This window comes from Aotus nancymaae, unplaced genomic scaffold, assembly GCF_030222135.1.
Source record: "Aotus nancymaae isolate 86718 unplaced genomic scaffold, 86718_ANA_hifiasm-v0.15.2.pri h1tg000017l, whole genome shotgun sequence".
Classification (NCBI taxonomy): domain Eukaryota; kingdom Metazoa; phylum Chordata; class Mammalia; order Primates; family Aotidae; genus Aotus; species Aotus nancymaae.
The window spans coordinates 11,589,949-11,730,829 of NW_026988429.1; the positions used below are offsets into that span (position 1 = coordinate 11,589,949).

The window sequence follows — 140,881 nt, forward strand, 5'->3', positions numbered from 1 at the left end:
TTTCTGCTTTCATTTCATTATTTATCCAGTAGTCATTCAGGAGTATGTTGTTTAGTTTCCATGTAGTTGGGAGATTTTGAGTTTGTTTCTTAATCCTGTATTCTAATTTGATTACACTGTATTCTGAGAGACTGATTGTTATGATATCCATTCTTTTGCATTTGCTGAGGAGTGGTTTACTTCCAACTATGTGGTCAATTTTAGAGTAAGTTCAATGTGGAGCTGAGAAGAAAGTATATTCCATGGATTTGGGGTGGAGAGTTCTGTAGATGTCTATTGGGTCTGCTTGGTCCAGATCTGAGGTCCTGGATATCCTTGTCAATTTTCTGTCTTGTTGATCTGTCTAATATTGACAGTGGAGTGTTAAAATCTCCCACTATTATTGTGTGGGAGTCTAAGTCTCTTTTCAGGTCTCTAAGAACTTGCTTTACGAATCTGACTGCTCCCATATTGGGTGCATATATATTTAGGATAGTTAGCTCTTCTTGTTGCATTGATCCTTTTACCATTATGTAATGCCCTTCTTTGTCCTTTTGATCTTTGTTGGTTTAAAGTCCATTTTATCAGAGACTAGGATTGCAAATCCTGCTTTGTCTCCATTTGCTTGGTAAATCTTCCTGCATCCCTTTATTTTGAGCTTATATGTGTCTTTGCACGTGAGATGGGCTCCTGAATATAGCACATCAATGGGTCTTGACTCTTTATCCAATTTGCCAGTCTGTGTCTTTTGATTGGGGCATTCAGCCTGTTTATATTTAAAGTTACTATTGTTATGTTTGCATTTGATCCTGCCTTTCTGATACTAGTTGGTTATTTTGCCCATTAGTTGATGCAGTTTCTTCGTTGTATCAATGGTCTTTAGCGTTTGGTACATGTTTGCAGTGGCTGGTACTGGTTGTTCCTTTCTATGTTTAGTGTTTCTTTCAGGAGCTCTTGTAAGGCAGACCTGGTGGTGATGAAATCTCTCAGCAATTGCTTCTCCATAAAGGAGTTTATTTCTCCTTCTCTTATGAAGCTTAGTTTGACTGGATATGAAATTCTAGTTTGAAAGTTCTTTTCTTTAATGATGTTGAATAATGGTCTTACAGTTTCTGCTGAGAGATCTGCTATGAGTCTGATGGCCTTTCTTTTGTGGGTAACCTGACCTTTCTCTCTGGCTTCCCTGAACATTATTTCCTTCATTTCAACCCTGGTGAAGCTGACGATTATGTGCCTTGGGGTTGCTCTTCTTGAGGAATGTCTTTGTTGTGGTCTCTATATTTCCTCTATTCGAATGTTGGCCTGCCTTGCTAGGTTGGGGAAGTTCTCCTGGATAATATCCTGTAGAGTGTTTTCCAGCTTTGATTCATTCTCCCCATCACATTCAGGTACATTGATCAAATGTAGATTAGATCTTTTCACATAATCCCGTATTTTTTGGAGGCTTTGTTCATTTCTTTTTACCCTTTTTTCTCTGATCTTGCCTTCTCATTTTTATTTCATTGAGTTGCTCTTCAATATCTGATATCCTTTCTTCTGCTTGATAGATTTGGCTATTGAAACTTGTGTATGCTTTGCAAAGTTCTTGTGCTGTGTTTTTCAGCTCCATCAAATCACTTATGTGCTTCTCTAAGCTTGTTATTCTAGTTAGCATTTCCTCTAACCTTGTTTCAAGGTTCTTAGTTTCTTTACATTGGGATAGAACATGTTCCTTTAGCTCAGAGAAGTTTGTTATTACCCACCTTCTGAAGCCTGCTTCTGTTAATTCATCAAACTAATTCTCCATCCCATTTTTATCAGAACTCAAGTGCTGTGCTGGGAGCTCTGTTGCTCCCTTCAGAGCAGTTGGGCAGGGATGTTTAAGTCTGCTGCAGAGGAACTCACAACTAGCCCTTTTCCTAAGCGCTCTGTTCCAGGAAGGTGGGGCTTTATTTATAAGTGCCTGACGGCTTGCTGCCTTTCTTCACAGATGCCCTGCCCTGCAAGGAGGCAGTCTAGTCACAGTCCACCTACAAAGGTGTTGCTGAGCTGCCACAGGCTTCACCCAGCTACTGTGTAAACTTTCTATGATTTTGTTTATGAAGGCCAGTTTAGAGCTGCCTCGGTAATGGTGGACTGCCTTGGTAATGGTGGATGCCTCTCCCCTCACTGAGCTCATTGGTCCCAGGTTGAGCTCAAACTGCTGTGCTTGCTGCAAAAGTCTCAAGCCAGTGCTTTTCAATTTGCTGGTCTTTGTCGGTGTGGGACCTGCTGAGCCAGATCACTTGGTTTCTTGCCTTCAGCTCCCTTTTTGTTCAGGTGAATGGGCAGCTTTGTCCTGCAGGCATTCCAGGCACCAGCTAAAAGGGCCACCCATGTTTGTGCTGGAAACTTGGGGTGCTTGTCAGCCCTGGTGGGAATCTCCTGGTCTGTAGGCTGTAAAGACCATGGAAGAAGAACAGTATCAGTGCCTAGTGTCCAGAAAAAGTCCCTGATGACCTCCATTTGTTGAGGGGGATCCTCCAGCCTGTTGCACCTCCTAGGTGAAGCAGCACCCCACCCTGCCTCTGTTTGCCCTCCTTGGGCTACACCCACTCTTCAACCAGTCCCATTGAGTTGAACCTGGTATGTTGGTTGGAAATGCTGAGATCGCTCACCTTCTGCATCACTCTCACTGGGAACTGTGCTCCAGAGCTGTTCCTATTCAGCCATCTTGGCAGAAGTCCTAATTTTTGTATTTTTAATAGAAATGGGGTTTCACCATGTTGGCCAGGTTGGTCTTGAACTCCTGACCTCAGGTGATCTGCCTGCCTCAATCTCCCAAAGTGCTGGGATTACAGATGTGGGCCACTGCTCCCGGCCTAGAGATGGAGATTTTTAAATAAAATTAAAATTTCTAACTGTTTTAAACTTTTTAAAGAGGAAAAGGGGAAATTTTGGAATAAATGTATGTTACCCTGTTAATCAGCTTCCAATCTGTTAACATTGTTCTCAGTTGATCTTTAGATAACAATCAGTATGTATTCAGAAAATTATGAGCTGTCTAATTCAGAGTAAAAATGATTGACTCATATGTACCCTTTGGATCTTTTGAAAGAAATAAGTGGAAGAAGGAAAGTGTGATATTATTTCAAAGAATCCTATTAAAAGATCCCCTATTTATTCATCTAGTGTAAACTAAGTCAAGCTTGTAAAGCCAATGAATTTGATAAAGTGAAGGGATAATGGTCTGGTGTTAAATTGCTGGGAACAAATTTTGTTTTACATTAATTTAACTTATTAATGCTACTTTTTTTTTTTTTAACTGTCCTCTCTTGAAAAGTATTTTAGGGATCCGAAGCTGTAGAAATAGGCTAACACAGTCAATGGACTAGTCAACCTCACATAGTAACATACCACACACAAAGGGACGACCTGAATTTTGAAATGAATATTAAGTCACTTTAAGTTCTGTAATTTAATAACACAGTATGCAATTGTCAAATAAACTGTACTTTTCATTAATGAAGTGAACGTTCAGTAGTTCTCAGTTTTGTCTTTTCTGCTCCTGCTGTGCTGGTCCTGGGGTTAACTAGGACTTGCTTCTCTGTACTGTCTTACTGCTTTCCTTGTCAAAAAGAGAACAGAGCAAAAACAAGACAAACATCAAAGCAAAAAACAATAGACTACTTCCCTTCCACATTTAAGGTGAATGCTCAGTTAGTTACAGCAAGCAGTAGCACCTTATATCCAGCCTCCTACTGACAGATCCTCTTGGGATTCTCACAGATATCTCCAATTTAGCAGGACAATTCCTCAATAGCCATTCTTACCCCTTATCCTTATTTCATCTCTAATTTACTCTCATCTTAGAATTGTCCCACCATTCTTGTTAAATGAAGGAACTTCAAAATCAGTTTGCCTATCCTTAACTCATTCTCACCTGAGATTTAAAAGTAAACCTTGACAAGTTAGTGTTAAAAGGATACTCCAAGCTTTCTTTTCTCATTCATCTTGCCCCGACTTGTTTATTTTCTGGACCTCTGTGATAGCCCCCCAAAATCATGCATCGGGCTCTGGAAACAGGTAACCTTGCTTAGCTGTAGTTCTACATCTGTAGATGGGAATACTAAAATTACAATTGACTAGCATTACAGAAAATATAAGAAAGTAAAGAGCCAACCAAAAAATGGTTCAGACTTTGCAGATCAAGAGGCAAAAAGAAGAATATTGCAGAGCTACTTTGATGATGGGAGGACACAAATGCCTTCCCACTTTTCAGACCTGTGGTGGTTGATCCAGTTCAGTGTCATGGGGTGTGCCCAGTTGCCCTCACCTGGAGACCTTCTGAGTTGGTAGATCCTTCAGGAGGATCTCATTATCCTCTTCAATCTCTGCCCAGTGACACGCTCATCTTGGTGGCCTCCAGGAGAGCCCAGCCTTCCTGACTTGCCTACTGGCCCTAGGTGCTAGGGACAGAGAGAGAACAGGGGCAGAAGGGCATGCCAGGCTGGGTCTACATGGCCACTAGTGCCATCTTCCAGGGTTGTAACCAAGGACTATACAGATGCACATGGTGGGCAGAATTTGACTCGTGGGCTGTTTTCAAACCCCTGAGATATTATAGTATATAACAGATTTAGGATAGTATATGGCACACACTGAGTGCTCAATAAACAACTATTACTGTTATTAATAATAATAACACCACCTTAAAACCACTAAGCCTTTACCACTGGATTTGGAATAATTGCAATATGCCTAACCTGACCTATAAGGATCTTCATGATTTAGTTTTTGTTCTGTCCTTAACCACATATTCTGCCACTCCTCCTTGCCCGTGACAGGTAATGGAATGATGTTACACTCAGATCAGGTCCCATGTTGGACTTTTCTCCTCTCTATAGCTGGGTAAATATTATTCCTCATGAATCCACTGAAAGCTCAGCTCATTAGTGAGATCTTCCACCTGCCCTTACCAAGAAATACGTCTTACCTGTTATTATGTACTTTAGACCTTGTTTATTTCCTTCTTGGTTTTTAAAACAATTCCAATTACTTCATCGAAGTGGTTTTCGTTTTGCTTGCTTGTCTCTTCTGCTGAATTTTAAGCTCCATGAGAAAAGGAATCATGTGTGTCATATTTATCTTTATATTCCCATAGCCTATAACAATGGCAAGCATAGAGTGGTGATAAGTAAATATTTCTGGGTTGTAAATAAAGAAAATAGTGAACTATATTTGACTAAGTAAACCATATTCCCCAATTCTTTGCCTAAAATTAAAAAAAAAAAAACTTGGATCATTTTCCCAAATTCAACCCTTATTTGTGTCATTTGTTAAACAGTGTTGAATAAACACATAAGCATATATTTTAAATTCTTATAAGTGAATGCATATCTGGGAATTAATTATCATACAACCTCTTCATTTCCCGTGGTTTCTAAATAATGTATTATTTGTAAAATATATTATTAGATTTTCAGTTCTTAAAAATGCATTGATAGGTTCTTGAATATTAGAATAAACTTTGTAAATGAAGAGGGATAAACAGATCTAATTTTTAAAAATTGTTACTCTTTGTAACATTATTAAATTATTGTAAACATTTTCACGAGGCTTCTAATTAAAAATAATTTACATGAACAATAAAGCAAAACTTAAATATACAAAAATCAGTACCAGTTGCTGTGGCTGATGCTTATAATCTTAGCACTTTGGGAGGCTGAAGCAGGAATCGAACTTGAGGATAGAAGTTCGAGATCAACCTGGGCAACATAGGGAGGCCTCATCTCTATAAAAAAATATTTTTTTAATTAGCTGAGTTTTGTGGTGCATACCTGTAGTCCTATACTTACAAGGCTGAAGCAGGAGAATTACTTGAGCTCAGGAATTCAAGTGAGCTATGATCATGCTACTGTACTCCAGCCTGGGTGACAGAGTGTGTCCTTGTCTCTAAAAAAAAAAAAAATTAAAAAATTAATTTTCCATTAAATATTTAAATAGTGATTAAAGTTATTTAAATTGGTTTAATAAGCAATTAGCTTATTAAAATTAAATCATCAAAATTAAATCATAAATATAATTAATCAAATTACATTGAATGTTTTGGCCATTTTAAACTCTGACAAAAAAAAATCTTCAATTTCTTATGACAATTGATTACAAAGTGAATTATTATACTATTATAAAATTTAGGTGTCAGAATTTTGCTGCCCCAATTTTAAAGTAGTAGTTTTCATTCCCTGTTTTTTTGTTGCCTTACTTGCCCTGAATTAACACCATAAAATTTTTGTAAATTACTCTAATACACTTTGAACCATTTCCTCTGTTTGCAAGAACTTACCAAATGCAAATAGGGAAAAAAATCCATCTAAGGCGAGAGAAAACTTGGAGAGCTGTGTGGGCGATTTATTGATTCTTGAGTTGAACACGATAGCTGTATAGACTAGGGAAATCCAAATCCAAGCAAGTGTCTGATGACTCATCTGTGCTTTCTTCTTTCTATCTTAATAGTTAACGTTCTCTTAATATAATGTGGGGCTTTAATACTTTCTCTTTCATAGGGCTTTAATTTGATTTATCCACATTGTATATCTCAGAAATGGTGTGTATTTCAAACTTCATATGGTTAGCAGTATTTAACAAAATGTACTGAAATATGATATATGATGACTTGGTATATTAAGGTTATTGAAAGCCCACAAAAATAAAAAATACGCTAATAAGTTGCATCATATAGACTTTTCATCTACCAAGAGATGAAACACTGACTCTGCTCACTTAGCCCTTAGGGATAAACAGTTAACTTACTGCCTTAAAACACACTTTAGGCTTGGTTTTGTGGGCTTTGCCTGTGAAAGATAAGTTAGCTCATATAAAATGCTGTGATTTTACTTTCTTTAACTTTTGGGAAGCAGTGTTCACCAGCGTACAGCATTGAATATTGCCTTTAAAAAGGCTGAGATCTGCCTAATTTTGTTCTTATTGTTTTACTTGACTTGCTGCTCTTTGTTGGAACCCAGTAGAATTAGTTCTCAATCTTTGAAATTCAGTAGCTCACTGGAAAAACTGTTGGTGTTGATCATTTTGTATAAGCTTGTCAGAAATACAGTATCTTCTCTCTGTCGTTTCCTTTGTTCCTTCATTCCTATATCTTATGCCTATAAACACGAACAGTGTTTTATGATTGTAGTTTTTATAGGAGTGTTATTTGTGCTTTCTAAGGCCGTTTTCATATTTCAGTACTCTCATTCCTAACATATTTAAGCACTCTTCATATAATCCTGCATTCTGTTACTCTCGTAAACAACTTCACCATGTTCGTATATTTGTCCCAAGGTTGTCAACCTTTTTCTCTTGATATTGCTCTTTTTGTAAATTCTGTAATAATACTATTTTAGTTCTTAACATATTTCCTTAACTCTGAATTTTACTCTTTCAACTCATTGTAGCTTTTTATCATCGGATATTTGACTTTTTATTTATTTTCTATTCAACATAATTCCTTTCTAAGGCATATATTTGTAAGGATAATTTTTTTCTGTGTTTTTTAGTATATTTCCACAGGGAATATGTACTCACTCTCTCTCTTTTATTTGTGTGTGTGTGTGTGTATATATATATATATAGAGAGAGAGAGAGAGAGAGAGAGAGAGAGTACTAAATAGAGTACATGTGTGCGTGCACACACAGACACATGCACTTATTGTATTCTTTTTTTTTCACTTTTTCATAGAAAAAGTCTACCTAAACTTCTTTGTGTTCAGATGCTACATGAATAAATTTTCTGTAACTTTCTGTCCATTTCAGTTAAAATCTGTCTTAGCTCCGAAGTTTTATTTCAAAGATGATATTAAACTGAATCTATAGGCGGTAGTATTTGATAGTTAAAGGCTAAACTTCTTTTCTGTGTGCACAGGAATGTTTTTCACATTTACTTACCTTTTCCCCAGGAAGCATAAGTTCCTCACTACTCGATTCCTAGAAGTTTCTTTTTTATTTCCCTGCACACCTCTTCTCAAAAATTGCGATACTTTCTTTTTGTTTCTTCTTTTTATTACGCCTTAATGTTACATTTATTTTCATTTTAACTAAATAATATTTAATTACTGTAACTTCAGCTAAAGAATTTGTGGTCTGTTTTCATTCATGTTTTTTTCCAACAACACATGTCTTCTTATTTAGGTCATTCTCAAATTATGTAGTTCAATTTAATTAAAATTAACACAAAGGAAAACATATATAATAATAAGATTATGTAGAAGGATTTGAAAAGAAATAACCATCAAAATTGAATTTTACAGAGAAAAGCACCTTTTCCACATCTTTCTTCTTCAACTGATTCCTACAACATCTTTAAAAACATTTTTACAAGTAGCTACTAAGACCATTTGGAGATTTCTGATGATAGATAAGCCCAATGACATTGTTTTACAACAGGGTTGTCCAAATTTTGGCTTCCCTGGGACACATTGGAAGAAAAAGACTAGTCTCGGCCCACACATAAAATATACTAATGCTAAGGATAACCAATGAGCTAAAAAATGTTGGAAAAAAATCTCATAATGTTTAAAGAAAGTTTACTTGTTTGTGTTGGTCTGCATTCAAAGCTGTCCTCAGCTGCATGTCACCCATGGGCCACAGACTGGACAAGTTTGTTTTACAACAAACTTGTAATACTCTTAGAAACTGTTAGAATTGCTTTTGGATATTAAATTAATGATAGTCATCCTCTCATAACCACATCTTAGAACTTTCTGTGAACACGTAGATTGATTCCGAGCATACAGAAAATGAAATCTCAAAATATTAAAAATTTGCTTAGCATTATTATGAGAATTATGTTTAAACATTGTAAAATCTTCTTGTCATTTATATGGATTAGTTTTGCTTGATAAGTATCTTGAAATAAAGCAAAGGCAACTGATCACATACTGAATTATTGGGCTGGCCAATATAGAATGGGAAAATCTTCCTTTATACATTATCACAAAATTAGAAAAAAAAAATCATCCTTATTGAATAGAAAGAGAGATTAAGCCAAGAAATCTTAAACTATAATGAAAATTTCTAACAGTGACTCCTCCCCCATTTATAATACATATCAATTTCTCATTTACAACAAAGGAAGATAATTTTATGCCAACTAGATAATAGCATAATATCAATTTTCACATATTTTTCAATGTCAGAGATGTTAAAATATTAAAAAATGTGTACGAGTTGACAAAATGTGGTATTTTAAAATGTAATGTGTCCCTATAATTTACTTCTTTTTCCTTTGCTGTGCTTGCTTAACTAGTGTGCTACCCAGGTGCTGAATCTATCTGTAAGAGGTATTCACTGAGTATGCATGTAGAAAAAGGAAGAAATTATTAATTTTAACTGAGGTGGTCAGGTAGGGTCAAAAAAAGGTTTTAAATATAGAAAATATTTAACTTGAAAGATAGTAATAAAATGTCGTTCTAAGGCTGAAAGTACTTGGGCAAAGTCAGAGAGATATGAACAAATTGATGCACTCAGAAGAACACAGAGTATTTAATATTCCTGAAGCATAAACTCCAAGTGGAATGGTGAGAAAAAGAGATCGTTGAATAACAGACATATAAATTCACCCAACAAATGACAAAGCTTAAGGGTTCAGAAATGTCATATAATTCATCTTAAAAATGTTGTGTGTAAAAGAACGTGTCTAATAATCAATACTTTTATTTATACTACTCTTCAAAAACATGTACCAATAATAGTATAGAATTTGGTTTTCCCAATGAAAATGAGAATAAAGATATCTAATGGATTAACTATTAAGGAAAACATTAATAACTAACCAATTGAATTAAAATAATCTGTTTCAAGTGAAACTGATTTCTTCTCTTTGCTTCTATAAGAAGTCTAATTCATATGTTTGCATTAGAGTGGAAAATTTGTAATAAACTGGTAATTGAAGTAGGAAAGTACAAGTATCTTCATAGAAGGTATGAGATTTGAAGGTTAGTATCAATACAACACTTTACTAATAGGATGTGTGTTTCATTTATGTTGCTAGTGAAAAGTATTTATTCTATTTATTTAGAAAAGTTATTTTTAATTTATTTAGTTCAGTCCAAAATACTATAGTTATAGCCTAATAATAAAATATCTATCTAACACAATGAAAACTTGATTGATTTAAAAAGGGCATATTTGAGTTTAAGATTCCACATTTCCACTGTTATATTTTAGAAAGGTATTATTGTATGGATAAACATTGTAAGTGGAAAGAATAAAAAATTAAAAGGTAAACCCGAGTCATAGAATCAAACAGTTAAGTAATTATGATATTTTAAGCAAGTTGTGTGAGCTACAGCTAATGGAAACAGAGTGTGTTAGTAATGGTTCCTCCAAGAAACTGAAACTTCAAGCTGGGTAATTAGAAGATAAGTTTATAAAGTAGCTTTTTATAGAGGTTTGTGTTGTATTTAAGAGTACCCAAGGAATAATGTAATGCCAGAACTAGAAGCCAGAAGAAACTATTCACTCTCCTAACCCTGGAGGATAAAAGGAAGAGCTCAATAGTATAATCTGCAGAAAATAAACAGAGAGGATGGAGAAGAGTCTAAGACAGTCAGTGATAACACCATGCCTTCAAGGAAACCAGCAAAGCAGTCATGCAGTGCGTGAGGATGCCTCAGTCGATGAAGTACCTCGTATACAATGGTGTTCACACAAGATTATAATAAAGTGAGAGAATTTCTACCACCTACTCACAACTTGATGATCTTGACCCTGTGTAGGAATAGGCTAGTGTGTGTGTGTGTGTGTCCTAGTTGTTAACAACAACAACAAAAGTTTAAAGAGTAAAAACGATTAAAAAAAAATTGAAAATTTAAAAATAGAAAAGAGTGTCAGATAAGGATAGAAAGAAAACATTTTTGGACAGCTTTACAATGTGTTTGTTTTAAACTAAATGTTATTACAAAAAAGTCAAAAAGTTTTAAAATGTATAGAGTAAGTAAGTTACCATAAGCTAAGGTTAGCTTATTATTGAAGAAAAAATTTCATGAATTTAGTGTATGGTAAGTACAGTATAAGTCAACAGCAGTGCACAGTATGTCCCAGGCCTTCACATGTGCTCACTACTCACTCACTACTGACTCACAGAGAGCAGCTTCTAGTCCTGCAAGCTCTATGTACGGTAAGTGCCCTATACAAGTGCACCATTTTTTATTTTTACACTATATTTTTACTGCACCTTTTCTATGCTTAGACATGTTTGGATATCAAACGCTTATCATTGTGTTGTAGTTGACTACAGTATTTAGTTTAGTAATCTGTTGTGCAAGTTTATAGCCTAAGAGCAATAACCTATACCTTATTGCCTAGGTGTGTAGTAGGCAATATCATTTCGATTTGTGTGAATGCACTCTGTGATGTTCACACTATCACAAAATTGCCTAATACATTTCTCAGAATGTATACTGGCTGTTAAGTGATACGTGATTGAACATATCTGAAGTGCATACTTTTCCAGTCCTCAGATTTCTTGCTGATGGCTTCCTTTTATTCATGCACAACCAGATGTCAAAGTGATAAGAAGTCATTGAGGCAGTGTGTATACATCAGCTTGCTAGAACACAATGCAGTGTAGAGAAGGTCTGAGAATGTATTTAGTTAGGCAAAAGGATAACTAAGAGACAGTATCACATTTTACTCATACTCCCGAGTGTCTGTTCTTGTCTTTTACCCAAGTGAAAGACTTATGCCCTTAACACAAGCATCTTGTTATATCCTTGTCTCTATATCAAAGTGATATAATGTCTAAAATACAAAGACCAGAAAGATGTAAGGAGGTCTATTAAGACAACCCTGGACTAATTATAACAGGGAACGAGGAAGTTGCCATAACCCCAGGCAAACCAGTAAAAAAGAAGACAAACATTATTTTGTTATATTGTGTAGTTAAATATAGGAATTTTCATTAGATTTCCACACAGAAGACACTGGAAGCTTTGTCAGTTATTAAGTGTGTTTACTCCTATCATGCATTCTGGGAATGAAAAAATATATACATGGAAGGAATTCATATTCTCATTGGAACCACCGTAAGAAAGAATGAAACCAAGACTCCTTCAATTATCAAAGACCAACACTCTGTGCAGACCATGGTAAAATACAGAAGTTCAGAAATCATTGTCAGTTCAGAGGCAGTACCATCAATCCCAAAATGCTTGAATACTTTCCTTATTTTTTGTTCTTTTCTTGAAGGTTTGTCATCTGTTAAATATCTGAAATTCCCTCTGCAAAACCATTGAAAAAGATTCATGGTAGAAATGTGTTGTGTTGCTGAGTCCTTCAAAAGATCCAGATTTCTCTTCAATGGAGGACCACTGACTCAATAGATTGGCACCCGAGTTACCTCTCTGTCCTGAAACTATAGAATTTTTCTGCTTATATATGTCCTGCAACCCCTTATAGACTATCAATTTATGTTATCTCCTGAAATCCTATGTTTTGTTAGCCATCGCCGCAGATCCCTGCATATGACAACATTTTATTACTATTCCTGCCTTGACATGTATTGAGATATTTGCATACACCTTTTCTCTGGAGGGCAAACAGTAACCTTGCCTCTAGCAACCTTGAATCCCAATACTTCCATTGAGATTTAGGAAACCCAAGGCAATTACAGCATCCTTTACCATAGTCCTACCCAATAGATTGATGATGGCCACACATAGGCTTATAAAAATGCTAGTGCCCTTATAATCAAGGTTTTTTTCTCAATGCTTAACAAAGGAGTGACCTTTAGACCCTTGCACAGGGTATGGCCAATGGCTAATTGCTAATTGCTGGAGCTTTCTCTTGGGTACAGGCTTCAACCAACCAGAGTAGCTGTTGACTACTAACATCGATCCCAGGTGCTAGATCCAAACATTATACATTATACCTTTCCCATGTTCCAGGTAAAGACAATCTGTAAAATAGATTGGGTGGCATTTATCTTTCTAAAATGTCATCCTCCTTTGTCTAGTACCCCCCAAATGTTCAACAGTCTCATACATGCTTCTCAGACTCTTGTTAATTGAAGCTGACAAACTTTTGTTACTTCACTGTGCATAGAGTCCTGGTGTCGACTTTGTTTCTCATTTTGGTATATGTTGGACAACTCTTAGGGCTCTGAAGGAAATGATGGGCATTTAGTGTGGCTTTTGCAGGGAAAGTAGTCTTCAAGTACATTTAAGAAGTTTTATTTTGGTTTATTTTTTGAAGAGAAATTCTAGTTCTCTCAGAAAGGGTTTGACTGTATGCTTCTGCCAGCAAGAGAGATTCAGGAGTACTAGAGGACAGGGGAGAAGAGAGTCCAAAATGTTCAGTTGCATTTGTATTTTCCCAACTTTTCCCATCTATATCTCAAGGCCTTATTCTTTCTCAACCAGTGAATTGAGCATTTTATTGACACTATGTGTCTGCCACTTCTACAGCAAGCTCTGGTTATTGTTCCTCAGCCATATCTGCTCTGTAACTAGTAGAGGTAATGAAAATTTCAAAAATGTCATTGAGAATTTCCAATTTTCCATTTATTGTCTGAGTTGAGTTTTCACAACCTTTATTTTGTTCTTTTACTTGAGTATGCTTTCTAGAGCTCTTAGGAGTAGCCAACCACAATAAAAATCTTTATCATCATTATTGTCATCAAAAGGATAAAATTCCAAAGAAACTTTATCTCCTAAAGCCTAGTTTTTAATTGCATGTCTTCTCATGCTAATACCAGTGATAATTTGAAAATTTTGATACAACTATTTCCTATAACTTTCCAGTGTCCAATTTTTCCTGAAAACCAATATATCCATGGATTCCTCAGTATGTCTACAATTTAACCTCCAAATCCTATTTCTAAGGTTTGTTTCTGGGAACTATTTCTGATAGCAATTATAATGTTATTTAAGGCTAATCAGAAAAACAAATAGATGGCACATTTAAATCAGCATTTAGGGGGATGTTTAATAAAGCAAATCCTTTTATAAATTGTGTGTATGTGTTAGGGAATTAAAAAGGGAGGAGGGAAGTGTTAATACAGAGAAATTGAGCTAGCAGTGGGTTAGACATTTTTAATAACTGGCTTTCTAGAAAAAAATCAAATATGTAAAAACCCCAAAAAACCTAATTTGTGGCTATGCTATTTTCCGCGACGTGAATGCTCTCACCATGGCTGATTTCAAGGTGACATCATGGCCTTAATGAAGAAAGAGTTGGGAAGCAATGGCCACAACCAGATCTCAGAAGACAGTAAGAGCCCTCAACAGCTCCAGTATATTCACACCACTGCCTGGGGTTAGCAACAGCAGGAAGGCTTAAAGACACATAGACCAGAAAAGGCCAGGGGAAAAATTATCTAGAATCAGAGATGGTAATTGCATGGAGAAGGATGTCCAATTCATCATTGAATCATGAATGATGCAATCAAATCACTGAATTTTGTAGAGTGGAGTAAGTAACCAAGGGAGTGAGTAACCTGAAAACCCTCCACCAAGCTTTCAATCGCTTGTCAGTGCAAAATGTTGCTCTAACTGAAAACATAGATCAAGGCAACCCATGATTCAGTGTATAAGGGCCTGCCGCCCAGAACAGTCAGAAAGAAATGAGGAGTAGATGGCGGGCATCAAACAAAAGATATCCAATATATATGCTTTTGCTTGTCTTATCTACTTCGCAGTTGGTTATACATGTTACATATATTTTTTATTGATGTCTTCTGAATGTACTATTCAATACAATTATCTGGAATACAAGTGGCAGAAATAAAAACTCATAGTCCTTGTTACTCAAAACCAATAAAAGTATTATGTAATTGTAATTTGTAATTAAAATTTCGGGCACATAACTGGCATAGGATTCTGAATGGTTGTGGATTCTGAGTGGTCACTTTCCCCAAATTAGGAAAAATGTTACCAAAAAATTGGCTGTCAATAAGAATCATTGCACACATCTGTCTTGTTACATCATTCTCCCCATTGTGGGCTTTTATTGTCATTAGAACTACATGTAAGTTTCCGAACTAGATCTGTTCATTTGTCTGCATGAACCATAATTTTCAGCCAGAAGGATCTCATGGCTTCTCAAATGCATTAGGTAAATATATGTATTTTTTCTCCAGTTCTTCTCATTGATCTTTTCATTACCTTTGTAAGCCCAGCTGAAGTTCAAACTGCTCTACGTATCTTTTTCCAAACACACCAAGTGCTTTTTCTCCCTCTTCTGAATTCCTATTTAAATGTAAAAAAACAGGATGCCATCTATGCCACCATTCATTACATATATTCTCATGCCTGGAAATTTACTTAGAAGGCAGGAGACTTTCTTCCATTTAGACTTTCCAGGCATGAAGTCTATAATATAGGATTTTTACTAATTTAAAAATTGTCTTATTTGTCACTTGTCCTTAAATTATGTACAATCAGGACAGTATTGTCAGAATTGTGTTTATAATATACAGATTTATTTATATATACATTTGAACCACATATCAAACTACATTTTTATTAAGTTTATAGAACTGAATGTCATAATCTTTATAAGATGTATTAAATTATATTTTTTAAAATTACTATTCTCTTTTGTTATCCTCTATTTAGCTATTTCCTACTTTAAGACTAAACTGTAGCCTCACGTTCCGCATTAATTCTTTTGTTAAACCTAACTAATCATTATCTACTCACTCTCTGCCCCTCTGCAGAATATCGTCTTTGTTTACCTTCTTTCAAAGTAAACTCATGTTTTATATTATTTTATGCGTATTAATGAAAGTGTCAACACGAGACATGTTGTTAGGCAACAACTTTGAAGAATTTTGATTACTGATCAAGTATGGAAAGCATGAATTTCAGGTGAAACAGAATGCCTGGGAGGATTTTTACCACTGTAACTGAGAACAGGAATTAGGAATCCTCAGAGGAACTCTGTTCCCTTAAGGGTTCATGGAGATCATCATCTGGGTTTTAAACAAATTGAACTCATCTTTTGAAACTGACACTTCATGCTTTAAGTTATTCCTAATGAAAAAAAAATGTTTTCTAGTAAGAAAAGTCTGACGTTGTTGATGAAAGCATGTCTCTAACTAGATAGAAGTGATTGACTTTTTTAAAAGGAGGTATGCCTCAGCATATAGGAAGGTATAATGATGCTTTCTACAGAAAAGAAGAGTTTCAAGTGGGATCACTCAATTTTATAAGGTCTTATAATGTTAAGGCAGGATATAGAAATGAATCATATATTCACAAATACTTGAGAATGGAAATTTCTCAGCCTAAGTCCTCCAGAGATGCAAATTGTCATGTACTAGCACTCTAGCAGGTAGTAGAATGCCAAGGACAATGAGCAAGGGAACAAGGGTCCAGACATGCAGGAATGTGTTACTGAGCTAGTCACCTCTTGGTGTCAGATGCAACTGATTAATTTCCTGGAACTGCTTTTGAATGTCCACATGAACCAATTTAGGACATTAATCACTAGGCATCAGGAGATTTAGGTAGAGAACTCTTAGCTTTAACTAACTCTTCTTTAAACTTCCACTTTGCATTCACAAGTATGAGTTCCTGAGCAAGTGCCATAGCTTATTATTCTTTAGCTTCAACAAAGAATCTCCATTATAGGAGAGGAGAAGCATCCAGCAGAGACTAGATGATGTGCTTGCACAGATTGCTGGCTTGGCCAGTTAACCTAAGTGGTTGCAGCAAAATTAGTGAAAAAAAAAAAAACCTCCATAAGGGAGTATAAAATGTGTCACTCAAGTGACATATTAGGTAACAAATAGTTGGCCTTCCACTTTTAGAAAATAAGAAAATGCAGCTCACACGCTTATAAAATATGAATAAATCATACATCAAGAATCTGTATTACAAGCTGAGGGTAATCCCTAATTGCTTCACACCTAAAGCCACAATCCTCAGCTTGTAATACAGATTCTTGATGTGTGATTTATTCATATCTTATATGCTCACACCTGTAAGCCTAGCAGTTTGGAAGGCCAGGGTGGGCAGATCACCTGAGGTCAGGAGGTCAAGACAAGCCTGGCCAACAGGGTGAAACCTCATCTCTACTAAAAATACAAAAATTAGCTGCGCGTGGTGGCACATGCCTGTAATCCCAGCTACCAGGGGTACTAAGGTACAAGCCTTACCTGTGTCAAATTCAAGGCCATTCTTTCCAAAGGTATGACAGCAGCCCCCTGCCTTGGTATGTTGTTCCAGCACCAGGACTCGCTTGCCAGCTTTAGCCAGAATTGCAGCTGCAGCCAAGCCCCCAAAGCCACTGCCAATTACCACCACATCCAGCTTCTCCGGCACTTGGCTGGCTGAAAAGGCTACAGCAGAAGGGCCAAAGGGTGGGTTTCTTAGGCAGGGGCAGGGAAATAGCAAAGATAGGGAAACCAAAGAAGACTTCTCTAGCTTGTACAGTGCAAGAAACCTCTAGAGAAGTTGGCATGGAACTCTTGACTAACATGTTTCAAACATTTTACCTGGGAATACTCAGAACCAGCCAGGCAGATTTTGGGATTTTTTATTTGTTTGTTTTGTTTTTTGAGACAGGGTGTCGCTCTGGCTCAGGCTGAAGTGCAGTGGTATGATCACAGCTCACTGCAGCCTTGAACTCCTGGCCTCAAGCAATCCTCCTGCCTTTAGCTTCTGAATAGCTGGGACTACAGGTGCATTCCACAATGCCTAATTTATTTTATTTTTTGTAGAGATGAAGTCTTGCTATGTTTGCCCAGACTGGTCTTGAACTACTGGCCTCAAGTGATCCGCCCACCTTGGGCTCCCAAAGTGCTGGAATTACAAGTGTGAGCTACCATGCTTAGCCCACAAACCAGGTTTCTTTGGAAGATGCAGGGTCTGCAAGCAACAGTGGAGCAGCTGGATCTTATAGTGGCTCTTCCAGGTCCTGATGGAAAGTCTTGGGTAGGACAGAATTGTTCAGAGGCTGCAGCTCTGAGAAATCACAGCACCAGCCCCTCCCATAGGGAAGGTCTAGGGCAGTGCCGAGGGAGGCAGCACCTTCGCAGAAGACAAAACTGCACAGCAAGGCCAGGGGCAGTGGCTCATGCCTATAATCCCAGCACTTTGTGAAGCCAAGGTGTGGGGATCACGAGGTCAGGAGTTTGAGACCAGCCTGGCCAGCCTGGTGAAATCCTGTCTCTACTAAAAATACAAAAAAATTAGCCGGGCATGGTGGTGTGCGCATGTAGTCCCAGCTACTCGGGAGGCTAAGGCAGGAGAATTGCTTAAACCCAGCAGGCAGAGGTTGCAGTGAACAGAGATCGCACTATTGCATTCTAGCCTGGGCAACAGAGCAAGACTCAGTCTAAAAAAAAAAGACAAAAACCAAAAAACTACACAACAAAACTGCATAGCCACTGGTGCTATATGGGTACTTCCAACACAAAATCTATTATTTAACAGTCACTGGCAAAGAACTGAGATCTCTAGAATGTTTCAAGATACAAGAGAACTTGACAAACGGCTTTTTTTTTTTAAGTTTTTAGAGAGATCAATAGTAAAAAATACATTTCAGGCTGAGCGCAGTGGCTCACGCCTGTAATCCCAGCACTTTAGGAGGCGGAGGCAGGCTGATTGCCTGAGGTCAGGAGTTGGAGACCAATATGGCAACACCCCGTCTCTACTAAAAATACAAAAAATTAGCCAGGCGTGGTGGCAGGTACCTGTAATCCCAGTTACTAGTGAGGCTGAGGCAGGAGAATTGAACTGGGGAGGAGGAGGTTGCAGTTAGATTGCACCACTGCACTCCAGCCTGGGAGACAAGAATGAAACTCTGTCTCAAAAAAAAGTACATTTCATATGTAAGTATATGAGATAAATACATGAAACAAGTTTCACAATGCAATATGTACTAGAACTATGTATAATGCACTCTGATATTTTCTTTTCTTTTTTTTTTTGTTGTGGTAAGTTGCATAATTATTTCATTATTCTTTTCTTTTCTTTTGAGATGGAGTCTCGCTCTGTTGCTTAGGCTAGAGTGCAGTGGTGCGATCTCAGCTCACTGCAACATCCGCCTCCCAGGTTCAAGCGATTCTCTTGGCTCAGTCTCCTGAGTAGCTGGGATTACAGGCGCGTGTCAGCACACCCGGCTAATTTTTGCATTTTTAGTAGAGACGGGGTTTCTCCATATTGGCCAGGCTGGTCTCGAACTCCTGATCTCATGATCCACCCACCTCGGCCTCCCAAAGTGCTGGGATTACAGGCATTAGCCACCGTGCCCGGCCGATATTTTCTATTCTACTGCATTCTAAAATGCTAGTTGTGGCTGAGTGCGATGGCTCACGCCTGTAATCCAACACTTTGGGAGGACGCGGTGGGCAGATCGCTTGAGGCCAGGAGTTTGAGGCCAGCCTAGTCAACATGGTGAAACCCCATCTCTACTAAAAATACAAAAATCAGGCACACACACCACTCGGGAGGCTGAGGCACAATCATCACTTGAACCCAGGAGGTGGAAGTTGCAGTGAGTGGAGATCATGCCACTGCACTCCAGCATGGGCAACAGAGCGAGACTCTGTTTCAATAAATAAATAAATAAATAATGCTAGTTGCAACTCACTAAACTGATTTCATAACCCACTAATAGATCACAACCTGGTGTGAAAAGCAGTTAAGCTAGTCATCTCATTTTTAGACCAGCCCAGGTAGGTGCTAATGGTTATGCAGTGAATTAGTGACAGAGTCCAAGCTAAAACTCAGTTCTCAGAAGTCCAGATGATTAGTCCTTCCACTTAGTACTGTCTCCGACTGTGGAGCAAGACATGACACGCAGAATTCTAAAATTTACAAGCGAGAGGGACTCTGTAGATCAAACAAGCGATCCATTGTTTTTTTAAAGCAGCAGGACTCTTTAAGCTCTGGAAGCAACCACAAAATACGTTTTAAAGAGGAGAGTGGAGAGCAGGCTCTGAGCCTGAGACACTCTGTTGAACCTCTGCCAAAGTTTCAGAACTAGCGTTCAATCCTATGATTTGGGACCATACAAAGCCTGTTAAATCACCTGACAGGCAAAACGCAATTTCCTATGCAGCTTGGGACACATTTCTGTGCTGCTCCCCCACACCCCTGAGCTCGCATGGGAGGGTAGGTGAAAAAGTTAAGGTCCTGGAACCAAGTGGAGGAAAGGTCTCTTATCTGTTCCGTGAGCCTCGAAGATTACAAATGGCGGGGGTGAGACGGGGGAGGTGCCAAGACTCTGGATACCGAAGACAGTGCCCGCGCCCTTGGGACTACTATTACTATTCCTAGCCTGTCTGCTAGGGCAAAGGCTACTGACAGTGTCGGACACTAAAGCGGGGCTCCTCCACCGCAAGGAAGCCCTCTCAGTACTTTACATATGGGGAAACTGAGGCCCAGGTCTTGCAGCGGCTGCCTTGTCAAAATGAGAACGCAAATCTATGAGAATACCTGAAGCACACCCCCGGACCCCAGGGTACCTCGCGCTACCTTGTCTGAGAACCTTCTTCCTGGCCTCCTTGTCAGTCACCAGGGGTGCTGGTGGCCGTTTGACATCCTCGAAGAAGGGATTCGGGGAGCTGCCAGGGAACAGTCCCAAGTAAACTTTGCAGAGGCCGGCCAGCAGCAGCACGGCCAGGAGCAGCACCAGGAGAAGCCACATATCGTAGGCGTCGAGTCGCAGAAATGGGCCAGCCGCGTCTGCGCTCAGCCTCTATCTAGGATTGTGGCTCCGCCCTGGCTAGTTCGCTTTCCAGTCAGGAGGCGGAGGCAGCTTTGAGCACTGATTAGCCAGCCATCGAGGAGCCAACTCTCCGGCGCCGATTGACCCTTTCGGCTCTCCGTACTTATTTTGCAGCAGGGCGTTTCCATTGCCTACTGAGAAATGTAGTTCTCGGGGCCAGCGGAGAAGGCACGGGAGAGGCTGTGCGCATGAGCGGATGAGGCCCAGCAGAGGCTGCGGGATTCCAGTTTGGAAAGCTCCGTTAACGGTAGGAACGCGTCGGGCTAGCAGCCGACCTGAGGAGGTAGGGAGAATATCGGGTGGAAATGATCCCTATGGGGCGAGACAAGGCCGAAAGTTGTAGGACTGAGAGAGAATCCCGACTGGGAGACAGGAGACCTGGGTTCTGGTCCTGGCTCTTCCCGGGACTCGCTGCCCTGAGAGGTTAAATTGCTTTCCTTCTCTTACGCCTCCAAGCAATGCGAAAGTTTCTGTCCGAAGTCCGCACAGCCCGTCTGACTGGCTGTCTTCATGAGTTGAGATCTCTGTTATCTGCGCATCACAGCCGGTGATCGTCTGGCTCTGTGCCCCTCAAAGTGGCCCATAGTTTTGTCCTGGGCGCCCGCCTGGGACGGGGTCGTCTGTGGCGGGTCCCCAATCACACCTCATCTGTGGGGAGCCTGGGGGACAGGGAGTCGCCCAGGGACAAGCCTGGTGAAGTGATCAGCGAAGGGCCGATCTAATTTAAATTCCTATGCAGAGAGTCTAAGCTCCAGCAAGCAGTTGAAGAATCCTACACCCTCCTTGCCTAAAGTAAAGTAGGTGCATAATCAATACTTAATTTGAGAAGTATCCATTTTAAAGGAAGGCCATTTCCTTAGGTCCAACTATCAGGAGCTTGCCTTTAAGTACTTGCTTGTTTTACAGAGTTGTTGCTCCTTTCTTCTCTGATACAGATAGTAACTGTCTCTACTGAAGGCCCAGCAGTGCTCCAGCCAGGTGTGGAAAGCTGGTCGTGCTTCTATGCTACTTGGTTCATTTCCTACACAGCAACAGAAGAGCCATCCTGAAATTGCTATTACCATACCTGCCTGTCACCTTGCCAAGGTTGGCTAATATGTGTTTTGTCAGAGACTGCCATGGAGGCCATGGTGGAGGAAAAGGAAAGGGGTGGGGGGGCAGATGCTGAGGCCCCAGAGGCCACAGTGAGAGCAGTTTAGTTCCTGAGGTGCCAAGACTAAGGGGGCACTGACTACCCTGCCCTCAGGATTACAGTGAGCCACATGTCCAGACCAAGAGCCAGGAGGTATTCTTCCTCTCAGTGTTAACAATCAAAGCATCCTTACAGAGATTCCAGCTTGTTACCAGCAGCCAGTTCTTGTGGAATCAAGATCATTACCACAGTGGAAGGCTGACCTCAGAGAGGCCACCCTCCTTCTTTAGTCACCCAAGCCTGTGAACTATGATTGTCAGTTGTATGTGGGCCATCTGCCCACTTAGGTGCAATTTTTGATGTGACAGACATGCAGGATGTCAGTTCCCCCATGATGAGGTATCAGCCTTGTCCAGCCCTTTTCCTGAGGCAAGCAATGTCAGATGAAAGACTTAGAGTTGGCCATGGCTCACGCCCATAATCCTAGCACTTTGGGAGGCCAAGGTCAGAAGATTGAGACCATTCTGGCCAACATGGTGAAACCCCATCTCTACTAAAAATACAATTAAAAAAATTAACTGGGCATGGTGGTACGCACCTGTAATCCCAGCTACTCAGGAGACTGAGGCAAGAGAATTACTTGAACACAGGAGGCGGAGATTGCAGTGAGCCAAAATCATGCCACTGCACTCCAGCCTGGGGCAACAGAGCAAGATTCCATCTCCAAAAAAAAAAAAAAAACAGACTTAGAGTTGCCCAAACTGGTTAGGCAGCTGCCACATGTACAATATTGGTGATAACTGAGAAAGGTTAGAACATTGTGTTGCATTTTGAATTTCTACCATCATTGGAACCAGGTCTGGTATTATAAGCCCCAGACCAACCTGTGTCTGAGGCCTAAACAAAGCCTGAGCACTTCAGCTAAAACCACCCACCAAAGTGCCACCTTTAGCCTTACCCCTTTGATAAGCTGGCCCAGATCCCAGTAACTCCATTGTCAGAAACAGACTCCATCCCTTCTAGTGGTGCTGCTGCCTTTTGGACACAGAATCCAGCCCACAGTCCCCTGTGTGATCCCCTTTTTTCCATCCTGTGGCATGGGTAGCAAGAGCATTGGGCTGAGACAACTTGTTCATTCAGAATAAATTCACAGCTGCTTAAATTTTTTCAACAGGCATAACTGAATGATGAAACCAGTTTTCTTTTTCAATTTTTCTTTTGGGCAGAGCTGAGGCTTCAAAGACCTCAGGGGACTACTACTCTCAATACTCACAGAAACCTCCTACACGCTCAGGATGGCACAAAGGGACTATTCTTACTCTTGGTCTGAGTGACTGCCAAGGAGGAAGGCAAAGGTAGAGCAGCTGGATCTCTGGCTCTACATAGCTTCTGATCGCAGTCTTATTAAAATCCTTTCTGGGACAAAGCTCACACAAACAAATGATTTTGAGTCATGAATGAAAAATCTTGCTCTTTCCATAATGAGGAAGAATTAAGAGATGGACAGGTAAGCATGTATTCTTACTTGGGAAAGATGGTGTTGGTTTGAGATACATCATTAAGTATAGTAAGAATACATTAAGAGAATCTGAGGCTTTGGAAAAATTGAGAAACCCTCATTATAGTTCTCTTTGTTCTATAAGGACTTTCAATTCACCTCAGGGTCAGTTGCTTTTCCTGATAGCTTGTTTTCTAAGTGAGTTATGAGATTTTTTTTCTTTTTGCTTGGGTAGTGGAGAGAATTTCAATGAGGAATCACCCAAAAAATCTGTATTTCATTAATTTGGATCATTTACCTTGCTAGCTTCTTCCCTGTAAAATGCCTGCTTTGGCCTGATCATTCTCAGGACTCAGTTCAATGTGATAGGTCTTTGTATGAGCCAGGCAGCTAACCCTACATGCCTTACCTTTCACACACTACCTTGCCCACCGGAGGCTGTGGGATTCAGTGGCCTGACTGGGACAAAGCCTTTTCTTTGGGTCTCCAGAAGGATTTTCTTCACTGTAGTAAGATGTGAACTGTTCCAAAGAAGTAAGTCTTTGGACACTGGAGGGAACTGAAATGGAGAAGGAAAGGAAGGATGAAATGAATCTCAGGTACACAGACCCCAGCAAGAAGTTGTTCAGCACAATGAATCGCCAAGTATTTTAGAGAGAAAATTTCAACAAAAATTTGAGACAAATATTTTATGCTTAGTACTGTGCCAGTGGATGTGAAACATATAAAAGATATATAAGAGGCCAGGCGTGGTGACTCATGCCTGTTATCCCAGCACTTTGAGAGGCCGAGGTGGGCAGATCACCTGAGGTTGGGAGTTCAAGACCAGCCTAGCTAACATGATGAAACCCTGTCTTTACTAAAAATACAAAATTAGTTTGGCGTGGTGGCGGACGCCTGTAATCTCAGCTACTCCAGAAGCTAAGGCAGATGAATTGCTTGAACCCAGGAGGTGGAGGTTGCAGTGAGCTGAGATTACACCACTGTACCCCAGCCTGGGTGACAGAGTGAGACTTCATCTCAAAAGAAAAAAGAAATTTGAGAGAAGGTCCTTATACAGGCCTTTTGCAGAGGAACTTGTTCTGCATACAAGGGCTATTGGACTTAGAGGCATGAGACAGCATTGTAGCCCCAGCTAATAACGTAGGTTGTCTTGAGTAGGTGGAACTGATCTTGATCAGAGACAAATGTGGAGGTGTATTCTGGAGGAAAACTACATGAATCGGGATGGAAGTAAGGAGAGGAACTGCAGCAGGTGTGCTCACTGGATTACAGTGGGAAATAATAATGCTTGGCATCTTGAGATCCATTACCAGGAAGTTTGGGCCGCTGTGGGGTGTTTTGGCCTCCATTCTTGCATCTGGAACGTGAAGAAATGAAAGTTGTGTTTAACGAGCATTAGTTAGAGGGGGAAAAAAAAGCAGAAGGATTAGAGTAACAGGATGATCTGGAATTCCAGGGCCTTGGCATAATATATTCACATGGTTCAAAATCCAAAAAGTGTAGAAGGATATATGTATTGTGAAGAAACTGCCTTCTACCATTGTCCCCCAGTTTTTCTGCTGGAGACAAAGCTACTGCTTCCTTGGGTATAACTCTGAAAATGGTCTCTGCAGAGACAAGCAAATGTGCTTATGTACTTTTAAAACATAAAATGGTAAAATAGTATATAGACTCTGTCCTTTGCTTTTTCACTTAATACATCATGAAGATTGTCCCATATTGCCTGTAAAGCACTTTCTCATTTGTCTTTATGACTATATAGTATCTCACTGAGTGAACGTGCTTTTATTTATGTAATCAGCCTATTAGTGAACATTTAGGTTTTTCTAGCCTTTTGCTATTATAAACAGTGTGACAATGAATCACACTGTGAATGTAAACACGTCATTTTGCACATGGATGAATATATCTGTTAGATAAATTACTAGAATGCAATATCAGGCCCCACATATACAAAACATACGATTAGGTACTGTCAAGCTGTAGAGGTGGTAACAGTTTACTCAGCAGTGTGTTAGCCAACGTACATGTTATCAGCCTTTTTTTTTTTAATTTTTTGATACAGAGTCTTGCTCTGTTGCCCAGGCTGGAGTGCAGTGGTCTCAGTTTAAACCACTGCCTCCCAGGCTCAAGCAGTTCTCCTGCCTCAGCCTCCCGAGTAGCTGGGATTACAGGCATGCACCACCACACACAGCTAATTTTTTGTATTTTTTAGTAGAGATGGGATTTCACCATGTTGGCCAGGTGCTCTTGAACTCCTGACCTCAGGTGATCTACCCACCTCAGCCTCCCAAAGTGCTGGGATTATAGGCATGAGCCACTGTGCCTGGCCGACTTTTTATTTTTTTTTAATGAGTGAGGTTGAGCATTTGTTCATATGTTTAAAACCGATTTGTGGGCCAAGCGTAGTGGCTCACGCCTGTAATCCCAGCACTTTGGGAGGCCGAGGCGGGAGGATCACGAGGTCAGGAGATCAAGACCATCCTGGCCAACATGGCGAAACTCTGTCTCTACCAAAATACAAAAATTAGCTGGGCGTGGTGGCGAATGCCTGTAGTACCAGCTACTCAGGAGACTGAGGCAGGAGAATTGCTTGAACCTGGGAGGTGGAGGTTGCAGTGAGCCGAAATGCGCCACGGCACTCCAGCCTGGTGCCTGGCAACAGAGCAAGACTCTGTCTCAAAAAGAAAGAAAGAAAAACAATTTGTGATTGTGCATGATGGCTTGTTTCTGAAATCCCAGCACTTTAGGAGGCCAAGGTAGGAGGATTGCTTGAACCCAGGAATTTGAGACCAGCCTGGGCAGCCATATGTAGACCCCATGGCTACATGAGCACGGTGGTGTGCACCTGTGGTCCCAGCTACTTGGAAGGCTGAGGTGGGAGGATCGCTTGAGCCAAGAAGGTGAGTGAGCCATTATCGTGCCACTACACCCCAGGCTGGGCAACAGAGCGAGACTCTGTCTGAAAAAAACAAAGAAACAAACAAAAACACCATTTGGGTTTCGTTTTGTGTAAACCATCTATATCCTTTGTCTAAAGTTTCCAGTGGGTTGGGGTTTTTTTTTTGTTTTGTTTTGTTTTTGAGACAGTCTCACTCTGTTGCCCAGGCTGGAGTGCAGCTGCATAGTCACTGCAATTTCTACCTCCCAGGTTGAAGTGATTCTCGTGCCTCAGTCACCCGAGAAGCTGGGATTATAGGCATGCGCCACTACACCCAACTAATTTTTATATTTTTTAGTACAGATGGGGTTTCACCATGTTGGCCAGGCTGGTCTCAAACTCCAGACATCCACCTGCCTTGGTCTTCCAAAGTGCTGGGATTACAGGTGTGAGCCACTGCGCTCAGCTGGTTTTTCTTTTTTTCTTAATGATTTTTTTTTTTTTTTTTTGAGACGGAGTTTCGCTCTTGTTACCCAGGCTGGAGTGCAATGGCGCGATCTCGGCTCACTGCAACCTCCGCCTCCTGGGTTCAGGCAATTCTCCTGCCTCAGCCTCCTGAGTAGCTGGGATTACAGGCACGCGCCACCATGCCCAGCTAGTTTTTTGTATTAGTAGAGACGGGGTTTCACCATGTTGACCAGGATGGTCTCGATCTCTTGACCTCGTGATCCACCCGCCTCGGCCTCCCAAAGTGCTGGGATTACAGGCTTGAGCCACCGCGCCCGGCCTAATGATTTTTTTTTTTTAACGGTAGAGACAGGGTCTCCCCATGTTGCCCAGGCTGGTCTTGAACTCCTGGGCTCAAGCAGTCCTCCTGCCTCAGCTTCCCAAAGTGCTGGGATTTTAGCTGTGAACCACCTCACCTGGTGATTTTTAGGATTTTAAACACATTGGAAAATTAGCTCTGTATCTGCGAAATGAGTTACAAACAATTAGTTGAGTATTTTGTTGTTGTTTTGTTTTTTTTTTTTTAATTTCTGTCAGGGGATAGGTTTGGCTGTGCAGAAAGGCCATAGGAAACTGCTTCACTAAACTTCACTTACTCAGAACCCTTAGACTTTTAAAGAGCCAGGAAATCGGTATAAAATTTTTGAGATAACATTAACTAAGCTTTTTTGCAGTTTTTCTTAGGACCAGATTAAACAGAAGTTTTCCTTTACAGTGTTCGTTATAGTTGACATCTCTGGAGTTCATGCTTTTTTTTGTGGTACTGAGAAAAGGTGCGACATTTACCTTTGCAGAGACATGGATGCAAGTGAAGGCCATTATCTTTAGCAAACTAACACAGAACAGAAATCCAAATACCACATGTTCCTCATTTATAAGTGGAAGCTAAATGATGAGAACATCTGGACACATAGAAGGAAACAACACACACTGGGGCCTGTTGGAGGGTGGAGGGTGGGAAGAGAGAAAGGATCAGGAAAAATAACTAATGGGTAGTAGGCCTAATACCTAGCTGATGAAATAACCTGTATAACAAACCCCTGTGACACAAGTTTACCTATGTAACAAACCTGCATATGCTCCCCTGAACTTAAAAAAGGTGCAACATTTAAACTGTTATCTTTGGGGAATTAATATGTGCCTGGGAGATTGACCCTTAACTGTTTTACAGGGTGAACGAGTGTCTACTGAGTATTCTCCACCATATGACAAGGACAAGAGTGTTCTGGCTTTCAGCGGAATCCCTGTATGTATCACCCACACCTTCGTACCTTCTGCCAGGGCTTTTGTTGTGTGCTACTGTGTGGTGCCAGAACTATGCTAGGCACTGGGACACAAGGGTGGCAGAGACCTTAGCTTTCAGGAGCTCACACTTGAGGGGAGGGTATATGGGATACAAACATGCAAAACAACTTCTATTTAGTAAGATAATTGCTATAATGAAGCAGGCTATAAAATGCAGAGGGAATACCAAAGACACACCATAGTCTGAAATGAGTGTATGAATTTTTGTTTGTTTACATTCAAGGCGGACATACACTTGTCCCCAGCATCACCCAACTTCAATATCATAGTTGAAGTTTTCCAGATACCTCAATTTAAAATTGACTTCAAGTCTAGGTGTGGTGGCTCATGCCTGTAATCTCAGCACTTTGGGAGGCTTAGGCATCCGGATCACTTGAGGTCAGGAGTTCAAAACCAGCCTGGCCAACATAGTGAAACCCCATCTTTACTAAAAATACAAAAATTAGCTGGGTGTGGTGGTGCACACCTGTAGTCTCAGCTACTCAGGAGGCTGAGGTGGGAAATCACTTGAGCCAGGAGGTGGAGGTTGCAGTGAGCCAAGATTGGGCCACTGCAATCCAGCCTGGGCAGTAGAGCAAGACTCTGTTTTCAGAGAGTCTCAAACTATAAATAACTAAAAAGTTAAAAAATTAAAAATTTTCAGAGCATCTCAAAAAATAAATAAATAAAAAGTAAAAAAATTGACTTCAGTCAACTCATCAGGCACACTAGATCCTTTTGGCTTCCAGTGCCAAGGACATTCAGTACATGGGTGGGAACTGTTTGTGTATATGTGGGTATGTGGATTGGCCTTCAGTACAGTGGATGGGAAGAATTTGTGTATATGGGGGGTATGTGGATTCCATCCTCACGCTAAAGGTCAGCTACCCCTACAGATCTCAGAGTTGAAGAACCATGGCATTCTCCAGACTCTGACCACAGAAGCTATTGGATGGGAGCCACATGGTAAGATTCCCTTCAGGGCCCTTGGAGTCTGGATGGGACCCAAGTCAGACCTTCCCATGGATCTACTGTTAATCATTTGAATTTCTGTCACTCCTTGTCTTTCAGAATTTTGTAGATTTATCATTCCTTGGGGGAAAATTAGAAACAACACTGAATTAGGAATCAAAAGACCTGAGTTCTGATCTTCCTCTGCTAGTGGTTTACTGTGTGCCTCTGGGCAAGCCATATGATCTCTAATATTAGTATTTCCCTTATCCTCAAAGGGATGTCATGAATAATGAGACCCCAAATGGGAAAAGACTTTGAATGTCCTACTTTATCTGCTTTACAAGGAGCTTCCCCATACTATATTTAAAGTTCACTCCACTTGCCACGTGATTACAGAGAAAGGTACACACCAGCCTGGCCAACATGGTGAAACCCCATTGTATTAGTGCGTTTTCATGCTGTTGATAAAGACATACCTGAGACTGGGAAAAAAGAGGTTTAATGAACTTACAGTTCCACATGCCTGGGGAGGCCTCACAAATATGGCGAGAGGCAAGGAAGAGCAAGTCACATCTTACGTGGATGGCAACAGGCAAAGAGAGAACTTGTGCAGGGAAATGCCTATTTTTAAAGCCATCAGATTTCATGAGACGTATTTACTATCATAAGAACAGCACAGGAAAGACCAGCCCCCATGATTCAATTATGTCCTATCAGGTCCCTCCCACAACATATGGGAATTATGGGAGTTACAAGATGAGATTTGAGTGGGGACACAGAGCCAAACTATATCACCCATCTCTACTAAAAAAAAAAAAAAAAAAAAAAAAAAATAGCTAGGTGTAGTGGCGTGCACCTGTAATTCCAGCTACTCTGGAGCTGAGGCACAAGAATCACATGAACCCAGAGGTGGAGGCTGCAGTGAGCTGAGATTATGCCACTGCATTCCAGCATGGGTGATGGAGTAAGACTCTGTCTCATTAAAAAATTAAAAAAAAAGGTATACTCACCAATTCAGAAGCACACTTCTGGAGTCAGATATCTCTAGTTCAAATACTGGTTCTGTTACCCACCAACTACTTGACCTTGAGCAAGTTACTTTTGTAACCCTCGCTTTCCTCATCTATAAAGCAAGGATATCAGAACCCGTATGATGGGAATTCTGTGAGGACTAAATGAGGTAATGTAGATAAACTACTTACACAAAATATAAATCATAGTGAGTGCTCATTGTTTTATATTGTTATGTTTAAATCCTACACACTGCCTGCTTCCCCACCCTACAACCATGCTTGACTAGCTACACGCTGAAAATGTAATCTGTCAGCTGGGTGCAGTGGCTCACACCTGTAATTCCAGCACTTTGGGAGGCTGAGGCAGGTGGATCACTTGAGGTCAGGAGTTCGAGACCAGTCTGGCCAACATGTTGAAACCTCATCTCTACTAAAAAAATACAAAAATTAGCTGGGCATGGTGGTGGGCACCTGTAGTCATAGCTACTCTGGAGGCTGACGCAGGAGAATCGCTTGAACTCAGGAGGTGGAGGTTGCAGTGAGCTGAGATCATGCCACTGCGCTCCAGCCTGGGTGACAGAGTGAGACTCCATCCCAAGAGAAAAAAAAAAAAACTTTGGGAGGCCGAGGCAGGCAGATTAGTTGAGGTCAAGAGTTCAATTGGCCAACATGGTGAAACTTTGTCTACTAAAAAAAAAAATACAAAAATTAACCAGGAGTGGTGGCTTTTTTTTGAGACAGGGTCTCACTCTGTCACCCAGGATGGAGTTCAGTGGCATGATCTCAGCTCACTGCAACCTCTACCTCCTGGGTTCAAGTGATTCTCCTGCCTCAGGCTCCCAAGTAGCTGGGATTACAGGTGTGTATCACCATACCTAGCTAAGTTTTGTATTTTTACCAGAGACAGGGTTTCACCATGTTGGCCAGGCTGGTCTCAAAGTCCTGGCCTCAAGTGAGCCACCTATCTTGGCCTCCCAAAGTGCTAGGATTACATGTGTGAGCCACTAGAAATAATGAACTTTTAAAAAAATATACTTTTTTTTTTTTTTTTTTTAGACGGAGTCTTGCTCTGTCACCAAGCTGGAGTGCAGTGGTGTGATTGATCTCGGTTCACTGCAACCTCCGATGCCTGGGTTCAAGCGATTCCCCTTCCTCAGCCTCCTAAGTAGCTAGGACTACAGGTGTGCACCACCACACCTGGCTAATGTTTTGCATTTTAGTAGGGAAGTTTTCACCATGTCGGCCAGATGATCTCGAGCTCCTAACCTCGTGATCCACCCGCCTCAGCCTCCCAATGTGCGGAGATTACAGGTGTGAGCCACTGCACCCAGATAATACTCTTTTTTTTTGAGACAGCGTCTTGCTCTGTCCCCCAGGCTGAAGTGCTGTGGTGCAATCATAGAATTTATGAGTTTAAGCTGTCTTCCTACCTCAGCCTTCTGAGTAGCTGTGTACCATCAGGCCTAGTTTTGTTTTGTTTTATTTTTTCTTTTTCTTTTTTTTTCTTTTTTTCTCTCTCTTTCTTGTTCTTTCTTTTTACTTTTTAAAATTAAAAAAAAAATTTTTTTTCTTAAAGATGGGGTTTCACCATGTTGGTCAGACTGGTCTTGAACTCCTGACCTCAGGTGATCCGTCCACCTTGGCCTCCAAAGCGCTTAGATTACAGGTGTGAGCCACCATGCCTGGCCCGTTTTATTTTGTTTTGTTTTGTTAAGAGATAGGTTCTTGCTGTGTTGCTCAGGCTGATCCTCACCTTAGCCTCCTGATTATCTGGGAATGTAAGTGTGAGCTTCTATGCATAGCTAAAAAATATTCTAATATACGAACATCATTTGGACATCTATAAGGTTTCTTTTAATAGAACTTTGTCTTTACTATATGGTGAGAAACCCAACACTACTACATTAGTAAGTTTTACTTTAAATGCATATATGTATGTATTTTAGAGACAGGGTCTCGCTTTGTTGTCCAGGCCGAAGTGTAGTGATGTGATTATAGTTCACTCTAGCCTTAAACTCCTGGGCTCCAGAAATCCTCTCACCGGAGCCTCCTGAGCAGCTGGGACTACCATGTGCACTACCATGCCTAGCTAATTTTTTTAAATTTTATGTGGATTCCAATGCAAGACACTTGAAAAGAAAGAAAAAAGATAAAAAAGAAAATTTTATGTAGAGACAGTCTCGTTATGTTGCCCAGTCTGGTCTCAAACTCTTGGCTCAAATGATCCTCCATCTTGGCCTCTCAGAATGCTGGATTATAGGCATGGTGGCATGTGCCTATAGCCCTGGATAACTAAAAAAAAATAAAGTAAAAAATGAATGTAGGCCGGGCGCGGTGGCTCACGCCTGTAATCCCAGCACTTTGGGATGCCAAGGTAGATGGATCACGAGGTCAGAAGTTCAAGACCAGCCTGACCAACATGGTGAAATCCTGTCCCTACTAAAAATAAAAAAATTTAGTCAAAGATGACTGCCAAAAAAAAAAAATTATCCAGCTGTGGTAGCACCTACCTATAATCCAAGCTACTGAGGAGGCTGAGGCAGGAGAATCGCTTGAACCCACGAAGCAGTAGTTGTAGTGAACTGAGATGGTGTCACTACACTCCAACCTGGGCAACAGTGGGAGACTCCTTCTCAAAAGAAAAAACCAAATAAATAAATAAAAATGAATGTTAAAAAGAATTACTTAATAAGCTGACTCAATTGGTAGTGCTTTTGACTATATGAGAAAGTAGAAGAGAGCTGAAATAAAGGAGGCAATTATAAAAAGATAAAGAACCAAATTAATGTGAGCTGCATTAATTATCCTAAATATTTGTCCTCTGCCCCCATGTTCTTCTGTTGGTCAGGGGAAAACAGTATTTATGTCACAGGTAGGAGGCATCTGCCTGGTTCCAAGAGAAAAGGAGAAGCTCTTAACATGGTTTCGACATTTGTCTTGAGTTTTTAAGCACCACCTTGCTATTGCTAGTGAAAACCTTGTTGACTAACCTGTTTGGACAGCATATTCCCACCCCCTTGCTGCTGTGGTTTCTGCTCTTGGCTCACAGACTTTGATCAAGCTGTTTGTAGGGGAGCGTGTGTAGGTTTGGGGAGGGATTAGTTAAATTGCTGGTAGATAAGGCTCCGACAGGTGAAGAATCAATAAATCAGTAAAACTGCATGAAGGTGAGAAGGTGAAGGATCCTGTTCAGCTTCATAATAAGCATTGCTTTCTGCTGTTCTCTTCCCCCTCAACACTCCTGCAACCCCGCCGCCTGCTGTTTTTTTTTTTTTTTTGAGACCAGATCTCGCTCTTGTCGCCCAGGCTGGAGTGCAATGGTACAATTTCAGTTCACTGCAACCTCCGCCTCCTGGGTTCAAGTGACTCTCCTGCCTCAGCCTCCCAAGTAGCTTGGATTACAGGTGCCTGCCACCACACGCAGCTAATTTTTTTTTTGTATTTTTAGTAGAGACAGGGTTTTACCACATTGGCCAGGCTGGTCTTGAACTCCTGACCTTAGGTGATCTGTCCACCTCAGCATCTTACAGTGCTGGGATTACAGGCATGAGCCACCACACCCAGCCTACTCTTCCCTTTTTGTTCAGTCACTTTGTCCCTCCTTTTCAGCTCCTATGCTGAAAGCGAGTTTTATTTGATCATCTAGGGTCGAATATTCTGTTAAAGTTGTGTTAGAAACTCCAAGGCTCAGTGCCTGCTACCCCAGACTGGAGCTGGTGAGATGGAATTTCCTAGAGGTCCAGACATTTAGGACGCTGGAGACCCATCTCACCTGCTGCCACTATCCATTGCCCTGCTGGACCTGAGCCCACAACTGTGTTGATAATAATAGTTTGCCTGTGGGCCGTGTGCCCTCCTAGGAAATAGAAGAATTACCTCATCCTCACAACAGCCCCATGAGGGGTTACAGATGGCATACAGCTAGTAAGTGGCAGAGATGAAGCATTCACATGTAGTTTGACTCTCAAGTGTGCTTTCAGCAACTCTACTGCTTCCCAGCCGCTTTCTCTTCCTCATTATCCATTAGTGTCTGGTAGCATTTCATTTAATCTGCAGGTATAGTCTTCCAACAGTTTATTGTCATATGATGTTCTCAGCCAAGATTGTGAGGCAGAGAAGAGCTGTCCTAACCTACTTTACTACTGAGGTTGGAGAGATCATATTTTTGATATTAAACTAGAGTCTCTCCATCCTTCACATTTTTGATGATCTCTGTAGCAACCTGGAAAAGTCAGTGACAGAAGATGCCACTAGCAGTTTGAGCCAGAGAATGACAGGTCTGGTTTGGAGAAAAGGACTGGGTGGAGACTCTAGAAAGCCCATCCTTCTGCTTTTTTTCTCTCCCTTGTATTGTGCTTGCTTGCTTGCTTGCTTTTTCTGTCTTTCTTTCTTTACCTTGTATTGTGCTTTCATTCATTCAGTGAGAAAGAGCTGCACCAGGAGGGGTTGGAACTGAAGGTGGCAGTACCTGGAGTTGATTCCAGCAGAGGGAGAGCAGTCTGTGAAAAGGCACCAAGGGTGGGAGAGGGCAGAGCCCGTGGAGGAAGTTCAGGTAGTTCTGGATGGTCCTGGGGCAAAGCTAGAGAGGTAAGAAGGATCTACAAATGTTCCTTGAGTTACAATGAACTTCCATCCCAATAAACCCATTGGAAGTAAAAAATATAAGTCAAAAGTGCTGCTTTATTAGGCAAAACTAAAAAACAAACAAACAAAAACAAAAACGAAAGTGCATTTAAGGCTGATCCCAGTAGAGTGAGGTTTACAATGAATTGATCACAACCCGTTACAGATTTCTTTGTTCCTTCTCCACTCCCACTGCTTCACCTTACTAGTCTTTAAAAAAAAACAAAAAAATTAAAAACAAAAATAAAAGAAAAATGCATGTCATACCCTCATAAATCCATCAAAAAGTCAAACAATTGTAAGTGGAGCTGTTACAAGTAGGAGAACCATCTGTAGATTGTGAAGTTATGTGGATACTGTGCTGTAGAGTGTGGGTTTTTTTCTTGAGGACTATGGAGAATCCCTGGAGGGTTTTGAGCAGGTGGGTGAGGTCAGATCTTTTCAAAAGCTCACTCTGGCAAGCCTATGAGGAGAGGATCAGAGAGTGTTAAGACCCAAGGCAGCCAGATGTGGTAGTACCTGCCTGTAGTCCCAGGTACTCAGGAGGCTGAGGCAGGAGGATCGCTTGAGTCCAGGAGTTCTGGGCTGTGGTATGCTATGCCAATTGAGTGGTGCTATGCCATCAATATGGGGACCTCCCAGGAGTGGGGGACCACCAGATTGCCTAAGGAAGGGTGAACTGGCCCAGGTCAGAAATGGAACAGTTCAAAAATCCTGTGCTGATCAATGGTGAGATCATACCTGTGAACAGCCATTGAACTCCAACCTGGGCAACATAGTGAGACCCTGTCTCTTAAAAAAAAAAAGGCCCAAGGTACGCAGACAAGGCTGAGGTCTGCAGTAGAGGCCCATGCATACCTAGATCTCAGAGGGTCTCCTTTTCTCACTATTGCAGTTGTGAGTACAGAGGTGGTCAGAGCCCAAGAAGAATGGGAAGCTGTGGACACCATCCAGCCAGAGACAGGTAACTGCAGGAATGCTGCTGTCTCCCCATAGCCCCTCTGCCAGCAAAGGCACCATCCACACGTGTGGCAAATGTTTCTGTGACTCTGGGACTAGGAGATAGAATTATTGAGAGTGCTTATTTTAACTATATAACATAGGTTACAATCTCTTCCAAATCCTAAGATGATGACATCCTACCTCTGGAGGAAACCAGAGTGAAGGCCATGGAGAAAGGGCTACCATCCCTGTCCATCTTCCACCCAACTCTGAGAGAAGACAGGGTTGACCTTGGTTAGGGCAGCTTCTAAAGAGTGGTGAGGTTGGGCAGGAGGATGGAGACAGGGCCCCTGTGTAAGGCTGCTCAGGTTGTTTACTACACAAGGAAGTCCCTGGGGATGGGAGCTGAATTGTCTCCTGTTTCTTTCTAAGAGGTTTGGATGAAGCTACAGGAAGATAGAACAAGGACCTATACCTAGCCTGAGCCTCTCTTGAGCTCCTGGAGCCCAGTGAATAGTATCACCTATGTTGCTAACTGATCAGTTAATTCCCTATGGGCTGTAACAGAGATGTGTGATTGGGGGTTCCTATACAGGGTGTGAGAAGGGAAGAGTGGAAATTAGGAAAGGCCTCTAAAAAAACTGGTTGTGTGCTCTTATGTGGGTACCCACCCCAGGCAGTGACTTGCCTCCTCACAGAGGAGAGAATTTAGGGATCTCTTTGTGGGACAGATCTGCCCCATACTCATCACAGAGGTTGACCTAGCAAGACTGAGTAGCCTAGTCCAAAAAGAGAGTCAGCCTTGCAGATAATGCCAGCCTCCTGAAAGAAGATTGTAGCTATAGGTGTCTGATGTTCAACTGGAAGCCAGTGCTTGGCTTGGAGGTGTCAACTGGGAGGCCCTCAGTAAATGTTTTCCCACAGAATGACTCCTATAAACCCTAGCATGTCTTCCCTTTTGCCACAGGGAGCCTGGCCAACTCAGAACAGCCTGGGCAGCTAATCTCCTTCACTGAGGCCCTGCAGCACTTCCAGACTATGGACCTTTCCTCCTTCAAGGTATGATGGTAGTGGGGTTTGAGGTCTCAAGCAAACTGCCTTTTCCCTAGGAGCCAAGCTTCTATCCCACCAGGATAGGGCACTGGGAAAGCAAGATGGAAGCCTCCAGCTAAGGGCCCTATCTCCCCTAAGATCTTGGTGTCCAGGATCATGGGTGGCCTAGGACCCATGCTTCATGTGGGGCCTTGGTAGCTTTTGTGGGACTATGCCCTTAGACCTCCTGTGGCCCTGTCATTCAGGGGCCTGTATAGCTGTTTCTCTACTCTTCCCTTTTAGGGATAGGGACATCTAGAATCAAGTAGTAGGTAGCTCCTTGCAGAGGAAAGGCAAACTGTTCAGGGAGCTGAGTAATTCATGGCCAGGAAAGTCTTCCATTCCCTCAAGGAACCAGAAGGTATTTAGGAATTTAAGAACGATATAAGTTGGAAAAAGAAGGAATATTTGGGGGAATAAATGCTGGGGGTGGGGTGGAGGCTGGGCATAGTGGCTCACACCTGTAATACCAGCACTTTCAGAGGAGGCTGAGGTGAGGGGATCACTTGAACCCAGGAGTTCAAGGCTGCAATAAGCTATGATCACACCTGGGCAACAGAGTGAAACCCTGTCTCTATAAAAAAGAAAAAAAGCTGGGGAGCTTTCTGGGACATACTGAGTGACAAGTAATATGTTTAGAGAAATGTGATTTCAGGTCTTCAACCTAAAACCTGGCTTAAGGGAGAGAGACTAAAAAGATAGGAACCATGTTTTTTTATAGGGCACAGAGAGCCAAAAGCTACCTAAATCAGAATATTCTAAGGCCTGCAGTAGTGACCTTGAGCCATGAGAAGCCAGCATGACCTCATTAGGAAGTGCTGGTTGTGACCAAAAGATTCCAGCTACCTCTCAGATTCATGTAACTCCAGTGAGTCCCCACCTCCTGGGAAACTTGTCCTGACATTTTTCTGACTGCCTGGGGGAGCTGGGGATGTATAAGTCTGTGGGAGTCAGTGGAATAGCTAGTTCTGGAAAAGCCCAGAGGACTAAATGCAAATAATGGCTGATAATACCTAGCTTGGGGGATGTCTCTTTCACCTTGTAAAAAATCTGGGAGCTGGAAGAGCCTGGCTCTAGAGACTCAACAGGTGCCTGGCAGCTTTTGGCTCCTTTCCCTGGCCTGAAGACCAGCCACATAGGGGAATTACTTTCTGCAAGCACTACCCATGGTCTGAGCCTGATGGGAAGTTGGTTAAGACAGATGAACTAGCACTCTACCCATTGCCTGCAACTTCTTCTCCAGAAAAGAATCCAGCCAACAATTCGAAGGACTGGGCTCGCTGCCCTCCGACACTACATCTTCGGGCCTCCAAAGCTCCACCAGGGCCTTCGGGAAGAAAGGGACTTGGTCCTGACTATTGCTCAGTGTGAGTGCAACGTGAGCCCACAGGGCAGTTGCTGCATGTATGGTCAGGCAAGACCCTGTTTGCTGACCCTCTTGCTGAGGCTAAACCAGGAATCTTGAATGTCCCATGGTTGGTGGGTGACAGTGGGAGCTGAGAACAGGGTGTCTTGAGCTCAGTCCAGATCTCACATTCTCTGAAAAGCACCCAGTCCTCCCCTGAGGGACAATCTGGCAGATGTGGGTGTGTTTTGGGGCAGGTGGCCTGGATAGCCAAGACCCAGTGCATGGCCGAGTCCTCCAGACCATCTATAAGAAGCTGACTGGCTCCAAGTTCGACTGCGCCCTCCAGGGAGACCACTGGAAAGACCTGGGCTTTCAGGGTAAGAGGGAGGAGTAGCTCATCTTTTTCATGCCTCTGATTCCAGGACTAGAGTGAGAGGCCAGATCGTCCTCGTCCAGTGCTAAGAGGGGGAAGATCTTAGGGGAGCATTCCAGGAGGAGGGTGTGGCAAATGCAAAATCCCTGAGGGGGCGCTTGCTTGCTCTGCTTAAAAAATAGAGTAGGTCAGATGCCGTAGCTCACACCTGTAATCCCAGCACATGGGGAGACTGAGGAAGGCAAATCACTTGAGGTCTGGAGTTCAAGACCAGCCTGGCCAACATGGTGAAACCCCATCTCTACTAAAAACACAAAAATTAGGGCCGGGTGCAGTGGCTCACACCTTGCCCAGCACTTTGGGAGGCCAAGGTGGGTGGATCACGAAGTCAGGAGTTCGAGACCAGCTTGGCCAGTATGGTGAAACCTTGTCTCTACTAAAAATACAAAAATTAGCCGGACATGATGGTGTGCACCTGTAGTCCCAGCTACTCAGGAGGCTGAGGTGGGAGAATTGCTTGATCAAACCCAGGAGGCAGAGGTTGCAGTGAGCGGAGATTGTGCCACTGCACTCCAGCCTAGGTGACAGGAGACTCTGTCTCAAAAAAGAAAAGAAAAATAGGGAGAGTGTGGCTAAGGTAGAGACGAAAGTGACAGGAGAAAAGATCACTTTGTGGCCTTTTTAGGCTGTTATAAACACTAAGTGATATCGAAAACACTGGAGTGCTATGACTTAGAATCTGGCTTGTTTGGGTTTTTTTCCTCTTTTTAAAAACATTTATGAAAAGTTTATATTATTTTACTTTCCGAGTGAAACAATGATTTCACCAGTTTTTGGATTGTTCTATTTTTTTTTTCAAAACCATACCAAATTATATTTGTATAGAATAGGAAAATATCTTCATTTTGAAAAGAAACTTTAATAAGGCCAGGCACAGTGGCTCACACCTGTAATTCCAACACTTTGGAAGGCCGAGGCAGGCGGATCACTTGAGGTCAGGATTTTGAGACCAGTCTGGCCAACATGGTGAAACCCCATCTCTACTAAAAATACAAAAATTAGCTGAGTATGGTGGCATGCGCCTGTAATCCCAGCTACTCAGGAGACTGAGGCAGGAGAATCGCTTGAACCTGGGTGGTGGAGGTTGAACCCAAGATCGCACTACTGTACTCCAGCCTGGGTGACAGAGCAAGACTCTGTCTCAAAAAAAATAAAAAAATGAAAGGAAACTTTATATACCCGTAATTAACTGGTGGTCTGTTGGTATGGAAACTTTATATACCCGTAATTAACTGGCAGCATGGTTAACTGTCTGTTCCCTCCCTCATCTATCATGTAATTGTCTTAAATGTATCCTCTCTATATGTTGAGAATTGCACCAGACAATGTTAAGATTTTTGTTTCAATTAACAAATGTAATTTTTTTGAGGAGGGGTTCTCGTGAAGAACCAGAAAACCTGCTAGACAAATTATAAAAGAGCTGTGACACTGCAACAAACATAATTTCTGAAACTCTGGAGAAAAAGAAAAATCTGTTGTATTTACTCTTTCCATTGTTTGTTCTTCCTTCCTAATATTCCAAAGTTCCCTCTTTTATTTTTTTTCTATTTCAAGGACTTCCTTTAGTTATTCTCTTAGGATAGGTCTACTGGCTATAAAGTGTCTTTGTTTTCCTTCATCTGAGAATGTCTGAATGTCCCCTTCCCTCTGAATCCTCTGGATATAAAACTCCATGTCAACAGTTCTTTTTTTTAGCACTTGAAAATGTGCTACTTCCAAGCCTGGCACAGTGGCTCACGCCTGTAATCCCAGCACTTTGGGAGGCTGAGGCGGGCGGATCACGAGGTCAGGGGTTCAAAACCAGCCTGACCAACATAGTGAAACCCCATCTCTACTAACAAAAAACATACAAAAATTAGCCAGGTGTGGTGGCGCGCACCTGTAATCCTAGCTACCTGGGAGGCTGAGGCGGGAGAATTGCTTGAACCCGGGAGACGGAGATTGCGGTGATCAGAGAGCATGCCATTGCACTCCAGCCTGGGCAACAGAGCGAGACTCTGTCTCAAAAAAAAAAGAAAAAGAAAATGTGCTACTTCCTTCTGGCCTGCATAGTTTCCAATGAGAAATCCAATGTCATTTGAATGATCTCTTTCTTGTAAGTAAGGAGTTCATCTTCTCTTTCTGCTTTCAAAATCTTTTCTGTGCTAGGCTCACACCTGTAATCCCAGCACTTTGGAAGGCTGAGGCAGGAGGATTGCTTGAGACAAGGAGTTCAAGACCAACCTGGGCAACATCGTGAGACCCTATCTCTAAAAAAAAAGACCTTTTTTTTTTTTGAGATGGAGTCTCTCTCTCTTGCCCAGGCTGGAGGGCAATGGCACAATCTCAGCTTGCTGCAACCTCCACCTCCCCAGTCAAGTGATTCTCCTGCCTCAGCCTGCCAAGTAACTGGGATTACAGGCACCCACCACTACACCTGACTAATTTTTGTATATTTAGTAGAGATAGGGTTTCACTGTGTTGACCAGGCTGGTCTCGAACTCCTGACCTCAAGGGATCCTCAGCCTCCCAAAGTGCTGGGAGTACAGGTGTGAGCCACCATGCCTGGTGAGAAAAAATTTTTTTTTCTTTTTCTTTTTATATAGATATGGGGTGTCACCATGTTGGCTAGGCTGGTCTTGAACTCCTGACCTCAGGTGATCCACCCATCTCGGCCTCCCAAAGTGCTGGTATTACAGGCGTGAGCCACCGACACCAGAAAAATTTTTTTAATAGCCAGGTGTAGTGGCTCGTACCTGTAGTCCCAGCTACTTGGGAGGCTGAGGCAGGAGGATTGCTTGAGCCCAAGAAGTCAAAGCTGCAGTGAGCTCTAATTGTACCACTACACCCCAGCCTGGGTGACAAAGTGAGACTCTGTCTTAAAAGAAACATATTTGCTTTGTCTTTAGTTTTTAGGAATTTAACTGTGATGTGCCATTGTATGGATTTCTTTGGGCTTCTCCTGCTTGAGGTTAGCTCAGCTTCTTGAGTCTGTAGGTTTGTGTCTTTTGCCAAATTTGGTCAATTTTCAGCCATGATTCCTTTGAATACTTTCTTCAGCTCCACACTTTGTCCTCTCTTGTGGGATTCCAATGATATAAATGCTATCTTTGTTCATTTAAAAAAATCTTTGTTATAGCCTCATAGATCTCCAAGGCTCTGTTCATTTTGTTTTTTGTTTTTCTAGCACTCTGTTGTTCACATTGAGTAATTCTATTGTTATTGTTCATATTCAAGTTCACTGATTCTTTCCTCTTTTGTCCCTATTCTCCTGTTGAGCCCATCCAGAGAGTTTTTAGTTCTAGTTATCCTGTTTTTCAGTTCTAAAGTTTCCATTTGGTTCTTCTTCGTATCTGCTGTTTCTACTGAAACTTTCTATTTTTTCACTTTTTCAAAGTGTATTTGTTCATAATTGCTTGCCAAAGGCATTTTATGGTAGATACTATAGTCATTTTCTATCAATTGCTGTAACAAATTACCACAAACCTAGTGGCTTAAAATAACACAAATTGTTATCTTACAGTTTCTAGTTCAGAAGTCAGACTCAGTTATCACTGAGAACCTGTGGTCAAGATCAAGAAATAACTATCTGGCCAGGCGCAGTGGCTCACGCCTGTAATCCCAACACTTTGGGAGGCCGAGGTGGGCAGATCACGAGATCAGGAATTTGAGACCAGCCTGGCCAACATAGTAAAACCTCATCTCTACTAAAAATAAAAATAAAAATAATTAGCCTGGTGTGGTGGCCGGCACCTGTAATCCCAGCTACTTGGGAGGGTGAGGCAAGAGAATCGCATGAACCCAGGCAGCAGAGGTTGCAGTGAGCCGAGATTGCGCACTGCAATCCAGCCCAGGCAACAATGCGAGACTCCATCTCAAAAAAAAAAAAAAAAGAAAAAAGAAAGAAAAAAACTATCAAGAGTCACAGTGCTCTTTTTGGAGACTCTGGAAGAGAATCCATTTCCCATTTCCTTGCCTTTTGCGGCTTCTAGAGGCCACCTCCATTCCTCCATCTTCAAAGCCAGAAACAGCATCTCTCTGAGCCCGATTCCTCACATCTCTTTCTCTAGCTCTGGGCTTTTGCCTTTCTCTTCCACTTTTAAGGACCCTTCTGGTGACATTGGGCCAACCCAGACAATCCAGGATCATCTCCCTGTCTGCTGATCAGCAACCTTAATTCTACCTGCAATCTTAATCCCCTTTGCCGTGTTATATAACACAGTCATAGCTTCTGGGGACATGGTCATCGTGGGGCAGGGGGATTATTCTGCCTACCACCGCTACTTTAAAATCCTTGTCAAATAATTCCAACATCTGTGTTATCTTGGTGTTGGTGTTTGCTGGTCATCTTCTCTCATTCAAATTGAGATTTTCCTAGTTCTTGGTGTAACAAGTGATTTTTTTTTTGTATCCTAGACATTTTGAGTAATCTGTTATGAGACTCTGGATCTTATTTAAATCTACTTTAGCAGGCCTCCTCTGTTACTGTGCCAGCAGGGTAAGGAGGGATGTCACCTTGTTACTGCCAGGTGGGGTGGGAGTCCACGTATCCCACTTGGCTTGTGCTAATACCAAGTTTGAGACCAGCCTGGCCAACATGGCTGGTGGTGCAGGGATGCCTCATTTCTATTCCCATGTGGCTTCTACGTCGCAGAGGAGGCAAAGGCAGCTCTTTAACACTGGGAAAGATAGAGTCCTAGCTCCCTGCTCGGCCTTCTCTGACGCTACCCTAGTGGAGCTAAGGGATGCCTTGTGGAAGGCACCCCTTCCAGGACAGGGTAGAAGTCTAGGGTCCCCACTCAGCCTTTGCTGGAGAAGAGTGGGAATGGAGTCACATCTTTCTCTGTGATGTTTAGCTGTAGTAGGGTGGATGTTGGCTAAAGCTTTCTGTCTTGCTGCACTGCCCCTTTCCCCACCCTTTGACTAGAGAGAGCAGCTTTCCTTGGGGCTTTTTGGTCTGCTCCCATTGGCATTTCTGGTTTGCTGTCTTTTCCAGCACCAGTTGGGATGTATTAGGCAAAAAGACACCCAGGAATTCACTAGAGAGTCATTTCTCAGCTCTCAAGATCCCTAGCTAGTCTCTCTTCCCTCCTTTCAGAGTCTTCTGTTTGTTTTATACGTTAATGTCTAGGGCTTTTAAAAGCTGTATTTAGTGGGAGGAATAGGCAGAAAGTGCATTGTTCATCTTGTTCCAGAACCATAAATTCAGCCTCTTTTGTAAAGGATCACTCTGGTTGTTTTGTGGAGAAATGACTATCAAGGGTCAGGGAGCAGCAAGAAAACTGATGTGGGAGGCTGCCCCAGGGTGCTGGGGTCCCCATTTGGTGCATAGCCCCTGCTTAGCTCATGAGAATGAGTCCCACAAGTGCGGCAGAAAGTGGACCTGTGCTGCTCATTCTCTGCTAGCCTGGGAAGAGGCCAGTGTCAGGGCAGCTTCCCACACTGAGCCCTTGAAGCACTGCTTGCTGCCACTCCCTGTTTCCTCATGGTCTCTGTTACAGGAGCAAATCCAGCCACAGACCTGAGAGGCGCAGGTTTCCTTGCCCTCCTGCATCTGCTCTACCTGGTGATGGACTCAAAGACCTTGCTGATGGCACAGGAGATTTTCCGCCTGTCTCGTCACCACATCCAGGTGAGACTTTGGTGGAAAACCAGAGGAAAGGAAAGGGCTGTGGAGCTAGGACCTGAGTGGCCCTGAGGGCTCCCAGGACAGCTGAGACTAACCAGGAATGGCTTCCCCATCAGTCTGACCTGCATTGAAATATGAGCTCTACCACTCATGAGCTGTGTAGCTCAAGTGAGTTCCTCAACTCCTCAGAGCCATGGTTTCCTCATCTGGAGAATAGAAATCATAGTATGAACCCTGAAAATCTGAGGTCTCAGTTAATTTAGAAAGTTTATTTTGCCAAGGTTGAGAACGAGCACCTGTGACACAGCCTCAGGAGGTCCTGACGACACGTGCCCAGGGTAGTCAGAGCACAGCTTGGTTTTATACATTTTAGGGAGATGTGAGACATCAATTAACATATGTAAGATAAACATTCATGCAGTTCAGAAAGGCAGGACAACTAGAAGCAAAAGTAGGAGGACTCGAAGCAGGGAAGGGGATTCCAGGTCATAGGTAGATAAGAGATAAATGGTTGCATTTGAATTTCTGATTAGCGTCTCCAAAGGAGGCAATAAGATAGGCATTTATCTGAGAGAGCAAAGGGGTAACTTTGAATAGAATGGGAGGCAGGTGTGCCCTAAGCAGTTCCTAGCTTGACATTTCCCTTTAACTTAGTGGTTTTAGGAGCCCAAGATATTTTCCTTTCACATTTCCCCCCTTTTATTTTTAAAAATATTTTAAAGAAAACATTTAGAAAAAAAATGAGTCTCTGGTCTTAGGTTTCATCTGATCTGTCATGGCCAGGATGGTTTATTCCTAGATGGATAGATCCTGAGTTATTAGGAAAGTTCATTTTTAGAAGGTTGTGAAGTCTCATATCCTATGAAGGAGAAAATACAGAGAGGGAGAGAAACAACAACAAACAAAAGAATAATCCTGGAAAATCAATAGAGGCCACATCACTCTGAAGTCTATACATCAGTAGGTAGGTATGAAAGTGACTTAGGTATGTAAATAGGTTGCTGTTATTTTCTTCTGAAGTTGTCTGGCTTCAGTTTGCAGGGCTTTAAGAAAGCACAGCTTAGTTTTCGGTGACTCCAAATTAGGAAAATGGGGGAAAAAAAGGAGGAAAATAAATTGAAAACATTATTTTGAAGACTTGTAACCAAGAAAAATTAAGATTCAGCCCAAACTATAGAAAATTATAAAAATTAAAAAACATTAGGCAAGACTAGGATCTAACAACAGGTATACTATAGTTTTTGAAACAATTTTTTTTCTCCGCACAACTGGAGAAACTGGTTATTTTACCAAAGAACTGTGATTCACTCTGGAAACATGAATTTCCTCTTCTCTTGAGGTTTCAAGATAACCCTGGGGCTCCTGGGCCTGTCATAAAGTGACATTCTTTACTTAACACAAGTCAGAAACTGTTCAGGGACTGTGTACAAAAAATATGAGGCCAGTTTCCCAAAGGCTTTATTGGTTCAATCCCAAAGTGCTGGGATTACAGGTGTGAGCCACCATGACTGGCCTTTTATAGCTGATTCTAAAACCACCTTCTAAAGAAGACCAAACAACACAACAATTGTCCTTGGATGACAAAAAGTTTTAAGGCAGCCATAGTCAAAGCCACAATTGACAAGGAAATTTGTTACCTCTATGGCACACAATATTTTAACATAACAATTATAATTATTACTGATAATGTATACTAAGTTATTTCAGAATTATAGGAGTTTCCTGTAATTTTGGAATACATAGCAATAACATATTTATACAAATACAGCCCAAAGAAAACTATGCATCATTTCATATTTGACAATGCTTTCTATAAATTTTTATACCAAATAAGCCAAATTATGTCATTTTTGGACTTTAGGAAGCCTAATATTTTAAAGGATTAATTAGGTCAGAAAGAGACATAATTTATGATTCAATTTTGGAAAGTTTGTCAAATATCAAAAGTTTAAAACTTGATATCACAAAATAGGATCACAGGTCATTGTAAAATAAGTCATTCTTTTAACAAAAGCGATGACTCAAGGATTTCAAAAATAAGGCAAAAACCTTTACTCCTTGAGAGAGAAGACTTGATTTTTCAAGCAGTAAGCCCTAAAAAAACAGCATGAGTGCTCACTTCGGCAGCACATATACTAAAATTGGAATGATACAGAGAAGATTAAACATCACATGTTCTTATTCATAGGTGGATGTTGAACAGTGAGAACACATGGACACAAGGAGGGGAGCATCACACACTGGAGTCTGTTGGGCGGCTGGGGGGTGCTAGGGGAGAGACAGCCAGGGGTAGAGAGGTTGGGGAGGTATAACATGGGGAGAAATGCCAGATACAGGTGACGGGGGATGGAGGCAGCAAACCACCTACCATTTAAGTACCTATGCAACAACCCTGCATGATCTGCACATGTACCCCAGAACCTAAAGTACAATTAAAAAAAAAAAACCAGCATGAAGCCAGTTAAATTTCTTTTTCAAAATTTTGTAAACAATCTATAAAATTTTAATCTTAGCCAGGCGCGGTGGCTCACACCTGTAATCCGAGAACTTTGGGAGGCTGAGGTGGGCGGATCACCTGAGGTCAGGAGTTTGAGACCAGCCTGACCAATATAGTGAAACCCCATCTTTATAAAAATAAAATAAAATAAAATTTTAATCTTGACCATGAAATATAACTTTCATAAGCCTTTTATAAACTTTATAACCTTTATTAAGGAGTCGGTTAATGCTTCAAGAAAATCTTGTTAAGCTGACACAGGGGCTTATGTGCTAGTTTTACATCAGTGTGCCTTTGACATTCATGATTAATTTATAGAGAAACTGAACCTATTTTATCTTTCAAAAATCAGCTCTTGCAATCCCCCACACCCACCTCTTCTGCAATAGTCCCTGGGCCTTGAGGAGTTAAGTAGCTTTAATTTCTGTCACTGTGTCTTAGGAATGCAGTTTATTCTAATTGGCAGCTTCTACCAGGCCAGAAGATAAGGTTTTAATTACTGTCAATGTTTAAGATTTGGGAGGACATGGTATCCTTTTTAGACCCAGGAGTTAAAGCCCCATAACTCAATGTCACAAGGACTTTTTTCTGTTTTTTGAGACAGAGTCTTGCTTTTCTCACCGAGGCTGGGGTGTAGGCGCAATCTTCACTTACTGTAACCACCACCTCCCAGGTTCAAGCGATTCTCCTGCCTCAGCATCCTGAGTAGCTGGGACTACAGGTGTGCACCACCACGCCCGACTAGTTTTTATATTTTTAGTAGAGACAGGGTTTCACTATGTTGGTCAGGCTGGTCTTGAACTCCTGAACTCAGGTGATCCACCCGCCTCGGCCTCCCAAAGTGCTGGGATTACAGGTATGAGCCACCGCACCTGGCAAGGACTTTAAAAGCACATACAGAAAGATACACAGATGTAATAACCTCAATTTAAAAACAAGATAATTCAATTACTTATCTAGGGATCGGTCTCAGGCTGTAGACTGCTCTCTGCCATCCTAGAAGCAAGGGGGAAAAAAAATCTCATCTTCCCTGTTAGAAGTGAGCTCAAACTCCATAAAGGAGTTACCTTCCTTCCATTATCATGGAAACAGGATATCTTGCCTTCCTTGTTAAAAGCAAGTAAACCTCCCCCCCCCCAAAAAAAATGGAGTTATATAACAAAATAAACTTTAGATCTTTTTTGTTTGTTTTTTTGTTTGAGAAGGAGTTTCACTCTGTCGCTCAGGGTGGAGTGCAGTACTGCAATCTCAGCTCACTGCAACCTCCACCTCCCGAATTCAAGCAATTCTCCTGCTTCAGCAGACAAAGATTTCTAAGCCCAAACATGAGGCATGAGGATAAATGAAATTGTAAATCGAAGCACAAAAATGTCCAGGTCTGAGTTCCTCTGCTGTTTTAGTCACTTTCCTAAACATAGCCTCAGTGCAGTATTTTAGCTCTAAACAATGCCTTTTAGGTCTGAGGGAACTGCTGAAGGAAAGAAGACATTTAGATCTGAAATCCCAAGTTTTCGCTGTTTTTTTGATAAGTGGGCTTTTTTTTTTTTTTGAGATGGAGTCTTGCTCTGTCGCCCAGGCTGGAGTGCAATGGCACGATCTTGGCTCACTGCAACCTCCACCTCCCAGGTTCAAGCAATTCTCCTACCTCAGCCTCCTGAGTAGCTGGGATTACAGGTGGCCCACCACCACACTCAGCTAATTTTTGCATTTTTAGGAGAGACAGGGTTTTACATATTGACTAGGCTGGTCTCAAACTCCTGACCTCAGGTGATCGGCCCACCTCAGCCTCCTAAAGTGCTGGGATTACAGGCATGAGCCATCATGCCCAGTTGATAAGTGGGCTTTTTAAGAATGTTCCTCAGAATGGATGAACACTAAGTTCAGGTCCTCTGTTAATTATGTTGTTACCATATTCTTGTTCTCGTATTTATTTTTAGATTGAAAAAAATCAAGGGAAGGGATGATATTATGCAAGTATTTATGATCATTAAATAGGCAATACATGAAGGTTCAGAGGTATACATGAAGGTCAGCAGCAATGCAGATCTCAGCACCTGTGATCTTAATTAATGCTCACAGCAACTCTGTGAGGGAGTAGTGGGATAAAATGTTAACTGTTAACAAAATCTGTCTCATAAGGCCAGGCACAGTGGCTCACACCTGTAATCCCAGCACTTGGGGAGGCCGACGCGGGTGGATCACATGAGATCAGGAGTTAGAGATCAGCTTGACCAACATGATGAAACCCCATCTCTACTCAAAATACAAAAATTAGCTGGGTGTGGTGGCACATGCCTGTAGTCCCAGCTATTTAGAGAGGCTGAGGCAGGAGAATCCCTTGAACCCAGGAGACAGAGGTTACAGTGAACCAAGATCATGCCACTGCACTGCACTCCAGCCTGGGCAATAGAGCAAGACTCCATCTCAAAAAAAAAAGGCGAGGTACAGCTCATGGCTGTAATCCCAGCACTTTGGGAGGCGAAGGCGGATGGATCACGAGGTCAGGAGTTCAAGACCAGCCTGATCAATGTAGTGAAACCCCATCTGTACTAAAAGTACAAAAAAAAATTAACCAGGTGTGGTAGTGTATGCCTGTAGTCCCAGCTACTCGGGAGGCTAAAGCAGGAGAATCACTTGAACCCGGGAGGCGGAGGTTCAGTGAGCCAAGATTGCGCCACTGTACTCCAGCCTGGGTGACAGAGTGAGACTCGGTCTCAGGGACAAAAAAAAAATCTCTCTCATAGAGTTGTTGTAATGATTAGTGACTTGACTCCACCTAGTGTGGCACTAGCACTGGATTTCCAAGACCACCCCCAGGTTCTATGATTCCTGAGAGACTCAAGGGACTCCATGTATCCACATGTAGTTTTTTGTACTTAGAGTTCTGATTTAGTACAATGGAAGCAAAATCAGCAAAGGGAAGAAGTGCATGGGACAAAGTCCATAGGAAACCAGGTGCTAATGTCCAACAGGCCTATCCCAGTGGAATCACACAGAATGCACTTCATTCCTCCACTGCCAAATTGTGCAACACATGTCAAATGTTGCCAATCAGGGAAGTTTATTAGAGGTACCCGGTACTCACGGTTTTCACCAGGTGCTGGTCATGTAGGCATCCTCTGCCTAGCACATAGCAAAATTCTAGAATCACAGAGGGAAAGCTGGTGTTCAGCATAAAGTATCTTTTTTTGTGTTTGGTTTTTTTTTTTTTTTTGAGACGGAGTTTCGCTCTTGTTACCCAGGCTGGAATGCAATGGCGCGATCTCGGCTCACCGCTACCTCCGCCTCCTGGGTTCAGGCAATTCTTCCTGCCTCAGCCTCTTGAGTAGCTGATTACAGGCACGCGCCACCATGCCCAGCTAATTTTTTTGTATTTTTAGTAGAGACGGGGGTTTCACCATGTTGACCAGGATGGTCTAGATCTCTTGACCTTGTGATCCACCCGCCTCGGCCTCCCAAAGTGCTGGGATTACAAGCGTGAGCCACCGCGCCTGGCCTGTGTTTGGTTTTTGAAAAAAAAAATTTTTTTTTGTAGAGACAGGGTCTCACCATGTTGCCCAGGCTGGTCTTGAACTCCTAGACTTAAGTAATCCATCCACCTGTAATCCCAAAGTGCTGGATTGTGAGCCTCGGGCCCAGCCAGTATAAATTATCTTGTTTGCATGAGCAGTTGAGGAACAATGTTAGGGAATGATGGGAACCATCTCAAAATCCAAGTTCTCAGCTGTCAGCCATGGCCTGATCTAAGAATTTTCTGAGACAGAGGCTCTAAGGAGTCTCAGGCCTGCGTGTTAACTTTTTTCTGCACAGTACTCAAAGTTTATTTCCTTTTTGCTTTTGAGAGATGGGAAGGCTGAGTTTCTTAGAGGTTGGGTCTAAGAATGACACCTGAATTCCAGATCTTGACCTGGCTACCTGGTAGCCTTGAGAAGGCCAAGGACACACAGCTACCAGGTAGCCAGACCAAGATCTGGAATTCAGGTGTCATGGAAGACCCTGAGAAAAATCTGTGTCTTGAAGTAGCTGCTTTCTCTTCTTTAAAAAAAAAAAAAAAGAAGAAGAAAGGAAAGAAAAGAAAAATCTCTGTGGAGCCAGAAGACCTTCTGTAGTCTAGCACTGTCCAGAAGAACCTTCTGCAGTGACAGAAGTGTTCTAGATATTGGAAATGCACTATCCAGTACAGCAGCCACTAAGCACATGTGACTACTGAGCACTGGAAATGTGGCTACTGTACTAAGGTAGTAGCTACCACCACTAAGCTGAATTTTTATTTGTCTTTAATGTATAATTCATTTAAATAGCTACATGCAGCTGGTCACCACCATACTGGGCAGTGCAGTCTATACCATAATGTAATGGATTTTTCTTCTCCTGGGAAGCAGGTGGGATAAATAGACCTTGGCTCTTGTTCTGTGCTAAGGAATGCACTGGTCTATGCGCTCCTCTCACTGGGTGTCCTTGTATATGTGCAACAGGGTTAACATGTCATGTCTGCAAGTTCCCTGGAAAAAAAGCCCTTTTCATTCAGAGATTATGCAAGCTTGGTTTCATTGTTATTAAAGAAAGGAGCTTGCCTGACTAAAAATAGAGCATTAAAGCTGTCCCTCTACGGGATTCTGAGGCCTGTCCTGGTGAAGCTCCCCTGCTGGACTCAGGCTGCCTCCTCTCGGGGTCTGACCCACACAGCCCATTCTCAGACCTCTGTGTTATGGAGAGATGGGGTGTGCCCGTAAGTCAGGATGACCTTCTACCCACATGTGTCTTCTCTGTCTGCCTTAGGATGAGATGCTCATAAGCAGTCAGACAACCAGAAGCCCAGAGAAGGGTAAAGGAGACTTTAAGAACCTGTAGGGCTAGTTAGAGCACTGAGCTCTCTCTTCTGTCTTCATCCTGACGCCAGGAGGTGATGTGAGCCAAGGGGGTGAGTCTGCTGCAGGCCAAGGAGAGCTCATGGGTCAGGATGATGAAGAGGCTGGAGAGCTAGCATGGGTGTTATACACAGCAGCTCTGGAGCAAATAACTTTAGTTGGTATCCTGGTTCCCATGCCTTAGGAAAGTTACTTAAGGTCAGTGAGCCTTAATTCCTCATCTGTAAGATGGGAAGAAGATTATTGTGAAAATTAAGTGGAAGCAATCATAATATCGGCTGTTGCCTCTGGAGCTGTGCTTGCCTGTGAGCCACACCAGGCTGCAGATGACAGGAAACACGGTGAGAGCTGGAGTTGCTGCTGACTGGCTGCCCCCTCCATTCCAGCAATTCCCTTTCTGTTTGGTGTCCGTGAACATCACCTGCATTGCCATCCAGGCCTTGAGAGAGGAGTGTCTCTCCAGGTGAGTCCCCAGATGCCAGCTGGTTAGAGTGACCCAGCAGAGCCTGGTTCCTCCCCACTCCGGCTTTATTTTCCACAGCTCTACTTCACTTGCTGGCTCCTGGAGGGCCTGGACAAAGTCCCCATGCACCATTCTCCCTAGGACGTCTCTCCTCCCACCCCTGGCCTCAGATGTCAGGCTCCTGGGGAATGGTGGGGGCATCCTGGGTTTGGGCTGGCTCCCCTGGGGAAATGGGTAGGGAGGGTGGGAGGGCACCCAGCTCTCAGCCTTCATCCACTGCTGAGCAGGTCACCCCGACTTGTCCTGCAGAGAGTGTAATCGGCAGCAGAAGGTCATCCCCGTGGTGAACGGCTTCTATGCCGCCACGTTCCTCCACCTCGCACATGTCTGGAGGACACAGCGGAAGACCATCTTAGATGCAGGCTTTGTCCTCCAAGGTGTGCTCTTTCTTCTGGGGAGGCCTAGGCTCCTGAATGCACAGTGTCCCTGGTTCAGAGAGCCCAAGGTGGTTGCTAGACTGGTTTGGGCTGCAGTTCTTCCCCATCCACACTTTCTCAAATTCCAGCTCACCAAAGTCTTCATCACCCACCCCCTAGAACCTGCTGGATCTCCTTTCTCTGCCCCCACTGTTACCCTTTTCTGGCCTTATACATATGACGAGCATATATTCTGATCAAAAATTGGGAGCCAGGGTCCAATAGTTGGACTATTCAAAGTTGCAATTGTCCAGACCAGGTAGAGTGTGTGGCCCTTGTGGCTGTATCTGGCTCCCCGGCTGACCTCTCTGGTAATCTCTCCATCTGAGGCTCTTTTACCCTTTTCTCTATGGGATAGGGGTTGGGGGGCGGTCCTCCCTAGAGCTGCTAGGCTTGAGACCCTGACTATTGTGCCACCCAGAGCCTCCTCAAACCTTCTGCTCCCCAATTCTCTCTGTTGCAGACGTGGAAGTATTGGCCAAGAGGAGCCCACAGCGACTGCTCAAGACCCTGGAGCTGTATTTGGCCAGGGTGTCAAAGGGACAGGCCTCCTTGTAGGGAGCACAGAAGTGCTACAGGCCAGAAGTCCCTCCCTCCAAGGATCTCACCTTCACAGGCGTGTGTGACCTGCAGCCTCAGTCATCCGAAGGCACTGGCCATTCACTTACCCACCCTCTTCTCCCCGTCTCCCGCTGTATTGTTTATGATGGAGAAATGGGCATTTGGCTACGCATCTTTCACGGCTGCTCCATCCCAGCCCCCAGAAGCTGGGGCTTCCTCCTGTAGAGGCAATGCATGCCCCATGATGGGTTTCTGGCCTAATTGAGGGAAGGAGGTAATTCACACCAGCAGTTTTCAAATAAAGGAATTGTTCTAATTAAATGTCTCAGGTATTTTTTTCCAAGACAAGTCTTTTACCATCCTGTGGCCCTATTGTTCCGGGAACTGGTTAAAGCCAGGCACACCCAAGGGTGAAGGCACAGGTGGGTTCCAGTCTGCTCATGGGCTCCAGGAGACAGAACATTGCCTGTGCTGTGGCAAACCCTGCTGAGTTCATAGGATGTCCATCTTCCACTGTACTTAGAAGCCTAAAGACTCGTTGCAAGCTCTAGCCAGTGGATAAGGTAGCCTAGCTGTTGTTAAGATTGACTGGTATAAGGCATCTGCACAGTGTTTTTCCTGTGTTTGCTTCTGGGGAAGGCTGGCACTGTTAGTTCCTTCACAAAAATGTCTCCAGGCCAGGGTACCTGAGCTGGGGAGTAGGGGGCAGGTGAGAGCCCCACTATGCTGCCTTCTGTCCTCTGGACTCCCTCGAGTGGAGCTATGGAAGACTACTACCTACCCTGCAGGCCTCTCCAAGTCTGACCCGCTGCAGGGGGAGCCATCACAGAGGTAGAGAAGAGAGATGGCCACCCAGGTGTGGAGGGGAACTCCTGACTGCTGCCAGCAGGATGCCTCAAGGGTGGGACTGGTAACCTACCCCATAGTTTGCCTTGTGTTGTCTGCCTGACCTGAACTAACCCTTCATTCCCAACACTTCCTCTAGTCTGGTCCTCAGGTAACCAGCAGAGATGCTGGGCATAGCATGGCTGGAGTTGGAACGCAGGGAAGAAAAGCTGCAACTCCACCTCCACTTTGGAGCATCAGGTTGGGTCGTTCTTCCCTCTGCAAGGCCCTTTTTTCCCACTTCCCACCCTGTTTAGTTTCCCCTAGATGACAGAGTACTCACAGCTTCAGATCTTGGAACGTTAGCAACATGTAGTCTGGCAAGTTTTAATTTACCGTTCTGTTAATGAACTGGTTGTGAGGGGTACCTGAACCCTATGAAAGTAGGTGCAAAAATCTTTTTTTTTTTTTTTTTAAGAGATGGGGTTTCACTATGTTGGCCAGGATGGTCTCGATCTCCTGACCTTGTGATCCACCCGCCTCGGCCTCCCAAAGTGCTGGGATTACAGGCATGAGCCACTACACCCCGTCCTAAAATATTTTTTTTTTTGTGACAGGGTCTCATTCTGTCACCCAGGCTGGAGTGCAGTGACACGATCTTGATTCACTGCAATCTCCACACCTATACCCAGCTCAAGCCATCCTCCCACTTAAGCTTCCCAAGTAGCTGGGACTACAGGTGCATGCCACCATGCCCAGCTAATATTTGTATTTTTGGTAGAGATGGGGTTTCACCATGTTGCCCAGGCTGGTCTCAAATCCATGAGCTCAAGCAATCCCCCTGTCTCTGCCTCCCAAAATGCTGGGATTAAGGCATGAGTCACTGTGCCCAGCCATAAAAATCTTAAATCGGTGTATATTTATTGGGAAAGGGCCTAGGCCTTTCATAGGAGACCTAAAATGCTCCCTAACTCTACAAAGGTTGTCAGAACCACTAATGGAGTGCAACCTTTATTCTCTTCCCTTTAAAAAAATTATCCCTGATGCCTGTTCTTTGTGTAGATTGTCAGGTAGGGCTGAGAAGTCTGCGAAGAGGACAGGGAAGCAGATCCACACTGGAAGCTCATTTCTTTTCTATTTTTATTTTTTGAGTTGGAATCTCACTCCTTGTCACCCAGGCTGGAGTGCAGTGACACAATCTCAGCTCACTGCAACCTCCACCCCCCAGGTTCAAGCGATTCTCCTGCCTTGGCCTCCCAAGTAGCTGAGGTTACAGTCATGTGCAACCATGCCCAGCTAATTTTCTGTATTTTTAGTAGAGATGGGGTTTCTATGCTGGCCAGACTGGTATCAAACTCCTGATCTCCAATGATCCGCCTATCTCAGCCTCCCAAAACGCTGGGGTTACAGGCATAAGCCACTGTACCTAGCTGGGATATCTGCTTCTTGGCACAAAATCAGCAAGTTCAACTTGCTGATTGATCAGAATTTTTGTTTTGGGATGGAAGAATCTAATTTCTAGAGCTCAGAAGCAACATAGCCCAGAGAAGCCAGGGGTGAGGGGGAGTCAGGGTGGCTACAGCCCTGCCAGGCCTCACGGCCTCTGCTCCAGGCTGACACAGGCTCACTCATACCCTGCTCTTGGCCCCTGGGCATGCCTTCTCGGATGGAACCTCTTTTTGGCTACTGCATTCTCCCTGCTATTTAGCCCTCTAGCTTCTGACATCCCACCACCATTTCATTACACAAGAGAGAAAGAACCAGGTCACGCGTGGTGGCTCATGGCTGTAATCCCAGCACTTTGGGAGGTCAAAAGTTCAAGATCAACCTGCCCAACATGGTGAAACCACATCTCTACTAAAATTACAAAAATCAGCCGGGCATGGTGGCAGGCACCTGTAATCCCAGCTACTCAGGAGGCTGAGGCAGGAGAATTGCTTGAACCCAGGAGGCGGATAAGAACCAGAACGAAGACTGTCCATGCTAGCCTGGTGCTTTTTGCACAGCCCTACAGTGTCCCTGGGCTCACCAGCCAAACACACAGTGCAATGTGCCTATGAAGTCACAAGCAGGCTCGGTACAGTTGTGAAAAGCTGTCCTCTCTTGCTGAGTGAGCATGTGTCACTTGAAGCTGCCTGGCAGTGCTTTATTAGGGCTTCTGAGGAAATACTGGTTTAAATGGAGCTGCATCCCAAGCCCATTACCACAACCTTCTCCCCGTTGGGAATGTGAGACTGAACTGAACCCCCAGCTGAAAGTGATCCTGAGGCTTGGTGCTGTGCCACCTCCCTATTGGGTTCACAGAAGTTCCTGCAAGCCTGGCTGGGACTCCTCAGTCATGCAAAGCAGCTCTGGCCTCCAAGGCTGTGCAACTGTCATCTGTGTGCTACTCCACCCCCAGCATGGGGATGAACCCAGATGAATAGGTGGGTGACAGTGAGAATCAGCCCAGGGCAGATGGTGCAGAAAAAGAGCTGGGAAAGCACTCGTCTCCTTTATTGAATATCTACAGGAGGCACCTCTGCACTGACCAGGCAACCAGAGAAAAAAGCAGGCAGGCGGTGGGGGGCAGGGGCGTGTGGGACAGGAGACACCCACCCTCATTTCCAGTCCTTGAAAAATTGCTTGAAGATGGGGGTCTCACGGCCCTGGGGCAGAATCTCCACCTACAGGGACAGTGGGGGAGAAGTCTGGTTCACAAAGTTGCCACCTCTGCCTCTGCCAAGGAGGACAGGAAGGGGCAAGAGCCAGGGAGGAGAGTGTGGGTGCCTGGCCTGAGTCCATGTGCAGTCCAGGCCAGGAAAGCTCCCCTGGATAAGCCACCAGATGAGAACCAGGATTTCAGGGATACAGACTGAGGCAACAGACTGCTTCAAGGATGTGGGTGCACAGTTCGATAAACGGCACCAACTGTAACTGAGCCCTGTCAGCTCCCTGTGGGATGACTTGTGGACACTGCTGTGGCTGCAGGAGTGGCACCAGCCAGGGACAATGGCCCAGAGGAGGAGCATCCAGTTCTCTGGGCGCCCAGGGGAGTGCTGCCCAACATCCTCTTTGAAAAGGACAAGTATTTTGACATTTTGAAGGATTGAGATGGGATTTCCCACTGGATGGGTCTGAGAGGGAGGGCTGGTTGTTCCTGACAGTGCCTGAGTCTCTCCTACCCTTCCTGGCCAATCTGAGGGCTCAGAGGCCACAGGAGGAGCCCTAGGAGGAGGGCTGGGGGCATGGGCATCTCCTCACCTGAGTGTTCGGGGCGTATCGCATGCGCGAGATGAAGCCCTCGGCCACTTGCAGGGCTGCCTGCCGCTCCTTCTCATTCGCTTTTCGTCCTAGATCATAGGAAGGATATTTTTTTAAAACAGCAGGGACTCTCCGTAGCATCCATCCCATTTTTCTCGAGGAAATTTAAGGGAATCCACAGAAGAGCCAGCAATTTTTACAATAAATGGACCGGGGTCCCAAGAATGCTGAGGAGCTCTTTGGAGATGTGGAGTCAGTCCTTTAAGAATTTTCCCAAACTGGCAGCACCAAGGTAGATGAAAACCCCTCAGGCCGGGCGCGGTGGCTCACGCCTGTAATCCCAGCACTTTGGGAGGCCGAGGCAGGTGGATCATGAGGTCAAGAGATCGAGACCATCCTGGTCAACATGGTGAAACCCCGTCTCTACTAAAAATACAAAACTTAGCTGGGCATGGTGGCGCACACCTGTAGTCCCAGCTACTCGGGAGGCTGAGGCAGGAGAATTGCTTGAATCCAGAAAGCGGAGGTTGCAGTGAGCCGAGATCGCGCCATTGCACTCCAGCCTGGGTAACAAGAGCAAAACTCTGTCTCAAAAAAAAAAAAAAGAAAAGAAAACCCCTCTTCTGTCAGGGTCTGATCATGCAAACAAACCTCTGCTCTGACCTGGGCCCCAGGAATATTTCAGGGAGGGAAAAGGTGTTCCCCCAGCATCAGACTGTGAGGCCACAGGTCTCCTTTTACCCCAGGACCCCTCACCTCTTGAGTTCATCAAGCCTCTTCTGAAAAACTAAATAAGACAAAGGGTGCAATTTATTATAGATATGAACTTAATCCCATAGTGCCCGCAGGGCTACACTGGCCTAACAGTTATGCTAATTTAGAGCTTATAAAAATGAAGACCCTACATAACCCAGTCATTCCTGCAGGCAGTCCTGAGAACTCAAAACTGTGCTCCATTCCAGGCTTTTTTTTTTTTTTTTTTCCTGAGACATAGTCTCCTTCTGTCACCCAGGCTGGAGTGCAGCGGCACCATCACGGCTCACTACAGCCTCAACCTCCCAGGCTCAAGCAATCCGCCCACCTCAGCCTTCTGTGTAGCTAGGACCATAGGTGCATGCCACCACACTCAGCTAATTTTCTTTTTTTGTAGAGGGGGGATTTTGCCATGTTGCCCAGGCTGCCAGGCATTTTTCCGATGCCAAAATGATGCCGTGATGTGGTTGGCCCTCTATACAGCTGTAAAACACCATGAACTACAGTGCACCTGAAATTAATATGCTGAATTCCTTCCTCTGTCAACTGACCAGCTGCCCCCCTACCCATGAGAGCCTTCTCTTCCTGGCCTCCCAAGTTTCCTGTTTCTCCTCTGGGTTCTCTTTCCATAGTGGTTGGGTTCTTTGCTCCGGTTTATACACACTTCTGTGGGCCTCTGGGAACCCCTCTCTGCTTGGCATTGGTTCCATGGGATATGCCCTCTGGCAGGAGAGAAAAGGCAGCCTGCAGTGCACACCTCTCTCTTCTCACTCTTTTGCTGCTCCCAGCTCCTCCCTTTCACCTCTATCTCTGCTGAGTTTCAGAAGCAATATTATGAAATGCCTGGTGGCGGCTATCTGTAGATACCCACCTACTTATCTACCTACCTGACCAGGCTAGGGGCTGGCATTTTTCCCTGCCTTGGTTGACCCGGTAACTGGGTGTTGAACAAATACTATTGGTGAAAATTCTCAGACCCTAGACAGAGACTCAGAACAAGTTTGTTTCATTTTTAGTCAAACCAAGCAGAACAGGCTCTGCACAACAGTGTTTCTATTTCCAGAAGACAGAATCTCTTGGAAAAACAAGTTCTACAGGTTCACCACTCACTGCATAAAATGTTTCATGTGTTTAAAATTCATTCCTGTCAAACCTTGAGGCAGAATCCCAGGATCAGGGGTCCCAGCAGCCCCGAAGGTCTAGGGCGAGGCTAGGGCAGTGGTTCTCAAAGTGTGGTCCCTGGAGCCAGCAGCACAGACATCACTCAGAAACTTGTTAGAGATGTACGTTCTACCCTACCCCAGACCTAGTAAATCAGAATCTCTGGGGGTGGGGCCCAGCCATCCAAACAGGTCCTGGAGTGATTCTGAGGCTTGCTGCAGTTTCAGAGCCATTGTCTAGAATTTAGGAAGCGGGAACAGCAGAGAGAAAATGGTGAGGCCTGGCCAGGTGCAGTAGCTCACTCACACCTATAATCCTAGCACTTTGGGAGGCTGAGGCAGGTGGATCACCTGAGGTCAGAAGTTCAAGACCAGCCTGGTGGCAAAACCCCGTCTCTACTAAAAATACAAAAATTAGCCAGGCGTGGTGGCACACGCCTGTAGTCCCAGCTACTCGGAAGGCTGAGGCAGGAGGATTGCTTGAACCCAGAAGGCGGAGGTTGCAGTGAGCCGAGATCATGCCACTGCACTCCAGACTGGGGGATAGAGCAAGACTCTGTCTCAAAAAAATAAAAAATAGAAAAATAAAATGGCGAGGCCTGTGCCATGGCCCACTCCTGTAATCTCAGCACTTTAGGAGGCCAAGGTGAAGATTACCGGAGGCCAAGAGTTTGATACCATCTTGGGCAACATAGAGAGACCCCATCTCCATCTTTTAAACAAAATTTTTAAAGAGAGAGAAGATGGCTACCAGAAGCATGCAGACTCCCTGAGAAGCTGTCTTTTACAAGCAGCTGGGCAGGCTGAGCCCTGCAAAGGGAAGCCTGCCCGGTCAGAACAGCTCCAGGCATCTCAGGCTGGTATAGAGGAGCCACGTACCCTTCCAGATATAGATCTTGCCACAGAGCCCATTGTCCAGCACGAAGCAGTCATCAGATATCAGCAGTTCGAGGGCAAAGGGGCTGGAGTCAGCCACCTTGGTCAGGTTCATCTGTCCAGTGGCATCAGAGACCTGGGGAGGAAGGGTAGTGCCTGATCTCATTCCCCACACACACCAGCCCTCACCTCAGCCTGAGGAGGGGGAGGCTGGCCCTCCCTAGCTCCCTCCCACTCTGCCCCCCTGCCCATCACCCAGGCCCCAGGAGCAGACAGGAGAGTGAAGACCTGAAAAGCAAATCCCAGGCAGCCCCACTCCCTCCCATCACCCCAATCCCTGCAGCACAGGGGCCCCGAACCCATTTGGAAGTTAGGTGGATTCCACATTACAAAGAAATGCACAGAATTCAAGAAAGAAAAGCTCAGCATTGGTTTCAAGCCTTCACCAAGCATGGGCTGGAAGTGAGGGGCACTCATATTCTCAGGAGGGTCTGCCATCCGCCCACTCCCCATCCTCCTCTCCCTCTAAGCCCTGTATAACTCCCCACCTCCTGCCTGGGTTCCAGCCCCACCTTCCCCCTGCCTTCCTCCCTCCACCCTACTTGCACAGAGCTGTGCTGTGCAGGCTCCCACCCTCCCTGCTGCCAGGTCCCAGGGTAGGCTTGGGGGGCCCACCTTATACAGAGCCGCGGCTTGGGAATTTGTCTGGTCAGCTGTGAGGTCTTCCTCGGGGTTGCCCTCCTTCAGAGCAGGCTTGGGGCCCAGGACCTGCAGGGGCCGGGGCAGGCCAGGTTTATAGGAACCCTTGCCCTGGAACTTCCCAGCCCATCATGCCCAGGGCCACCGCTTCTGGTGGGGCAAACCACACCCTGCACTAGAGTACCCAGCAGAGAAGAGGTGAGTGAGGGCTGGGTCCAGTTCACCCACCAGCCAGGCTGCTCAGCCTCAAGGATGAGCATCTACCCAAACGGGCACCCTGTGAGCTGGCCACAGCCCTGGCTAGTACCCAGATGCCCCCTGCCACCCTCCACTGGCCACCCTCAGCCCTCAGCTCGTCACCACCTCTTTTGGCCACTTCCAAGCAGAGGCTCCCAGCCACTCACTCCAGTGTCCCCCAACCTGGATCATCTCAGCAGGCTCCTCCCCATCAGTGACAATCTCCACCTGGGCCTTGCCCTGTCGCTCACTGTCCCGGATGGCCAGGACCAGGTCTCTCGCTTTGTTGCGTTCCAGGATGTTGGACTTGCCACCACACCAGGCGAAGATGTTCTGCAAGGAAGCAGGGAAGCCCAGGTCAGAGCCAGCTGCCTGTGTCCTGCCCCCTGGCTCAGAGGAAGGGCCCCTAGCTCTCCCTCTCTCCTCTCTCAACTGTCCCTGAGGCAGGACAATCAGAAAGGCAGAGCACGGCACAGAGGTCTCTCTGAGAATGGCTACGACCATCTTCTGCAAGTGTTTCTCTGCCCACCTGCCATCTGTCTTCCTTCCTTTTTTTTCAAGACAGGGTCTCACTCTGTCACCCTGGCAGGAGTGCAAGGACGCGATCATGGCTCACTACAGCCTTGACATCATGGGCTCAAGCAATTCTCCCACCTTAGCTTCCTAAGCAGCTGGGGCTACTGGCACGTGCCACCACGCCTGGCTAATTTCTTAACATTTTGTAGAGATGGTGTCCCACTATGTTGCCCAGGCTGGTCACAAACTGCTGGGCTCAAGCCTCTTTACTTCTCTTCCCAGCACATATTTCCTGTTTAAACGTCTCTTACCACCAATCTCTGCCTACTAGGAAGTGAGCTTCATTAGGGCGTGAAGGTTTGTTTGGCTCTGCTCCCCACTGTGGGTCCACTGCTAAAACAGAGCCCGGCACGGATTTAGGCACAGAATAAACACTGACTGACTGAGTGAAGGACTGGATGGGTGAATGGCTGAATGGCGTCCTTGAGCACAGCTTCTCACACTCCTACCTGCAGCCCTGCCGGGCAGAGGCCCTGCCGCCTCTCCTCTTCTGGTAATGGCGAGGTCTGTTCACCCATGCCCTTCCTTGTCTCACCGCGTGTAGTCCTCCTCACCAAGAGCTCCTGGATTGATCTCTCTGCCCTAAATCTTCAGCACCATGAGACACAGCCCATACTCCTCAGCCAGCCAATCTCCTCAGGACCTGGGCTCACCTTCCACCTTCCTTAGCAATTTCCCTCCCCCTGCTCCTGTCCCCCAGCCCCCGCCAGGTCCCAGTCTCACTAGACCCCTAATGTCTGCATGTCTGCACCCTTCCCCCGCTTGGTGGCTCGGCTCACCTCCTCCCTTTGCCTAGAGTGGCATCTCCCCTCCTGTAGGTCTAGTCCAATGTCACCTTCCTGGGACAACTGGCTTCAGCTCAGGCTAAAGGGCTCCTCCCTGCCCTGAGCACCCCCAGGACATGGCAGCTGTCCCCCTTAAACCGCTCATCACATCCTGCTTTAGGTTATGGCAAGTGATCGGCCCATCTTGGCTGCCTCCCCAGAGTGAGCTTTTATGGTCCCTGTGCTGGCTCAGAGAGGGCATCATAGTTTCACTGAATGAAGAGATAAACGACTGAATTAATGAATAGTTTGGCAGGTAGCGAACACAGAGTCTTCCAAGAGGAGGAAGAAAGCTCCAGAGCATCAGAGGCAATGTCTAGATGGTAGAAGGAGGCTGGCATCAGTCCTTACAAATATAGGGACATTCTCCAGTGGTCAGAGGGGTCTGACTTGGAATAGGCTACGGCTTCTTAGCTTCTTTCCCTCTTTCCTGGCTTCCTACCCCTCTGTCCTTGTAAAGGATGGTGCCAATATGGAGTGCTCAGTCTGGCCAGCCTACCCACCTGGCCCAGGTCCAGGATGAAGCAGTCCCCCGTGTTGAAGCTGTCCCAGCTCAGTGCCCGCTCGGTGGCACGAATGTTCTTCTTCCCCTTCACCTGGTAGAGTTTCTTGATGGCAGCTGGGGCTCCTGAGGAGGTCTTATGAAATGCTGACTCCACACCACCTTCCTGCAGCCCAGATGGCCCATGTGAGTGGACTGACAGGAGACCTGGAGCCCTCTGCACCCAATCCCACCAGGAGACGGGCAGAAAAGTGGGGACCCAGCCCCAAGGGCACCCGGGTCTTCTGCAGGGTAAGAACCATCTGGCAGTGGGGCTGGCTCTGAGAGAGGCTGCAGGGTAGGGATGCCTGGAGGTGGGCTCTGACCTGGTACTTGAGGCCCCGTGGGAAGTAGCTCATGAAGAGATCAGACTCATTGCCCTGCACCTCACGGTGCTGCACAGGCCGCTCTCCCAGCAGCGTGTTGAGGTGCACAGCCAGCACGGCGCAGGCCCCCTGCTCATCCCGGGATGACTGCTGGCCTGGGACAAGTGGGAGAGGGCAGGGCAAGGCCCTTGAGACCCATGCCAGCCCCCTCCCTCCCCTGCCTGGGCCCGACCTTCCCCCATCTCGACCTCCTTACCTATCCACAGGTGCAGATGGGAAACCTCTTCTGGGCCATTGTGCAGCACTAGGTAGGAGTCCCCGGAGAAGAAGACGCCCTGGTTCTCCCGTGCCACGGGCACGGGCTTCAGCTTCTCCACCCGCCACACATGCAGGCCTGGATCCTGCACTGAGGCTGAAAATGGAGAGCCACTGCGGAAAGAGAGGGTTGATAGCAGCCAGCCCACTCGCCCAAGCACAGCCCTGGGCAGGCCTCGCGACTGCAGACTGGGGATGAAGAGAGCGGTGGGGAGGGGCAGCCCTTGGAGGTGGAAAAGGGGAAGTTGTGAAAGGAGATGGGGCATGCAGCTTACCTCTGGGGAATGGCTGTATACATGCTGTTTTCAGATCTGGAAAGAAAGAAGCCATTATTATTACAAATGCCGTAAGAAGCACCTCTCACATGGGGCTGGAGAGGCCCTTCCCAGTAGCCAAGTACTTTCATATTCATCAACTACTTCATCTCTAGGAGCCCTAGTTCCATTATGCAGACAAAGAAAATGAGGCTCAGAAATTCTAAGTCCAAGGCCACACAGCTAGTGAGTGGCTCATGGAAACCAGGTCTCTGACCCCTGGGCCAGGGTCTCCCCTCTGCTGAGATCTCACAGAAATTAAAGTAAGAGCAGAAAGTCAAGCACAGTGGCTCAGGCCTGTAATCCCAGCACTTTGGGAGGCCGAGGCAGGAGAATCACGAGGTCAAGAGATTGAGACCATCCTGACCAACATGGTGAAACCCTGTCTCTACTCAAAAAATACAAAAATTAGCTGGGCATGGTGGTGCACACCTGTAGTCCCAGCTATGTGGGAGGCTGAGGCAGGAGAATCACTTAAACCCGGGAGGCAGAGGATGCAGTAGGCTGAGATCCTGCCACTGCACTCCAACCTGGCAACAGAGCGAGACTCTGTCTCAAAATAAATAAATAAATAAAATTTAAAAAAAAAAGAGCAGAAATTAACAGAAAACAGAAACAAGGAAGTCTCACTCTGTCTCCCAGGCTGGAGTGCAGTGGCATGACCTTGGCTCACTTCAACCTCTGCCTCCCAAGTTCAAGTAATCCTCCAGTCTCAGCCTCCCAAGTAGCTGGGATTGCAGGCATCCACCACCAAACCTGGCTAATTTTTGCATTTTTAGTAGAGATGGCGTTTTGGCATGTTGCCCAGGCTGGTGTTGAACTACTCCTGACCTCAAGTAATTTGCCCACCTTAGCCTCCCAAAGTACTGAGATTACAGGCAGGAGCCACCGCACCTGGCCTCAAGATGGTTGTTTCCTTTTTTTTTTTTTTTGAGACAGAGTCTTACTCTGTCACCCAGGCTGGACTGCAGTGGCGTGATCTTGGCTCACTGCAACCTCCGCCTCCTGAGTTCAAGTGATTCTCCAGCCTCAGCCTCCCAAGTAGCTGGGATTACAGGTGCATACCACCACGCCTGGCTAATTTTTGTATTTTTAGTAGAGACGGGGTTTCATCATATTGGCCAGGCTGGTCTCAAACTCCTGATCTCAAGTGATTCACCCGCCTCGGCCTCCCAAAGTACTGAGATTACTGGCATCAGCCACCACCCCAAACAAGTTGTTTTTTTAAACCAATACCATTGATAAATCTTTAGACAAACTGATTAGCAGAAAGAGAAAACACAAATATCAATATGAAATGAGAGATGTGAGATCACCACAGATTTTACAGATATTAAAAAAATAAAGGAAATATTATAAAAAGTTTATGTCAATATATTCAACCACTTATATAACATGGGCAAATTCCTTGAAAGATACAAATTGTGAAAGCTCACTCAAGAAGGCAGATTATCTGAATAGTGGCCATATCTATCAAAGAAAATAAATTTGTAGCAAAAAACTCATTCTCCCACCCAGAAAAAATATCCAAGTCCAGATGGTTTCATTGGCAATTTCTACCAAAAATTTTAAAAGGACATAATACCAATTGCACACAAACTCTTCCAAAAAAGAGATGACAGAACACTTCTCAATTCATCCTATGCTGCCACCATTCTCCTGATAACAAAACTAGATAAATATATTATACAAAAAGAAAATTAAAGATCAATATCTCTCATAAACATACACATAAAAAAAATAACAAAATTTTGCCAGGTGTGATGGCTCATGCCTATAATCCCAGCACTTTGGGAGACTGAGATGGGAAGATCATGAGGTCAGGAGTTCGAGACCAGCCTGGCCAACATAGTGAAACCCCGCCTCTACTAAAAAATACAAGAATTAGCAGGGTGTGGTGACATGCGCCTGTAGTCCCAGCTACTCGGGAGGCTGAGGCGGGAGAACCCCTTGAACCTGGGAGGCAGAGGTTGCAGTGAGCTGAGACCACACCACTGCACTCCAGCCTGGGTGACAGAGTGACACTCCATCTCAAATAAATAAATATATATATATATATATAAATAAATAAAAATAACAAAATTTTAGCAAATGAAATCAAATAATATATAAAAAACAAACCATGATGACCAAATGAGGTTTAGTCTGGGAATGCAAAATTGGTTTAATATCTGAAAATCAGGGTGACAATAGCTAATAACAATGCAGTGTATATTTCAAGATAGCCAGAAGAGAGGATTTGAATGTTATCATGACAAAGAAATGATAAATGTTTAAAGTAATGGATATGCTAATTACCATGATTTGATCATTACACTATGTATACATATACATTGTACATGTACAATAAAACATCACACTGCACCTCCTAAGTATGTACAGTTATTACCTGTCAATTACGAATTTAAAATAAATTAAGTAAAGCAGTTCACAATGCCAAAAAAAAAAAAACAAAAAATTTGAAAATAAATCACGTTCGTATCCAAGTCACAGCACCAAAAAAAAAAAAAAAAGAAAGAAAGTAAATTAATGCTATCCACCCGATTAAAAAACATGTATGTGTAATCACCTCAATAGATGCAAAAAAAGCATTTAGCAAAATTCTACATTCATTCCTAGTTTAAAATTTTTTTCAAGCCTGGGCAATATAGGGAGATCCCAAACCTACAAAAAATGTACAAATCAGCCAAATGTGGTAGTTCAAGCCTGTAGTCCCAGCTACTCAGGAGGCTGAGAAGGGAGGATCAGTTGAGCCCAGGAGGTAGAGGCTGCACTGAGGCAAGACCATGCTGCTGAATTGCAACCTGGATGACAGAGTGAGACCCTCTCTCTCAAAAAAAAAAAAAAAAAAAAAATTTCTCCCCACAAACTAGGAATAGAAGGAAACTTCCTTAACCTGATAAAAAGCATCTATTAAAATAAAACAAGCAAACAAACAAAAAAACCCTTTACTTAACATTATACTTAATGGCTGCTCTAATTCTAAACTCCTTCCCTGGGAAATTTCACCCACTCCCAGGCATCAGCTATCACTTCTGTACGCCCAGCTTCCCTCAAATGCCAGAATGATGAACACCATCTTTATTCTGTGGGCCAATGGGAGCAACTTTTTCTGGACGAAAGTCATTAAAAAAAAAATGCTGAAGGCAAGCATTTTTAAAGAATATATTATCTTTTTTAAAAATTCAGAAAATACAGTAACTACAGCTCCACTTACTGTCACTTTCATAGGTTCCCATCACTAGAGGATTTCTTTTTTTGGCTCAAAATGCAGAGACCACAGAGCCAGCATGCACATTGTACATAATACAATTCATGCTGTCATCCATCCAGACAGAGTTTGTGTAAGGTGAGCCCCAGTGGCACAGGGTAAGGGCTTGGGGAAGTGGAGAGTAAAAATCCAAGTTGGCATCATTAGGAGATTCTTGGGGGTTAGGGCAGCAGGATCAGGAAGTGAAATCTGTGGCAGGGCCCGGGAAGTCAGGGTTCGAGGGAAGGTAGATGGCAGAGCAGAGGGTATTGAGTCTGAGTAGGAAACACAGAGGGACGGGTCAAGAGCAATGATAATAGATGTGAAATGCTGTGTGAATTATGATTTTCTTTTTCCTTTCCCAACCTACAAAACAGTGGAAGGCATTTTTTGGCACCATGATTCCGGAAGAGGAGAAGCAGAGAACAGAGGTTTGCAGAGGAAAACGTTAACGTTTCTCCATCCCACAGAGGATCACATGCCCTGCCCACATCCCCTGCAACAGGCAGCCCAGCCTGTGACTCAGGCCTGAGATGGTGAAGTGGCTGCCCCAAGCTCAGGCCATCAAGGAGAGCTCAGGAATGAGACACAGAGTGCACCAATTGTCAGCTTTACTGTTTTCCATTCTGTGTTTAACTCAAAATCAGACAGCCCAAATGCCAGAGAGCCACATCACAGTTTTGATAAAACAGGTTTGGCAGGCAGGGTGCAGTGACTCACACCTGCAATCCCAGCACTTTGGGAGGCCGAGGTGGGTGGATTGTTTGAGCTCAAGAGTTCAAGACCAGCCCTGGCAACATGGTGAAACCCTGTCTCTAGAAAATATAGAAAAATTAACTGGGCATGGTGGTGCATGCCGGTAATCCCAGTTACTTGGGAGGCTGTGGCACAAAAATTGCTTGAACCTAGGAGGCAGAGGTTGCAGTGAGCAGAGATCGCACCACTGCACTCCAGACTGGGTGACAGAGCGAGACTTCATCTCAAAAAAAAAAAAAAAGTAATTTTCACAAAAATAAGAAAGAAAATTCCCAGTGCCTAGCTTCCATACTAGACCCGTTAAAACCAGTCTCTCTGGGTGGAGCCTGGATGTCAGTGTTTGAGAAGCTCCAGATGACTCTAATGCTTGGTCAGGGCTGACACTCTTGCTGCCTCATCAGATCTCTGTCCCGAGACCTTTTGTTTCAGTCTCTCCTGGGGGAGGGTCCACCCTGACCTCTGGCCTTTCATTATTTCCTCTATCCCAGCCCTCTGCCCAGGCCCACAGCTCCTCAAGCTTCCTTAGTGCCCACGTTCACCCTTAGATCCATTAAAGTCCCTTCATTCTTCCAGGCACATATCAAGCCCCAGCTGTCCAAGGAAACTTCCAGGACTTTCAGTGGCCTCCGCCTTCTCTGGGAGTTCTCCCAGCCCTCTGCCCTGGGAGCACACACTTCAGCCTGTTTTATAGCAGGACCTGACTGCTTTGTGTCTCGACTGAATCAAAGACACACGTGATGCCTCTGCTCCTCAAGCAGCCCAGGAAAGAGTCTATTCAATTCCACTCAAGGTCTGTGCTGAGGGCTTGGCAGTGGGGGCGAGGTGCACAGAGACAACGAATAGCCCATGTCTCATGGTTTAGCTGCAGGGTGCAGTGAACAGGGAGCCATCATACCCAGTGAAACCGCAGACAAACTTCCTCTAGGCGGGGAATGCCACGGAATCACAGATGTCAGCATTAGAAAGTGCTAAAGTTCTTATCTAGTCCTGCTCTGCCTGCAGTGCCCTACACATACCCATACACACATAGTGCAGAAATCTCTTCTATAGCATCCCTTATCATCCTCTTCTTGAAGGCTTCCAGTGATGGGGAACTTACCACCTTACCAAACAGCCTCTTCTACACCTCTTAAAGCCTTTACTTTTCCCCACTCTGTTATAGTGTGGTGAGTTACGGAGCTGCCCATCTCCACTACTACACAGTAGGGTCCTGTAGGACAGAAGTGTATTTTGCCTCTGGATCTAGCCGGAACCTCATGCAGGTGCTCGAATAATGCATTTGATTAACTGGACCTGCTGGGCTCCGATTATTAGATCGAGGTGGCCCCTGAGGGATAGCCCAGGATTTCAAAAGGCTGGGACAGGCTGGAGCAGCACCGGGAAGCAGAGAGCAGGGGCTAGGGGTCTCATAAGACTGCTGCGGGGCTGGAGGTGGGGAGGAAGCAAGCCCTGTTGGCTGTCCCATGGTCCTGACTTAGGCTGTCTTTGAGGACACACTGGGGGACCTGGGAGAGGGGGTCACCGTTATATACACCTTTTTTTTTTTTTTTTTTTTTTTTTGAGACGGAGTTTCGCTCGTTACTCAGGCTGGAGTGCAATGGCGCGATCTCGGCTCACCGCAACCTCCGCCTCCTGGGTTCAGGCAATTCTCCTGCCTCAGCCTCCTGTTATACACCTTTAAGGAAAGGCTTGACAGCCGTCAGAGGGACAAAAATCCTGCCGGGGTCCAGTAGTGCCTTTGCCTTCCTCAGACCCTGATTCCACTAACCCCCAAAAGGTCTTTTCCCTTCACAGTCCCTGCTTGCCCCTAGGTGTGAAATGAAACGGCACCTCCCCTTCTCTTGGAGAAGAGGTGGAGAGGTAGCTGTCCACACTAGAAACCACTCCGAATCTCCCAGCCTGGGACATGGCATTCTCAGGATCTGAATCCAGAGGCTTCATTTGGGGATTCCGAATGGTCTTTCCCCTGATACCAAATAGGTCTCCTACCCTGCCCCAGGCTCCACCACCTCCTCCCTCCCCACACCCTACTTCAGACAGTCCACCTAGACAGTTCCCCCTCCCCCCACCGCCAAGATCTTCCAGAGTTTGCAAAATAATCGAATGTGCCACTTGGATTTGAATTCAAATGGCTAGGACTGCCCTGCCCCCTCCCCAAACCACTCCCACTCAAATAGCCAGTCACACCACAGTCCTGTCTCTGAGACATGCAGCTTCTAATCTGATTTCACCCCCAGTCTGGCTCAGGGGCTTCAGGAGCAGTGTGGGGGCCTCTGTAAGGAGGTCTGGCACAGCCAGGATAAGCCCTGACCCAAGAGTTCCTCCATCGGCAGGGTGGCACAGCGTACAATCCTCCTGGGCAGCTTCAAGGCTGCCATCAGATCATGTGCCTGGAGCCTGGCATAAGGCTGGCAGGACAGCAGGCTGGGGGAACACCACCCTGGCACAAAGTGGCATCTAGAAATGTGGGTCTCTGTTCCCAGACCACAACAGCCAGCCCTCGCCTGCCCACCCAGGAGGGTCTGGGCCACCCTCCCTGGCAGCCACCCTCCCTGGCAGCCACCCTCCCACCTTCACCTTTCAACACTCCTACTTTCCTTTCTTCCTCCTACTTCTGCTTCGTAGGTTCGTCTTCTTCCCGGACTGCCCCACCCAGCTTCTCACTTCCCTATTACTTCTCTGGCTGCCCCACCCACCAGTCCCACCCCTGGGCTCCTTCCCCAGCCGGTGTGGAGGCAACGTCCCCTGAAAGGGAGGGGCAGCAGGCCTGAAGCAGAAGAGCAGGCACTGCGGTGGGCAGTGGGTATGCCAGGCCATCTCCACAGAGGGGCACGTAGGGAGGCTGGAGGTCCACCCAGCCCCACCACAGTGGCCTCAGCTGGCTGCAGGTCACAGCCAAGGCAGATCAGGGAGGGCATCTCTGAGTCTGAGACCAGCAAGGAAAGCCATGCTTTCCACTCAGGGCCTGCGGCAGGCGCTGCACAGCCCCCACCACTGCTGGGTTAGTCACATTTCCTGGGCAGGGTCAGTGGCTCCGAATCACTTTTTCCTCCTCCCTCAACTTGTCTTCCTCCTTGCCCTGAATGCAAGTATTTGATTTTGTTTTAAGATCAGTTTTTGGGGTTTTTTTTTGTTTTGTTTTTGAGACTGGGCTCACTCTGTCACCCAAGCTGGAGTGCAGTGGTATGATCACGGCTAACTGCAGCCTTGAACTCCTGGGCTCAAGCGATCCTCCTGCTTCAGCCTCCTGAGCAGCTGAGACCACAGCCCTGCACCAAAACGCCCCACTAATTTTTTTATTTTTTTATTTTTTCTAGAGACAGGGTCTTGCTATGTTGCCCAGGCTGGTCTAAAACTCCTGAGCTGAAGCAACCCACCCACTTTGGCCTCCCAAAGTGCTGGGATAACAGGTGTGCACTACTGCGCCTGGCTAAACTCAGTTCTCAGGGAGTGGCTGAGGCCATAAAACACTCTTTGCCATCTTCCACATGCCATGGTGATGCCTCTTGGGTCTCTCTCTCTCTTTTTTTTTTTAAAAAGAGATAGGGTTTCTTCAGGTTGGTCAGGCTGGTCTCAAACTCCCAACCCCAGGCGATCCGCCAACCTCGGCCTCCCAGAGTTTTGGGATTACAGGCATGAGCCACTGCCCAGCTTTTTTTTTTTTCTTTGTTTTCTTTTTTTTAAAAATTTTTTGCCTCTCCGGTCTCTACTCTTTTGTCTGCTTCTCATTCACCAGATGCTTATCATCACACCTTCTGGGCCCTGGGCCCTCTGAGAGACAGTCATCCTGGGTTGACTCATGGCAACTATCCTTCCTACATCACAGTCACAGGACCCTAGAGCATGTCTCCTCCCACTTGCTGGCTTTCAGGAGGACACCGAGGTCCTGAGAGCACAAAAGAGACTGCCCCCCACACACACACGGAGCGGAAGTCACCATGCCCAGCTAAACAATAACTTTTTAAAAAATTGAGACAGAGCTGGGCGAAATGGCTCACACCTGTCATCCCAGCACTTTGGGAGGCCGAGGGAGGTGGATTACCTGAGGTCAGGAGTTCGAGACCAGTCTGACCAACATGGTGAAAACCCATCTCTACTAAAAATACAAAACTTAGCAGGGCATGGTGGCAAGAACCTGTAATCCCAGCTACTTGGGAGGCTGAGAAAGGAGAATTGCTTAAACCTGGGAGGCAGAGGTTGCAGTGAGCCAAGATCATGCCATTGCACTACTGCCTGGACGACAGAGCAAGACTCCATCTTAAAAAAAAAAAAGGGTAGATTGGTAGATTGGTGGAGGGTAGGAGGAGGAGGAGGGAGAGAATCAGGAAAAATAACTAATGGGTACCAGGCTTAATATCAGGGAAACAAAATAATCTGTACAACAAAGCCCCATGACACAAGTTTACTTATATAACAAACTTGCACAGGTACCCCCGAACTTAATAGTTTAAAAAAAAAAAAAAGGATAGTCTGGGTTGGAAACCCAGCAGGGCCTTGTCCCCACAAAACCAGAAGCTGGGTGGTTAACCTGGTCATGTGATAAGAGCTAGACAATTTGGCTCCTTACTAGCTGTGCAAGTGGCTTAACCTCCTGGAGCCTTCCTGTGCCCAACACATAACATGGGCATACAGTTAAATGTGGGGATGAAATGAGATTCTATGATTAATGAGCAAATAATAGATGCTCAGTAAATCCAGACTTCTTTCCTCTTCCCTTTAGTTTGCAATCCATCTCAACAACGGGAATGTACTAAAGGACCCCAGTAAATGTGCCAGCAGCACCAGAGGCATCAGTGCCCCTGGCCCCTCCCCTAGTTCTGGATTTATTCACAGGAGGAAAGAAAGTTAAACCACACAGCACTCTCCTCTTCCCATCCCCAGCCCCAGCGCTGGAAAGGTTCTCTAATTTTGGTTGCACCAGCACATACCTTGGGTGGCTCTTAAGTTCTGGATTCTGTGACCCACGGAGGGGACAAGGATGAATGGGAATCACTTCCTCACACTCAAGCCTCTCTAGGCTAAAGGTGGTCCCATCACCACACACAAAAAAAGGGGAGAGGTTTACACATTAACAGAGAAACACTAGGCTGGGCACGGTGGCTCACGCCCCTAATCCCAACACTTTGGGAGGCCGAGGTGGTCGGATCACCTGAGGTCAGGAGTTCGAGACCAGCCTTACCAACGTGGCGAAACCCAGTCTCTACTAATAATACAAAAATCAGCTGGTCGTGGTGGCGGGCGCCTGTGGTCCCAGCTACTCGGGAGGCTGAGGCAGGAGAATCGCTTGAACCCGGGAAGCGGAGGTTGCAGCGAGCCGAGATCTACCACTGCACTCTAGCCTGGGCAACAAGAGCAAAAGTCCTTCTGAAAAAACAACAACAGCAAAACAAAAGGGCCGGTCACTCAGCCCAAGACTCTGGGGAGCCGCTAGGAACTCAATGCACATGCTAATAAGTTATCTGGTAACTAGACTCTAGAACTAGTTTTTTACCAGACGCACAGTGTTCAACCCTTGTGGTCTCCCCTGAGCACTACTGCTTAGTTTGTCCCAAATGAAGTAAAATAAAGCATTTCTTTAGCACGGACCCACCCTCTCCCGCCTCTTCTTACAGGAAGCCAGGAGACGGCGTGCCCCTGAGAGCGGCCCCCGGCTGTGGGAGAAGAGGAGGGAGCGGGGCGCCCCCGAACGGGTTAAGCCCGTTCGACCCCTACAGGGGGAGCCCGGGTCCCCGGCGACCGGACCCCGAAGCGCGCTACTTGCCTGCCAACGCCTGGATCCGAGGCTCTGGGCGCTGTCTCAGCCGCCCCCCGCCCCCTGGAGGTGCGTGGCCGGGAGCCGCCCCCAGTGAGTCAGAGGGAGGGGCCCGCCGGTCTGAGCTGGCGGGGTCGCCCCGACCGGAGACTGGGGCGCCCGAAAGGCTCCTGTGCTGTAAACTTTGTGAGAAGATTGCAGTGTTCACTTCCATTCCATCGTTAGGCCCCTGGCGCCAATCACCCGGTGAGTAGCTACTGTACTGTGAGCGCCTATTATGTGCTTGGTGCGTCTCACATCTACCATCATTATTCCTGCTGGAAACGAAGTCGTGGGGAGGCTCAGAGAAGGTAAGTAATTTGTCCAAAGTCACACTGCTAGTTCGGTAGCAGAACTAGGATTCTGGGTTTTTTTGTTTTTGTTTTTTTAACAGGGTCTCATTCTGTCGCCGGACCTGGAGTGCAGTGGTGCGATCACGGCTTACTACTGCCTCAGCCTCTCAGGCTCAAGTGATCCTCCCACCTCAGTCTCCTGAGTAGCTGACACTACAGGCATGCACCACCACACCCAGCTAACTTTTTTCTTTGTAGAGACAGGGTCTCACTCTGTTGCGCAGACTAGTCTCAAACTCCTGGGCTCCACTGATCCTCCTGCTTTGGCCTCCCAAAGTGCTGGCATTACAGATGTGAACCACCATACCTGACTGCTGAACCAGGATTCTAACCCAGGCTGATCTGACCTGCGACACCTGACCTGCGACACCTGACCCTTCTCTTCTTCATTCAGAAGAAAACAGGCCAACCAGTGGCTGCACCAGGAAGCCTGGCCCTCTGGAAACATGTTGGACAGCAAAGGGTCCACACTTCTACCTTGGCTCCTGAATGTGGCATGGCCAACCCATGAGAGTCAGTTGACAAAGAGCATGAGGATCAGGCCATGGCCTCGTGACACAGTGGTATGATCCTTTTCTGGGAGGCAGCTTCAAAAATCCCAACAAGAATGAGTTTCTCTGAAGCCAACCACAGGTGGGACCTGGAGTGAGGATACAGTCTTTCGGTGTGGGCGACCTCAGACAAGCACATTCCACCAAGGACTGCTCGGAAACCACCTCCCTTTGCTTACTACCTGCCTGCCTTTGACCAACTGTGCTCACTCTGGAGACTCAGCTTAAATATCCCTCCTCTGAAACTCCCTCCTCAGTGCTTCCCAGGTATTCTGGGCATTAAGCCACTGGGCCACCTGCGTCTACACCCCCATGGGAAAACTTCTCAGCCACATCCGATAGCAAAAGTGGATTTGGATCCATGGGCAACCTGGCCTGCTTCCAGACAACTGGGCTTCTCGAAGGTCACGCTAGGCATAGTCCTCCCAGAGCATTCAGTTTGGTTTGGTTTTGTTTAGGTCAAATTTATAGTGAAATGCACAGATCATGTGTACATTTAAATGAGTTTTGACAGATGCAACACTCATGTAACCCGAATCCTTACCAAGATAGAAAACACTTCTATCACGGCAGAAAGTTCTGTCCCCCTCCGTGTTTTATTGTCTACCACATGTGCCTCCTCCACCACAATGTTGGCACCTCTAGCTCAAGGACCACGTGAAGTCATCCTTGCAACCCCAGCACCCTGCATAGCCCCCAGCAGGTAATAGACACTCAGAAAATTTTTTACTGAATGCATTAACAGATTAGACAGCAAAACCTCCACATTCTAATACTGCCCAGACTCTGTTGCCTTGGAATAATCCCTTAAGCCTTCCTAGCCACAGATTCCTCATCTGTGAAACAAGAACAGAAGCCCCAGCCCTATGACCACTACTTTAAAGTGTTGTGAGGATTCAATGAGAGCTGCTTTTTTTCTTTTCTTTTTTTTCTATTTTTTTTAAGAGACAGGGTCTCGCTCTGTCACCCAGGCTCTGGAGTGCAGTGGCATGATCATAGCTCACCGCAGCCTTGAACTCCTGAGCTCAAGTGATCCTCCTGCCTTGGCCTCCCAAAGTGCTGGGATTATAGGTGTAAGCCACTGTGCCCAGCCGGGAGGGTCTGCCAAAAAGAATGAAGGCCTGGACAATGCAAGTTTCCATTACCATTATTAATAAACTCCTACTTCTACAATGAATGTCTGGCTGAAGAAAACCAGGGAAGAGCCAGGTGCAGTGGCTCACGCCTTTAATCCCAGCACTTTGGGAGACCGAGGTGGACGGATCATGAGGTCAGGAGATTGAGACCATCCTGGCCAACATGGTGAAACCCCGTCTCTACTAAAAATACAAAAATAAGCTGGGTGTGGTGGTGCGGGCCTGTAATCCCACCTATTCGGGAGGCTGAGGCAGGAGAATTGCTTGAACTCGGGAAGCGGAGGTTGCAGTCAGCCAAGATCACGCCACTGCACTCCAGCCTGGCAACAGAGCAAGAATATATCTCAACAAAATAAAAAAAAACAAAAGAAAACTAGGAAAGAGAATCACTGGACACTGGTTTCCGGGCTTGGCTGCTTGGGCTCTGGCCAAGGTGTGGGGATGTCCAGGACAATAAGCTTTCTGCTTTTGTGTCCATAGACTTGGGGTATGAACTCATTTCCACGGCTGAGAAGTTCTGAAATTGCAAAAGATTCTTCCTAGCAAGTTCCTGACTTGTTTTCAAACTGCCCTGCCATGTGGCCCTCTTTGGCCTCAGTTTCCCGTCTGTGAATGAAAGCACTAGACTCAAAGGGTCACTTCTGGCTCCTCTGATTCCAACCCAGAGGCACAGCTCAGGCTGAGCTGTTGCATTTCCTCATCATGGGGACTAACAGGATCTTTTGCAACGCTTAATTCCAACATCAAAATTCCCCCAAATATTTCTTTTTTTCTTTTTTTTTTCCTGAGACGGAGTCTTGCTCTTAATTTGTCCCAAATGAAGTAAAATAAAGCAACGGCACGATCTCGGCTCACTGCAACCTTCCCTTCCCGGGTTGAAGTGATTCTCCTGCCTCAGCCTTCCAAGTAGCTGGGACCAAGAGGCATGCACCACTATGCCAGGCTAATTTTTTGTTTGTTTGCTTTTTGAGATAGAGTCTTACCCTGTTGCCCAGGCTGGAGTGCAGTGGTGCAATCTCGGCTCACTGCAACCTCAGCTTCCCATGTTCAAGCAATTCTTCTGCCTCAACCTCCCAAGTAGCTGAGACTACAGGCACCCATCACCGTATTTGGCTAATTTTTGTATTTTTAGTAGAGATGGTGTTCCACCATGTTAGCCAGGCTGGTCTCGAACTCCTGACCTCAGATGATCCACCTGCCTCGGCCTCCCAAAGTGCTGGGATTATAGGCATGAGCCATTATGCCCGGCCATTTTTTTGTATTTTTAGTAGAGATGGGGTTTCACCATTTTGGCCAGGCTAGTCTCAAACTCCTGACCTCAGATGATCCAACCTCCTCGGCCTCCCAAATTGCTGGGATTACAGGTGTGAGCCACCTCGCTGGCCCCAAAATATTCCTTTGAAGACATTGATTCAGGATGCTTCTAGCTGTTAAACTTGATTTACAAATAAATTGTTCTGGATCATTTCACAGGCCCTGGGGAATGGCCAGGGGTGTGGATCGCCGTATTTTCTGAATAAAGCTCAAAACTCAAAGTTTTGCCTTGTTTTTCTTAAATCACTGCTGGGTGCTCAGGGGCAACCAAAACAGTGACATGCTGGAATTCCTTGTGAGTTCTTGGGAAAATGGGACTGTCCAGTATAGCAAGAGTGGTCTGGGGAGGACACCGGGTGCCTGGGATGGGAGGGCTAGTACCCTAGAAGACAGGTCCCCTGTACAGCCAGTGTCACACTAGGTACTCAGCACCGTAACAGCTAACACTATTGAGTGCTGCCACTGTGTGCCAGGTGCTATCCTTGATATGATTTTCTCATTTAATCCTCGCATTTACTCTCTAACATAGATCCTCTTATTATCCTCCTTTGACAGATGAGGAAACAGAGGTAAAGTAGGCCAAAATCACTTGTTCTAGGTCCCACTTAGTGAGTGGCAGAGGATGGATGGGAAGCCATGTAGTGGAAGCCCATGCCCTCCCCATTATCACCACATGCCAGTGCCAGCTGTGAGTCCTTTCACATACAAAGAGCTATCTCAGCTCTTTTTTTTTTTAAACAGAGTCTGGCTCAGTCACCCAGGCTGGAGTGCAGTGACACGATCTCAACTCACTGCAAACCCTGCCTCCTGAGTTCAAGCAATTCTCCTGTCTCAGCCTCCTGAGTAATTGGGATTACAGGCATGTGACACCATGCCTGGCTAATTTTTTTGTATTTTTAGTAGAGACAGGGTTTCACCATGTTGGCCAGGCTGGTCTCAAACTCCTGACCTCAGGTGATCCACCCACCTCGGCCTCCCAAAGTGCTGGGATTACAGGTGTGAGGCACCTCGCCTGGTCTCAGCTCTTGCTCTAGATACCTTGCTTAAAAAAATGTATTTCGCCGGGTGCAGTGGCTCACGCCTGTAATCCCAGCACTTTGGGAGGCCGAGGCGGGTGGATCACGAGGTCAAGAGATCGAGACCATCCTAGTCAACATGGTGAAATCCCGTCTCTACTAAAAATACAAAAAATTAGCTGGGCACTGTGGCGCGTGCCTGTAATCCCAGCTACTCAGGAGGCTGAGGCAGGAGAATTGCCTGAACCCAGGAGGCGGAGGTTGCGGTGAGCCGAGATCACGCCATTGCACTCCAGCCTGGGTAACAAGAGCGAAACCCCGTCTTAAAAAAATAAAATAAAATGTATTTCAAAATAATTATAGACTCACAAAAAGTTGCAAAAACAGTACTGAGTACTGATACATGCTACAGCCTAGATGAATTTTGAAAACATTGGGCTAAGTGAAAGAAGCCAGTTACAAAAGACCATATATTGTATGGTTCCGTTTATACGAAATGTTCAGAATAGGCAAATCTATAGAAAGTAGATTAGTGGTTGCCTAGGGCTAAAGAGGATGGAGGGGGCTGGGGAAGGACTGCTAATGGGTACATGTTTATTTTGGGGATGATGAAATATTCCAAAATTAGATGGTGATAATGGTTACACAACTCTGAACATACTAAAATGCTGAATCGTACACTTTAAACAGGTGAATTATATGGTACATTATATCTCAATAAAGCAAAAGGGCTCTATAACCTTTGAGTTTCCTGACCCATCTGCATCTCATTTAAAAAAATAAAACAAGGGCCGGGTGCAGTGGCTCATGTCTGTAATCCAGCCCTTTGGGAAGCTGACGCAGGCAGATCAGTTGAGGCTGGGAGTCTGAGACCAGCCTGACCAATATGAAGAAACTCCATCCACTAAAAATACAAAATTAGCCAGGCATGGTGGCACATGCCTGTAATCCCAGCTTCTCGGGAGGCTGAGACAGGAAAATCACTTGAACCCGGGAGGCAGAGGTTGTGGTGAGCCAAGATTGCGCCGTTGCACTCCAGACTGGGCAACAAGAGCAAAACTCCGTCTCAAAATAAATAAATAAATAAAATAAAAAAGGTCTAGGGAAATCCTATCACCCAGTTTCTCCCAAAGGGGATTTCTTACATAAATATAGTAAATGTACCTTCCCTTTTTCCTTTTTTTTTTGAGAGAGTCTCACTGTGTCACCCAGGCTGGAGGGCAGTGACACAATCACACAGTCTCTCCTGGGTTCAAGCATATCTCCTGCCTCAGCCTTCCAAGTAGCTGGGATTACAGGCATGTGCCATCATGCCTTGGATAATTTTCATATTTTTAGTAGAGAAGGGGTTTTCCCATGTTGGCCAGGCTGGTCTCGAACCCCTGACCTCAGGTGATTCACCCACCTCAGCCTCCCAAAATCCTAGGATCATAGGCATGAGCCACTGCATCGGGCCATACCCTCCCTTTTAAGGTAAGGATCCTGAAGGCCCAGACCTTTTCTCCAGTGCTTTTGAGGTCTGATCCCGATAATAATAACACCTCGCTCATACCCTGAGCTTTGCAGTTTACAAAACACCCCTTCTCCTCACCCCCTCCTAAACTCTGTTGATTTTTATCGTCAAAGCAGACTTGCAGGCTAGGGTAGGCTAGGCTGGACCATAGGTTTTCTTGGTCAGGAGAGACTTCCTCACTCCCTGGGCTCCCCTCTGTAGTGGTGTCAAATAAAAATTTGATCAGTCAAGCCTGTAAGGTAACCAGCACTAATGTGCGGAGTCAGTCCTGGGCAGGCCTGTTTATTATTTTGAAACACTACTGATCGCACATTCTGGCCGACATCCTCGCCTGGCCCAGCCTTGCCCACCAGGCCTGGGCTGGGTCTCCTAGTCCAAGTTCTCACAAGAGGGCAGACCACAGCCAGAGCGCGTCCCTCTTTGTGCATCGGTTTGCCCACGTAGAGGTTAGTCCCGCAGGCGTGGCGGGTACATCTCAGGGTCGGCAGAAAGTGCCACTGGGAGCCCAGCCGGAGTTGCGGGCCTCGCGCCGGGGCCACTGTCCAGATCCAGTCTCACGAGAAAAACGAGGACACTGGAGGGCTGCACGCCCCGCTGCTAGTGCGACCACAACCCAGCCCCAACCTGGGGACTAGACCCCTATGAACTACAAATCCCAGCAGGCAGTGGGCTGCGGGGCGGGGTCTCGGAAGATGAGGCCTGCGGTGCCTTTGCTGAGCCCAGGTCCGGAGGGCCCTCCGGGACGAGGTCAGGAGGGAACGGGAGCACCAGAACAGACCCTCGGACACACTTACACACCGAGTCTCTCACACACGCACGCCCACACACCCGCTAGCGCGCGCAAGGGCGTCCTGGCCCCGCCCCTACAAACTACAAATCCCGACAGGCAGCGGGCCGCGGGGCGGGGTCTCGGGTGCTGATCAGGAAGCGAAGATTGCGCCAGGCCGGGTGGGATTTGGGTGGCTAGCAGGGGGCTCCCGTGCTGGGAAGGAGATGGCCTTCTCTCCTCGCAAACCCAGCTCCCCACCCCTGCACGCACCGCTCTACCCTGGAGTCGCTGGTCCGACCCCTCCTTCTCTGCGAACCTGAGCTCCACCCTGTCCTCCCTACCAGGTTGGGGCCGTAGAAGAGGATGGTGGGTGGGGGTTTGGGCTCACAGCCTGGTAGGTACGGAGAGTGACCTCCTGAACCCATCCTCCATTGCCCAGAGCAAACTCGCATTCCTGGAAGGAGGAGCAGCGCAGACCCTGAGGCGGAAGGTCTGTTAGTGTCCCTGTGTGGCCTGCAGGACTCCTGGAGAAGCCCAGGGAAGGCCTGGGTCCTCCAAGTCCGAGATGTAGGTCCCAGGGTTTTCAGGCCACGGTGTCTGACCGTCGTCGGCGCCTAGCGCCCAGGCATTAATTTTACATGGCAGAGTCAAGGTGAAGGTTAGGAGGCTGCCAGGAGGTAATAACCAGGGCACTCGCATTCAGCATCCTCTCTCTCAAACCACTCTTCTCACACCTCAGGGTCAAATGTCAGAACTCTTTTCCTAACTTCCCAGGTTACCCAAGGAGCTTCTGAGACGCTACAGAAGGGACTTACCCAGACCCTTCAGTGCAAGCCAGGAGAAACTCAGGGTCCGGCCTGCTCGGTGGGATGAGCTGTGCTGAGGCCCTACTTCATCCACCCTCTGGGGCCAGGGCAGCCTCTTTCCAGAGGCCTCTTCTCAGCTGATTTCTGGCTCCCAAGCGGGGGACTCAGGTTACACCTGTATCGGGAGCAGTGACACCACAGTGGCCAGCAACACACTGGACTTTCTGTCTCCAACTCCATTTTCAGCTTTTACACTTCCTGATCTGGGCATATATTGCTATATCCTGGATCATCAAGGAAGGAGGAAAATACCTAGTCAATGAAGGTTTCGCATGACCCTGTATGTCAGTGAGAGTTCATTCTTTCTTAGTTAGGTCGAGGCAAGCTACTTCATAGAAATATTTCATTTAATCCAACACCTAGAAACAGCTCCAGAAGGTATATTCAAAGTAGATTGCCCAAATTCTTTTGGTAGCAGATGTGGGGTTCATATTAACTGGTCGAGTGGTCTCTAAGCATGCCCATTTCTGCCTGGGAAGTTCTCAAAGGCTTGGTTTTCTGAATGTTTCTGTTAAGACAACCAGCCTTTTGTTGAGTAGCCCTTCTACCCCTAGAGACGAGAGATAGGTACCATAGAAACTTGGAGACAGCTATTGGCTCAGCCTCTGGACTCTTTAATAAGAACCCATTCTCTCTCTCTCTCTCTCTTTTTTTCTTTTTCTTTTCTTTTTTTTTTTTTTTTGAGATGGAGTCTCAGTCTGTTGCCCAGGCTGGAGTGCAGTGGCGCAATCTCGGTCCACGGCAACCTCTGCCTCCCGAGCTAAAGCAATTCTGCCTCAGCCTCCCAAGTAGCTGGGATTACAGGCACACACCACCACACCCGGCGAGTTTTTGTATTTTTAGTAGAAACGGGGTTTCACCATGTTGGCCAGGCTGGTCTCAAACTCTTGACCTCAGGAGATCAACCTGCCTCGGCCTCCCAAAGTGCTGGGATTACAGACGTGAGCCACCGGGCCCGGCCTGGAGTCCATTCTCTTATTATTAGAAATCTTATTATCAGAATGTGAGCTTCTGCATTCCAAGGCTTAGCAACAGACCCCCAAGTCAGTAATGGCTCATGGGACATGCAATGTGACAAAAACCGTTTAATACCCGTCCCTGCTCCCTGAAGATCAACCAGCAACCAGCAGGGTGCAGTTAAAGTTAGGTCATTACAGGGAATGTGGCTAAGGAAAGGCAAAGCCCAGGAAAAGTTGGGTTCTTTTGTTTTACGGGCCATTCCTTTATTTTACCTTTCTGATAACTAAAGCCTGGGTCGGTGGTCCTCTAGGCAACGCCCCTTCCACCGTCAGCCTTCCGGGCTCAGGAAATGAACGACAGGCTGCCACGCTCCTCCTCACCACCAGGGGTCGACCTCTCCCTTGGAACGACTGCTCAGGTAGCCATAGTGGCCTGGGACGGGGTGAGGGACGGTGGCTTTGGGTCTTTGTACATCAGATGGCCTTGGCCAGCATCCATTCCTCTTTGGCCTCAGCTTTTCTGTTGGTAAAAGGGAGGAAGGGTGATCTCAGGGCCCTCCAGGCCCATCAAGGAAGGAGATGGGGATGGAGGCATCCGAGAGCCACCGAGTCCAGTCTCTCCTAACAGGGAGGGTAGAAGGCCTGCTGGTTTTCCAGACCCTTTCCCATTCCCAGTCCTGGGAGAAAGGAACAAGGAAGCAGCAGGCACGGGAGAAGCTTGGCTCCCAGGCTCTGCGCTGAAGAAGAAAGCCTCTCACGCAGGCCATGCTACATTTGGTGGGGGAGAGAAAAGGCGGGGGAGGAACGGATGCCCCACCCTCTCAGGAAAGCCAATAGAGGAAAGGACCCAGTGGGGTGGGGAAGGTCGGTCAGAGATATCCGGGGAAGACAGTCCTTGTTGATCCATCTGCACTGGGAAAAAGGGGTTGTTTTCAGCAGGTAAACACAGCCGGGGCCTCAGGGCGTTGTGCCTCAGCCTAGGCCTGGTAGTCCATGACATATGGACAGGAAAAGAGCAAGACATGGGCCTTCCAGAGAAGAGAGACCAAAGATGTTTGCTGAGAGGCAGGCTTTGCGCAACCTGTAAAGAATGAGTAAGATTTGAATAGCAGCTACAACAAATATTGATTGAGAGCCTGCTGTATGCCAGGCTTGGAATTTGGCCGTGAACCTAACAGACACAGTGGCTGCCCATTTACATAGCGTGCAGTGGAGTGTGGGAGTTTACAGTCTAGTGAAATAAACCTGTAGATTTAATTATGGTGAGACCTCAAGAGAGTGGAGTAGGGGACTGCCCTGGTCTGAGACCCTCGCTGCTGAGGGAGGGTCACCTAAAATGGGGCCTGCAGGAGGAGGGAGGAAAGGGGCCAGGATGTTCCAGAGGAGGAATAACAAGTGTACACTCCAGATAAGAAGGGCCTGGTGAAGATTAGAAAGGGTGGAGAGAAGCCATGTCACCCTGTTTGCAACAGCTCCCCCCAACATCCAACCTCACCCGAGTTTCCTGTGCACTTGGTCACCTCCTGGCCTCTTTTTGGGGCAGAATCTGGGCATCGGATGACTGGATCAAGCTGAAAGACAGGTAAAGAGGCTGTGGTGGCTGGTGCGGTGGCTCATACCTGTAATCCCAGCACTGTGGGAGACCGAGGCAGGTGGATCATCTGAGGTGAGGAGTTCAAGACTAGCCTGGCCAACATGGAGAAACCCTGTCTCTACTAAAAGTACTAAAATTAGCCGGGCGTGGTGGCAGTTGCCTGTAATCCCAGCTACTCAGGAGGCTGAGGCAGGAGACTCTATTGAACCTAGGAGGCGGAGGTTGCAGTGAGCTGAGCAAGATTGCGCCACTGCACTCCAGCCTGTGCAACAGAGCGAGACTCTGTCTCAAAAAAAAAAAAAAAAGAGGCTGTGGCTGAGTGCAGGATAAAGAGCTGAGGTGGAGGTGAGAGGGCTGGGCTCTGGGAGACAGAGCCTCCCAAGTAGCTGGGATTACAGGCACCTGTGAAGAGGGTATTGCCATTTTGGGGATAATGTTTTTTGAAGTATGATATACATTTCAAGAGTCTTTTTTTCTTTAGTTTTTTTTTTTCTTTGTACTGTTTTGCTGCTATTAAGAATGCCCTTGGTCAGGTGGGATGGCTCACGCCTGTAATCCCAGCACTTTGGGAGGCTGAGATGGGCAGATCATCTGAGGTTGGGAGTTTGAGACCAGACTGACCAACATGGAGAAACCCTGTCTCTACTAAAAATACAAAATTAGCTAGGCGTGGTGGTGAATGCCTGTAATTCCAGTTACTTGGGAGGCTGAGGCAGGAGGATCACTTGAACCTGGGAGGTGGAAGTTGCAGTGAGCTGAGATGAGGCCATTGGACTCCAGCCTGGGCAACAAGAGTGAAACTCCATCTCAGAAAAACAAAAAACAAAAAAATGCCCTCTTGGCCAAGTGCGGTGGCTCACATCTACAATCCTAACACTTTGGGAGGCTGAGGCAGGTGGATTGCTTGAGCCCAGAAGTTCAAGATCAGCCTGGACAACATAGTGAAATCCTATATCTGTTTTAAAATTTAAAACATAAAAAAGAATGCCTTCAGCTGGGCGCGGTGGCTCACGCCTGTAATCCCAGCACTTTGGGAGGCTGAGGTGGGTGGATCACAAGGTCAAGAGATCGAGACCATCCTGGTCAACATGGTGAAACCCCGTCTCTACTAAAAATACAAAAAATTAGCTGGGCATGGTGGCGCGCGCCTGTAATCCCAGCTTCTCAGGAGGCTGAGGCAGGAGAATTGCCTGAACCCAGGAGGCGGAGGTCGCGGTGAGCCGAGATCGTGCCATTGCACTCCAGCCTGGGTAACAAGAACGAAACTCAGTCTCCAAAAAAAAAAAAAAAGAATGCCTTCTCTCTTTGTCATATTCTGTAAGGATTGAGTAAATATCTAGAAATTCCACTAAAATTTCCTTAAGTCAACAGGATGCAGCATGGTCCACCTGGACCCGTCACGTTGGAAGAGCAGAGAGAAGGTGAGTGTGAGGGAGTCCCTGGACATCAATGGAGGGACTGGGGCTGGGGAGGTAGGAGGGGCCTGATCTTTCCAGGCAGCAAGAAGCATTTGGTCTCTGTTCAAGGAGCCATGAGGAGTCACTTAAGGGTTTTAGGCAGAGCCGTGACACAACCAGGCTACTGTGAAGAAAGGTTCTGGAATAGGGCAGGGCAGGACAGGTGAGTGGGACAGAGGCACACCACCTTGGTGGGACAAAGGGAAGATATGAAGGTGCTGCTGGCTGGACGCTGTACCCTAGAGGCTGGCGAAAGCCAACCTCAACTCTCAGCCCTGGGTCTAACCCTTGGAGAACCTGAGCAGAGCTAGTGGAATGCCCTCTGGGAAAACAGACAAACTACGCACCAGACTTTTTTGTTTGTTTGTTTTGTTTTCTCAGATGATGTTTTGCTCTTGTCGCCCAGGCTGGAGTGCAATGGTGGGATCTTGGCTCACTGCAACCTCCATCTCCCAGGTTCAAGCCATTCTCCTGCTTCAGCCTCTCTAGTAGCTGGGATTACAGGCACCCACCATCACGTCTGGCTAATTTTTGTATTTTTAGTAGAGACGGGGTTTTGCCATGTTGGCCAGGCTGGTCTCGAACTCCTGACCTCAGGTGATCCACCTGCCTTGGCCTCCCAAAGTGTCAGGATTACAGGTGTGAGCCACCGCACCCACCTGTTTTTTTTTTTTGTTTGTTTGTTTTGTGATGAAGTCTTACCCTGTTACCCAGGCTGGAGTGCAATGGCATGACCTTGGCTCACTACAACCTCCACCTCCCACGTTCAAGTGATTCTCCTGTTTCAGTCTCCCATGTTACTTGGATGATAGGTGTATGCTACCAAGACCAGTTAATTTTTTGTATTTTTACTAGAGAGGGACTATTAAATGTTGGCCGGGCTGGTCCTCCTGAGTAACTGGATTACAGGCGCCCACCACAATGCCTGGCTAGTTTTTTGTATTTTTTAGTAGAGACAGGGTTTCACCCTGTTGGCCAGGCTGGTCTTGAACTCCTGTCCTCAGGTGATCCACCCACCTCAGCCTGCCATAGTGCTGAGATCACAGGGGTGAGCCACCGTGCCTGGCCAACAAACTACACACCAGACTTTCTGCCTACTCCCAGGGGAGACAGAGGGAGGGTCTCTCACAAAGCTCTGAAGCTGCGGCAAGAAATGATTGTGCACCAGGGAGGGACGAGGCAGGGGCCTCTTCTAGGGAGCCATCTGTCTCTCACTCTGTCAGCCCTTCATCGCCCATCACAGCTGTCCCCAGAGTCAGCTGAGTCAGCAGGCCTATGACGGCAGCAGGCGTGGGAGGAAGAGGGACTCAGCCAGCCCCATCATCCATTGGTCCAGGACAGCACCGTTCCTCCTACTGCAAACCGCTTTCCTCTGGGATTGCCCCAGCTTCAGCTTGAACCCAACCACAGATAGAATTCAGGGGGCCGCAGGCCCTTCCACCAGGAACGTCTTGGGCCTCTAACCTGAGCACCTGCTCTGGCAAAAATGTCCTGAGGACTCAAGGCCCCTTACCCTCGTGGGCTTCCTTCTCCACTTGCAGCTCCCTGTCCCACCACGGCCCCGTGTCCTCAGCTCCAGGCCTCTCCCCACATGCTTAACCCTAACCTCATGTTTAGAAAGTTCTTCCTTCTCTACCCCACCTACACTTCACTTGTCTTTGTGGGTTCCCATTCCACTGGGAGAGGAGTCCTTGTGTTATCAGCAACTCTTCTACTCCCCTCGCGAAGGGAAACCTGGCTTTCCCTTGGTGGCCCCCATGTAATCTCCCATTGGCCTGGCCTCCTGCTCCCTGGCTATCCCTTCCCCTAGTGCCTCTGTCTCCCAGTGCTTTCTCATATTTGAAGTCCAGGTCACATTTCCCTTCCTCTTTCCCTTCCTCTCTTCTTTTTCTTTCTTTCTATAATGATTGATTTTTTAAAATTATAAAAATAATTCATCATTGGGCACAGTAGGTCACATCTGTAGTCCCAACACTTTGGGAGGCTGAGGCAGGAGGATCATTTGAGGCCAGGAATCTGAGACCAGCCTGGGCCACATAGCAAGACCCCATTGTAAGGCCGGTTGCCTCACCGGGAGGTCTGACACACCCACCTCTGCACTCAGCACCTGACTCTGCACCCGGCACCAGGCTCTGCACTCGGAACCTAGCTCTGCCGCATGGCTCCCTTGGAAGGCTCCGGTTGATGCAACCCTGGCCGGCTCTTGCACCGGAAAACCCACTCAACAACTCGCCCATCAACCCGCCAACCAATAACGGCCCACCCTGTCTCAATCCCGCTCCCCTGGACCCAATCAGAGCACCCAGCTGTTGTTCGGTCCTCCTAGCCATAAAAACCCCTGCCCAGGAAGTCAGCACGACTTCTCTGGCCCCCTTTCCCCGGACCACAGAACCTCACCTGGGAGCTGAATAAATTGGCATTTAATATTCTTATACTGGCCTCAGTTTCCTCATTTTAAACTCGGCAATAACCCTTACACCCATGTCTACAAAAAATGTTTTCAAATTAGCTGGGCCAGCTGAGCGAGGTGGCCCACACCTGTGATCCCAGCACTTTGGGAGGCCGAGGCGGGCAGATCACGAGGTCAAGAGATCGAGACCATCCTGGCCAACATGGTGAAACTCCGTCTCTACTAAAAATACAAAAAATATTAGCTGGGCGTGGTGGCATGCGCCTGTAGTCCCAGATACTCAGGAGGCTGAGGCAGGAGAATCATTTGAACCTAGGAGGCAGAGGTTGCAGTGAACCAAGGTCACTCCACTGCACTTGCAGCCTGGCAGCAGAGTGAGACTCCATCTTAGAAAAAAAAAAAATTGCCGGCCGGGCATGGTGGCTCACGCCTGTAATCCCAGCACTTTGGGAGGCCGAGGCCGGTGGATCACAAGGTCAAGAGATCGAGACCATCCTGGTCAACAAGGTGAAACCCTGTCTCTACTAAAAATACAAAAAATTAGCTGGGCACGGTGGCGCGTGCCTGTAATCCCAGCTACTCAGGAGGCTGAGGCAGGAGAATTGCCTGAACCCAGGAGGCGGAGGTTGCGGTGAGCCGAGATCGCGCCATTGCACTCCAGCCTGGGTAACAAGAGCGAAACTCCGTCTCAAAAAAAAAAAAAGAAAAAAAAATTAGCTGGGCCTGGTGGTGTGAGCATGTAGTCCTGGTTACTTGGGAGGCTGAGGCTGGAGGATGACTTGAGTCCTAACCTAAACCTGAGGCAGGAGTTTGAGACTACAGTGGTCTATGATCATGCCATTGCACTCCAGCCTGGGTGACAAGGTGAGACCCTATCTCTAAAAATAAACAGGCCCAGCTGGGCATGGTGGCTCACGCCTGTAATCCCAGCACTTTGGGAGGCCGAGGCGGGTAGATCACCTGAGGTTAGGAGTTTGAGACCAGCCTGGCCAACATAGTAAAACCCCGTCTCTACTGAAAACACAAAAAGTAGCCGGGCATGGTGATGTGTGTCTGTAATCCCAGCTACTTGGGAGGCTGAGACAGAAGAATTGCTTGAACCTGGGAGGGAGAGCTTGCAGTGAGCCGAGATGGCACCACTGCATTCCAGCCTGGGCGATGGAGCGAGACTGCATCTCAAAATAAATAAATAAATAGTCCCAAGAGTATACAAGTATAACGCCATGACACTTAGTTCTATCTGGTTCCACCTTCCTAGGAGACACACACACACCTGGGCTCACTGTTTGGGTTTCTTAGCATTCATTTGGTGATCCCACTGACTCTGAAGTTTCATCTACAGATTAAAGTTCTTTTTTTTTTTTTTTTTGAGGCGGAGTTTCACTCTTATTGCCTAGGCTTGAGTGCAATGGTGCGATCTCAGCCTTATTGCAACCTCCGCCTCCCAGGTTCAAGTCAATCTCCTGCCTCAGCCTCCTGAGTAGCTAGGATTATAGGCGCCTGCCACAATGCCCAGCTAGTTGTTGGGAACCAGCCCAACTCCGTACATGGGTGCCCTGAGTCCTGGCAGTGACGAGGGATTGAGAAGAGGAAATAAAGATAGAGACACAAGAGAAGAATTTACAGCATGGGTCCAGGGGACCAACGCAAGCATGGAAAACGTGTTGGCCCTGAGCTCTGTGCTCCAAACACTTTTATTACGTGTATAATCTCATTGATTTTATGGGCGTGGAAGGGGAGGATAAAGAAGTAAGAAAGATAGCCTGTGAAGAGCACTTGAGACCCTTCTAAGACATACTAAACTAGTACTCTGAGTTTACCACCAATTGTTATCAGAGTGCGGCTGCATCAGAAGTATATCAGATGAGGAGCCACAGGGTCTGACCACACCCAACGCATCAAGGGGCTTTTATCTCCCGAGCATTGAGGACATAGAGCAATTCAAATCACTCCATATTCCAAGAACCTAGGCAGAGCCTGAGGCATTCTGTTCTGTAATCTCTGCCTTGCAAGGCTTTTCTCCTCCTTGCCAGCTCCCATCAGCAAAGACCCTCCCAGAACTTGTGAGCAGAGATCACCTCCCTTCTCAGAGATCTTTGCATAAGCCCTCTTTAGGGGGCCCTTATATAGTCTCCATGTTGAGAAGACATTTGTGGGACCAGAGCAGTATTCCCTGCTCTGCAGCCACCCCGAGGTGTTCCCTGGTGTTACTGTGCTCTCGGATGGTCTTTACCTTAGGCCTCCTGTTGCCTCTTGATTTCTAATTAACTGCACCAATAATATAGTTTAGTTCAGTGTATAAACTTCAGTGTACTCTGAGTCAAACAAGCTTATAATTATTTAGCTAGAATTAACATAGGTGTCCCTCTGGCCATCTTGACCCACACTAGTTTTTTGTATTTTTTAGTAGAAACAGAGTTTTACCACGTTTGCCAGGCTGGTCTCAAACTCCTGACCTCAGGTGATCCACCCATCTCAGCCTTCCAAAGTGCTGGGATTACAGGCGTGAGCCACCGTGCCCAGCCAGATTAAAGTTCTTAACTGAAAGTAAGAGAAGTCGACTTGGCTAGAAAATAATTTATTAAAACTATTCTGTAGCTCACAGCATCTCCAGCAGGGCCAGATAGCCAGGAATAATGTCCCAAAGGTCACAGCCAAGCCAGTCTGGCAGTCACCCTGGGCACTGACACCACTGTTTGCCAATGCCACTGATTTGGGCCCTGGGTGGTGGCACTAAGGGCTCTGGAAACAGGATTTGGCCGTCACCACCCTCCCAGGGTTCGTTCTTCTTGATGCCTGCTTCAGATCCACCTCTGAGACCTCTGACCACAGCCTGCCTACCTATCCCCCTGCAGGTCTTCAGAGCCACCTCCACCCTTCTCCTCACAATGAATCCATTTCACTCACACCCCAGGTCCCGGCTATACTTCACCATCTTCTGATGGTGTCTGCCGATGTCTGCTGGCAACAATGACCTTGAGTATTTCTTCCATATGTAGGTTTTTGTCCACGGTTCCAGGCTTATAACTCCCATAGCCCTGTTTAGAGGCTTTTTTTATTTTTTATTTTTGAGATGGAGTCTCTCTCTGTCCCCCAGGCTGGAGTGCAATGACGCAGTCTCAGCTCACTGCAACCTCTGCCTTCCAGGTTCAGGCAATTCTCCCGCCTCAGCCTCCAGAGTGGCTGGGACTACAAGTGCATGCCACCACATCTGGCTAGTTTTCCTATATATGTATTTTTCGAAACGGAGTCTCACTCTGTCGCCCAGGCTGGAGTGCAATGGTGCAGTCTCGGCTCACTGCAACCTCTGCCTTGCAGGTTCAGGCAATTCTCCCTCCTCAGCCTCCGAAGTAGCTGGGACTACACGTGCATGCCACCAGACTTGGCAATTGTTTTTTTTTTTTTGAGACAGAGTCTCACTCTGTTGCCCAGGTTGGAGTGCAGTGGCACTATCTCAGCTCACTGCAACTTCTGCCTCCTGGGTTCAAGCGATTCTCCTGCTTCAGCCTCCTGAGTAGCTGGGACTACAGGTAGACACCACCATGCCCAGTTAATTTTTGCATTTTTAGTAGAGACAGGATTTCACCATTTTGGCTAGGCTGGTCTCAAACTCCTGACCTCATGATCTGCCTGCCTCCCTCTCCCAAAAGTGCTGAGATTATAGGCGTGAGCCACCATGCCAGGCATTTAGAGGCTTTTGTTAGGATGTTGACTGTGTTAGGCCTCGGGAAACAGAATCTCTCTGGCCTTCTCCTGCCCTCCTTTCACCCACCCAAAGCAGGACTCTAATCTTCCTCTACCTTTCTGATTTGGGAACCCTAATTCCAGAGAGGGTCCTACCCCATACTCTGGGGGAAAGAATGCTGTGGTCATGAATTTTCCATTAAAACCCAAATGGGGCTGGGTGTGGTGGCTCACGCCTGTAATCCAAGCACTTTGGAGGCCAAGGCGCGAGGATCGCCTGAGGTCGAGGGTTTGAGACCAGCCTGACCAACATAGTGAAACCCTGTCTTTAATATATATATATATATATATATATATATATATTTAAAAAATTAAAAAACCCAAATGACCTGGTTCAGAGAGCTTCCTGATAGCCGGTCACGTGGAGGCTCCTGGAGGGTGGTGTGCCCAGGGAGGGCATGGAGCCTCCGCATCCTTTCCCTCTATTCCTGCCCTACGCATCTCTTCATGTGTATCCTTTGCAGTATCCTCCATAATAAACCAGAAAACCTAAGTAAATGTTTCACTGAGTTCGGTGAGCTGCTGCTCCAGCAAATTAATCAAACCCTAAGAGGAGGTCATGGGAACCCCAGCTTGAAGCCAGTTGGTCAGAAGTCTTGGAGGCCTAGACTTGTGCCTGGTATCTGGGGTGGCAGGGCATCTTGGGGACTGAGCCCTCCACCTGTGGGATCTGACTCTGTCTCCAGGTAGGTAGTGTTGGAATTGAATTGGCAGATACCCCACTGGTGTCCGTGGCAGAACTGATTGCTCACTTGGTACTGGGGAGAACCGCCCACCCCGCCACCACCACATTTGGTCACAGAAGTCTCCTCTGGGTTGATTGTTGTGTGTGAGAGCAGGGGAAAATCCATCTGAGTTTTTTCTAAATACCACTATGTGTTTTCTGAGGGTGGATTTAGACTACTTGAGCCCATGGCCCATTCTCAGTAGCTAAGACCTGAAAAATTTGGAGAATCACTTTGTGCTATGGAAGGATCATAAAACAGGCACTCAGGTGCTGCAGACAATGGGGCGTGAAAGCTTCAAAATGTGAGTTTCTAGTAAGTCCACTTCCAGGAATTCATACCCATGGAATACCTATGGTGTGCACAGAACAATTCCGTGCCAAAGACGGATAAAGAGGATGTCCCAATCTGCCTGTGTGACCAGACAAGGCCACTGAGGCAGACCTCTTTCCTTCCCCTTCTCCTAGATCTGCCCAGGCCAGCATCCCCACCCAGATAGGATGGACTCCGTCCTCTGCCTGGGGCCCTTTCACTCACCCAGGCCTTGGCATTTGCCTATGCAAAGCCCTGAACAGAGCAGGGAGGTGGCTGGAGTGAGGGCAGCATGGACTGGGAAACTCACTCAGGCTGAGGTTTACAGTGGGGTGGTGTCCAGAACCTCTCACTGACCCTGATTCCAAAGGAGTTCCCCTTGGGTGAAGGAAGTTGCCCCCTGCCTATGGTTCAAAATGTGGAAGAAAGGTCAGCTGGGAGTGGAGGACAAAGAATAGACCCAGCAGGACCAATTCTGGGTGAGGATTTGTTCTTTGTGTTTTTTCACTTTTTCCCTCTGTACCAAATGGCTCCCTGTGAAACCACCCAATAACTCTTCTTGGTTTCTTGGGTGCCCGTTTGCCTGCAGATCCCAGGAATTGTCTGGTCTTCCTCTCCATCCCTGGGTGTCTCCCCAGTGCCCCCAGCCTGGTGGTTCCAAAGCTGCAAGCACATGGGCTTCGTTTCTCCTTTGTGCCAACAGCCAGGATGCCACCAAAACAGTAAGCACAAGAAAGCTCCATGATCATCATTCATGACTGTGATCTGTGTTTCCTTATCCCCTGACTTAGAGTCAGACACCAGGCCCCAGCTCTCCTTTTTATTGTGACCCTTCTCAGAAAGTCAAGGTTCCAAAATTCACTCAGGTAACAGGGCCCCTGGAAGTCATGCGCTCCCTTAAGAAAGGTCACAATTAGCACTGCTAATTCCATCGTAGGAAAGGAAGGTCTTTTTTTTTTTTTTTTAACTTTTTTAAATAGAGACGAGGTTTCTCCCTGTTGGTCAGGCTGGTTTCAAACTCCCAACCTCAGGTGATCCACCCTCTTCAGCCTCCTAAAGTGCTGGGATTACAGGCGTGAGCCACCATGCCCAGTGACAGGAGGGTCTTGACCCAATCCTGGAGAGATACAGGACATTTAGCCTCTAGGGCATGGGCTCTGGGGCAGGCAGAGTTGGGGTTGAATCCCACCTATAACACTTGCTAATTGCATGACCTCAGAAAGCTATTCCACTTCTCAGAGCCTCAGTGTTAGGACTGAATTGTGTTTCCCTAAAATTCATATGCTAAAATCCTAACCTCCCATGTGACTATTTAGAGATAGGGTCTTTAGGGAGGTCATTAAGGATAAATGAGGTCATGGGGGTGGGGCCCTAATCTGATAGTGTGGGTGTCTTCATAAGAAGAAGGGTTACCGGAACCGCCTCTCTTTGTGCGTGCACAGACAAGAGGCCATGTGAGGACACAGAGAAAGCAGCTGTTTACAAGCCAGGAAGAGAGGCTGCATCACAAACCTACCCTTACGCACCTTGATCTTGGACTTCTAGCTCCAGAACAGTGAGAAAATCACATTTCTGTTGCTGAAGCCACACAGTTTGTGGGTTTTGGTTATGGCAGCCCCAGCTGACTAATACATTCAGTTTCCTCATTTGAAAAGCAGGGATAAAACTAGTACTTGCAGCACAAGGTTACTGTGAGACTCTGATGAGGAAACACACGTCATGCCTGCCCGTTTCGTTTTCCTACAGCATCTTCAGGGCCTGGAACAATCTCTGGCAGACAGTGGATGTTCAGTAAATACCCACTGAATGGATAAATACATCCATCGAAAAGTGAAGCTGCCCCATTAAATATGAGAGCCTCTGTCTAGGCGCTTCCCTCACCTTCACTTCCCTGACCATTGGTCACCACTCACCAGCAAATGACAACAGTAGTAAAGGTTTAAGAAAACTGCAAGCCCAGCCTGCTGTTTTTAATTGGATCTGCCAAGTAATGTAATGTCTATGAAATAAGAAAGGCGACACTGATCAGAGAGCTGAAGGAAGCCTGAGAACGCTGGTCTAGCTTAGCTCTTCCTGCTGTCGGGCAGAGGGGCTGGAGACCACAGCATGGGGATGGCCCACCTAGGGGAGGCTGAGCGAGCTGGGGCTGGGCCCTGGGAGTGTCCTGGATAAAGCTGGTCTGGGGTTGGAGGCCACAGCAGATCCATCTTCCTGGTGTTTGGGAGATGCAAATGATGGGAACAATGGAGCCCTTGTCCCCAGGCCATTTGTGGCAGATCCCAGGCTCCAGGGAGGCAAAACTCCTCTGCCTCTGCCATGGTAAGATGTGGTCCTCGGGCAGCCCCAGGCACACCAACCTGCCCACCTGGGATGCCCAGGACTCAGCCAGGGAGAGGCTACACTGACCCCTCTTCTCCCCACCCTGGCTCTTTCCAGGACAAGCTCATTGGGAGCAGACACCGGTAAGTACTGGGGCTCCTCTCTCCCCTGCCTCCTGTCTCTCTCTACCCCTCCTCTCCTGGGCACAGTCATCCCAGGAGCTGTGCTGGCTCTGCCAGGACCCTCTCTGCCCAGGGAGACCATTCACATGCCTCCATCTCTTAGTCAGCCCTAGGGATCCCCAAGGGCACCAGCTCATGCAGCTGTGCGCCCACAGGCACTAGCTCTGCCCCCAGCCTCCTTCTCTGCTGCCCTGATCCCAAGGTCTCTGTCAGTCACACTGTCATAGATATGATTGTCCCAGAACACAGCGTCTGTCTCACACAAACTCAAGGGTCCCTTGGGCAGAGTTGACTAAAGTGTGCTTGCAGGCTGGGGCCACCGCTCCCACCCCCCAGATGTGTGGGTAAGTGACAGTGGGCAAGAGGGGCCCAACAGACTGGGATCCCTTGCAAGTCAGGTCCCCCCAGTGACTCTGCACACCTCCTACCTCCCAGAGCCCAGCACTGCTGAGTCACAGGGGCCTCACTCTCCCATCTGTCTTGGCCAGAATCAGGGGTGCAGAAGGCAGGGGATGGGCATAGGTAGAAGGGCCCCTTGTTTCCAAAATGCCTACCTCAGTGGCCCTGCGGCAGCATTGGAAATGCCTGTGATGAGTGGTTCCTTTGAGCTGAAGCACTGGCGCTGTCAAGGGCAGGTGGTTTATTATACTGGGGAAAGGTGGGCAGGGAGGAGGTGAGGCTAGCCTGTCTGTGCAGACTCCCCAGGTTGGAGAGAAGATGCCCCCAGCCCATCCTTTCTGCCTGCCCCAGGGACCTGGAGACACAAGGTGAGTCTGGCTGCTGAGGCTGGGGTGGGGGAGGTGGCAGCCAGAGCCTGTGCTGAACACCCTCTCCCCTCCATTCCCGCTCACTGAGCATCCTTTCCTCCAGGCCCAGGAGGAGGACGAGGAGGAGAATAAGTATGAGCTTCCCCCCTGTGAGGCTCTGCCCCTCAGTCTAGCCCCTGCCCACCTTCCTGGCACTGAGGAAAACTCCTTGTACCTGGGTGAGGGCTGGGAGGTGGGAGGCAGGGAGGCTGGGTGCTTGGGCAGGGCAGGAGGGTCCCCATAAGATTAGAGGGCACAGGCCTTGCCTCTCCTCCCCTGCCTGTGCTGAGGCAGCAAGGGAGGCCTCAGCTGGCAGCCATCGGGGCCTCTTGGCTGGGCAGAGAGAGAGAGAGAGAGAGAGAAAGAGAGAGAGATGAAGGAACGGAGGGAGGGAAGGCAGAAGGGAGGAAGAAGAGTGGGAAGGGAAAAGGAGGGGTGGTGTAACCAAGGCAACAGCCGGGGCCTGGCATTCCCCTTCTGAGATCCCAACACTTCTTCAGGCCAAGGGTGGGGGTGCTGGGAGAGCCCTGGCTGCTGCTGGCATCCCACCCCCACTGCTCAGCTCCTCGGCCAGGTGGGGGCAGGGAAACTGCCCGCCTCCAGTTGCCATGGAGACTGGGCTGTCAGGAAGCCAATGAGCAAGGGGAGCAAGGGAAGGAGGAGGAAATGGAGGCTAGGTGGCTGGGGGGGAAGGAAAATGGGAACCCGCCTGGGAGGAACCCACCAGCTCACAACACATGCGGTCTTTTCCAGATCACTCTGGCCCCCTGGATCCATCCAAGCCACTCCTGCCTCAGCCCACCATGGTGAGAGGCCTCCCCAGAAGTCCCTCCTTCCCCACCCACCCCACCCCAAGCTGCCATTTCCCAGTGAGTGAATCTTAGAGGCATCTCATTTGCAAGATACCCCCACATTTGCATTCAAGAGGCCCTGAAAAATTAGATGCCAGATGCAGAGAAGCCAGAGCCCTGCCGCTGTCAGTCACTCCTCCAACTCCTGGCCTGGTCCTTCCACCATCCCCTCAGCTTCACCCAGGGTGTCCTTCTCACCTGCCTGAGGGGGAGGGAAGGGGCTCAGCTGCCCTTTCCCTGGATTCTGGGACCTGAGGACCCCTCTCCACCTCCAGAGTGAAGAAGTCCCTACCTCAGCTGCCAGTCACTGCCAACTCTCATTCCCACCTTGATCCTAGTGGGACTTTTTGGATTTTGAAAGCTACCACCTTTATCATACATTTCACTAGAATTTTTGTAAAAAGCAGGAGTGATTCACAACAAAGAAAGAGCCACAGAGTAGAAGCAAAGACAAGAGTCGTCTGTTTTGTACATTTTTTAAAGCTACACAGATGCAAGTGGTCCCATCCTGTCCCATCGTCCCTTCCTTGCCCTCCTGGAAGGAAACGTACCTCAGTTTCCTTCCCCCATCTGCCCTCACCGGCCCCCATTGTGCCCACAGCTAAAGGGAGGAGTGAGCCTGCCGGTGACCAGGAAGCAGGCACCTGTCTTCGGAAGGCGAGGTAATGTGATGTCCTCTCTTTCTGTGGCTCCATCCCTGGGACAGGGAGTCCTCCTGCCACAGGGTAGAGCTGTGCTTGTCTGATATGGGTCTCATACTCTGCCCCTTCATGGCACCAAGGGATGTGCCATGAAGGGGCAGAATATGAGAACCAGAGTATGAGACCCACATGGCTGTGCCCCTTTTTACTTACCGATTTCTAAGGTAGGCAGGCAGTTGGCGTTGCCTCTAATGAAATGAATGAGGAGACTGAGGCTCAGGGATATGAAATGCTGTGCCTAAGATCACACAGAAGCAGAGTCTGGTCTACTTTTTAAAAATTTTTTTTGGCTCGACTCCTCTGATTTTTTTTTTTTTCTTTTAAATCAGTCTCACTCTGTTACCCAGGCTGGAGTGCAGTGGGGTGATCTTGGCTCACTGCAACCTCCACCTCCCGGGTTCAAGTAATTTCTGGCTAATTTTTATATTTTCAGTAGAGAGGGGGTTTCACCATGCTGTCCAGGCTGGTCTCGAACTCCTGACCTCAAGCGATCCACCCACCTCGGCCTCCCAAAGTGCTGGGATTATAGGCATGAGCCACTGTGCCCAGCTGCTATGATTTTTTTGAACAGTCCAAAGTCATTTGGAGCCAGGCCTGGCAAGTCAGTTGGGAGGTCAGGACAGGTGACACCATAGGCTGTGCAGAGAATCATCAGGGGATAAGGAAAGCTTTCTCCAGGGGCTTCAAAGCTGATACTTAGAGGCCCTCCTCAGAGGCGCCCTAAGGGACTCTGCTTTTCCAGCCTCAGGCCCACTGAATTCCTTTCTTCTCCCTGCTGCACATGACAGGTGGTTCCCTCCTTTTCCTTCCAGAGCAAGGTGCATCATCCAGAATGGTGAGCAGCCCCTCCATCTCCACCTCACATTCCAGGGTTCTGGTTAGGAAACTGGAGGGGTGGGATGGAGTGGGGGGCGAGGGAGGCCCAGGAAATATCCCTGAAACCAAGGGAAAAGGCCCAGAGCAGAGCCCCTGCCCCTCAGCCACAGGCCCCTGGCAGGCATGAGCCAGCTGTCCTGAGGGTACCGCTCAGGGCTCCTCCTCACACTCTCTGAGAGCTGCGGCCCATGGGCACCTCTGAAGGGGAAGGTGCCTGTGGGATGCCCCCTCTCAGGCAGAGGAGAAATTGTAATCATTCAAGCTGGCTCCCAGAAAGAGGGTCACTGTGTGAGGCGGGAGTGGGGTGCCTGCCACGCCTTCAAATTGATGGCTCCTCCCCCAGGACCCCTAGTCCTAAATGGAACCCCAGGACTGGGCAAACCATGGTCCCACACACCCCTCCCTACATTAGGTACCAGGCCTTCCAAAGAAACCTGATGAGGACCTCTACTTGGAATGTGAGCCCGATCCAGGTGAGCCCCTCCCTCAGCTCCAGACCCCTCCTGCCCGAGGCCCTCAGCTGCCCAGAGCACGACACACTCTCCTAGCTCTATCTGCTCCCCTTGCCGCCTCTCACCACCCCCAACAACATGCATTTGCCTTCAGTCACTGCATGGTCATCACACTTCTGCCTGTGGTCCAGGTTAACCCATGCTGTGCCGGCAAGGGAGGTGCCCCACTTAAAGCATGGGCTGGGTGGGGCTCCCCATCTGCTGCAGCCAGGACAGCATCTGCCTCTGGTTGGAAGCACTCCCAGAAAGTCCAGGCTGCAGAGAAGCAGCAGGCCCTGCAGCTGTTCTCAGCCCCACCCTGGCCAGCGTGGGTTCCCTGCCTGGTGCCCAGCCGAGCCCAGTCTGCCCTCTCTGTTTCAGTCCTGGCTTTGACTCAGACTCTCAGCTCTCAAGTCCTGATGCCCTCAGGGCTTCTGCCCAGGGCAACAGTGGTGCCTAGGTAAGTGCCCCAACCAGGTGTGTGCATGTGTGTGTGTGTGAGAGAGAGAGAGAGACGCGCGCGCACACACACACACACACGCACGCAGAAACAGCACCCCATTGCTTATAGCCATTACTAGAAATAAGATAAAAAAAAAAAAAAGAAAAGAAACAGCACCCCAATTCAGCCTTCCCCAGCCCTGACCCTGGGATGGGATCTCCTTGCACTGTCCCAGGGCCATTGGCAGTGGTGGCAGGGGCAGCTTTGATGCTGGATTCACTGGCTCTTTCTCTTAAAAAACACAAAGACCCTGAGCTCTGTCCCCCAATTTTCTTCCCACAGGCCCACATTCCCCCAGGAAACTTGGAATGTAAGAGGCTAATGGTCAGGGGAGAAGAGAGGGAGGCAGGGAGGGAGACTCAGGGTGGGACCTGGGGCCCGGGCGGCAGGCCTGCAGGGCCCGGCCTCTTCTGATCAGACCTCCTGTGTGCCAGGGCGCAGCGGATGCCACCTCTAAAGGTGAGTACAGGCTGGTCCAAAGGTAGTGAGTTATCTCAACTGATTGTTCACAGTCAGTTACAGATCAAACTCCTTCCCTGCTTCTCACAACTGCACTTGACTAGTCTGAAAAAAAAATAAGTAGGTGACTGCAGGCATCTTCAGCATGAATGTAGGTTGTCCTGCCAGCGCCTACCCCAGCCCCAGCCCTGCAGGCCAGACTCCCTCAGGCCTCACTTTCCTAAGGATGTCCCTGAAGCTCTGACTCCAGATGAGATCAGGCCTGAGGGGACCCTCGGGGATTTTCGAGGGTCTGTGCCAAATCAGGAAGCTCCTAGTCTGTGCCCCAAGATCACATCTCATTTGGAAGTCACTTGAGGCCTGGCTGGTGGGTCCTGCCAGGGCACTGGACCTGGAGAGTGGGAGAAGCACTGGGCGCCTGGGTTTGGGCTCGGGCCCATGCATGCCTCCTCCTGCTCCCCACCCCTGCACCTGTCCCCTAGAAGTCTCCCTTGTCCACCCCCCACACAGCCCCAGCTCTATAATCTGATTCTTCTAGCAGGAAGGAAATTGTCTCTTCCCTCTGCAGCCCCCACTGGGAGCGCCTCAGCTGTTGAGGTGAGGAGGGGCTGGGAGCAGGCTGTGGGGAGGGGTTCGGGGAGCAGAGCCTAAGGGTCTTCACCCAGGAATCCTCTTGGGCTGAAGGGTGCACCACCGCGAGAACACATGTTGGACACACATGTGCGACACCCCGCTGTGCCCCAGACAGGGACACCTCTTTGTTCTGCCTGCCGGGGACTCAGTTGAGCAAAGGCAATGGGAACACAAAAAACTGCACTCTGGGTCCTCGGCACCCCACGTCCAATCCAGTGCCCTGGCACATCTCTGAGTGGCTGTGTGTATGCACAGGATGGCAACCTGCTGGCTCAGCCTTGGTACTCAGGGAACAGTGACCGCCATGCTGTTGAGACTGCCCTGCTCCGCTTACAAAAGGTGGGCAGCCACGGAGCCCGGGCCTTCTCCGAAACCCCTTCTTCTCACAGGTTGTGGCCGGCCCAGCAGTGGGGCACAGGAGAGCCAGGAAGGTTCTGACCCCATCATGGGTAGGGGCGGTGGGAGGGCCATTGGAAGATGAGTTTGATGGCTGGGGTCTCCTCCACAGGATGGGGCCTACACCGTGCGCACCAGCTCGGGGCCTCATGGCTCCCAGCCCTTCACCCTGGCAGTGCTTCTCCGAGGCCGGGTCTTCAACATTCCCATCAGGCGGCTGGATGGCGGGCGCCACTATGCCCTGGGCCGGGAGGGCAGGAACCATGAGGAGGTGGGAGCTGGAGGAGGCAGGGGCCTAAGGAGGGGCAGCACAGCAGTACCTGAGACCCAGCCAAGAGCATTTGCCTAGGGAAAAACCCGCATTTTGTATGTTTATGGGGTGGGCGGAAATGACAGAGCCCAGAGCCCTGAACTCCTTCCCAGACACCTGGCACTCTGGGAAGAGGCTCTAGGGGTGGAGGTGCTCCTCCTGCCATGGCTCAGTCTGCACAGGGTCGAGGTGGGGGCCTCTGTGTCTCTAATGAACCCATTTGGGAGGAGGGCAGGGTCCAGGTTCTTCAGAATCTTGTCTACCTCCCCTGATGACTCTACGTCACACCCAGCATTTGCTGGGGTGCAAACTAGAGACAGTCACCCACCACTCAGCTCCCCACACTAGGGGACCTGGGCAGAGGCACGCCCTAGAGTCAGTTTGATCTAGCCTTGGACATAAGGGTCTGGCCAGCGGCGTGCCCATGGGTGCAGCAGCAGGAAAGCTACCTGAGGCTTGGAACCAGGCAGCAAAATGGCAGTGGAGCTGCATGGGGCAAACAGGAAGGAAGATATCTAGAAAAGTGTCAAAAGCCACCTTGCCAGAGTCCCACAGTTGCCTCAGGAAGTTGCTCCCAGCATGAGGGTCACGGGACTCACAGATGCCCTGCCTCCCTGGCCAGCGCTTCCCCTCTGTGGCCGCCATGGTCCAGCACTTCACGAGACACCCCCTGCCCCTTGTGGACAGACACAGCGGCAGCCGGGAACTCACCTGCTTGTGCTTCCCCACCAAGCCCTGAGGCCACAGCGAGGTACACAGCGCCTTTGGAGTTTGCTTCTTGCCCCACCCCACCTTGGGCTGTCTTCCTCTCTCTTCCTCACCTCTCACCCTAGCGTTTCCCATGCCCACAAGCGGCACTAATGGAGAAAAGCTGCCTGAAGACCCACCCCATGCTCACCTAGAGCCCGACGCCGCCCTCCCTGTTGCCTCTCCAGGGCTGATACCTCTTCTTGGCCTCCAGGAATGCAGGTGTCCGCCCCACTCACTAAGTCCTGGATGAAGGAACCGTGGTGGCCTAGACCAGTCAGGGGACAGCACAGGCACTGCTGGAACAGCAAACGATCCCCTCACATCCACTTGGGGTCCTAGCACACCCTGGCGGGGAACTGGCCTGCCTTGCAGAAGTGTTTCTCTTTCAATAAACATTTGTAGAATAAATTCTTGAAGCTGCTAAATGAAGCAGAGGTGGCCTGCACGAGGAGGCCCCGTGGTTCTCAAGTGTCACAGGGCAGACTAGCCAGCAGTTATGGAGATGCAGGAGCCAGGCCAGGGCGGAAAGGGCCAGTAGTTTCTACCTCGGATTGGGACTTTTACCTTTAGATGCTCTGTGCGGAGAGGCCAGGCCGTATGGCTGATTTTTGTTTTGCTTTGTGGGGGTTGAAGTGGGGAAGGGAGGGAGGCTCAGTGCTGTCTCTGACACACTATTAAACAAGGAGAATGGAGTCCATTACCGACTCCTCCAACATCTATCTACTGTACAGCTCTCCCGGGGGAGTGATGAGCCTGATTTTGGGAGTTTGGTGTTGTCTAGAGCAGGGGAGACAGTGGGCCCGGGAAACATCAGTATGTGATGCTTCAGTCTAGAGTGAAAAACTAGGGAACGCTCAACAGTGGCGCTCAGAGAAGACAGGACGGCTGGCGGGAGCTTGGGGGCGGTGGGAGGTGGGGGGCGCTCCAGGTCCCCAGGCGGCCAGGCGGAGCTGCGAGACAGGGTGCGGACCCCGAGGCCCGGGGAACACCGGGTGGCCGGCGGCCTGCAGGCGGGCGAGGGCGTCGGGCGGCGCTGGGCAGGCCACGGGCGGGGGCGCCTCGGCCCTGGCGCGGCGCCCGGAACACCCCGTGCCGGAAGCGCCATGTGACCGTGACTCCGCAGAAGCGGCGAGCGCCGCGAAACAAAGGGCGCCTCTGCGGCCGCCTCGAGCTCGGGCCGGCACGGAGGGCCCGGACCCCCTACCCCACTCCGAATCCCCGGACTCCCCGACCCTGCTTGCCCTTCGACCCCAGGCTCTGGCCGGCCGGGAGGCGCGGGAACCCCGCGGAGATGGGGCGGGCACCGAGGACGCGGAGATGCCAGCGCGAGGCGGGAGGCGGGAGGCGGGGTGCGGGGCGGCAGGGCGTGGACGGTCGCCTCCGTCACTGCGGGCTCCTGCGGATTACCGCCTCGGAACCTTCATTTCTTGCCCGTAATAAGGGGAAGATAATCATCCCTACGTCATCGTCCTCCGGTTAGGAGGCTTAAGTGAGACATGCCACGTAAAGGGGTGCCTGAGGGGGCAAGGAAACACTCTCCGAATTCGGGCCTATTAGCTCCCACTGTCAAAATCGCTGCAAGGACACAGTCACCGCCCAGGGCACTAGGAGGGGGCGCGAGCTGGGGCCGGCGGCGCCGTTGGAGGGCGGGACGTGGACACCAGTGTGTGTATGTGAGGAGGGGCCCACAGCGGGGGCTTCTAGCAGAAGCAGCAGGATAGGAGACCCCCAAGACACGCCCTCAGCCCCGCTGGCCCAGGCCTGGCTCCCTCCGCCCTCCACACCTTCCCCAGCCTCATCCCGCAGGCACGCAGGGGCTGTGGAGGTTGCGGAGCTTGGCACCTTGGACTGGGCCTCGGGGTACAGGCAGGCCCCCAGTATACCCACCTACGGCTTGGCAGGTTCCACTACCCTAGAGCACCTCTGCACTCCGGCCATAAAGGCTCCGGGCTCAGAAGCCTATTGTTACTGAGCCCGACAGCCACGAGGCCTGTGGTGGGGGAGTAGAAGTTACAGCTCATAGTTCCTGAGTTAATGGCCCAACAGGGACTCTTTGATTTTTCCCAGCTGAGGGACTAACTTCAAGGAACTAGCCTCCGTTCCTCCCCTCCCTGGGGAGAAAGAGAAGGGGAGCAGCCAGGCAGTGGGACAGCCTGTAACTGGGACCTGAGGGCAAAAAGGAACGTCCTGCCTGCCCAGTGCCTCCTCAGCTTGCAGGCCTGCGCAGATGACCCCGTGTCCAGGGAACCTTCACCGCTCCCCCAGCCTGCGCCCAGGTACTTAAGCCATCGCCTCTTCACTCCCAGGACAGACAGGCTACTACTGTCTACTGTTGTGTATTTAGGGCCTGGAATACAGTCGGTGACGAATATTTATTGAAAGAGTCATCAAATAGGTCAAGTCTATTCTGGATTCCTCTAAAGCTGATAACATTCCTTTAAAAGGGACTCCTTTGTTAAGAGAAAAGTCCAATCCAGTGCTGTCCAGTGGAACTTTCTGCGATGATAGAAACGTTCTCTATCTGCATTGTCCAGTACAGTAGCCACCAGCCACTGGGGGTCATTGAGCACTTGAAATGTGACCATTGTGACTGAGGAACTGAATTGTTCATTAACGGTTTAATTACTTTTAAATAGCCACCTATGGCGAGGCTTCCAAGTCTCATGCCTTCCCAAGTGTGAGGGGCAGCGGTGAAAGCTGGCGAGGTCGGCAGCGGCTAGGTCTGAAGGAGCCTGGGAGGCCTCCATAAGGAACTGGGGAGCCACGGAGGCTCTGAGCAGGGGTGGGTGCAGGAGGGATGATGGTATCCCAGGAGCATCACTCCGGTTGTATACTGCTGAATGACCCAGAGGGGCCGCACAGAGGCTGGGGGAACATTTAGGGGCTGCAGGTATTCTGATCATTCAGGTGAGAGATGATTCCTTTTTATTTTTCACCATGCCAGCATCCCTTCAAGCACCCCATCCCCATTTCCTCCCACCCAGCAGGCCAGACTCTAGAAAATTCTAGGTAGGGTCACCGACTAGGGGATTAAGTCTTTGAGAAGTGTCCTGTTTGGAGGCCAGGCTCGGTGGCTCACACCTATAATCCCAGCACTTTGGGAGTTTCAGGTGGGCAGATCACTTGAGGTCAGGAGATCGAGACCAGCCTGGCCAACATGGTAAAACTCCATCTCTACTAAAAATCCAAAAATTAGCCGGGCATGGTGGTGCTATGCCTGTAATCCCAGCTACTCAGGAGGCTGAGGCAAGAGAATTGCTTGAATCTGGGAGGTGGAAGTTGCAGTGAACTGACATTGCACCACTGCACTCCCGCCTGGGCAGCAGAGCAAGACTCCATCTCAAAAAAAAGAAATGCACTGTTTGGTGAAGAAGCCCATGTATTACATACAGACAGTGGGTTACCTGTCTCCAGTGGCTGGGGAGGGCCTATAGCACAGGGGAGCTGAGGGAGTGTGCAGCTGAGAAGGGCATGAACGCCTCAGCAAAACCACACCTGCTGTGGCTCAGAGCATGGTCTAAGCAAACTTCTGGCGGCTTTCAGCTTTGGTTTCTGAAGAAGCAGCCTGATCTTTGGTGAAAACATGGACAGAAGGACCCAAGTTTCATTCTGGCTCAGTCACTCACTACTTGTGCAATCTTAGCCTCAGTCTCTCCACTTCTATTTTATTTTTTTGAGACTGAGTGTCACTCTGTCACCTAGGCTGGAGTGCAGTGGTGCAATCTTGGCTCACTGCAACCTCCACCTCCCAGGTCAAGTGATTCTACTGCCTCAGCCTCCTGAGTAACTGGGATTGCCGGCACTTGCCACCACATCCAGCTAATTTTTGTATTTTTAGTAGAGACGGTGTTTCACCATGTTGGCCAGGCTGATCTAGAATTCCTGACATCAAGTGATCCAGCTTGGCCTCCCAAAGTGCTGGGATTACAGGGGTGAGCCACCACACCCAGCCGTTCTCTCCACTTTTAAAATGGGGTTAATAATATGTATGTCTGAGGATTGCTGTGAGGATGAGAAACAATGTAAATAACATGTATACACTGGGTGTGGTGGCTCACACCTGTAATCCCAGCACTTCGGAGGGCGAGGTGAAAGGATTGCTTGAGCCCTGGAGTTCGAGAATAACCTGGGCAACATAGGGAGACCCCATCTCTACAAAAAATTAAAAAATTAGCTGGGCGTGGTTGTGTGTGCTTGTAGTCTCAGCTACTTGAGTCCGCGAGGTTGAGGCTGCAGTGAGCTGTGATCACATCACTGCACCCCAACCTGCGCAACAGAGCAAGACCTCGTCTCAGAAAACAAAGCATGGATTTAACATATACTTTGCAGCCATAGGAAAAGTATGAGATCATGTCCTTTGCAGAGACATAGATGGAGCTGGGGGCCATTATCTTTAGCAAACTAACACAGTTACAGAAAACCAAATACCACATGTTGTCACCTATAAGTGGGCACTAAGTGATGAGAACACATGGGCACGTAGAGAGTAACAACACGCACTGGGACCTATTGAAGAGGGGAGAGTGGGAGGAGGGAGAAGATAAAGAAAAATAACTAATGTGTATGAGGCTTAATACCTGGGTGATGAAATAATCTGTACAACAAACCCCTATGACACATGTTTACCTCTGTAACAAACCTGCTTTTGTATCCCTGAACTTAAAAGTTAAAACACCTTGCCCGACCCGTCCCTCGGCCAACATGGGCAACTGTGGCAAATATTAAAAAAAAAAAAAAAAAAAAAAAAGTCGGGTGTGGTAGCTCACTCCTGTAATCCCAGCACTTTGGGAGGTCGAGGTGGGCAGATCACCTGAGATCAGGAGTTCAAGACCAGCCTGGCCAACATGGTGAAACGTCATCTTTAAAATAAAAAAATAAAAATAAAAATAAAAATAAATAAAAAAGAAGTTAAAAACCCTCATATACTGGCCGGGCGCGGTGGCTTGCGCCTGCAATCCCAGCACTTTGGGAGGCCAAGGAGGGTGGATCATGAGGTCAGTAGATTGAGACCATCTTGGCCAACATGGTGAAACCCTGTCTCTACTAAAAATACAAAAAAAAGTCCAGGTGTGGTGGCTCATGCCTGTAAGCCTAGCACTTTGGGAGGCCGAAGTGGGTGGATCATCTGAGGTCAGGAGTTTGAGACCAACCTGACCAACATGGTGAAACCCCATCTCTATTAAAAAATAATAATAATAAAGAAAAAAAATTAAAAATTAAAAAAAATTACCTGGGCGTAGTGACGTGCACCTGTAGTCTTAGCTACTCAGGAGGGTGAGACAGGAGAATCACTTGAACCAGGGAGGCAGAAGCTGCAGTGAGCTGAGATCACGCCACTGCACTCTGGCCTAGGAAACAGAGCAAGACTCCGTCTCAAAAACAAACAAAAAACACTTACTTAGCCTAATGCAGAGCCTGACACGTAATAGGAGCCATACGATTGGTTCCTAATAATACTAATAACTGTGAATTGGCTAAGCCTTGTTCTGGTCACTTTTGTGCTGCATTTTTAAGGACTCAGTCTTTCCCGATGTACACACATACCTATGAAGCCTTTAGGCATTGTAGGTACTGTAATAATTATTGTCGTTCTTTTGAAAAAATTTTTCAGGGAGCTTTCTGGTAAAAACTGGAAAGCCTGCTAGATGAATTCTAAAAGAGCTATAACATTAATAATTATTGTTTTGTCTGCCCACCGGGCTTTTCTGTTCCCTTTCTGGTAACACGATCCACTTCCCCCACTCTAGGATCAGGCATGTGACCTAGGTCTGACTGGGACCAAACAGGGCCCATGAAAACCTCTTGATGTAGAGAGAGAAGCCAGACCGCTTTCCAAATCTGGATTTGGGCTGCAAATGGCCACCTTCCCTGCCATGTGGATAGAGCCTATCTGCAGAAGTGAAGCAAAGACAAAGACAAAGAGTCTCAGAGACTTTGGGTCCTGCCCCAAAGCCACAGTATTTGCCTTAGTGCCCCTTCCAGTTATATGAGCTAGAAATTTCCTTTTTGGTTTAAGCTCAGGAGTTAAGTGGGAATATGGCTTCTGGTCTTTGTAAAGAAGACTCCAGGCAGGGTGCAGTGGCTCACACCTGTAATCCTAGTGCTTTGGAGGCCAAGGAGGAAGGATTGCTTGAGCTCAGAAGTTTGACATCATCTTGGGCAACATAGTGAGACCCCTGTCTCTACAAAAAAATAAAAAGAAAAACATTAGCAGGGGGTGGTGATGTGTGCCTGTAGTCCTAACTACTTGGGAGGCTGAGACAAGAGGATTGCTTGAGGCTGGAAGTTCTGGGCAGTACTGTGCTGTGCCATTCTGGTGTCTGAACTTAGTGGCATCAATATGGTGACCTCCCAAGAGTGGGTGACCACCAGATTGCCTAAGCAGGGGTGAACCTTCCCATGTAGGAAACAGAACAGGTTAAGACTCTTGTGCGGATCAATAGTGGGATCACACCTGTGAATAGCCACTACAATAGCACTACAGCCTGGGCAACACAGTAAGACCCCATCTCTTAAAAAGAGACAAAGAGGAAGACTCCTGCCCAGTACAGACACTCATGTTCTTGAAGTTCAGAGAGGTCAGGAGATTTGTCTGAAGCACAGAGCAGTTAGTGGTAGAACTATTAATAGAACTCAGACTTACCTGGTCGTCTCTGAATTTACCATAAACTATACTGTACATTCCACTTGTTCACTCACAGATAGTAATTGAGTGCTGTCTATGTGTCGGACACCAAACAGCATCTCATTTTCCCTCTACACCTGCTGAAGGATTCCCCTCCCCAGCTTCACTCCCAGTCTCTAGGAACCCTTGAGTCAGGGGACATGAGAAACAGCCTTTCTTTGCCAGGGTAGGGCCCAGCACATTCACTGTCTTCCCGGAATCAATACTCCCAGAACTCTTAAGTACTAAAGATGTAAGAGCAGCCAGCCAGCTACCCTCCCACCTACCTACATACTCACCTGCCTACCTACATTCTGCGGTTCTGCCCAGCATGGAGTAAGTCCTAGCCCTGGCCCAGCCTCCATGCACACCTCTCTGAGCAACTGTGCTCCTATTACCCTCATGTCTAGAATGATCATTTTGGGGGATACTGAAGTTGTTTTCAAAGTGCTTTTGGACTGGGCACAGTGGCTCTTGCATATAATCCCAGCACTTTGGGAGGCTGAGGTGCAGATCACTCAAGCTCAGGAGTTCGGGATATACCTGGGCAACATAGTGAGACCATATCTCTATAAATAAATAATTTAAATTCTCTCAAGTGTTCCCTTTCTTTACTTTGCAAAGCTGGTTGATGAGAAAGAGAGGTGGCAGGAGCAGAAGGATGTCAGGACAGTAGTTTCCAAATCTGGTCCTCAGAACATCCATGGACCATGATGATGGTCACCATGTCATCATTGGTGACATGAAAAAAAAAAAAGAAAAAAAAAACAACCTGTGGCATGAGCTTTTTTTTTTTTTTAAACAGAATCTTACTCTGTCATCCAAGCTGGAGTGCAGTGGCATGATCTTGGCTCACTGCAACCAGCATGAGCGTTTTCTGTGCAAAACTATTCCATTTAAGGGCCACCTTTTAAATGGAAATCAAGTTCTTCCTCCTTTCTTGGTGTTAAATTATATTTTCTTGGCCAGGCGCAGTGGCTCACACCTGTATTCCCAGCACTTTGGAAGGCTGAGACAGGTGGATCACCTGAGGTCAGGAGTTGGAGGCCAGCCTGGCCAACATGATGAAACCCAGTCTCTTTTTTTTTTTTTTTTTAAGACAGGGTTTCACCATATTGGTCAGGCTGGTCTCGAACTCCTGACCTCAGGTGATCCGCCCACCTCAGCCTCCCAAAGTGCTGGGATTACAGGCGTGAGCCACCGCACCCGGCAAAACCCAGTCTCTACTTAAAATACAAAAAATTGCCAGGCGCAGTGGCGCATGCCTGTAGTCCCAGCCACTCGGGAGGCTGAGGTGGGAGAATCGCTTGAGCCCAGGAGTTCTGGGCTATAATGTGCTATACCGATCAGGTGTCTGCACTAAGTTCAGCATCAATATAGTGACCTCCCGGGAGCGGGGGACCACCAGATTGCCTAAGGAGGGGTGAACCGGCCCAGGTTGGAAACGGAGCAGGTCAAAACTCCTGGGCTGATCAGTAGTGGGATCACGCCTGTGAATAGCCACTGCACTCCAGCCTGGGTAACACAGTGAGACCTCTTCTCTTAAAAAAAAAAAAAAAAAAAAAAAAGGCCGGGCGCAGTGGCTCATGTCTGTAATCCCAGCACTTTGGGAGGCCGAGGTGGGTGGATCACGAGGTCAGGATGTCGAGACCATCTTGGCCAACATAGTGAAACCCCATCCTCAGAACAAAATCAAAAAACAACAACAACAAAAATAAAAAAAAATTAGGCCAGGCACGGTGGCTTATGCCTGTAAAATCCTAGCACTTTGGGAGGCTGAGGCAGGCAGATCACAAGGTCAGGGAGATCATCCTGACTAACAGGGTGAAATCCCATCTCTAAAAAAAAAAAATAGCTGAGTATGTTGTTGGGCACCTATAACCCAGCTACTTGGGAAACTGAGGCAGAAGATTTGCTTGAACGTGGGAGGCGGAAGTTGCTGTGAGCCGAGATCATGCCACTGCCCTCCAGCCTGAGCAACAAGAGCAAAACTCCATCTCAAAAAAAAAAAAAAATACATACACACACACACACACACACACACACACACATACATATATATAATATATATTCTTTCAAGTCACTTTTTTTGCTGGGGCTCAGTTTCCTCATCTTTAAAATGGGGTTAGATGGGCAGGGTGGTTGGCCTCAAGGACCCCTAAAGGCTTTTCCAAGTCCAGTATTCCTACTGGGACCAAGTGCACGCCACCTGGGACTATGCCTCTCTCACAGCCTGGGCCGGTTCCCCACACCCACCCCACTCACCCAGCACCCGCTGCCCTATGACCCCCACCAGCCCTTCTACTTAGCCCCACAAGGTGTGCCCTCCTAACTATCCCCTGGGGAGAAGTGCCCCCTCCATCATGCACTCTGGATTCCCAGGAGATACAGTGGATAAAAGGCAATTGTGGGTTTCTTTTCTTTTCTTTTTCTTGAGACAGAGTTTTGCTCTTGTTGCCCAGGCTGGAGTGCAATGGCACTATCTCTGTCTCCCAGGTTCAAGCGATTCTCCTGCCTCAGCCTCCCGAGTAGCTGGGATTTATAGGCATGTGCCACCACTAATTTTGTATTTTTAGTAGAGATGAGGTCTCTCCATGTTGATCAGGCTGGTCTCAAACTCTCTGACCTCGGGTGATTCACCTGCCTCAGCCTCCCAAAGTGCTGGGATTATAGGCGTGAGCCACCACGCCCAGCCAGGTTTCAGACATTCTAATGTTTGTCCTGAGATCACAGTGGATTGGCCTAGTCTCCTTGCAGCCGGGAAGTTGGAGGGACAGAGGTCAGAGATGAGGAGCAAAAGCACAATCGACACCAAGGTAGGGGCTGGGTGGGGAAAGAGCATCGAAAGAGAAGGAGGCGCTGGCCGAATCATTAACAGCATAGGTTCCTAGGACATCTGAGCTGCTCGACTCCGAGGTTGCTATGTCCTGCCTCCTCACATTATAGATGAGGAAATGAAGGCCCACAGAGGGGAGAGGAGCCCACGAATGCATGAAAGGGAGAGGGTAACTACATTTTTCTCTAGCAGCTCCTCAGCTGAAGGAAAGTCCTGCCTGTGGGAAGGAATTGAGGAAGAGAGATTGGGAAATTGAGGCCAGAGCATTAAGTTAGGACTGACCAGGACTAGGGCCCCGGGCTCGCATGAGCCTGTGTTCCTGCCCCCTGCCTGCTTTCTCCACTAGCCCCTTCTCCGGTCCCTTTTCTGTTGCCTGTAGAACTCAGCTCTGCTCTCAGGGCATCCCAGACAGCAGCCCTGATGCTTAGAACAGACTTTTCTCCCCAGCACACATCCACTTTTGCACCCCAAGAGGATCCAGGGATAAAGAAAGTACCAGGCAATCCCAAACACTGGGGCTGGGCCCCAGGGAGAACAGCTGAGCCAGGCGTCTTGCCTGTGAACCTCCCATCACCTTCAGCCCTGAGATGCAATGGCAATAATCCATCGCTGCTTTGGAAGCCTCCCTCATACACTGTTGGCCTGTGTCTGTGGCACCTGCAGCTGCTGGTGAGGGCTCATTTTTATATTTATATTTAATTTTTTAGAGACATTTCTCTTGCCCAGACTGGAGCGCAGTGGTGAAATCATGACTCACTGCAGCCTTGAACTGCTGGGCTCAAGCAATCCTTCCACCTCAGCTTCTTGAGTAGCTGACACTACAGGGGACACCAGCATGCCTGGTTAATTTTTTAATTTTTGGTAGAGACAGAATCTCACTATGTTGTTCAGGTGGGTCTTGAACTTCTTGGCCTCAAGCAATCCTCCTGCCTTGGCCTCCCAAAGTGCTGGGATTATAGGCATGAGCCACCGCTCCCAGCCTGGAGGGTCATTTTAAAAGCAGTGATGTCATGTCCAGAGAGAAACCAACCCCATAGTTCCCAGATCTGCCTGGGAGATGCCCACCAACTTAGGAAGGCTTCCAGCAAACAGGCCTTGGGCAGGCTGGGTGATCTCCCAGGCCCTAGGCTGTGCCTGCCCTTGATTGCACAGAATGTTCACTGCCCGGGAAGCTGGGAGCTGGGACAGCTGGGTGACCTGAAAACGGAGGGGCTGAGGAACTCCGGGCTGGCCTGCTCCTCCTTGCCACCCTCTCCCTGATAACAACAGACAAGGGCAGGAGGCTCCTGGGAGCCTGCTGCCTAATTCCCAGGACCTGGCAGCCAGCCCTGCAGCTGATGCAAGGCCAGGGGTGGGTGAGCTCAGCCTGTCCCCAGCACCCAGAGCCTCTTGCACCTGGCATGCCCTTGAAAATGCATCTATTCAGTCCCCTCTGCCTCAGCCTCCTAAGGTGCAGTTCCATTCCTTCTGGAAGCATAGGAGGGCCATCTAAGGATCTGGAAGCAGGCCTTGCTTAGGGATGAGATGGGAATTAGGCAGCAGGCTCCCAAAAGCCTCCTGGCCTTGTCTGTTGCTAGCAGGGAAAGGGAGGCAAGGAGGACCATGCCAGCCTGGAGCTCCTCGGCCCCTCCATTTCCAGGTCATCTCTGAGCATTTCTGAGTCAACCCTGCTCCTCTACACAGGCAGCCTAAGAGCAGTGTGGGGACCAGAACCCCACCTCTAGGGACCTCTGTAGTGGAATAGAGGATCTGGGCTCACTACGGGCTCTGCCTCTCAGGGTCTGTCCACACCAGCCCACTTCCTCTTCCGGGAGAGGTCAGGCAGCTCCGAGTAAGTCTCCAGACCTTCTATTTTTTTTTTCTTTTAGATAGAGTTTCACTCTTCTTGCCCAGGCTGGAGTACAATGGCACTATCCTGGCTCACCGCAACCTCTGCCTCCCAGGTTCAAGTGATTCTCCTGCCTCAACCTCCTGAGTAGCAGGGATTACAGGCATGTGCCACCACACCCGGCTAATTTTGTATTTTTAGTAGAGTCAGGGTTTCTCCGTGTTGATCAGGCTGGTCTTGAACTCCCAACCTCAGGTGATCCACCCGCCTTGGCCTCCCAAAGTGCTGGGATTACAGGCGTTAGCCACCTCGCCCAGCAAGTCTCCAGACCTTCTTATTCCATAAGAAGACAGACTTTCCTCCTCTGGCTCTTCCCTCTTACTTTAGACATCTAGGCCCAATGTAGGAAGGCTGGAACCTATCATCCTTCAACAACCCTCAGGTATCATTGGCTCTGGACTGGGATTCATTCAGCATTTACTTACTAAGAGCTCTGTGATAAGAATGTGACAAATAATAACAACTCGACACATATCACATGCATGCCTCATCTTTTTTTTTTTTTTTTAAGAGACAGGGTTTCACCATATTGGTCAGACTGGTCTCGAACTCCTGACCTCAAGTGATCTACCCGCCTCGGCCTCCCAAAGTGCTGGGATTACAGGCGTGAGCCACCGCGCCCGGCCTACATGCCTCATCTTACAAAGTGCCCTTGCGATTAGTGTATTGAGGGATCCTAGTGACGATGTTGTGACGTAGGGAGGCCCTAGGTGGAGAAGCTGAGGCCCAGGAGCTGGAGGGGCAGAACCAGGAGTCACACCACAGGGTCTTCCCACATCCTCTTGCTGCTTTAGTCCTGCCCCATACACCTGCACTGAGCAGGAGGCAGGCTTCTCACCTGTCAGGCGACACCAGCTGGGACAGGGGAGCAGAGTCCCATGGGCAGTGGTGGATGGAGGAGGCTAGGAAAACAGGACTTGTGGATTTGGGGTAGTGGCATGCCAGGGCCACACATGTCTTGGAGGGACTGGAGGCAGGCCAAGGAGCAGGGAGGGTACCTTGGGTACTGGAGCTATACCTCCTGCATCGTAGCTGTTTGCTGAGACAATACTGAATTGTCCTGCTGAGCTCCAGCTGGCACCAGTGGGATTGGGTCTGTTGCCTGGGGATTGAGGCTGGCTATAGGACCGGCTCCTCCTGTTCGGCCTAGGACCAGTGGCCATGGCCATCACTGGCCTCCTCACTGATGCCAGGGTTGAATGAGGCCTTTCCAATCTGCCCCTTGTACCTGGGGCCTGCCCTTTCTCCTCAACCATGTCTGACTGTCTCTGAAGGACCGTGCACCCACCTTTATGACTCCCGGCCAACACTCCCAGCAGCTCTTGCGGCTTATGCAACTTCTGCTGCTGGTGAGCTCAGGCAACTGGACTCGTAGGCAGCGAGAACATGGTGCCCCGTGATGGAGGGCAGGCACAGGCTGTACCCACCAACTGTACCCACCCCACAGGAGGCCTGTGGTGTAGGCAGGGGCTCACTGGAAAGAGTAATGAGGAGGCCCAGCCTGCTGAATACTATAAGCCCTTCTACTCTACTGTCCTTTCACTGAGAGGAGATCTAAAGAATAAAGTTCAACTCCTGACTCTGCCCCAACCTTGAACCAATTCCTAGGACCACTTGAATCATATTTTCTTTCTTTCTTTCTTTTTTTTTTTTTTTTTGAGATGGAGTCTCGCTCTATGGCATGGGCTGGATGGAATGCAATGGAGTGATCTCAGCTCACTGCAACCTCCACCTCCTGGGTTCAAGTGATTCTATGCCTTAGCCTACCAAGTAGCTGGGATTACAGGCATCTGCCACCATGCCTGACTAATTTTTGTATTTTTAGTAGAGACAGGGTTTCACTATGTTGGCCGGGCTGGTCTTAAACTCCTGACCTCAGGTGATCGGCCCACCTCGGCCTCCCAAAGTGCTGGGATTACAGGCATGAGCCATCAAGCCTGGCTCACTTGAATCACTTTTAAGTTTGAATTCTCTTTATTTGTTACCAGATAATACAATCACGTGGTATTACATTTAAAAAGTGCAAAAGAGTATAATACAGAGAAAATCAATTTTCCCCACACGCACCTGTCGCTCAGCTGCCCCGTTCTCCACCCTCTAGGGGTAAGCAGCACTACCAGTCTTTTGTATATCTTTCCATAGATAAGTCTCTATTAACCGCTGAATTATTTCATTATCTGAGTTCATACAGCAAGGTCACAACTCCCTGAACTCGTGCTTGGGATGGGGAAGGACAAACTCCTCTGCTTTGAACATTCCTTTAGAACCAAAAGGAAATGACCAGAGATGAACTCTTCCCATCACAGGCCCACACTCCAGTTCTCTCTCCCCTTCACATCCGTCCACCTGTTACCCCACTGGACGCCCAAGGCAGAAGTGAAGAACAGAAGGTATTGGCATCCTTGTTTCTTAGGAAAGCTGAGGAGCCAAGAATTAAGGAGACCCAAGGTCACAGCTAATTGGAGCACCATCAGTTTTTCATATCATCACCCCACTTCCCTATTATCTTCTCTTCAATTTGTAAATGACCTTGAGTTCTTAAATATCTCACTACAGCTTGTCTATAGAGATCTCTCTCTTTTTTTTTTTTTTTTTAAAGACAGGGTTTCACCATGTTGGTCAGGCTGGTCTTGAACTCTCGACCTCAGGTGATCCATCCGCCTTGGCCTCCAAAGTGCTTGGATTACAGGCGTGAGCCACCACGCCCAGCCACGACTATGGAGATCTCAAAGACAGGGGCAAGGACTCTTCTTCTTGGGTCATCTCTTGTGAGCTGGACTCTGAGCTGGGCTCCAAAGCAGCCCCTCAGCTGTGGCTGAGGATGCTGGCTGAATGCAGTGAGAGTGGGAGAGGGTCTGCTGTTCTGCCAGGGGTACCCTGAAACCCTGAGGTTTCTCCCAGGATGCACACACATCCCTGTCCACCAAACCCACTGGCCCACGGGCCCAGTGCCTCGTGAGTTCTTCTCTGTGCAGTTGGCTCAGTTAATGCCCCTGCTCGGAAGACCAAGGCTGTGGGTTGGCTCCCTTGGGGTGGGGCCTCCTGTGGTGAGACATTCTGTTCCTCCACCTTGAACTGAACACAGTGTTGCACATTACAACAGGATGACAAAAAGAGACTGTCCCTCCGTGAAATGGAAAATGCACAGTTCTCTAGCGGAAAGGGTGACTCCTCCTGCGATCCCCTCCTCCTCCCGGTTCCTTCTCACCCCACCTCTATGATCTGTGGGGTTTTTCTGCGGCGAGCCCTTATCTGTGGTATCTTCATATTCTGTCTTTGACGTGAATATTAACTTCAATAAAGCAGGTCTTGGCTGGGCACAGTGTGACTCATGCCTGACATCCCAGCACTTTGGGCAGCTGAGGCAGGTGGATCACCTGAGGTCAGGAGTTTGAGACCAGCCTTGCCAACATGGTAAAACCCCATCTCTACTAAAAAAAAAATTAGTCGGGCCTGGTGGTGCATGCCTGTAATGCCAGATACTTGGGAGGCTGAGGCAGGAAAATCACTTGAACCTGGGAGGCAGAGGTTGCAGTGAGCTGAGATCACACCACTGTGCTCCAGCCTGGGCGACAGAGCCAGACTCCATCACAAAAAAATAAAAATAAATAGACCCGGCGCAGTGGCTCATGCCTTTAAATCCCAGCACTTTGGGAGGCTGAGGTGGGCAAATCACTTGAGGTCAGGAGTTCAAGACGAGCCTGGCCAACATGGCGAAACCCCGTCTCTTCTAAAAATACAAAAATTAGCCAGGTGTGGTGGCGTATGCCTGTAATCCCAGCTACTTGGGAGGCTAAGGCAGGAGAATCGCTTGAACCTGGGAGGCAGTGGTTGCAGTGAGCCGAAATTATGCCACTGCACTCCAGCCTGGGTGACAGTGAGACTCCATCTCAAATAAATAAATAAATAAACAAACAAATAAAAGCAGATCTCTCTCTCTCAACATCACAGAGTGCAAAGAATCAGTTTCTCAGGAAATGGGATGATAAGAAGGCTTTGGGCCGGGTACGGTGGCTCAAGCCTGTAATCCCAGTACTTTGGGAGGCTGAGGCAGGTGGATCATGAGGTCAGGAGTTCAGGATCAGCCTGGTCATCATAGTGAAACTCCATCTCTACTAAAAAATACAAAAATTAGCTGGGTGTGGTGGATGAGTTTTAAATTTTATTTTTATTTAAAAAAAAAAAAAGAAGACTTCAGAAGGTATGAGCTGTGCCTGATTAGTAATGCAAAAGGGACAACAGAAACTTTTATTTCAGAGAGCAGCTGCCATGGCTGTTTTGTGAAACCAGGCTCAGTTCTAGGGTGGATTTGAGGACATTATTGGGGTGAGAGTCTGGGAAGGGATCCCTGAACCAGAAGGGCTCTGACTTGAGAGGATCAGAAGGCCATGTTGCTGGAGGGAGAACAGGTCAAGTCAGGGGGCTGGAATCAGAGAGGGGATTCCTGAGGATGAAGGGTGAGGGGATGGCGAATCTATTGTGTGACAGGTCACGGGGCACAGAGAAAGGATCTGGAGGCTCTGTTTGGGTGTTTCTACCAACTGAAAATTCGTGTACTCACCAAAGAACTCATCTGTTCCAACACTTGGGACCCCTTCCTGCTTCCTCATTCTGCCCAAGGTGTCACCGTAGTGAAGGGCCGGCGTCTCACCAGACACTTCCCAGGCTCCCCAGAGACCAAAGCTCTATTGTGCACTGTCAGGCCCCACCTGCCTACCTGGAATTCCATCCATGGTCTCCTGCCAAGTGCTGCTCCCCACCACACCCTCATCACTTGTTCCCTCCTGATTTTCCCTGCAGGTGGCTGTGTGAGGGGAAGAGGACGACTGCTGCATTACATTGGATGGAATGGCTGTTCCACCATTGGCCACTAAAAATGGCAGCCTCTGTCAGGCTCATGTCTGTAATCCCAGCACTTTGGGAGACTGAGGCAGGAGGATCTCTTGAGCCCAAGAGTTTGAGACCAGCCTGAGCAAGAGAGAGATCCCCATCTCTACAAAAAAAATTTTTTTTTTATGGGGTTTCACCATATTGCCCAGGCTGTTCTCGAACTCATGACCTCACATGATCCGCCCGCCTATGCCTCCCAAAGTGCTGGGATTACAGGCGTGCGCCACTGTGCCCGGCCGAGAAATCCTGTGTGATTCCACTCCTCAGAGGTCCCTAGCATCCTCAGTCACAGAGACAGAAAGTAGGATGGGGGCTGCCAGGGGCTGGGGACTGGAAGGGGAGTGAGTGTTTCATGGGGACAGAGTTTCAGGTTTTTTTGTTTTTTTTTTTGAGAAAGAAAGAAAGAGAAAGAAAAAGGGGGAGAGAGAACAGGAGTCTTGCTCTATTACCCGGGCTGGAATGCAATCTAAAAATAGGTATTAAAAACCTCTTTTATGCTGATAATTGTGCTTAACAATGGAGATAGGAAGGAATAAGGGAAGAAAATAACAAACAAACAGCCAACCAATATTTCATTTAAGTCCGTGAAATGCTATGCAAATGCTGAAGAGTGATTTACTTCCAATTATGTAGTCACTTTCAAAATAGGTGTAATATGGTACTGAGAAAAATGTATGTTCTGTGGACCTGGGGTGGAGAATTCTATAAATATTCACTAAGTTTACTTATTCTAGGTCTAAGTTCAAATCATAGATGTCCCAATTAATTTTCTATGTCGTTGATCCGTCAAATATTAACAATGTGGTGTCAAAATCTCCCGCTATTATTGTGCGGGAGTCCAGGTCTCTTTATAAGTCATTAAGAACTTGTCTTATGTATCTGGGTGTTCCTATATTGGGTGCATATATATTTATAATCATTAACTCCTGTTATTGCATTGATCCTTGTACCATTATATAATGTCCTTCTTTGTTTCTTTTAGTCTTTGTTACTATTAAAGTCTATTTTGTCAGAGACGAAAGTTACAACTCCTGTTTTTTTTTTTTTTTTTGCTCTCCATTTAATTGGTGAATCTTCCTCCATCCCTTTGTTTTGAGTCTTTGTATATTGTTGCTTGTGAAAATAGATCTGGATACAGTGTACCGATGGGTTTTGACTTTTTATTCAATTTACCTGTCTGTGTCTTTGATTGGGGCATTTAATCCATTTAAATTTAGAATTAATATTAATATTTGTGAGTTCAATATTGTCATTTAATGCTAGCTGGCTATTTTTCCCATTAGTTGATGTAGATTCTTCATTATAGAGATACTCTTTACGTTTTGGTAAGTTTTTGGGATGACTGATACTGGTTGTTCCTTTCTGTTTGTAGTGCTTCTTTCAGAAGCTTTTGTAAAGCAGGCCTGGTGGTGATGAGATCTCTGAGTGCTTGCTTGTTCGTGAAAAATTTTCTTTTTCCTTCACTTATGAAGCTTAGTTTGGCGGGATATGAGATACTGGGTTGAAAATTCTTCTCTTTGAGGATATTGAATATTGACCCCCACTCTCTTCTAGTTTGCAGGGTTTCTGCTGAGAGATCTGCTGTGAGTCTGATAGGCTTCCCTTTATAGGTAACCCGACCTTTCTCTCTAGCTGCCCTTAGAATTTTCTCCTTTATTTCAACCTTGGTGAATCTAACGATTATGTGTCTTGGAGTTGCTCTGCTTGAGGAATATCTTTGTGGTGTTCTCTGTATTACCTGGAGTTGAGTATTGTCCTGCCTTACTAGGTTAGGAAAGTTTTCCTGAATAATATCCTGAAGAATATTTTCCAGCTTGGATTCATTCTCTTCATGACATTCAGGTACACCTATCAAATGTAAATTAGATCTTTTCACATAGTCCCATATTTCTTGGAGACTTTGCTGATTCCTTTTTACTCTTTCTTCTCTAATCTTGTCTTCTCGTTTCATTTCATTAAGTTAGTCTTCGACCTCTGATACCCTTCCTTCTGCTTGATCAATTCGACTGTTAAAACCTGTGCATACTTCGTGAAGTTCTCGTATTGTGTTCTTCAGTTCCATTAATTCACTTATATTCCTCTCTAAGTTGTCAATTCTTGTTAGCATTTCATCAAACCTTTTTTCAAAGTTCTTAGTTTCTTTTTTTTTGAGACGGAGTTTTGCTCTTGTTACCCAGGCTGGAGTGCAATGGTGTGATCTCGGCTCACCGCAACCTCTGCCTCCTGGGTTCAAGCAATTCTCCTGTCTCAGCCTCTCGAGTAGCTGGGAATACAGGCGCATGCCACCATGCCCAGCTAATTTTTGTATTTTTAGTAGAGACGGGGTTTCACCTTGTTGACTAGGATGGTCTCGATCTCTTGACCTCGTGATCCACCTGCCTCAGCCTCCCAAAGTGCTGGGATTATAGGCATGAGCTACTGCGCCTGGCCGTTCTTAGTTTCTTTACATTGGGCTAGAGCATGTTCTTTTAGCTCACTAAAGTTCCTTATTATCCACTTTCTGAAGCCTAAATCTGTTATTGGAAGGCACTCGTTCTCCATCAGGCCTTGTTTTCTTGTTGATGAGGAACTGTGATCACCTGTAGAAGGAGAGGCATTCTGATCTTGGGTATTCTCAGCCTTTTTACGCTGGTTTCTTCCCTTCATTGTAAGTTCATCCACCTGTCGTCTTTGTAATTGCCTACTTTCAAATTAGGTCTCTGAGTGGACGTCCAACTTGTTGATTCCCAGCGCCGAAATCTGAGCAACCCACTGCACTGGCCAAAACAGTGGCATTAAGATTCGTGGAGCTTTTCTGCCCGGGAATCTCTGGTCTGACTTCCCTCTTGAGTCCCTTCTTCAATCAGGTAAATGGGCGACTCTGCCTTCCCGGAGCTCCAAACGTCGATCAAAAGGGGACCCAATCCTGTTTACTCTGCACCAAGAACCGCCACGCTGGGGTGCCGGCAAAACCATGACACCGGCCACAAAAGTCGCCCTGGTGACCTGTGGGGCTCCTGTGCTGGGAATCTTCTGGTCCGTGGATAACAAAAATTCGTCTGAAAGTGTGGCGTCCTCTCATTCTGTGCGCTTTCTCTGGGAGCTACAATCCCGAGCTGCTAGTGATCAGCCATCTTGGATCTCTCTCTCTACAAAAATGTTTAAAAAAAGAATGGTGGCTGGGAGCAGTGGCTTACACCTATAATCCCGTTGCTTTGGGAGGCTGAGGAGAGCAGGTTGCTTGACCTCAGGAGTTCAAGACAAGCCTGGGAAACACAGTGAGACACCACCTCATTTAAAAAAAAAGATAAAAATAAATTTAAAAGAATTAACCAGGTGTGCTGGTGTGTGCCAATTATCCCAGCTACTCAGGAGGCTGAGGCGGAAGGATGACTTGAACCTGGGAAATGGAGGCTACAGTGAGTTGTGATCGTGCCATTTACTGCACTCCCGTCTGGGCAACAAAAAAAGGCAGGCTGTCTTCAATGGAGCCATAATGACACCGTGCCTCCAGAGTAACTGTTGACAAAGTGCCCTAGTAGAATCACCCATCTATAGCATGAATTCAGTCTATCAACAACACTAGTAACAGAAACACAAGGGTTCACATTTTATTTTTTTAGAGACAGGGTCTTGCTATGTAGCCCAGGCTGGCCTTGAGCTCCTGAGCTCAAGTGATCCTCCAGCCTAAGCCTCCCGAGTAGCTGGGATTACAGGTGTGCTCCACCATGCCCAGTTGGGATCATGTTTATTCAACACATCCTTACTCGGCCTCTGAGACACCACCCTTTCTTGGTTCTTCTTTTACGTCACTGGCGCCTCTTTCTCCATGTGTATTTCCAGTTTCTCTTCATTTTCCTAATGTCAAAATACTACAGGGCCCCAGGAGTCAGTCCTCTGCCCTTGCTCACACTCCAGGTGACCTCATCCAGGCTCATGGTTTTAAAATCAATCTCTCTATGATGACTTATCCTAAATTTGTATCTCTAGTCCTGACCTGTCCCCTGAACTCTGAGTTTGAATATCCAACTGCCTACTTAATACCTTGACCTGGGTGTCTAACAGACACCGCTGGCACAATATCCAAAATCAAACTTTTGTTTTTATCCCAGACCTGCTCCTTCTGCAGCCTTCCCTAGCTCAGTAAATGCTATCTTCACCTTCTCCATGCTCAGACCAAAACCAGAAAAGGACTCTTCCTTGAACTGTTTCGTTTACTCACAATTGACATTTAATATCCCAGCAAGACTGGACATGGTGGCTCATGCCTGTAATCCCAACACTTTGGGAGGCTGAGGCAGGAGGATCACTTGAGTACAAAAGTTTGAGGCCAGCCTGGGCAACATGGCAAAACCCTGTCTCTACAAAAAATACAAAAGTTAGTTGGGCATGGTGGTGCTTGCATGTACACCCAACCACTTGGGGGGCTGAGGTGGGAGGATCCCCTGAGCCTGGGAGGTTGAGGTTGTAGTGAGCTGAGATTGCAACCACCATACTCCAACCTGAGTGACAGAGCAAGACCCTGTCTCAAAAAAAAAAAAAAAAAAAAAATCGGCTGGGCATGGTGGCTCACGCCTGTAATCCAAGTACTTTGGAGGCCCAGGCGGGCAGATCACCTGAGGTCGGGAGTTCAAGACCAGCCTGACCAACATGGTGAAACCCCGTCTTAAAAAAAAAAAAAAAAAAAAGAAAGGAAAAAAAAATCAGTAAACCCTGTTGGCTCTACCTTCAAAATATACCTACCACTGCCCCTGCTGCCACTAATCCTAGCCACTGCAGTCTTGACCACGGCCTACCAGGCCTTGTGTGATCTGGCCCACTGCCACCTCTGTGGCTCCATCCCCTGCCACTGCCTTTTCCCTTGACCCCTGCCACACTGGCCTCAGACACTGCAAGCCCACTCTTGCCTTGAGTGCATTGCTGTCTTCTTGGCCTGGAATTCTCTCTCCCAAACACTCACAAAGCTGGCTCTTCTGTTTCTCTCTGGTCTCCGCTCAGATGTCACCCCTCAGCGAGGCCTCCCCACACTACTCTAAGACAGGCAAGTCTTCCCACACTTCACATTCTAGATTCTTCCTCTTTGCATTTTTTTCATATTATATGTGTATGTGTACATGTACACGTTAGTGCACATATATAAAAATAAAATATCACATATTTCTTGGTTTCTTTTTCTTTTTTCTTTCTTTTTTTTTTTTTTTTGAGACAGAGTCTCACTCTGTCACCCAGGCTGGAGTGGAGTGGTGTGATCTTGGCTCATTGCAACTTCCACCTCCTGGATTCAAGTGACTCTCCTGCCTCAGCCTCCCAAGTAGCTGGGATTGTAGATGTCTGCCACAGTGCCTGGCTAATTTTTGTATTTTTAGCAGAGATGGGGTTTTGCCATATTGGCCAATCTGGTCTTGGACTCCTGACCTCAGGTGATCTGCCCACCTTGGCCTCCCAAAGTGCTAGGATTACAGGTGTGAGCCACCGAGCCTGGCCTTTTTTTGTTTTGTTTTGTTTTGTTTTGTTTGAGACAGAGTCTTGTGCTCTGGTGTGATCATGGCTCACTGCAGCCTCAATCTCCCAGGCTCAAACCATCCTCCAGCCTCAGCCTCCTGAGTAAATGGAACTGCAGGTGTGTGCCTGGATAATTTTTAAATTTTTTTTAGAGATGGAGGTCTCCCTATATTGCCCAGACTATTTTTGAATTCCTGGGCTCGAGCGATTCTTTTGCCTTAGCCTCCCAAAGTGCTGGGATTACAGGCATGAGCCACCACGCTTCCTGGCTATTTATTATGTCCCTCTTCTCTCTAGCATATAAAAACTCCATGAGGATGAAGAATTTGCCTGAGTTGTTTCCTGCTAGAACCTAGCAGGTAGAATAGCGTCTGGTACTTAGTTCCTGTTAAAAGAAAATCTTCAGCTGAATTACATTTAAAAGCTGGGCAGGCCGGCCGCTCACAAGCTCAGCATGTCTTGTTGCCAGGATGAAGATGATTACCTGTCTCAGAGTTGCAGGTAGTCTTGGCATTTGTGCCGAACATTGCTGACCAGGACAGGCTTAGCTGTGTACAGCTGGTCCAGCCTCCTCCAGCAACCACCTAGATGTTCATAGCTGTCTACACCTTCCTCCTACCTTATCTTACCTGTCACTGCCCCCAGGGTCCCAGTTCCCCCTCCTCCCCACCCTGCCTCCATTCCTGCCCCCAGATCTCCTTGTCCCTTCTTGCTTGTCTGTCCCCTGCTGGGAGAGACTACCTCTCTTTGTTTCCTCTGGTCAAAGCCTGACTGTCTTTCTTTGCCTTTACATGCCTTCACTTCCTTCCTGTTGAGATTAGAAGATTAGAACCCAGGATTTGTGACTATGGTTATAATTTTTTTTTTTTTTGATATTGGGTCTTGTCATCCAGGTTGGAGTGCAGTGGCATGAACGTGGCTCACTGCAGCCTCAACTTCCTGGGGTTAAGTGATCCTCCTGCTTCAGCCTCCCACGTAGCTGGGACCACAGGCATGTACTACTAAGCCTGGCTAATTTTTTCATTTTTCTTTTGTAGAGACAGGGTTTCACTTTGTTGCCCAGGCTGGTATCAAACTCTTGGGCTAAAGCAATCCTCCCACTTCAGCCTCCCAAAGTGCTGGGATTACAAATGTGAGCCACTGTGCCCAGTTTGTAGCCTGGATTATAACGGTGATCTCTAGTAAGCACAAATGTCATAGAAAAGACTGAAATATAATAATGTAATAACCATGGTGGTCTCTGGGTTCCGGGTGATTGGTAATTTTTTTCCCTTCTGCTTTCTAAGCCAGGAAAGTGGCTGTGGAGTGCATCTTGGGGTGGAGCTATTGACTAGTGTTGGCCTTGGGGGAACAGGGATGGGGAGGTGGAATGCTCTGTGGCTTCATGCCATGTGTAATTCAGATCCGGGCTTGAACCCCAGCTTTTCCTTTGCCCCTTACTCTGTGACCCTGGGGAAATGAGTTAACACTGAGTTTCTAAATTTACTAAATTATGTGGCCTCAGGAAACTAATCTAGCCTCTTTAAGCCTCATCTATTCAACAGCTTTAGTGTCTAGGAAATGTTAAATTAAGTTTATCCTGAAGCTGCCTCCTTACGTATTTTAAGTTTGGCCTAAAGGTTTCTCTGTGCATCGTGAACTGTAGCCTAAATGGTAGTGTAAACAGACTAATCTACTCTTGTGCCAATCACTGAGTTTTGGCCAATCAAATGTGGCCAACTCTTCAAACTGTGTTCAAATAAGGCAAATGTGAAGCTGTAACCAATCCGGCTGTTTCTGTACCTCACTTTCATTTTCCGTTTGTCACTTTCTTTTTCCTGTCTATAAATCTTCTACCATGTGGCTACACTGTAGTCTCTGGGCCTACTCTGGCTCAGGAGACTGCCTGATTCGGGAATCATTCTTTGGTCAGCTTTTTTTTTTTTTTTTTCTTTTAATAGAGACGAGGTTTCACCATGTTGGTCAGGCTGGTCTCTAGCTCCTGACCTTGTGATCCGCCCGCCTCAGCCTCCCAAAGTGCTGGGATTACAGGCATGAGCCACCATGCCCAGTCATACTTTTTTTTTTTTTTTGAGACAGGGTCTCGTTCAGCTGTCCAGGCTGGAGTGTGGTAGTGTGATCATGGCTCACTGCAGCCTCAAATTCCCACCTCCGCCTCCCGAATGTCTGGGACTACAGGTGAAAGCCACCACACCCAGCTAATTATTTACATAATAGAAATGGGATCTTGGCCAGCATGGTGTCTCACACCTGTAATTCCAGCACTTTGGGAGGCTGAGGGAGGATCACTTGAGGTCAGGAGTTCAAGACCACCCTGACCAACATGGTGAAACCCAGTCTCTACTAAATACAAAAAATTATTAGGGCATGGTGGTGCATGCCTGTAATCCCAGCTACTTGGGAGGCTGAGGCAGGAGAATTGCTTGAACCTGAGAGGCAGAGGTTGCAGTGAGCTGAGATCACATCACTGCACTCCAGCCTGGGCAACAGAGTAAGACTCTGTCTCTTTTTTTTTTAAATTATTTTTGTTTTTATGAGACTCTATCTCAAAAAAAGAAAATTAAAAACAAATCAATAAAAGAAATGAGGTCTCATTCTGTTGCTCAGGCTGGTCTTGAGCTCCTTGGCTCAAGTGATTCTCCTGCCTCGGCTTCCCAAAATGCTGGGATTACAGGCATGCGCCACTGTACCCGTCTCACATAGACTGCTTTTGATGTTTGTAACAGAGTTCCATGTTGATGCCAGCCTTTTCTGGATGGGGTTTTATTCTGCCTGATTTGCGTGTCAGCTTGACAGCCACAGCCATCTCACTGCCAGATACAATAGGATAAAATGTCATAGTCATTACCGGCAGCAGATGATTAAAATGGTGACTAATTGGGTGCCTGTGCCAAGGGAGAGGTAGAAGATGAAGATAATTCCTAGGTTTCAAGCCTGGGAGGTGCAAGAATGATGAGGTCAATTTGGAGCATTGAACCTTGGGGCCAGTGTGGGTGAGACAACAGAGTGGAACAGTTCCTCAGGCAGGTGGAGGTGTGGGGCTGAAGGTCAGGGAGAGGTCGGCAGGGGTTTACAGATTCCCACAGAGATGTAATCGCTGAATCTGTGTAGAGAGAAAAGAGCAGAAGGCTGAGGATTCCAAATTTGGGAACATCTCTGTTTATTCATGTAGCCAAAATAAATTCCAGGAGAGAGTCGTTTAGACCAGATTCTCAAGCAGACCATATTTTCTCCTAGGTCCCACGTGGCTCCTCCAGCATGGAGGCTAGGGCGGCAGGCAGGAGGGCAGTGGGGTTGAAGCAGGAAAGGCGGTGAAACAGACCTCTCCAACACCAAACGAGGAAGGAAGGGGTGATTTGTTCGGCTGGGAGCAAGGCGGCATAGCTACCTGACAGCCAAGCTTGAAAAACAATGCCTTCTGGAAAGATTCCTCCACACCATGCCTGCGAGCTATAGGAAGGCGATTAAGGTGGCGCCCGGTCTGCCAGCCTTTACTTCTCCTATTGAAACGCAGTGTGGAAGTCAAGGGGAGGTGACCTGAGATGCTTAGGTCTCCCTCTTCAGGGTCTGGGTCTCACTTTCACAACAGGTCTCAAATTTAGTTTCGTGTTGTTATTTCCAAATAGGATTATCTCATACCTACAGTCACACGCAGAGAGGCCCTGTCCCCTCTCTCATCCCATCCAGTGGCAGTGAGCATCAGGTTTCTTGTGGACATCGGCTCCTACCTAGGAGCTGGGTCAGGTCCCTTTTCTAGGGATTGTCCTTCTCCATCTCTGTCACTGTGGTAGCCACCGTGTGTGTCTCCACTGTCCCTGCCACACTGTTGGTCCTTCTTGGGACAGGGGCCTGTTCCCATACCAATCATAGTGCTGTACCCCTCTTGCCAAAATTAATTGGTAGAGTGGGACACCTGACTCAAAATGGACCAATGTGTCACTTAATGGAGGCCAATGTGTCACTCTCCCAGGGTTTTTTTGCCTCATGTTTGAGAGTCAAATATATTTCTCTATGTAAAACTCAAAATAACAACAAAAAGGTGGCAGAAATCAATGAATATTTCCTCTCTGGAATCTACTAACATGCTGATGGAGGAATTTGTAAATAGAAATGAATAAGAACAAAGGGAACTTGTGAGGAGACATAGCAACATGATTTTGGAAGCTAGAAATCAGTGATCACTGAGAAGACCTGAGAATGCTGAATACTGTCAGCTGCAGGAAAAACCAAATGGCAACCCATTCACACCACAGAACTCCCTAAAAGGTACCACCTGAAGTAATGTTCAAGCTGGGCCTAAAAATGAAGACTCATTAAATGTCTGTTTTAGAAATAGGGCCAGGTGCGGTGGCTCATGCCTCTAATCCCAGCACTTTGAGAGGCCAAGGCGGGTGGACTACCTGAGGTCAGGAGTTCAAGACCAGCCCGGTCAACATGGCGAAACCCCATCTCTACTAAAAATACAAAAAAATTAGCCAGGCGTGGTGGTGCACAGCTGTAACTCCAGCTACTCAGGAGGCTGAGGCAGGAGAATCACTTTAACCCAGAAAGCAGAGGTTGCAATGAGCAGAAATGGCGCCACTACACTCCAGCCTGGGCAATAGAGTGAGACTCTGTCTAAAAATAAATTGTTAAAACGCGCACTGAATGACGAGACCCCCCAAACAGGCTTTGTGTGAGCAACATGGCTGTTTATTCACCTGGGTTCAGGTGGGCTGAGGCCAAAAAGGGAGTCAGCAAAGGGTGGTGGGATAGGAGTTGATTTTATAGGTTTGGGGTGGGCAGTGGAAAGTTACAGTTTAGGGCCATTTTCGCAAGCTGGGAGGGGGTTGTAGGGTGTGGAGTCACGAGGTTGACCAAGGTTGGTTAGAAAGTCTAATGGACTTATCAATTGGGGCGGGAATAAGGAACAATAGAGAATGTCTTAAAGTTAAGTAGGCACCTCAGGGGTTGATCATTTCTTTCTCTTTTCATAGTCTTACAGTTACTTTAGATTTTCCAGGAACTCATCTGGAGTGCCCATTCAGGTCACAGAGGTTAAGACGGTGTCCACGGGGCTGTCAGTCAGCCTAAAAGACCTTACATAAATTAATTAATGATTTAAAAAATTAGCCCAGTGGTGGCAGATGTCTGTAGACCCACCTACTTGGGAGGCTGAGACAGGAGAATCACTTGGACCTGGGAGTAGAGGTTGCAGTGAGCTGAGAGTGTGCCACTGCACTCCAGCCTGGGCAACAGATCAAGGCTTAGTCTTAAAAAAAAGAAATAGGAAAGGAAAGGAAAACACGATGTGGGGCCACATGCAGTGGCTCACATCTATAAGCCAAGCCTTTTGGGAGGCTGAGGCAGGAGGACTGTTTGAGTCCAGGAGTGTGGGACCAGCCTGGGCAACGTAGTGAGAAGACCCCATCTCTACAATCAATCAATCAATTAATCAATCAATAAATACCACTTGGGGTCAGGAACAAGCAGGTGCTGAGAGAGGAGAGCCTTAATCACCCTTAAGCATCTAAAATCACCTCCCCCTTGACTTCCACACTGCATTTCAATAGAAGTAAACGCTGGCAGACCAGGAGCCACCTTAATCGCCCTCCTATAGATTGCAGGCATGGTGTGGAAGAATCTTTCCAGAAGGCATTGTTTTTACTTAAACAAGATCAAACCCCCACCCCATGCCTACTCTACTCCATGGACCAAGACCCTTTCACATGTAATTTCTAAAGCTGTAAACCCAAGGCTCTCTCAGGAGTAATATCTGGAGTTGTAAGCCTATATAAAGGCAGGGCTTCTCTTTGTTAGAAGAGCTTGGCTGTTGAGCAGCTATGCTGCCTTGCTCCTGGCCAAATGAGTCACCCCTTCCTTCCCAGTTTGGTGTTCGAGAGGTTTGTTTCCTGTAGCCATTCCTGCTTCAGTGCTACAGGGAGGCAACTTTGAGAAGCGGAGTCTGGAGGGAAACTGGAGATGAGTGGCAGAGCAAAGCACGAGTATCAGAGCTAGACCTGTCCATTCAGTCATCTGCCTGGACTCTGGGATGAATCAAGGCTTCTTTAGAAGGCCCCAAACCCTGCTCCACCAGCCACTCTCTTGGGGCACACACAATACTCTAAGTCTTTAATAGTAAGGGCATTTCTCCAGGCACTGGGAAGAAGCTTCCGAGTTCATGTGGCCTGGAAGAACACCTTGTGGAGAAGCAAGAACTCTTCCTTTCTTTTTTTTTTCTTTTCTTCAGTGGGGAGGAGGAGGGAAAAGGGAGGGGGCAAGAACCCTTCCCTGAACTGCCAGTGAGAATGTGTAACTAGATGGGCCTCTCCGGCAGGCAACTTGGTAATACACACAAAACACTTCGGGAATTTACATTCCCTTTGACACAGCAATTCTTCCAGAAATCTCTATCCAAGAAATAGTTAAGGATGCTAGCAAACTGTTTGTACTAGCAAAAAAATTAGAAATGACCTTGCTATCTAACAATAGAGAATTTGCCAATACATTTATATGATGGAATTACATTCAGCTGGTAACATCCACTGTGGTAGTTTTAAAGCAAATTTTGAGTGGGTGTGCCAATAAGTAAATTTATTTTCACTATGGAGTAACCATTTTGGTTTTCAAGAAAATTTTCTTTTTTTCTTTTTCTAATTTATAAAGACGGGGTTTCACCATGTTAGGCTGGTCTTGAACTCCCAACCTCAGGTGATCTGCCCGCCTTGGCCTCCAAAGTGCTGGATTACAGGCGTGAGCCACCACTCCCAGCCTCAAGAAAATTTTTCAAGAAAAAAAGTAAAAAACAAAATAAATTTGATCTGAATCCCTCCACTCAGAGATAATTCATGATTGACATTTAGTGACTATCAGTCCAGATGTTTCTATGTAAATATACATATAAGAATGAGAGTGAAAGATTGAGGGCCGGGCATGGTGGCTCATGCCTGTAATCCTAGCTACTTGGGAGGCTGAGGCAGGAGAACCCTTGAACTGGGAGGCAGAGGTTTCACCACTGCAGCCTGGGCAACAGAGCAAGACTCTGTCTCAAAAAAAAAAAAAAAAAAGGAAAAGAAAAAAAGAAAGATTGTGTGTGTTTGTGTGTGTGCACATCTGTAGGTGACACTTTACAGAGAATGGGAAAACCCATAACAGCATTACCAAAAAATTAGATCACATTTTCTTTTTCCTTTTTTTTTTTTTTGAGATGGACTCTCTGTCATCCAGGCTGGAGTGCAGTGGCGTGATCTCAGCTCACTGCAACCTCCGCCTCCTGGATTCAAATGATTATCCTGCCTCAGCCTCCCGAGTAGCTGGGGTTACAGGCACCCGCCAGCATGCCCAGCTAATTTTTGTATTTTTTAGTGGAGACAGGATTTCGCCAAGTTGGCCAAGCTGATATCAAACTACTGATCTCAGGTGATCCGCCCTCCTCAGCCTCCCAAAGTGCTGGGATTCTAGGCATGAGTCACCAAGCCCGGCCCACATTTTCTTAAAAAACAAAAGCATGACATTTAACAGGAGGAAAAACTAAACTTTAGAAAATATTTCTTGACAATAAGAAATACAGCTTCTTAAAATAACCCTTTAAATTAGAGGAAAAGATAATAGGAGTTTTTGAGTTATTTTTAAAAACAATGTTTCAACTCTGGTCAATATCTATTGACTTTCAGCCAAGAAACATGAGAAAAATGAATACACTTTTCCGCATTTCCTCTCCCCTTGCTTCCTCCTTCTAATTATGTTGGTTGTATCATTTTCACCTAGAAAAGGTTAATGATATTTAAATCCCATTTTTACCACAACCCCCACAGTTGTCAGGTCAGTTCTGTATTTAAATTTACCTGGTGTGGTGGGGTGCAGTGACTCACTCCTGTAATCCCAGCACTTTGGGAGGCCGAGGCGGTTGGATCACCTGAGGTCGGGAGTTTGAGACCAGCCTGACCAACATGGAGAAACCCCCATCTCTACTAAAAATACAAAATTAGCCAGGCATGGTGGCATATGCCTATAATCCCATCTACTTGGGAGACTGAGGCAGGAGAATCTCTTGAACCAGGGAGGCAGAGATTTCACTCGATTCAAGAATCACTTGAACCCGTGAGCCGAGATTGCACTCCAGCCTGGGCAACAAGGGCAAATCTCCATCTCAAAAAAAATTACCTGGTGTGCATTATTGTTCTTTTATCTTGACCTCTCCATTCCTGTTTTTGGAGTCATCCCTTCATTGGTGGGATTTCATTATCAAGCAGCCTTTCTTTATATAAGTCTCATGGGTTCTTTTTTTTTTCTCTCAAGGAAGGAAGGAGGGAGAGAGGGAGGGAAAGAGGGAGTGAGGGAGAAGAGAAAAAGAGAAGAAAGAAAGAGAGAAAAGAGAGAGAGAACAGGATTCTTGCTCTATTGTGCAGGCTGGAATGCAATCTAAAAATAGGTATTAAAAACCTCTTTTATGCCGATAACTGTGCTTAACAATGGAGACAGGAAGGAGTAAGGGAAGAAAATAACAAACAGCCAACCAATATTTCATTTAAGTCCATGAAATGCTATGCAAATGCCGAAGAGTGATTTACTTCCAATTATGTGGTCACTTTCAAAATAGGTGTAATGTGATACTGAGAAAAATGTATGTTCTGTGGACCCGGGGTGAAGAATTCTATAAATATTCACTGAGTTTACTTGTTCCAGGTCTGAGTTCTAATCATAGATGTCCCTGTTAATTTTCTATCTCGTTGATCCGTCGAATATTAACAATGTGGTGTCAGAGTCTCCCGCTATTATTGTGCGGGAGTCCAGGTCTCTTTATAAGTCATTAAGAACTTGTCTTATGTATCTGGGTGCTCCTATATTGGGTGCATATATATTTGTGATCACTGACTCCTTTTGTTGCATTGATCCTTTTACCATTATGTAATGTCCTTCTTTGTTACTTTTAGTCTTTGTTACTATTAAAGTCTATTTTGTCAGAGACAAAAGTTACAACTCGTTTTTTTTTTTTTTTTTTTTTTTTTGGCTCTCCATTTGATTGGTACGTCTTCCACCAACCCTTTGTCTTTGTTTTAAGACTTAGTATGTCCTTGCTTATCAGATGGATCTGGATACAGCATACCGATGGTTTTCGACTTTTTATTCAATTTGCCTGTCTGTGTCATTGATTGGGGCATTTAATCCATTTAAATTTAGAATTAATATTGATATTTGTGAGTTTAATATTGTCGTTTAATGCTAGCTGGCTATTTTTCCCATTAGTTGATATAGATTCTTCATCATGGAGGTACTCTTTACCTTTTGGTAAGTTTTTGGGATGACTGGTTGTTCCTTTCTGTGTATAGTGCTTCTTTCAGAAGCTCTTGTAAAGCAGGCCTGGTGGTGATGAAATCTCTGAGTGATTGCTTGTTCACAAAAAATTTTATTTTTCCTTCATTTATGAAGCTTAGTTTGGCTGGATATGAGATTCTGGGTTGAAAATTCTTCTCTTTGAGGATATTGAATACTGACCCCCACTCTCTTCTAGTTTGTAAAGTTTCTGCTGAGAGATCTGCTGTGAGTCTGATAGGCTTCCCTTTATGGGTAACCCGACCTTTCTCTCTAGCTGCCCTTAGAATTTTCTCCTTTATTTCAACCTTGGTGAATCTAATGATTATGTGTCTTGGAGTTGCTCTACTTGAGGAATATCTTTGTGGTGTTCTCTGGATTAGCTGGAGTTGAGAATTGTCCTGCCATACTAGGTTAGGAAAGTTTTCCTGAATAATATCCTGAAGAATATTTTCCAGCTTGGATTCATTCTCTTCATGACATTCAGGTACACCTATCAAACGTAAATTAGGTCTTTTCACATAGTCCCATATTTCTTGGAGACTTTGCTCATTCCTTTTTACTCTTTTTTCTCTAATCTTGTCTTCTCATTTCATTTCATTAAGTTGGTCTTTGACCTCTGATATCCTTTCTTCTGCTTGATGAATTTGACTGTTAAAACATGTACATACTTCACGGAGTTCTCATATTGTATTCTTCAGTTCCATTAATTCACTTATATTCCTCTCTAAATTGTCTATTCTAGTTAGGATTTCGTCAAACCTTTTTTTTTTTTTTTTTTTTTTTTGGCATATGAAAATTTATTACTACAGTGTTTTCACCATTAAAATTTATGATCTTGGTTCATCAAACCTTTTTTCAAGGTTTTTAGTTTCTTTACATTGGGCTAGAACATGTTCTTTTAACTCACTGAAGTTTCTTATTATCCACCTTCTGAAGCCTGATTCTGTTAATGGAATGCACTCATTCTCCATCAGGCCTTGTTCCCTTGTTGATGAGGAACTGTGATCCCCTGTAGAGGGAGAGGTATTCTGATTTTGGGTATTCTCAGCCTTTTCACGCTGGTTTCTTCCTGTCATTGTAAATTTATCCACCTGTCGTCTTTGTAATTGCCAACTTTCAAATTAGGTCTCTGAGTGGACGTCCAACTTGCTGATTCCCAGCGCCGAAATCTGAGCAACCCACTGCGCCGGCTAAAACAGCGGCATTAAGATTCATGGTGCTTTTCTGCCTGGGAGTCTCCGGTCTGGCTTCCTTCTTAAGTCCCTTTTTCAATTAGCTGAATAGGCGACTCTGTCTTCCCGGAGCTCCAAACGTTGACCAAAAGGAGACCCAGTCCTGTTTACTCTGCACCGGGAACTGCCGCACCAAGGTGCCGGCAAAACCACCACACCAGACACAAGAGTCACGCTGGTGACCCATGGGGCTCCTCTGCTGGGAATCTCCTGGTCCGTGAGCAACGAAAATTAGTCTGAAAGTGTGGCGTCCTCTCACTCTCTGCGCTTTCACTGGGAGCTACAATCCTGAGCTGTCAGTAATTGGCCATCTTGGATCTCTCTCCCAAGTCTCATGGGTTCTTGTATGCTTCAACATCTGTGTCTTTATACTTCAAGGGCAAATGGGGTAAAAAAAATTATTGGGTCATTCTCTCCCTCAATGTAGACATTGCTTCTTTGTCTTCTGATGTTGATTGTGTTACTTTGGGGGTTGACTTTTACTTCTAACATGGAACTTGCTTAATTTACCTGGATACAATTAAAATTCCTTCTTTATCTCTGAAATTCAGCATCTTCATCAATATATGTCCAAATCACTGTATTTTTTTTTTTGAGATGGAGTCTTGCTCTGTTGCCAGGCTGGAGTGCAATGGTGTGATCTCAGTTTACTGCAACCTCCACCTCCCTGGTTCAAGAGATTCTCCTGCCTCAACCTCCCAAGTAGCTGGGACTACAGGCACATTCCACCATGCCCAGCTAATTTTTTGTATTTTTAGTAGAGAAGGAGTTTCACCGTGTTAGCCAGGATGGTCTTGATCGCTTGACCTCATGATCCGCCCACCTTGGCCTCCCAAGGTGCTGGGATTACAGGCGTGAGCCACCATGCCTGGCCTAAATCATTGTATTATATAGGATATAAATTCAGACAGAAACCCTAAATAACAGTGACTTTAAAAAATAGAGATGTATTTGTTTCTCACTTAACAATATGAGCTACAATAGTATAGCTATAGTGCTCTAATGAAATAATCAGGGGTTCAGGATGTTTCTGTTTTGTTGCTCCACCATTCCCAGGGTGTTACCTTTGTCCACATGGACTTCTGATGTATATTCTATGGAATAGAAAAAGGCAAAGGGAAGAGCACATTTCTTCCTTTTAAGTATATACCCAGAAATTGCACATACTAATCTTTAATCCCACTGGCTGCAGAACTTGATCACATGACCTCACTAAAATGCAAGGAATACTGGGTGATAGTCTTTATTCTGGGTGACCCTATATTCAGATAAAAATACTATTATGGAAGAAGGAAGAACGCATACTGGAGAAACACTAGCAACCCTTGCCATGATCAGTTGGTATTGGTTTTTTTCCTGGAATATGGTCTATTCTTTCAATCTGTTGATTCAAATATTTATTTCAGGAAAACATCTGTGAATATTTTTTTTCTGTTCCATTGATTGTGTTTTCCACTTTAGGAACACCAAATACACATTTTCTTTTTTCTTTTTTTTTTTTTTCAGAGAGAGTCTTGCCCTGTCACCCAGGCTGGAGTGCAAGCGGCACAATCTTGGCTCACTGATTCTCCTGCCTCAGCCTCCTGAGTTGCTGTGATTGCAGAGGCATGCCACCATGCCTAGCTAATTTTCGTATTTTTCAGGAAAGTTGGGGTTTCACCATGTTAGCCAGGCTGCTCTCAAATTCCTGACCTCAAGTAATCTGCCCACCTCAGACTCCCAAACTGCCAGCAGACGTGAGCCACCATGCCCACCAGGCCGGGCCAAATATACATCTTTTGTAGAGTGATGTATCAATACAGGGAAACATTTTGCAGAGTGCATTGTTAGGGTAATTTTGTCATCGTGTGATCATCATAGAATGTATAATACTTCTACAAACTTAGGTGGTACAGCCTGCTATACATGTAGGCTGTATGGTATAGCCTATTGCTACTAGGCTACAAAGCTACATAGCATGCTACTGTACTGAATATTGTAGGCAATTCTAAAATGATGGTAAATATTTTGTCTATCTAAACATAGAAAAGTACAGTAAAACTACAGTATAAAAGATGAAACATGGTACACCTGCATAGGACAATTACCAGGAATGGAGCTTGAAGGACTGCAGGTTGCTCTGGGTGAGTGAATGTGAAGGCCTACAACATTACCGTGCACCACTGTACATTCCATAAGCACTGTACACGAGGCTGTACTAAATTTATATTTAAAATGTTTCTTTTGCCAAACGTGGTGGCTCAAGCCTGTAATCCCAGCCCTGTGGGAGGCTGAGGTGTGTGGATCACCTGAGATCAGGAGTTTGAGACAAGCCTGACCAACATGGTGAAACCTTGTCTCTACTAAAAATACAAAAATTAGCTGGGTGTGATGGTGCATGCTTGTACTCCGAGCTACCCGCTGAGGCAGGAGAATCGCTTGAATCCAGGAAGTGGAATTTGCAGTAAGCTGAGATCATGCCACTATACTCCAGCCTGGGCGACAGAGTGAGACTCGTCTCAGAAATAAACAAATACATAAAATGTTTCTTTCTTCAATAATAAATGAACTTTAGCTTACTGTATCTTTTTAACTCTATGAACTTTTTAATTTTAAAAAACTGTTTTACTCTTTTGTAATAATACTTAGTGCAAACATATTGGCCAGGCATGATGGCTCACGCCTGTAATCCCAGCACTTTGGGAGGCCAAGGCAGGTGGATCACCTGAGGTCGGGAGTTCGAGACCAGCCTGGCCTCACCAGACATGATGAAACCCTGTCTCTACTAAAAAAAATGCAAAAAATTAGCCAGGCATGGTGGTGGGCACCTGTAATCCCAGCTACTTGGGAGGCTGAAGCAGGAGAATTGCTTGAACCCAGGAAGCAGAGGTTGCAATGAGACGAGATCCCGCCACTACACTCCATCCTGGGCAACAAGAGTGAAACTCCATCTCAAAAAAAAAAAAAAAGAAAGCAAAAAAACCCACAAACATATTTTACAGCTGTACAAAAATATTTTATTTCTTTTTATCCTTATTTTATAACCTCTTTTCTTCTTCTTTTTTTCTTTTTTCTCTTTTGAGACAGGGTCTCAGTCTGTAACCCAGGCTGGAGTACAGTAGCATGATCAGGGCTCACTGTAGCCTCAACCTCCTGGGCTCAAGTGATCCTCCCACCTCAGTCCCCAACCTTCTACCCAGTGGCTGGGAGTACAGATGAATGCTACCATACTGGCCTAATTTTTAAAGTTTTCTTTGTAGAGGCAAGGTCTTAGGATGTCGTCTAGGCTAATCTCGAACACTCAGACTCAAGTGATCCTCTAGCCTCAGACTCCCAAAGTGCTGGGATTACAGGTATGAGCCACCACACCTAGCTAAAAGTTTTTTGTTTTGTGTTTTTTGAGACAGGCTCTCCCTCTGTTGTGCAGGCTGGAGTGCAGTGGCTCAATCTTGGCTCACTGCAACCTTGACCTCCTGGGCTCAAACAATCCTCTCACTTTAGTCACCCAAGTAGTTTGGGACTACAGGCACACACCACTACACCTTGCTAAACTTGTTTATTTTTTTGTAGAGATGAAGTCTCACTATGTTGCCCAGGCTAGTCTCAAACTCCTGGGCTCAAGTGTAATCCCAAAATGTTGGGATTACAGGCTCACACCACTGTGCCTGGCCCAAAAGTTTTTTAAAATAAAAATTTTAAAAATAGAAAAAAGTGGGCTGGGCATGGTGGTTTACGCCTGTAATCTCAGCACTTTGGGAGGCTGAGGCGGGTGGATCACCTGAGGTCGGGAGTTCAAGACCAGCCTGACCAACATGCAGAAACCCTGTCTCTACTAAAAATACAAAATTAGCCGAGCATGGTGGTGCATGCCTGAAATCCCAGCTACTTAGGAGAATTGCTTGAACCTGGGAGGTGGAGGTTGCAGTGAGCTGAGATAGTGCCATTGTACTCCAGCCTGGGCAATAAGAGCGAAACTCCATCTCAAAAAAAAAAAAAAGAAAAGAAAAGAAAAGAAAATCAAAAATCTAAAAAAAAAAGGAAAAAAAAAATAGAAAAAAGTGGCCAGGCATGGTGGCTCACACCTGTAATCCCAGCACTTTGGGAGGCCGAGGTGGGAGCATTGCTTTAGCCCAGGAATTTGAGGTTGCAGTAGGCATTCTAGCCTGGGTGGAGACCTCGTATTAAAAACCAAACAAACAAAAACAACTAAGACACAAACACATTAGCCTAGGCCTACACAGGGTCATGATCATTGATATCCCTGTCTCCCACCTCCACATCTTGTCCCAGGCAATAGGAATTTTTCAGGTCTATTATAATCTTATGGGATCATCATCATACATGCAGTCCATTGTTGATCAAAACATTGTTATGCAGAACATGACTGTATGTATTAGCCTGTTCTCATATTGCTGCAAAGAAATACCTGAGACTGGGTAATTTATAAAGAAAAGAGGTTTAACTGGCTCATGGTTTGCAGGCTATGCAAGAAACATGGCAGCTTCTCCTTGCCTTCTGGGGAAGCCTCAGGGAGATTTCAGTTAAGGTGGAAGGCAAAGGGGAAGCAGGCATTTTAAATTTTACATGGTGGGAGCAAGAGGAGGAGAGAGAAGGGGAAAGGTGCTACAAACTTTTAAACAACCACATCTCATAACTCACTCACTCACTGTCACAAGAAGAGCACTGAGGGGATGGTTCCAAACCATTCATGAGAACTTTGCTCCCATGATCCAATCACCTCCCACCAGGCCCTACCTCCAACACTGGGAATTACAATTTGACATGAGATTTGATGGAGACACAGATCCAAACTATATCACTGTATTTCTATCATTTTCATCAATCATCATCTATACATTTTTTGAAATCATAAAGTATTTACTGAACTCTGTTTTCCACAAAGTAATATTCTGATGTATGTTTTTAATTTGCTTTTTGCTTAAGACAAAATGTCTTATCCATTTTGTACTGCTATCACTGAATGCCTATGACCAGGTAATTTGTAAAGAGCAGGAAGTTATTGGCTCATGGTTCTAGGGACTAAGTCCAAGAGCATGGTGCCGGCATCTGCTCAGAATTTAATGAGGCCCTTCTTATGGCATCATCCCATGGCAGAAGGTGGAAGGGCAAGAGAGGGCAAGAGAGAGTGGTCGGGGAAGGGAGCCTCACTCATCCTTTTATAATTAGCATATTCTTGAAATGATAGCATTAATCTATTCATGAGGACAGAGCCTTCATGACCTACTCACTTCTTAAAAGTTTCACCTCTCTGGGGAAAAAAAAAAGTCTCACCTCTCAACACTGTTGCATTGGGAATCAAGATCTCAATACATGAAATTTGGGGGACACATTCAAGCTGTAGCAGGTGGGGACCACTTATGATCCAGGAGCAAAGTGAAGGAAGGGGATTGGAAGTTTCACCATTCAGAGGACAAATTTACTTTTTCCCCCGCCATGGTTAACATTTGGTATTTAGCCTTCTAGACAGATAGATGCATAATTTTTCCTCAAAAAATGAGATTATCATATACATGCTATTTTTTTTTTGTTTATGTGTTTATTTGTTTGTTTGTTTTTTGAGGCAGAGTCTTACTCTGTTACCCAGGCTGGAGTGCAGTGGTATGATCCTCGTTCACTGCAACCTCTGCCTTCTGGGCTCAAACCATTCTCCTGCCTCAGTCTCCCAAGTAGCTGGGACCACAGGCATGTGGCATCATGCCTGGCTAATTTTTGTATTTTAGTAGAGACAGGGTTGCACCATGTTGGTCAGGCTGGTCTCAAACTCCTGACCTCAAGTGATCCGCCCACCTCAGCCTCCCAAAGTGCTGGAATTACAGGCTTGAGCCACCGTGCCTGGCCAGACCTCTCCTTAATCCCTGTGTTTCAATTTTTTTCTTCTTCTTCTTTTCTTTTTCTTTTTTTTTCTTTCTTTTTCTTTTTCTTTTTTTTTTTTTAAGACAGGGTTTCACCATGTTGGTCAGGCTGGTCTTGAACTCCCGACCTCAGGTGATCCGCCCACCTTTGCCTCCAAAGTGCTTGGATTACAGGCGTGAGCCACCACGCCTGGCCGAATCCCTGTGTTTCTAGTTCCACATAACTTTACTGGCCCCCTTAAGGTCTGTGTCCCTAAGTCAAGAGCCTTTCAGATTTAGTTTCTTCAAGGCCAGAGTCCCCAGTTTCCTGCTTAGGCTGGTGGTCACCCTGGCGTTAAGGGGTGGAGGAAGGGGCCTATGATCTAGCAATTGAATATTCAACTGTTTTCACCCCCACCTTACACACAGTCTCTGGTGCCTTCATGGAGTCTGCAGATGTGTCACACCTTATCTTCCTGCACTTTACCACCTTATAGTTGCTTCTCTCGGCTACTAATTTCTCCTGACTCATGTAGGTGCCAGTGAAGATAGGCCCTTTTCTATTCCTTCACTGTCATTTCAGTAGGGTTTTGGGTGGGGGAGGATATAAATACCAGCTTGTTTAACTGGAAGCTGTATTAATTATGCAAAAGTCTTTCTGATCATTGCTCATCTTTGAAAGAGACCAGCTATTGGTTAAAAATTAATCTAGAGAGGCCCGGTGTGGTAGCTCACGCCTGTAGTCCCAGCACTTTGGGAGGCCAAGGTGTGCAGATCACAAGGTCAGGCGTTCAAGACCAGCCTGGCCAACATAGTGAAACCCTACCTCAAAAAACAAAATAAAACAAAGCAAAACCAACAACTTAATCTTAAACCAACAACTTAATCTAGAGAAAGATGAGGCAAGTGACCTGGAAAAGACTACGGTTCTCAGCTGCCTTTTTTTTTTCTTCAAATAACCTATGACAAAATGTGTTTTCTCCTCCACCTGGGGCCATATCCCAGGTTTTCAGGATGTGAGAGGTCGGTATGGCAACAGACCCTAAGATAGAGTTTCTAATGATTACCGTGCCCTTAGTCCCTCTCCTCTGGCTCCCTCTCCAGCAGCAGTTTTCTCAGCTGGGAAGCTGGGACATAGACGGTTAACATGGATCTACACATCACTTCTCTCTCAGTTCCACCTCTCCCATTCCCGGCATCCTGCAGGGTGGAGCTGACTTCCCTGGAGTCATTCCAGCTGCTGGCCTTGTGGTCCTAAACAATGGACCATTAAATTGGGCCTTCCAGAGCAGTGCCTTTATCTTTGCTTGGCAGCTTGGGATTGTGCCGACACCTTGCCATTGACGCTGAAGACAGGTACCAGAATGTTCAGCACTATCCGCAATAGTAAAAAGCTGAAAACATACAAATGACTGTCACCAGGAGGAT

General features: G+C 46.8%; 4 protein-coding genes and 2 non-coding genes across 63 annotated transcripts; 2 read left to right on the forward strand and 4 right to left on the reverse strand.

Annotated features, from left to right (window-relative positions):
* Positions 1–2,196: 2,196 nt before the first annotated feature.
* On the reverse strand, positions 2,197–20,722 carry LOC135275597 (all-trans-retinol 13,14-reductase-like). Its single transcript, XM_064377783.1, has 3 exons — positions 20,421–20,722; positions 17,025–17,278; positions 2,197–2,394 (listed from the first exon to the last, which is right to left on the reverse strand). Exons 1-3 carry the CDS (start codon positions 20,590–20,592, stop codon positions 2,197–2,199), a joined length of 624 nt encoding a protein of 207 aa, XP_064233853.1. The 5' UTR covers positions 20,593–20,722.
* An 83-nt stretch (positions 20,723–20,805) lies between these two features.
* On the forward strand, positions 20,806–53,014 carry LOC105707909 (ELMO domain-containing protein 3). 7 transcript variants are annotated; one of them, XM_064377901.1, is made up of 13 exons: positions 20,808–20,956; positions 21,609–21,759; positions 23,032–23,312; positions 27,866–27,940; positions 28,875–28,944; positions 35,464–35,532; positions 36,478–36,569; positions 37,846–37,969; positions 38,205–38,327; positions 43,864–43,994; positions 51,743–51,819; positions 52,129–52,256; positions 52,759–52,940. In XM_064377901.1, the coding sequence occupies exons 3-13, from the start codon at positions 23,259–23,261 to the stop codon at positions 52,851–52,853; spliced, it is 1,038 nt and encodes a 345-aa protein (XP_064233971.1). In that variant the 5' UTR covers positions 20,808–20,956; positions 21,609–21,759; positions 23,032–23,258; the 3' UTR covers positions 52,854–52,940. The 7 variants fall into 7 exon arrangements, 5 of the variants coding, with proteins under 5 accessions (XP_064233969.1, XP_064233970.1, XP_064233971.1 ...); XM_064377899.1 differs by lacking the exon at positions 52,759–52,940 and having other exon boundaries at positions 20,806–20,956; positions 52,129–52,734; XM_064377900.1 differs by lacking the exon at positions 23,032–23,312 and having other exon boundaries at positions 20,807–20,920.
* LOC135275659 (U7 small nuclear RNA) lies at positions 39,754–39,814 on the reverse strand. The gene has a single exon (XR_010343263.1). It is a non-coding gene; the product is annotated as a U7 small nuclear RNA (small nuclear RNA).
* Positions 53,015–56,156: 3,142 nt separating the features above from the next.
* LOC105733036 (macrophage-capping protein) lies at positions 56,157–73,361 on the reverse strand. Of its 3 annotated transcripts, none has more exons than XM_021675378.2 (10): positions 73,313–73,361; positions 63,507–63,542; positions 63,173–63,345; positions 62,917–63,071; positions 62,553–62,717; positions 60,833–60,982; positions 60,389–60,481; positions 59,717–59,849; positions 56,925–57,013; positions 56,157–56,347 (listed from the first exon to the last, which is right to left on the reverse strand). In XM_021675378.2, exons 2-10 carry the CDS (start codon positions 63,527–63,529, stop codon positions 56,282–56,284), a joined length of 1,047 nt encoding a protein of 348 aa, XP_021531053.2. In that variant the 5' UTR covers positions 63,530–63,542; positions 73,313–73,361; the 3' UTR covers positions 56,157–56,281. The 3 variants fall into 3 exon arrangements, with proteins under 3 accessions (XP_021531053.2, XP_064233974.1, XP_064233975.1); XM_064377904.1 differs by lacking the exon at positions 73,313–73,361 and adding an exon at positions 70,129–70,216; XM_064377905.1 differs by lacking the exon at positions 73,313–73,361 and adding an exon at positions 70,149–70,206.
* A 6,780-nt stretch (positions 73,362–80,141) lies between these two features.
* On the forward strand, positions 80,142–101,739 carry SH2D6 (SH2 domain containing 6). Of its 50 annotated transcripts, none has more exons than XM_064377906.1 (21): positions 80,142–80,338; positions 82,131–82,238; positions 83,292–83,401; positions 84,778–84,834; positions 92,651–92,783; positions 94,498–94,523; positions 94,872–94,906; positions 95,259–95,329; positions 95,433–95,547; positions 96,122–96,174; positions 96,821–96,881; positions 97,709–97,755; positions 98,209–98,269; positions 98,669–98,747; positions 99,072–99,099; positions 99,224–99,248; positions 99,787–99,845; positions 100,137–100,312; positions 100,390–100,548; positions 101,210–101,338; positions 101,523–101,739. In XM_064377906.1, exons 2-21 carry the CDS (start codon positions 82,170–82,172, stop codon positions 101,674–101,676), a joined length of 1,647 nt encoding a protein of 548 aa, XP_064233976.1. In that variant the 5' UTR covers positions 80,142–80,338; positions 82,131–82,169; the 3' UTR covers positions 101,677–101,739. The 50 variants fall into 50 exon arrangements, with proteins under 50 accessions (XP_064233976.1, XP_064233977.1, XP_064233986.1 ...); XM_064377907.1 differs by having other exon boundaries at positions 99,790–99,845; XM_064377916.1 differs by having other exon boundaries at positions 101,549–101,670.
* Positions 101,740–106,947: 5,208 nt separating this feature from the next.
* LOC135275660 (U7 small nuclear RNA) lies at positions 106,948–107,009 on the reverse strand. The gene has a single exon (XR_010343264.1). It is a non-coding gene; the product is annotated as a U7 small nuclear RNA (small nuclear RNA).
* Positions 107,010–140,881: the final 33,872 nt, after the last annotated feature.

Bases quoted from the DNA above. Each gene is read 5' to 3' on its own strand.
- LOC135275597 (XM_064377783.1), bottom strand. From the start codon at position 20,592: ATGTGGCTTCTCCTGGTGCTGCTCCTGGCCGTGCTGCTGCTGGCCGGC. The intron at 17,279-20,420 runs GTAGCGCGAGGT...CTTCTGCTGTAG, and splicing joins GAAGAAGGTTCTCAGACAAG to CCTTTTCAGCCAGCCAAGTG. The intron at 2,395-17,024 runs GTATTTTTAGTA...TGGTCTTTACAG, and splicing joins ACCACGCGCAGCTAATTTTT to CCTACAGACCAGGAGATTCC.
- LOC105707909 (XM_064377899.1), top strand. From the start codon at position 23,259: ATGAATGAAAAATCTTGCTCTTTCCATAATGAGGAAGAATTAAGAGAT. The intron at 36,570-37,845 runs GTATGATGGTAG...CTTCTTCTCCAG, and splicing joins TGGACCTTTCCTCCTTCAAG to AAAAGAATCCAGCCAACAAT. The intron at 38,328-43,863 runs GTAAGAGGGAGG...TCTCTGTTACAG, and splicing joins GAAAGACCTGGGCTTTCAGG to GAGCAAATCCAGCCACAGAC.
- LOC105733036 (XM_021675378.2), bottom strand. From the start codon at position 63,529: ATGTATACAGCCATTCCCCAGAG. The intron at 63,346-63,506 runs GTAAGCTGCATG...CTCTTTCCGCAG, and splicing joins TATACAGCCATTCCCCAGAG to TGGCTCTCCATTTTCAGCCT. The intron at 62,718-62,916 runs GTCAGAGCCCAC...TCTGGGCTGCAG, and splicing joins CACGGGGCCTCAAGTACCAG to GAAGGTGGTGTGGAGTCAGC.
- SH2D6 (XM_064377906.1), top strand. From the start codon at position 82,170: ATGAACGACAGGCTGCCACGCTCCTCCTCACCACCAGGGGTCGACCTC. The intron at 83,402-84,777 runs GTAAAGAGGCTG...AATTTCCTTAAG, and splicing joins TGGATCAAGCTGAAAGACAG to TCAACAGGATGCAGCATGGT. The intron at 98,270-98,668 runs GTGAGCCCCTCC...TCTCTGTTTCAG, and splicing joins GGAATGTGAGCCCGATCCAG to TCCTGGCTTTGACTCAGACT.